Below are 133,825 nucleotides of genomic sequence, written 5' to 3'. Positions count from 1 at the left end.
TTTCTTTCATTCCCAAATCTTTTCACCTTAAATTTTACAGAACATTAATTCTAGAAGTGTCCCAAATTTATTGGCTGTATAACGCTGCCTGAAGCAAGAGATTCTCTTTTTCTTCCCTGCATGATATCTCGAACTCAGGCAGAAAATTTAGGTGGAAAAACAGGAGGGAAAAGGCTAATGTGATAACAAAAATAAAAAAGGGTACACTGGCCAGAGGCAAGTGACAGCTGAGTCCCACGCTGATACAGGACTGTAGCTCAGACAACATCCTGGAGGACTGAGCCAGGCCTGGGCAATAGTCAGAAGAGCAGAAAGGGATGATAACAAGCTCCCCTGGACTCATAGGTGTACCCACAGCGATGGAGCAGGGGTTGCTTTTGGCACATTGATGACAATAAGTAAGATGTTGCATTTGACACAGAGGTTGGGATCCTTGCTGTCGAGTACCCGAGATGCATGTACACTGTGTGTGGCACACAGACACATGGCACAGCCATACCATGCAGAGGTGCAAAAAAAACCAGTTAGTGGATGGGAGAAACACCGTGCCTTACTGTGGCACTCCTTTGGAACTCAAACCCATACCTTTCAGCAGGTGGAGCCACAGCAGTAGGTTATAGCTGCCTGTCTGGTTGCAGAGCTGTATCATTAAAGAAGTGATCTCTGTGGCACCCTCAATTTCTAAATAAAACCACAGTCTAAACAATCTCCAGTGAGACTTGTAGTGATCTTTTCTCCCAGTACATTTTATCCATAGGATTACTTATAGTTCTGGTAAACAATCACAAGGCATAAAAAATGGAGCAATAGGAAGCATAATAATAAATAGCAGTTAATACATCATTAAAGGTTTTCTTCCCAAGACAGAAGGAAATGGGGGAAACAATGCATTTTGATGTCAACCTCAGCAAAATTTCTGGATCCTGCTCTTTGGGTACTTAATCATCCTGACATCTAGGCACTTCCATGGGAGTTTTGACAGTGAAACTATCCAGGGAAAACTTTTTGTTCGAGTAGGCCCCTCAGACTGCTGCCCTTTTTTGTTGTTTTCAAAACAGTGTAATTTTATCGTGATAATACAGCATAGTAAACATATTTCAAATTGTCTTTTGTACTTCCCAGGCAATTGAGATTCAAGTATTTAATTTAGACTTCATTAAGCAATTATTATATATCATACAAATAGCAGCTACATACTAAAACATATTTGCAGAGTATTATGGTGATGCAATAGGACCATATCAATTTCACTGTTAGGAATCTATTACATAACTTTTAATCCTTGGTGAGCGTTTAATAATCAGTATTCACATAACGTACACTAACTGTCCTATTAAATCTAAATTAATTGTGGCTCAGGGAACATTAATTTAAAAGGTTGCCTATTTTCCCAGCAGATCTGATCTTTGTTTCATATTTTTCCATTAAAATTAGTGTTAAAGACTGAGTGGATTTGTTTCATTTAGAATCTAGTTACTAGGTGCTCTGAATACCTGTGAATCATATTCTGCCAAGCTTCTCTGGTAACAGCAATATTAAAGATCCTCTCCCATTTTCTTCCAGTGTAATTAGCATTATCTGGAGATAATAAAGATAATAAAATATCACATATTTGTGTAGGAAAAGCAATCCCTATTGGCTGAAGGAACTGACATTCAGCAGTTCATTAAAACCAGTGAGTCAAAATTTGTCTGTGGGATTTGCATATTTCTAGTTTGCAAAATAACCATCTTTCAGGAACGGATGCCACATTGAAAATTTTTGAAACTTTTCTTGTTTAAATTAATCATGATCCCCACAGTGATGATCTAAAAGTGACTCTGTCCCTTGTCCTCTGCAACAAATGTGAGAAGTTGCAATAACACTGCATGTACCTTGATGAAGACTGCATAGCTATGAGTAATAATTGGCATCAGAATGTTTTGATAAGAGAAATGAGATATTTCATTGGAGTAATGGTCAAGAATCCTTGAAATTAATGTCAGAAGAAACTGTTGAATCATATAGTCTAACATATAAGAAGCCATCACAAGTCCATATTGGACTTAGTAGATTGTAACTGATTCAAGCTCCCTAAAAGATATTTCTGAGAACATCCAGAGCTAGAGAATTCATTGCTTCTTTTAGTAATCTATTTCCAGTGACTGTTCACCTTTAGCTTGAAAAATCAGTTATACTATTTTTAAAAACTGGTATAAAGGCACTATTCAGCACTCTGTATCTAATGCACAAGAATTGTATCAATACACTGAAATCATATCACCTCTCAGTCTTTTTAAAGCCAAACCATCTCTTTCATACAAAGGTCTTCCCTTCTGTGGATCTCTTCCTTACTCCCTGCAGTTCCTCAACACCGCTAAAAAACAAAACTGTACACAGTATTCCAATACTAGCCTCATCAATGCCATATAACTTCTATTTACCATTATTTCCAATTACTGTGGGGATTTTTTTCTGCTACTGCACACCGAGAATCAGGAGCCCACTGAATTGTCTGTTAGTTTCTAGATCTCCCTTCAGTTCTTTGTCCTATCTAGATACCATGCTCAGATATACCTGTATTGAAAACACAGGAATTATTTTAACAGTTGCTGAGCTATCCTTACACAGCATCAAGGCCTTTTCTTCTCACTCCACCCCATCAGTGAGGAGGCTGGGGGGCACAAGGAATCGGGATGGGACATGGCCAGGACAGCTCACCCCAGCTGACCCAAGGGATATTCCATACCCTGTGGCATCATGCTCAGCATATACAGGTGGCGAAAGAAGGATGAAGAGGGGCACATTTGGAGTGATAGCCAGTGTTTGATGGAGCCCTGCTCTCCTGGAGATGTCTAAACACCTGACTGCCCATGGGGAGTGGTGAATTTATTCCTTGCTTTTTTTTAGGTAGGCAGCTTCTCCATTAAACTGTCTTTATCACAACGCATGAGTTTTCTCTTTTACCCTTCCAGTTTTCTCCCCCATCTTCCACCAGGGCAGTGAGCAAGCAGCTGTGTGGGCCTAATGTGGTGAGCAGGGTTAAACCATGATACTCACATAAAGCCAGAGATTATGTAGCTCTTGCCATCTTATTTCTTGCTATACAGCCTTAGCACTCATGTTGTAGTCCCAGCTCTAGTTTCACTGAAACAGTGAACTTCAATCTCAGATGATATATCTGAAAATACTCAACAACCAACTGGCAACATTTTACTTCACTGTCCCTCACACCCTGAAAAAATACACACTCACAGAAAACAAGAAGTACAGGAATTAAGAAGGATATGGTCTAGTGAGCCAAGGGTGGAAGGCAGCTTGGTAGTCCTGTTTAAGCAGAACTTTCTCCTTTGCTCATAAAGTCATTGGTTAATCAAACTAGATTTTATTAGTCATGCTATTGCATACTAATAATAGTTTAATATCCATCTGTGTTTCTTTGCCTCTAGAAACCAGGAGGAGGCTAAAATTATAATTCAATTTTAAAAAAGAGAATAAGTGAGGGTTGAGGAAAAATGAAGAAGAATTATAGGCCACTAAATTTAACTTCAATATCTGAAAAATAACTAGAACAATTAGTAAAGCAAGAGCAATCAGTATGTAAACAGGCTGAAGAAAATGCAGTGATAAATCGGTAACACATTTGTAAAAAGCATAAATCAAGTGAAACCAAACTAATTGGTTTCTTCAATGAAATAATGAATGCACAAAGCAAAAGTGGTAGACAGAATTCCTTAATATTAGTAAAACACTGATCCTGGTTGCACATGGCATTCTCAGAAAGAAGGTAAGTTGGATTAAATAGAACCAGCATAAAGTGAACACACAGGTAAATAAATCAAACACTGAAAAACTTTTCCAGTTGAGCTGATAGCTGGGAGTAGATCAAAAACACTTTGCACAATCAAACATCTTACACAGCTCAATTTAGACATGACAGGATTTTTTTTCAGTGAAAAAAACCCCCATAAAACAGCATCTCATGTAAGAAACACCTAAATAAAGAAACTGAGCAGACCAGCAAAAATGACAGCCATTTTGGTTCTATGCCAGCACCAGAATAGCTTACATCAGCATTGGTTTTCTGCTACACAGCTGAGTTGCTTTATTTAGCTGTATTAAATATTCCAAAGCGTATCTAAATAGAGCTTTGGTTGCCGCAGGATTATTTCAAATTTATTTATTGACGTTGCTTCTGTTGACTGGTATTTCTGTCCATTCATCTAAAATCACAGGATTCATTAAATGTTTATGCCTTTTTGTTTTGACTGAGTGAAAAAAGATGTCTACTGTCACTACACGTCTTTGGGATCTTTTGCTCTCTTTTCTTTATAAAAGCTAATAAAGATTCTTATAATTATTTGTTTTTACCACAGCAAAGAGTCATGCTGTTGGCAGGTATGGCCACCTACGTTTTTTGACAACTAAGAGAATGTTTTGGCTTTTAAGAATACAGAAACTTGTTCTTGTCCCAAAAGCTGATGTCCTAATAGGCAATAGGTGATAGAGGTATGGGATCCCAAGATATCAGTGAGGCTCTTTGTTAGACTTACAGACAGCAATTGTAGCAGGAACATCAGCTGCCTCATCATTGTCAAGACTTTTCATTGCAATTGGAGGAAAGGAACGTTTTTAGAAGTTTTAAAGGATGACTATCAAGTTAGTTTTGCAGATTTTTATGAGACAATCTTTCCAAGCTAAGAAGGGTAGCACACACCTGAACAGCAGGTGAGCCAATCAAATCTGACAATAAAACACAACAAATGTATTTTAGTGTTAGAATAAAATTATAACATTGAAAGGAGACATTAGCTGTAAAAAAAAAAATACTGAAATGCAGAACACAGAGAATAGGCAGATGCAATGAACAGTTTTTTATACAAGAAAAAGCAAATACTATTAATTGTTAAAGAGTTGATTTTGTCTGAACATAGACTATAGTAGTGTTTATTTTAAAGTATAATGAATATATATGCCATAAATAAAACCCTCATCAGTAAAACTTTTGCTACAGTCATTTCTACACCCTTTATATAATCCAGATTGCATTAAAGTTGAAATAAATGCAAAATTGCTTTTGACTTCCCCAGCATGGCTTTGCACTTATAAGCAGTGACCCTTCTCATTTCAGTCAAGTACCACACGACTTGAATAGTTAATTTTAAAAAGGGCAAGGATAAAATATCACTAGATAGATTGGGGTTAAAAAGTTATGAGCTTATATTTTAAATAGTAGAAAATTACTTCATTGGTTTTTTTTTCAGGGAAAGTATCACATCTAAAGATGCAAAGATGAAGGTAACTTTGTTCTCCTACATAATGAATGCTAACTCAAATATGGGTACTAGTACAATCATAACATTGTCTTAGGATAAACTTAAGACTTTAAAATACATAATAAAAATGGATGGATTTAGGGTTTTTTCCCCCTTATAACTCAATTTCTACATAGACATGTTCAGTTCATAGAAAAGAATGACAGCAACCTTTAACAGCATACAAATACATATTATTGCAAGTACTGCTTGCTGAGAACAAAATAAAGGGTCCATGCAATAGACAGAGGGGAAATTTTGCTTATGATGGGTGGAACAGACAGTAAATAAGAGTTAACTGTGGAGTTGCTGCTATTGGAGGCCCACATGGCTGGAATTGATGCAGTGTGAAAACAGAAGACATGAGATCTTTTAAGTTACTCTCAGCAGGCAGTAAGGGCATTTTAAGAAGCCCACACACCACTACCTCTTCTTTAGAGGAAGCAGTGTGCCAGGCATGTTTTCAAATTATGTTCCAGGTAATTGTCAGCCTTTCTTTAGACATTGGTATTTTGAAGCAGCACAATGAAGAGTACAGAGATTTACATAGCCTCAAAAGTTTACAATTCTTTGTTGTGAGTTATAATGGATAGAGATGCTTAACTTCTACTGTAAAACTAAAACCATTTGTTATAGCATACCTAAATAAATTTATTCATAAGTAACAATACTTTCACTTAAACCTAACAGGCTCTGATATAGGGAGGTCTGATCAGAGCATATACCTCAAAATACATTTTTAGGAATGTTTCCTAGAACATATAGAAAGGGTAACTTTTTCCTTTTTTAAATTGAGAAGCTGTAATATAAACATCTATGTAGAAACACATACAGATAAGTAGCTCTCAAAGTTTTAAGGTGTGTTTCAGACCTACCCCACAGAAATACATTTGGTCACATGAATGTAAATAAGAATGTGAAACAAGGTAACAGATGTTAAGATAATTATACATATGCCCTTTCTGAATGTCTTCAGAAAAAAAAAAAAAGCACCACAACTGTATGAGGCAACGGGCTGTGTGATTCTCTGAAGGTGAAAAAATTTGAATTACAGCTGTATAGGAAATTTCAGGCTCAGATCCTTATTGCTCATAGTTACTGTTCTCCAAGTGCTAGTCTACAATGAAAAACAGAAAAGTTAAAACTTTGAAGATTGTTAACCAAACTATTAGCATAATTCATTTTCAAAGACGTATCTCCTACAAATCCCTACCAACAATTTTTTTCCAATCAAAAAGGTACAGCTTCTTCTGAGGTGTAGCAAAGAGTACCATGCAGTGGTCTACCAAACAATTATGTAAACCAAGAATCAAAGACAGTATCTGTGTAAGACTAGATGGCAGGAGCAGGAAGATCTTAAAAAGGCAGAATTCTATAACTGGATGACATTTAACCAAGGGAAAGAGTACAATATGTATTATCTCAGTTTCATTGAGACTAGTCAATCTAACTGCCATTTGAATCTGGAAGGCAGCATTTCTAACATGGGTACAGGGGAACAGATGGCTTCTTGTGGGACATGTATCCAAGACCTACACTGAAAAAAATGCTGTAACTCTAGCCCTTGCAGATACTGCCTTTAGGAGAGGCAATCTATAACACAGCTCTGTATAGCGATGTGGCCATGGCAGCACCAAGACCAGCACAAGCTCGCCACCCAAATATTTATGTGACTCTTTAGTCAATTGCACAATTGCTATCACAATAACAGTGCTAACAGCACATCAGCTAGTTAGCTGAAACTCAGCCTCTGTAAGTACATAGAGCTAATCACAACCTTCATTACAGAATAAATTTTCTACTGGAAGGAAAAGCATCACTCCTGACAGGTTGAGATTCTGTGTTTCCCCAAAGTGCCTCTTGTTTAGTTACTCACTCTGCCTAATTTTAGATAGGGTGAACTGGCTTAATTACATGCAATTTTCAGCTTTGGTACACAGTGCCTAAGCCTTCTCCAGCCCTTAGCATAGGGTGACAGAAAGTTCATTTGTTCACTGGAAGTTCGTGTGCTTTTTTCTGAAAATGCTGATCATTGCCACACACAGAATACCCACATAGTTGGATGCACTGAATCTAATCCAGTATGTCATGCCTTATGATCCTAGCTGATAAACAGGTTGCACTGAAAAAGTGCTATGAAAATCCTAAGAGAAGAGGGAAGGTGGGATGTCCTTCTCAGGCCATGACAGCAGGTATAGAGAAGCAAAGCTGCATGAATTTCAATTAATAAATTAATTCATGACATAGGAAAAAAAGTAGTATTGAAAATACCTAAAGACACTTCAATTTACAGTAAATTAAATTATTCTATACTAGTATGCTAGGATCTTGCCATATGTTTTAACATAACATTACCTTCTTTGTGTTAATAATTGCAGTGTGCTAACACAGGTACACTTATCCAAATTTCACGTAATTGTAAATCAATAGTCTAATTTTATTAGGTTTACCCACTTTTTCCACTACATAAAGCCCTTCATCATCCACTGTGGAATTATGACCATGGCTCTTCATTTTTGTTATATAAAGGGTAGCTCTTCCCACAAGATTTTGACAACCTTGTGAAGTTGAGTTCACCAAATGCCCAGCTCTTGCTTTCTCAATACCTTACCCCACCAGTTTAAGATGCAGTCAGATTTTATCTGACTCACAGGACAGAAAGCATAGAGTATTCATATAGTTTGGTTTAAGCTAAGAACACAACCACATTTAATCCACTTCATGTTGAATGATCTAATCCTTTGTGATTTTGGAGCCAGGTAAAAGTGCTGTAGGTATTAGTAAGTTTATATTTCTGGTTTAAAATGCCTAGGGTACGTGAGCTGACACTGTGCATATGCACAGATGCCTTGCTTAGGTAGCATTTGTCAATGAAAGACCCTCATTATCAGCATTTATGCCCTAGATAGTTTGGCAACTCATTGTATTCATGTCCTCGGCGTATGCTCCAGTTTTCCTAGGCTCTTTTCTGGATAGAGTATGTACTATCAGGAGAACAATTATTTCTTCATAAACAATGCCCATGATGATGACTGTATTGTTTATAAAATTCACCTGTTTTATAGTCAAGCAGTATATTATATAAATGTGAAAATAAAAGGGTTATTTTAGGGTCTTAAAGAGGCACGGCTGAAGATCTTCTTCCTCTCCTAAATGCAAATGCTATTAAAACCACTTTTTCAGCAATTAAAGAGCATTAGGTAGACTTTCAGTTAAGATAAATTTACCTCAAAAATGTATTCATCACTCTCTTCAAAAGTAAAGCCCCAAAGCAAAATACACATAGTTGCCAGAAGCTTTAGTCAAAGCTAAAATTAGCCATGCTGATTAAGTGGATTTTGCATAACCTTAACTATTAATCCCTCATATTGGTCTTCTTTTCTTTGAGAAATCTTTAAGTACCAATAACCTAAAGGTTTATAGAGTCACTTTTTAATACTACTTAGTTAAGATTTAATCCTTTGTATAATAGTTAACATTGGCACCATCTTTTAATAGCCCAAGATTTCTAACATGCACTTGCTGAACAAAACAGACATTTTCAATTCCAGGGAAATAATGGCAATGCACATAGAGCAGAAGAACTTTGATTTAAAGAATTAAAAAATGTACGTACAAGAGATAAAATGGAACTAACAGTAAATTAATCTCTCAGTTTTCATCCTTTCCTTAAATAGTATTCTTTTCATGGTTAATTCTTTCCCTTTCTATTTTCTTTAACTCAGTTCCTTATTTTCTAACAGCTAGATTGCCTCCCATCTTACCTGGCTAAGCAAGACATAAATTACATTTTCCAGGGACTAATAATGAATTCAAGTCTCTTTTTGAAAGCAACCCCTGTTTTATAGACACTTCTTCTGAAAAGGCAAGATAGTACTGAGTCCTGGATCATTCTGTTGCTGTCAGAGGGAAATTAAATTACCGCCTTTAAAAGTTGATATTGTTCCTATTTTCAGAGTAGGTCAAGGAGGAGTGAAGTAAGTTGTTCTTCATAAAGTGGCGTGCCTTTGCAAACTTGGACTCTTGTTTAGGGCTGGTCCTGCTAGCAGAGGGTGCTTTCTCTGAAGATTTATCTAACACCTTCTGCTTCAGATTTGCTCCAGGCTAAGAGTGCAAATATTACTAGCTACCCAAGCTGAGCCGACACCTGGAAGCTCATCAGTTTACCGTAACTCCTTTGTGTGCCCCAGCCCTGCCTCAGCATTTCATAGCATTTGCTCATCTGCCTGATTTTTTACAAAAAGTAATCAACCTTCACATTTTGTCATAATTTGCATTTTCTGATATTTATTTTTTTTAGCACCAATAATTTGAAAAGAGTTTGGCAGCACCAGTGATCCTGCTTCCTTCACTTTAGCAATAATTAACAGAAATCCAAAAAGAAAAAAGAGCTATTCTAGATAGCTGGTAATTATAGCTCACACTTCTGTTTTGCCAGTCAAACAATTAAAAAATCAATTATAAGGCAAATTATTAATTAATTGAGTAGTAAACATTTTTGCTCTTTTATATAAACTACAATTTTTTTCATCTGTGTTTGAGCATTGATTCATTAATTGTTTTAAACATCACTTCATCAGCAGTAAAGTCAAAGCAGCTGACAGTTGTGTTTTGTTTATATATTTGATCAATACAACCAGCTGAAAAATTTCAGATCATTGATCATGTCATGTTCTGCTGAGTAATTGGCCAGTAAAACTGGATGTTTGGAAACTGATGACTTAGTGGTTCAAGGGTCAGTCCAGCAAGAAACTGAAGCTGGCTAAAACAGACTTTCTTTTCTTCTTTGTCTTCCTCTTCAGCAGGTGGTCTTCTGGATGATCCATGATCTCATCTCCGATCTTCATGATATTTTTCCTCTTTTTTACGACAGATTTTTAAGACAGATCATTGTTCCATTGATCACCTTAGTCTGCTGTCTGTTCTGCATTGTAAAAGTACTAGCAATAGTATTCCAGATGGAGAGCATAGTGACATTTATAGTTTTTTTTAATGTTTCCTTTCTGTCCTTTTCAGCTATTTATGACTTTGCCAAACTTTCACCTTCACAGCTGAAATTTCTCAGATATGATCATTGACCAAATGTCGATTTTATCCTAGTTCACTTATTAAGTTTGAGAAAAAAAAAAATCATCCAGTGAGCACTTTGTATAGACATTTTATTTTCAGTGCTTTTTTACCAGTCTGTTCCTATTTGGTAGACCTATACAGATTATACAAGCTGTCTTTCTTTTTAAATGGTATGGATCTTGTGTGGAAAGAAGCAGAGCTTTAAGAAACAAATGAAATTATGAAATTGCCAATATTTGGAAACTTGAATTATTTCCTCCCCTCTCGATGAGGTTCCTGTCTCAGAATAAGTGCATGCAAGCATTTGTCTCACTAAATGATGCAGTGACATCGCATGGGAGACAAGCATCCAGCCATGGGAGAGATTGCACAATGGTCAAGGAACCATAAAGAGACACAGTGCCTTCAGAAGTGAGCAGAGTAAGTGAGCTGATGGGAGGTTACAAGTATCAAATGCTGTCAGTGGGATAATGGCATTACTCCATAGAATTCTGTGAATTATGGTCAAATAACCAAACAATTTTTTTGTTTTTTCCAGCCTTAAACAAAAGTTTCCTTCATTTGTCTTAGTGATGAATAACTATGCAAACATATTATTCAAGCTTTAATGATTGTTAAGAGGATAAATTTTAAAGTGCTATAGATGGGCAGTGACAGAGATAAACCACAATGGAAAGGCATAGCACTCTTTTGATTCTGTCCAATGGAAAAGCTATTATTTTCAGATAGGTTTGTCACTTCTGTTAAAATTCTAGTCCCATAGCCAAATACTTATCCAACCTTTTAGTAGATTGTCATCACAACTCTCTTCAAAAGCAGCTATAATTATGTCTTTTTTACAATCACCTCTTTCCCTTACAGATTCACAGGAAAAATTTGAATGATAAAAAGGTAATCTCTAATGTCATTACAGTGTTCGTATTTGAGTTGGTTGTGTACTGAACACATGACTTTAATATTTCTTTCTCCATAGAAGCTGAGATTCTGTAGTATTGACTTTAATAGGCAACCATTCAACTTTTAAACTTTTAAGATACAAAGTAAATTTAGTACAGGAAACTTGCCATTGCAAAGTTATGGATGAAAAGATATATTTCAGCATCCACTCAGCAGTACATGCAGGTTACTGCAGAGAAGGGGCAGAGCTGAGATATGTGATTTTGGGTTTCAGGTCTTCTTTCTGACATTTTAGCATTTCAGTTACAAAGCTCTGTTAATGTCAGTTTTTGAAGGAATATACAAAGTTTCAAATTCTGTTGAGCATTTCAACAGACATGCTTGCCAGAACAAAGCAGAATTGTATATTTGCTTTCAGTGCATACCTCAATATTAAAGACAATTATGGCTAACAAAAAACTTCTAGCTTTCCATTTTTATAGTTCTATATTGTAAAGTAAACATCCATCTGCATGTTTCCTTAGCTTTTCAGAAATTACTTGCTCAGCACCAGGTAATTCTGCAGTAGATACGAGAAGATATAGATAGGTATTGTCCTCTGAAAAATACATATGCCTGATGAAAGATCTAAATGTTTTCCTAATCCTGATACTGATCTTTTGTGTGGCTTTTGAGAAATCATTTCTCTTTTCATTAGGGCTCTTTTCTCCTGTGTGGTGTCTTTCCAGGGACAGAGAAAGATCTGTGCATAACAGCACTGTAATCTTTTTGCACTGAATGCTTCCAGTATTGTGGCAGGAAACAATTGGTATCAGTACACATTTTTTTTTAATGGATTCTTTGTCTTTTGGCAGTGTTATTCCCTACATATTGTGCTCTTTTTCCATTGTTTCATCTGTGAACACCTCTTTCATTTTAAAATTCAGCACATTCAAGGGAAGAAAACTGAAAAGTTTCAAATTAGTATCACCTTATTTTTAAATAGACAACAAACCAGTGCCTAGAGAACTTAATGGCTATAAAGTATTCCATGGAAATAAACAGGTATAGTGATAAACAGAAGTTATAACAATCACAAGATCTTTTCTTAAGGTCTTCCCAGCTTGCTCTGTCATGCTGATATGCTCCCTGAACTACTGTAGGAGAACAGAGATTTTGTTCATTTTAAACCTTCCCTTTGAATAGCAAAGGTGTGGTTAAGGCACTAATCCAGCTGGATAACATTTGCAAGCTCTATAACCAGTGCATCAAAGCATGATGAAAGATACGTATCTTGGATCTATTTTAGGCATCAATCCAGGGATGTGTTCTGTAAGTGCAGGAAAAATACTGAACCTGCAGCCTTTAGAAAACCCTTAGAAATCTTATATATAGTATATGTTTACGAGAACTTGGCTAATCTTGACTGGGACAAGGAGAGTGAAATAAAAAATCCAAATCCCTTTTGCAATAACTGTTAACATCCTATGACATAGTGGAAGTTCAGCCATGTTGAAAAAAGACCACAAAAGTAGCTTTAAATATATCAGTTACAGTCATATGAAAAGGATACTTTGATGGACAAAAAATTTTGATAACATTCATGTGTTATTTTCTCCTCTTTTTATTTTATTCCTGTTCATTAAATATTTTGTTTTGGTGAAAGCTAAGATCTGATTCAACTATCAATGACTAATGGAAAGCTTGTGTTGATTTTGTTTGTAGAGCCTGTGTCCATAGAGAGTCCAAAATGAAAACCTTTTGGTAAGTATGATAGAACTTGTCTTTTTTCCACTGTACTCTGGGGAATTCCAGACTAAGATGTTTAAAAGGAGGAAAGCAGTGAGCATGGAAAGATGAGGTCTAAAAAGAAATTACTATGACTTTTTAATTTTTTTCCTTACTGTTGAAAACTGAGATTTAGAATCAAGATATTTTGTCAGAATGCAGCATTACAGTACACTTTTTATCAAAAAGATACCCAGGATGCCAAAAAAAAAAAAAAAAGGGAGGAATTTTTAAGTTCAGCACAGGATAACCAGTATCTGCTGCTTAAGACACTCATCTGGTTATTGAGAAATGCATATTTAATCTGACTCAGGCTAAACAAGAACTGAACCCTTGCAAATATTTCATTTAAGATGTCTCATAACCATTGCATCTATTCTTCATTGTTTCAGGCCACAAGTCTGGCTGCCTTTTTCTTTTCAGTCTCACATCTGTATGGGTGGTATAGATCAGAGGCATCTGAAGCATGAGATTTGTGCAGAAAGGAAACAAGATAGCTTTAGCACCTCCAGACACTGACTAAAGAGTGAATCAAAATTGGGACAGCAATGGCACATGCTTGTCAGCTTACCTCTCTTGCCCTATCTATTGAACTTCCATAAATTTGGAGCCAGTATAAGCCTTGGAGAAGAAACACACATTGCATAAGCTCAGTGGAGAACTTGTTAATGTTTGGTTGTGTAATCTGCCAAAGATTCTGTCTGCTTTGAGAACGCTTCAGCCCCCATCATCTTCTTTGCATTAACTGGATTGGACTGCTCCTACAGAGATGGAGCTGTCTCCATGCTAGAATTTGGAAGCCCAACAAAAGTTCCCCTGCCATTCTCCTGCTACTGTCAAAGGCTGTGTTTTAAAAAAATGCAAAAAACAAACCAAAACAAAACTGAGGCTAAGATCTTGAACGCAGGCCAGAAAGAGGGTATAAAATAATTGGTAATCAGTACAGCACAGTCTTCTGGAGAACTTGGAACTCAATCTAAAGTTACTCACTCTTTGGCAAGGAAACAACAGCAACCAGTGGCAAGGTCCACATAAAAGGTAACAGCTTTCTGTTGCTACAACTTCTTGCCTTGGCTCAGACTGAGGGGAGAGTGATGTGGGTAGTAGCACCACCATTGGACAGATTTTAAATACATTTAATAAGCTGCTCTATGTATTCTGCTAAATAGTGGTAATTCACAAAATCTGCTTTTCAAAGGCTAGAAAATAGAAGGTTGCTTTTGTTCTCCTACCCCAATCTATGCCATAGATCATGATGTAGTCTTTTTAGTTACATAAACACAATTTTTTCTACAGACTTCTATGGGAATGTGAGGAGCCAGAAATATTTGTAAGAGCTCAGTGTGCATGTGTGCCCAATATCCACATCCTCAGAGCTCTAACTATTGCCTCCTATGGGATATTGATCACTCAGCAGCCAAAAGCTTTCATAAAACAACCATTACTAGGTCTATTCACCAGTTTAGTCTGAAGGGCAATTAAGAGAGAATCAAAGGAGCTCAATCTAAACATAGACTTGCTTACCCATAAACTCCACTTTTTTTTTTTGTTGTGTGATTATAAAATTCTGAAGTATTTCATCAGAAGGGGAAGAATTTGTATGATTTAATCTACAGTATGCCATTGTTCAGTTTACTCTGCGCCAAGCTAAAATATGAGGAAAGATATAAAGAGCTTAAATTGAATGAGACACAGTATTTATCCATGTGACTTCTTTATTAAGGAGACAACCTCTGTGATGGGAAAAAGGTCAGTGCTGCTCCATTATGCCTACTGTATCCTTTAATCTTTTTTTTTTTTATTTATGTGCTGAAATCAAGAAATAGAAAGCTATGTTAAACAGTTGTATTGATTTTTTTTTTTTCATTTTATTCTATTAGTTTAGCTCAGGGTCAGGTACGTGTTTTGTGATATTTCCAGAATAACACAGTCCTGAGACATCACTGCACATCTGTAATACTGTTTGGAAGACTATATATGTGTGTGTGTGTATATATATGTGCATAGGTATGTATAAAACTCAAGTTGTTTGAAAACTAGCCTGTATTTCTGAATTTCAAATAGGTATTTGAATTACTGTGTCAAATTAAAATACTGCTGTACATCTCCTTTTCCAGGTGCAAGCAATAGTACTCACTACTATTTTGCAGGATAAAAATGAGGAGCATAATGGATAGTATTTCTTGCAAAAGGAAAAAAATATTTACAGGATAATGGTGTAGCACAAATCTTTTGAAAAGTAATATCAACTACTGTCTCTCATAGTGTGCTGCCATTTAATAGTAGATGGTTCTATATTGCTGATACAGGGAAGTGAATTTTATGTAAATGCACTAATATAATGGCATTTCTTAATCCTGACTGGTGGGAGAAGCTTTTCAGGCATATTTGCTAGAGTCATAGTCAATGTCATTAGTCATAGTCAGTGACATGAGAAACAGGATTTCTGGAAGAAAAAGAAAATGAAAGATACAGTTTCAGTGCTATATAAACTACTTGCACTATTTCAAGCTAATTCTGAAAACAAATAGTGGGACTCTGCAGGAATTTATACATATTATAAATGTGGAAACAATTTTGTTTTGTCAACATATCCGCAATATAAAATTGATCTGGGCAGAATCTGTTCCGGGTTTATTCCATGATTGTATTAAAGCAAATAAAAATTATTTTAAAAAAAAATCCAAAAAACCAACCAACCAAAAAAACTCCCCACCAAAACACAAACCTTGAAAGAAAAAAAAAGGCAGTAAAAATTGTTAAGAATTTTTTAGGTTATTAGTGTTTTGGTGAGAAAACCTGCATATAAATGAAAAAAAAAAGTGTTTCTGTGATAATTCAGTTTTAAAAACAGGTTTGTGTGATGGTGTTGATTTTCACTTTTTTGTGGTCTTACGGATGTTGCTTGAAGCATTTCCCTTAGTACCAGCATCTGTAATGTCTCCTTCAAGTATATTCTCTGGTGCCTAATATAGTACTTGCAGCAGCTTTTCAGGCTTTCCATCATGTTGCAGCACCAATATTTATTCAGCCATGTATTCTCACAAATGCCAGTTTTCTTTCAAATGTGGTTGGCTCTGGTTAGTGATTTCCATGGATATAATGCCTGTAAGCACTCAAACAGCTCAGCAATATTTAACCCTGCCATCATGTGATGTGACGTCAGCACACACCTCTGCCTCCTGGAATGCATTCTAACAGGGGCTGCTGCTGTCTTCTTGTCAGCATGTGGGGTCAGAAGAAAGAAAAAGCATTCCTGTGCTTGGAAATATGTAAGTGGTGAATGTTAGAATGGGAGAATAATATAGATATCATGTATATAATCTTTCAGCAATAAAAACCAAGTAATACAACAAGTTTCTAAGGGTAAACCTGTTAAGAAGGGAGAAGTTTCAGAAACAGCAAAACAAACAGATACTGGGCCTACATTTTCAAATTAGCCAATTTTGACTTCTAGTTATGGGCACTGAAATGATGTTCCAGAGGATAAGGTGCTGGATTTTCAGTGTACCTAGTGTAAAAAATGAGGCATACTGATTTTAAAGCAGAACTAGGTATGTGCTGTGAAGATTCTATGTATGTGATTTTGAATACTTAACTGCATAGCAAAATAGCCTACAGATTCATGGCATAAATAGGGAAATTGTGCCACTTTCAAACACGTGTGAGACTTTGCCTTCTATTTTAAAAATGTTAACAAGTTTAGATAAAATCATTCGGATGTGTCTTTCTAATGAGTTGCAGCCAATCTAATAAGTTGCAGCAGATATTTTCCTGGCAAAGTTGTATTAAGCAGGTTTGCCTGTAGGTAGCTCTGCAAACATCTTGAAACTTCCAGTTTCTGGAAAATGTAGACAGGTCTCCCTGAAACACCAGTGGAAGGGTGCTGTCTCAGCAAACAGAGTGCATTCACAAGGGACCAGAGGGACTGCCTACACTTCTGGTATTTTTTGTGTTGTTTTTCATATATATATCTCTTCCTTTTTTTATCCTGATACTTTTGCATGACGGCTCATTGTTTTTAAGCTTGTTCATCTAAAAGATGAGTGATCCAGAAGTGTGGAACAGCAGGACATGCCAAGATACAGATGAATAGAGCATGGTTTTACATGAAACGGCTTTTGCCAGGTTTTCTACTGAAGTGTGTAAATTTAAAGCTGTGGATCAAGGCCCTGCTCTGTGCACTCAGTGTTGTGTCACAACGTAGTGACAGTGACAAACTCCTGAGCAGACATGCCCATTTAAAAATATCGTATGGAGGCACTCAGCAATAAAGGACAATTTCCTTCAACATCCAAGATCTATCCAGGACTTCTGAAAACTGATGACCAACATGGACTATCATTTTACAAACATACTATACATCCTAATGCTGTTGCCATTCTGAATTGCCAGGATTTTTCTGGTACAGGGAGTGATGTAACACTAGTTTGGTCCTCCTCTATAGGTTGTGGAGAGTTATTCCCAGCAAGATTAATTTGTGTGAGCTCCCCAAATGCAACTAACTTGCTCACAAGTAGCTTTAGGTCTCCAAGATATTGTGCACATATATCTGGTATTGGAAAGCTCATAGCAGCTGGCATTATATCGGCAGTTTCCTCAGGAATATTAAAAATTTCAAGCTGCATCATGCACTTACCAGAAGCAGTATTTTATTTCTTCAGTCTTGGACTTTTTAATGTTTTTTTAGCCAGTGGCTCACTGTTATGTCATTCCCTTTATGAAGGACAACACTCTGTTGTATAAATTGCTTACTTTTAAGTTTTCTTCCAGGAAAAAATTCCATACCTGTAAAATCTCTAACCATCTGACTGATAGTCTGTTTTTCCAGTGCCCATGCTATACACCGAAGAGAACCGATGCTTGTAGAGCTGCTTTAAGATGAGTCATTACTTGTTTTATTCTTTAATAGTTTTGCACAAATTTCACAGTTTATATCTACTGCTCAGTTACAGATTTTTGCCTAGTTTTCCTGATGTTCTTAATTTTAAATCTCTTCCAGCATTACAGCTCTCCAGAATTTTACCTGTTACCATCTGTTGATTTTTTACCAAAATATTATTCATCTGTTTTCTAAATGGAATAGCATTGCAATATTCTGCCCGTGTTTCTAATCTTCCCAAGAACTCTTGAATTATTTCTCCATTTTCAGCAGTGTGCTCAGCTCCTCCTAGTTTAATAGATCTGCAGATTTCATTAATGTACCATTTACTCCCTCTTCTAGCTCATTATTGAAGCTATTAAATGAGATCAGAAGTAATACTAATCTTTGTGTACTGCACTAAATGCCTCCCTTCAAAGTTATTGTTTATCATTACCCTTCATTGTTTGTCATCACCCTTCATTTCAGTCAACATGATAGTTCATTTCCAATTTATTTAAGTTTCGGAACAGAATTTTGACACATCGGTGATGGCAGAAGAAAGGCTAATCAACAGTCCAGGAGCAGCTTCTAATTAAGGCTGAATTTAGAGAATCAAAGTTCTGAGTCCTCTACAGCAGCCACAGCACAAGGTAGAAACTGTCTCCATAACTTAATTGAGAACACCTTAAGCCCAGTGCTAAAATATCCTAAAGTAAACAGTATATGGCTAAATGTCAGACATATGACAGTATATCTTCTGCTCTCTATTCATTAATTTTGTATTACTATTAAAAAAATCAAGTTTTTCTGGCAGACTTCAAAGTGTTTTAGTAAATTTGTTTCTCAATAGCTGCTCTATTACGTTGCCAGAGAGAGAAGCTAAATTTATGAGTAGCAATTACAAAGAGAACTCACAGCAGATATGAACTTCTATCTTTGGCTGTTTCAGAGACATACAGTCTCGCTTCCAAAGTAGGTATATCTTTTTATGGGTCCCTGCATGGTGTAAAATTTCAGGGACAAGATTTTAATTTTCACCACCCCTTCAAAATTTAATTTCTAAACTCCATAGTAAATACAATTAAAGGTATTTATAATAGGAAACCAAGTCAGTCAGGAAAATTTCCTTTTGACAAGATACAATTCCTCTGATAATAATTAACCCACATGACTTAAAGTCCATCACCAAAACCCATTCATCTTTCACCTTAATAAAATATCTAGCATTTTGTAAATTTGGTTGCTAACCCTTATTACCAGGGCAAATTACTCCTGCTTTTTATTGACTTGACAAAAAAATCTTTGTCCAAATACATTTGGATACCCAGGAACTGCTTGTTTTTTTCTTACAAATACTTGGCTTGAGCTCATTCAGTTACATATGTGCCAGTGCAGACATAAAGACCTTAAACATGATCAGGAAAAACATGGCCTCTAGATAGAGTTTAATAGTTCTCTTCAAGTTTTATAACTACATGTGTTGAACAAAACAATGGGACAGTAAAATACTGCAATTCAGGTTGAGGCCAGGTTATTTGTTAGATGTAGGGAAAATTATCAGAGTAAGAAGGTGGGTGCATCCTAGAATCCATGCAGTGGGTCTAAAGAAGATGTAATTTCAAGTCCCACCACTGCAGTAAGGAATGGGTTATGAATCCAGAAATACAACCAGAAGTGGGATCACAAATGTAGAAACTGGGTTGCCAGAAAAATCTGAGCTTAGTTGCTATAAGCGCAGCTTCTCTGAGTTTTGAAGCCCTGCATCTTTCAGTATCTGCCTACTTATCTGACATAACCTGGTATTTCATTACTGTGAATCTGTCTTAACCTCTGAGACAAATTTTGTTCACTCTGCCCCAGACTGCTTATGGAATATTTTTCTCCTACTCAATATCTCCCAAAACTCTTCTCTGTTGATTCCTGATACGGAATCCACAGTGACACTTTTTAGCCTTGTTTTTATGCTTAAGCATTTTTATAAAACTTTTTTATTGTTAATATCTCCTGTCTGCCCCTCCCCCTATTATTGAGTTACATATTTATTATATCTCCTGTGAAATTAAATTGTATTATTCTCAGAGAAAATATTTAATGTTACTTACATTTTCAAAGATGCCTACCAGTAATATTTAATGATGTAAAAAATAAGCATTATTATTCTGGTTCATTAATACTTATTAATCATAATTTAAGGTGGCCCTGATGAGTTTGACTGTTAACTGCCCTTAACTTGCAGATGAAAGCCTGAGGATGCTGTTTCAACAAGAGAACATTGACTAGTTGATTTTATCGATTTTTGGTCATCTGTATAATACACATGAAGGATATGTATGTTTGCCTAGACCATGTGTCAGCATGCGTTTTGGGAACAAATTAGTATGTTGTGCCCCATTTTCCCCTTCGTTCCTTTGTATTCAAGGGGCTTTTACCTTTCCTCTAAAAGACACTTGAGGAAATACATGCCTGCTGTGAAAGCCTGATTTATTTTGCATTGCAGCTGCACTGTCTGGTTCTGCAATATTCGTTTTGGAATTAAATCAGCTTCCCTGCATCTCTACAAAGGAATTTATTTTTTTTCTAAGAAGTTGATTCTTTTATTGTGTGCATTCTTGGCAAAAGTATGTGCATTGACTGTGTTAGTGGATTTCCTATGTATATTAAGGTTTCTTATTCTCATTATCAAAGAAAATGTCGGTTACATGTATAATGCTTTGCAGAAGTAGGTCCTCACCCAGAAACATTTCAAAATCAAGAGAGTAGAGTGTAAGTGGAGTAAAGAAGAAGAATAGTGGTCATATATTACAGCAGTCCAATACGTGCAGATATGGACCTCAGCAAAAGCAGTGTGGATGTAATGTTATACTAAAGGGGACAAACACCAGTAAGCGAAAAAAGAAAAAAAATTGCAGTAGTGCCATCTAGTGTGCCAGGTGTTGCAGTTTTCTGGAAAGGGACAGTAAACTACTTTCAACCCATCCCAATTTTACGTGACTCTCCCTCTGCTGCTGCTTCCTTTTCAGTTTGCTGACAGGAGAGCAGTAACAACATTGACAGAAGGTAGAGGAAGAGACCTGAGGGCTGTTTTGCAGATGCTGATTCTGGCACACATGCCATAAGGTTGTCATTGCTGCTTTAAAAAAATGAGCATCCACGGGGTTTTAAAGAAGGAGAAAGATAGCTGTTCTGTCTGTACTCCCATACAAATCTTGCTCTTCTACTCATTGGTTTCCACTGCAAAACATGTAATGGCTAAAATATCCCTTTTCAGCTACTGCAGGCAAGTTTTCCTGGTGTTGGAAGAGAAAAAAAAAAAAAAATTGATGCCAGAAAAGAAGAGGGGCTGCTGGTTCTTGAAGCTTACTGGAAGAGATGGTAATTATTTTTTGCCTGGTGGCTAAAGGAAATATGTTGCATAGAGGGTCCACAAAGTTCTCTGTATGAGAGATGGGAGGTGAGAGGCAAGTGAAGAGAAAGATGGATCTGTTCTGTGTATTAATTCTTTGTACTAGGAGGAGCCCTTTTACCATGACCACCCTAGGCTTTTCCACTGCTGCCTTTTCCACTTTCACTGGTAGCTGACTGAACCTCTCTACTTTAATCCTGAGATATGCAAAGTGCATGGCTTACCTTCCAGTGTGTGAAGCTGCACAGGGTTTATTTTTGTCTTCCACATAGAATCTGCTTGTAACAAGTGGAAGAGTGATCAAGCCAGGAAGTGTTGTCTGCAAATGAAACCGACATCTCCACAACACACATAATGCTGTGTATTCACCTGTCCTCTGCAGCCGGTGCTGGAGGATATTGCTTTTCCAGTTGGATTTGCTTGGGGTGCAGCTACAGCAGCATATCAAATTGAAGGTGTCAATTTTTAACTATCAAAGCATTAAGGAAGTTTTAAGTGAACAAAAAATCTGGATGCAGGAGTGTTTGATCTTTGCCTTGTTGTGTAGACTCTATATCTGATGCAAATCCATGTAGCACTTATATCTAAACACTTGACTTGAGGAGTAAGAAGAGGTTAAAAGATGTTTCAAATCTCAGACATATGGCTAGGTAATGAAAATGGAGCTAGTTATTGGGGGGGTGGGGTGAGGAGGAAGCAAGTATAAGTATATATATATAAGATATAAGTAATTTTTTCATCTACTTCTTGTGTATATCCTTTCTGTAGAGCGAGTTCAGGTAAATTGCTATTGGCTATTTTGAAACTGGATGGGACAACTACATCATCAGACATTGGTACTCACAAGAAGTCTTCAGGTAGGAACTCATCTCCAAAGATTATGAAGAACAATGAACTGAGAGGTTAACAGTTGGGACTTGTGGAGGCTGTCCCCCAGGGAAATGTGTCGTGTTCCCAGCTGAATAGAGGGACTGATGAAGGGATTTGCCCAGCATGGTATGAAAATATGTTGCAGATTAGGGGATGTAAACACATAAACATAGGGACACCTACAGCCATAACCCCTCCAAACTTTATCCTTTCATAAACATGTCTTTACAAACCTTCAAAATACACATGTACCTGATTTTCTCATATTATACCCTGCAGCATACAGGCACTTAACTCCCATTGATTTCAGTACCTAAATGGGAGTTGTAGATCCTAAATTGTCTTTGAGGATGTAGCCTTTAGTTCTTGGTTATTGCTGAAATTGAGAGTACTTGCCCATGCTCGGTACCTTTTAACGAGCTCAGTTCACTTCACCTAATAGACTCCACAGCTCGCAGTTCCCAGGGAATCAATATTCTGGGCCAGATTCTAACTCGAGTCCTGCAATGCACATAGCTCTTCTAACTAATTTTTAAAATGTGAGTTGTGTGTGCATATAGAATGACATTATAATTTCCTGCCTTTTGAGTGGCTAGATGTGCAACTTTAATGTTCTCTTAATGTATTTTTAATGAAGTTTCTTATGGCTTCTGAGTGGGAAAAACATAAAAAAAAAAAATCTATAATATGGTCTAGACACTACTCAAATGACCCTTTTCCTGCAGAAGTAAGAAACTCAACAGGGAATTCCTTCTCCTGAAAGCTTCAGAGGCTGTGCAGCTTCTGACTTAGAGGCAGCATGATTGAAGCAATAGTTCTTGTAGAGTCCAAACTCAGTTGCTGTGCATATCACAAGATACACAGTAGAAGAGGAACAAGCTGACAGGCTACTTTATTTTTTACTGTCAGCTATGTATTTATGCACAGCACAACCTTCTCCACTCTGTATATTTCAAAGCGCTAAAAAATCATACCAATTGTACTCTGCATGCTCAAAGTGCAGATTTCAAAGGTTCATGACTCAGTCAAATCAAAATCAATTTTGCACCAGAACATTCAAAAGCACTTCTTCTTACTGAGGGCCATTTCTATGCTAAATTTCAACTCTCTGCTTGACTTTTTTTTTTTTTTTTTTTTTTTTTGGGGGGGGGGGCAGGGAGAGAAGTTGGAAAAAAAAATCTTGTAATGGTAAAAGTGGTTTCCTTCACTTCTTTCATATGCCAAATAGTGGAACTGCATTAATTCAAACAAAATTACGCTTTTTGGTCAGAGACCAGGTCAAGAAAATTTCACTCTGGAAGGTTAAAGGACAGCTGAATTAGAGGAAAAGTGTACTTGTAAAAGTACATGAAAGCTTAAAAATACTCTGATCAGTAATATTCCTGCTTTAGTAGTTGGAAAAGCATTACATTTCTTTCTGTTGTAATAATTACAGAGAATGTGGAACATATATCACAATAATTTATATTATTCATTCAATGGCATGTCATGTGCTGATTTGGTATCCAATTCACACCTAAGTATTTTAAATGTAAAATCAGTTCCTCATCACTGTTCTTTCCTGGCCCCAAAGCTCCCTAAAACTCCAGTTATACCTACACTGTGGAGTGCTTTGTAGCATGGAAGTTTCTGAGCAAGCTTAGAGGTGCAAGCTTGGTTCAATGAAGCAGAGCAGAGCTCTCTGCAGACTAATTGTGGCTCAGTAGGATGTGCTAGTGTATGTAGAGCTTTCTGTTGCCTTGCTGCATTCCCTCCTACACTTTATCAGGTAGCTCAGATGCTCGATGCTGTACAGAGAAGTCTCTTTAAACAGTGTGAGGAATGCTTGAAAGTGAAAAGTCTGTTTGCTGCAGCCCTGCTCAGGGCTTTACAGTGGCTAATGACCACGGGAGTAGTACTGTTATACTCTGCTGAAAAGCAAATGCTTCCCCTCCTCCCTCCCACTTCCTTTGTTGGAGGAAGGCAGACAAAAAAGAGGGATCATTCAGCCTCTGCTCTAGATGACAATTCTTAACTGAAGGTGTGCTAACTGCCTGTTATGGCAGCTTTTTCTTCCCTTCACTCCAACCGAACTGAAAAAAGAGCTGTATCAAACCAATATGGTGCAGGAAGCCTGCTCTTAAAGGCTTCAAAATTCTAGGTACCATCAAAGAATTACTGTTATTTGTTATTTCCTGCACTTCTCTCAGATGACTATTTGTTTCAGCAGTCATGTTTGAAATTTGAAGCAGGATATAGAAAACTTGTAGTATTGTATTTTTCTGAGGAGCATACAGACAGAGCACCACGTCTATGATAAAATCCAAGATTAATAAAAAAATCAAACTGTCTGGATCTAAAATTTGACCTACTTTGAAGGTTGCCCCATGTAAAATTTAATTTACTGACCAACCAAATGTAGATGTATGTGTGCTGCAATAAAATTCTGTAAAGACCATGAAATGTGACAATGATCTTTGAAAAGCTAGGTTATAGAAGTGATATTACAGATTTTAGTAATGCTTTAAATTAAGTGTCTTCAATATGCTTAACCTTGCATTAAACTTAGATTTAATAAGACAGATGTATATTAAGTACTGAATATACTTAAGGGAGCAATCTTGCGTTGGCAGGGGATGGACTCAATGACCTCCTAATAGTTCTCCTCCATCTCTAATTTCTGTGATACTAATTGATTATTAAAACACTTTTATTGAGGATTGATATGTAGCTATTATATAGTTATTAATCTTATAACCCAACTGATATTTAATTTATACATAATTTTAACACACAATGTCCTTTTAGTTTTTAAAGAAAAACCCTGGAACAGTGCGTTCACTGGGACTCTGAAAAATCTTGGTGGTAAATGAGGTTGGCCATTTTGAGGTTAATTGCAATTTTATGATTAAATCACACTTTACAGGGATTGACAGAGGGAAGTAAGTTTACAGAGCTCTCCACATGAAAAATGTAATGTTTGCCTCAGCTACAGCATTGCTCAGGAGAGACAAAGAAATTGTAATGAAGAAAGGCGCATTTATTCAAATCAAATATTATATGTTGTTAGATCTCAGACAACAGCTAAATTTTGCATATTTTAATGGTAATCTGTGTATCTCAATTTTAGAATTGTGAAGAAATATCTCAAAACTCTGAAAGTTTGGGGAAAATGGTGCAGGGCTTTTGAACATTCAAAATTAATTTCTGTGAATGTCTGGCTAAACAAAAAGCAGAAGTTTTGTAGAGCTGTGTTATTAATTCAGCTTGTATATGCCTAGGGCCATGGCTCATAATGGCATTCCTTTCTTTTTAACCAACTGTCAAGATTTTCAAAGGACATACTGAAAGCCGTAAGTGCCTATTTATTGGATGTATTTCTCATACCCTAAAGGCTTTCTTTGATATGGACTGATCTTTTACATTTATGGATGGAGGTTGCATTAGAAAATGCCCTTTGTGAAAACCTGTAATATCTCAAGAGTGGCAAACATCTGATTTTTGGCTAAGGAAGTATGAAGAGTGTTAGAAGTCTGGATTTTTTTTTTAAAACAGAATTTTCAAATAATTAGCAGCAAGTAAAAATATGAATAAATGCAAAACCTAATGCAAATGTATATTAATGCTTGAAAGTTCCTAGTTACTTTAGATACTATAAGGAGTAGGTAGAGAATACTTCTCAATTTGCTCATGGGGTTTTCAGGGATTTGCACCTATTTTGTGATAAATATTTACTTGCAACATATGTCTTTTGATGTCAAAAGTGTAACGACCAAGTTTTGTTTTTCAAGCAGAAGGCTGGAATGCAGATGGAAAGGGCCCTAATGTCTGGGACATATTCACCCATCAGGGAGGAGATCGAGTTTTCAAGAACCAGACTGGTGATGTAGCTTGTGGCAGCTACACTCTGTGGGAGGAAGATTTGAAATGTATCAAACAGCTTGGATTGACTCATTATTGCTTTTCTCTTTCCTGGTCACGTCTGTTACCTGATGGGACGACAGGTTTCATCAACCAGAAAGGCAATTGTTTCTTAAAAATAGAAGGTTGCAGCTTTAATTCAAGGTTATTGCTGCAGTCTGGCATAATTAATCCAGTATGCTATTCTGCAGTGTTGCTTTGAAATTGCAACTTTTTTTCAGAGTAATTATGGGATGATTTTTTATAGGTTTGCAACAACTTACTAATTAATATTCTAGATCCCCTCGGATAGCACAATCTTTTGGGATAGGATTATTACTATGTTTCCTATGTATCTTTTTGCTTACTCCAGTTTTTTTAATTGTAACTCTAAATCATTTTGCTTCATCAGAATGTTTATACTTACAGGAATCCTAGCCATGAGAATATTTTTGGATGGCTTACAACAGACAAGTTATCTCATTTGGCAAAGTGAATTTAGATAGCTTATCAGTATACTCCAATGTGCTGAACTTCACATTGACTATTTTGCACTAAGGGACATACTTTTCCCAGACATTTTTCTGTAGCATATTAGAGAGGATTCTTCAGACTGATAGGAACTATGCTTAGTTCTCTGGCAAATAGAAGCTCTGAAGAGTTTTCACAGTCTCAGCAGGCAGTATATATGTGTAAAGGGATACAGCACATAAATAAGCTGGTCAGATTGCTAGAAGTCAGATATAAAATTTGTTTCACTTCTGATTAATTTATTTTAATTCCATTGGTGTGGACTTGGTGAGATTAAGGTCACTCACTAGGAAAAGACAGGAAAGGACAGTTATGCCTACAGAACAAAGGGAATGGAAGAAAGAAGAAACAGAGAATTGTGAAGAATAAAAGCAACTGAAGCTGAACCAGAAACAATGGAAGAATCAAAGTAGTTGGCTGAGATCTCTTGTATGCTGGGAGGATAATGTTCCAAGGAGAAAAAAAGCAAAGTATATTTGAATGAACCTCTAAATCTCAATTCTGCTTCCTACTCTTCTGCATCTAAGTTCTACCAAGAAGATAGACCTCTTTATACTTCTAGGGCAGTACTTGCCTTGGCAATTCCTTTCTTCTCCTGGTTTGAAGATTGCAACGATGGAAGGCTACGAAGGATAAGACTTTTTAGAAAATACTCTTCAGGTTATCCTTATCTGTACTAGGATGGTTCCAGCAGAAGCAATCTTTTTCTGCAGAATTTTGGTCATATAGAGCTTGGCTGTTCAGTAGACAGCAGCCCATCCTCTGCATCCTGCAGATTAAGGTTTTCACCAGAGAGTGGAGGAGCCTTTGTTGCAAGAGTTCATAAAGGGGGGCTGGTAAATCTGCTGTAAACAGACCAACCAGCCATTTTTCCCTGCAGAGCATGCCAGATACATGTGCCAGTATCCCAGAGAGGTTTGAATTGAAGCTTTTTCTTTGCCACCAAAATTTACAATACATGGCCCACTTTCACTGGCACAGCTTGTCTTTCCCTTGGAATGCTTTTTGTGGTGTGTTGAATTTAAATTTGGCTTAGTCGCTGTGGTTTCTTTCCTGTACTGATATTCCTTCAGCTGGGGCTGCAGGCACTGTAAAACCCCAGTGAGCTGCCTACCGTATGGGCTTTGTTATTTAGTTGTCAGAGTGGGAAATAGCAAGCAGACATTCTGAACGTACTTGGTAAGGAAAGCTAACATTTTGACAAAACTCAGCTGTAATTTCAGAAAATGTTCACTTGATCCCCAGTATAAGCAGTTGCCTGATTAATATTATGAACTTTACATTTAACGAAAGGGCATTGGCAGAACTCCAAGTAGGCCAGCTTTCATTAGGCAGGAGTTCACTTCTCCTGTGCAGTGATCTGTTGAAGCAATTGTAACTGCATAGCATGGAAAGGCCATCATCTTCTATATAAACATTTTTGCAAAGAGCATGTGAAGAATTAGAAAGCTTAAAGCAATGTCCTTTCAAATAAAATCATTCACACCAACTGATTCACTACCAATTTCACACCTAAGATGTAGGATATTTGAAAACCTTTAAAACCATTCTGTTTCTAACTTGCTGGAGGTAGGGTCTTTTAAAGCAGTGATGTTGTAGATGTATTGTTCCTAAGATGTGTCAGGTTTTAGCTTAAAGCTTACACCAAGTTTTTAAAGTACTTTTGTACAATTATTTTTACCCTAGAAGGTGCCCTGAGCAGAAAAAGTGAGCTGCTAAACATGAGGTGTCAGTGCAGAAGAAGACAGAAGTGGTAGACATGGGGATATTGAGTCTGTGAGAATTTGATGTTATGCCTCACTTCAGCATGAAGGTAGGGAATCAGCATGGGGAGAGAGGATGACAGAAAGGAGAAAAGAACAATCCTTCATTTTCTAGTAATAAACTGCTCCTTAATATCTGGAATCCCAAAATTTTGGGTTATCTCCACAAAACCCTTCCTCATTTCCTCAGAAGAACGTTTTCTTCTGTATTTCTGCTTCTACCTGACTTGCAGATACAGCCAGAGAAGCTAAGTCAGCCTACTTTGGAAGGTATGAGACAACCTGGAAATTTGACTTGACATTCACATCTTTCAGGAATGCAGTTCCATTTCTCTTCATTTCCTAACAAAAGGCATAAATCTTTTCCAATATAGGTGTTTAATTCAGATGTAAAAAATAAATGATACCTGGTTGCACTTAAATGCTATAAATTGTACTATATAATTTATAATTGAAAATTAGAATGAGAAATGCTAGTGTCTTCTAGGTAGGGATTACTCTTAATATGAGAGGACAGGATCCTGTAGCAGCAAATGACCTCTTTTCTCCCAGTTTAAGCTTTTGTAGTAAACCTTGTAGTCTCATCAGCAAAGGGTCCCACTGAAGACAAATAGAAACCCATTCAAAAGTTAGAGTAACAAGATGTATTTGCTGCTAATTGCTATTGCAAACTAAGAATTTGCTTTTCAAAATCTAAGTTCTAGTATATTCCTTTCTATTTTGCATGGGAGCATTCTCAGGCACAGGCACATATCTCCTTAGAATTAAGTTTGTTTTTCTGGTGCTGCATTTGGAAGGAAAAGCAAACTACATGTGAGATATTGAGTCTTGCTGTGCTAAGGGATTTGTATGCACCTGTTTGTTTAGGAGAAGGCACTGTCTAAATTCGGGGTTCATAACTGATTGCTCCAGTAAATGTTGTCTTAAAGAGATATTTGGCAGAAATCCCTAAAATCAGTCATTTGAAGTTGGGTTAAGTTGAAGTCTTATACTGTCCTTTTAAGAAGAAGGTAGTATGGAGTTCTGTGTTGGCATTTTCAAACATCAGTACACAGTAAGCTGAACCTGAAAATACCAAGGAATGTATAATAGAAGTACAGAACAAATCTCCTGCTTTGGATTAAACAAAATCTCTGCTTCAGAAACTGTTAAGAATAATGATCTAAGCCACACATGCTTCCTAAGCATACATTTTATTAACCTTTACAATTTAGTCTTCCTCCTCCTTCCTTCTGCTGTGTTTTCACCTCCTGTAGACATATCTCATTTCTGTGTTTCAATACAGCAAGGCCTTGGGATAGATATTTCACAAGCACCTAGGTCTTACTAGGATATGTGGTAGTCTAAGATGCACAAATTTTTAATGAATTTTAGGTTTCTGATGTTATTAAACACTTTGGTATGTTTAGCCCAAGCCTCTGAAGTAAAGGCTGACTGATTTCTACATTCCACCAGCATGAGAGAGAACTATTCCTGTCTGGAGCCTCTTAGCTTAACAAATAATAATTCAAGGCCACTGTTGGCCTTTTCCAATTACTGCACTAAACCAGATAGTTCAAGTAAAAGAGCAAGCTAATTGATACTCTTTGAACCAGAGCTTATGATGTGTATTTCAATATCTAGTGTTTTCAGAAGGTTTAAAAGCAATACAGTTGTGTTTGGATGTAAGCAAAATTAAAAATGCCTATTTGAGAGCTTAAAGTATCCTGATATTTAAACTTACAGTGACCTCTCAGCAGCATAAAAATAGTCCTTTAGGAAACATATTCATGTCAGCCACTGCTAAATCTGTACAGAAGGTGAATTCCTTTTAAGCCTCTAGAAATACATCCCCAGTACTGGCCAGCTTTAACAACACATCCCGGAAATTAAAGTTGATCTCTGTCTTAGCAAGAGGGGACAAGAAAGGTTAGAAGTCATAAGCTTTTAGACAGGTGAGCTAATTCCTTCTTGGAGTTAGAAGGACTGAGCAGTCTGCAGCAGTGGCAGTGTAAAAAGGTAAGAGATGGTTTCTTGGATAAACTATTGTCAAGCCATTCAGGTTGGTGGCTAAAGAGACCAGTGCCTCAAATTCTATCTAAACTTTAGTAGAACCCAATAAAAAGCCTTAATATCATATAGATCTAATGAGTGAAATGTTGAATGCACACCATTGCAAAATGTTGAATATATTGACAGTATCTTTGTCCTGATGCTGGCACAGTGATGGAGAATGGAACATTCTAGAGGAAACAGCTAATCCAGCTAACCAAGTTCAAAACATAAAGATCAGCTTAGTTAACTTGCTGAGTGTGGCACTGAAGTTTTCAAAAGACACAGTTCTCAAGGAGAGAAATGTTTTCATTAGAACAAATCTACCTGTAAGGCTCTCATGCATCAGGCTTTTTTCAACACGCTTGTATCTTGCACGTGCAGTCAGGCTGCCATTCAGGCATTTAAATGAAAGGATTATATTTTCATGTAACCAGCACCCATCAGAATGATGTTTTTCCTGGGGAGTTGCTGTCCACTGATCTATTTTGAAAATTTGCATCCTCATTTCATTTTATGTGCCTGGTTGGAAGATTTTGTGTGCTGAGCATTTTTGCCAACTCTGGGGTCTTGTAACAGTAGTCAGCAGGCACTTGAAAGAAAATATTTGCATCTCATAACAGAGAAAATGTGCAGTGAGGTTGCTTCAAGTGTTAAAATGTATCAAAATTATTATTAACCCTCTTTTGTTTCCTTTAATAGTTTCAGGAGTCAATTATTGCTGCAAAACCATTAATAACCTGGGAAATGGCATCCTTCTCCCTGTATCAGTTTGGTTTGCCTTAATCCTTAAAAACCAGAGGTGACTGGAGATCTGAAAAGATCATTGAGACCATTGATATTCATGTAAATTATTGCTTCAGTACATTTGGAGACTGAGTGATTATTACTAATGGGCCTTATGTTGTTGCTTTAGGTGGTTGTTAAAAAGGTATAGCCCCAGCATTGGTACCAGAGCTTACAAGGTAGCTTATAATATGTAAAAAGCTTCTGCTAAACCCTGATGCAGTTGTGGTAACATTTGGAGAAAACACTGTGGACTTGTGTCTATAGCTGAGATTGATAGAACCTCTGTGAATTCTGCAGAATGTTTTTGAGGAGCCCATCTGGGTGGCATAAGATATTGTACAAGATATAAATAAACAGGTCACCTTGGGATTTGTAATTTAAGTTTTTCATGCTGGCTTTTATGAGTAGGAGCCTTAGTGTTTTCCTATTACCTTTGTACTTGATATCTGTTTTACAATTTGAAATGACACACCAGTGTTGTATCATCTTTTGAACTCCAGAAATTATCTTTCTGATGCCAGCAGTAAGGCTTTCCTGGCATACATCTACTCCTGGAAAGGAGACATGTGGTGTCTGGCAGTACCAAGGGGTTAAGGAGCAGTGACAATAAGCAGATGCTAATGCAGGAGAGATATTTTAGTCTTCTCATTAAAATAAGTCATTTCACTGTCTTCATGGATATTTGCACAGTTTTGCTCTTCCATTGTTAGTCATAAAAGGTCACTTCATAGAAAATTAAGTTAATAGGGTCAGTGCAATTTGATGAAAACTAGTTTTAGCTTGTAGCTTAGAAAAGATAGAGGGTAATGCATCTGATTTTATGGGCTTTCTTACATCTGTTCTGAAGAAAACTTCTGCTCTCTCTTGTTCTAGGATACATATAATAACCCTATAATTTACATCACTGAGAATGGGTTTTCCCAAAGTGACCCTGCTCTACTTGATGACAGTCAACGATGGGAGTATTTCAGACTGATTTTACAGTAAATTTTAAAAGTCAGCATTTAAAATTATGAAAGATCAATTGTGCAAACTTAATATAATTTTACTCTGTGCTTATTTGCATTCAGCAATGATCAATGATTCTTCAAGCTAAAATTTATGTAAATCAGAGTAAGGTGATGAGATTAGAAAAAAAATGTTTAGCTGAAAGGAAAGGAAGTAGTTTTAATCTTGGTGTGGAAACAAAAGAAAAGGTGCTCCATATATATATATTATTTCTAAACTTGTTTTGTAAGGTCACAGTTATTCATTGAGCAGAGCAACCACGTTAAAAAGTGCTTATAATTCGTACTTCTCATTGTGCAGGATGTGAAGTTGAGTGCACCTAGAAACCTGACAATTGCATCTCATAATATCCTTACAGAGTACAACCTCCCCCACACAGTGAGGTCTGTGGAACAACTAATTCCTGTACACGGCCATTAAGTCATTAGAACTCAGTGTCTGCCTTTGTGTCAAGGTGGTCAAAAGTGTTCAGCACTGGCAAAGATCTGTTTTTATGCTTTACCTATAGCATTTGTATTGGTCCAATTTCCAATGTTCTGGAAATTCCTTCCTTACCTTCCTTCTGTTGGTTGTATTCTCTGAAGTAATTTACTGGAAGTTGACCTTCTCACTGTGTAGCAAGTGAAATGCATTTTAGGATGTCAGTTCATTTAGATAACAGCTAGTATCCCTTTTGTATTGGTCCAAAGTAATCCCAATCATGAGTCATATCATAGTTCAATAATTTTTTGTAGCTATTTTTCCACTGTCATGCTTATTTTTTACTTTTGCTGTTTATATTCATTATTTTATCCTTACTTTTGTTAAAATATTCACTTAAAAGCTGTCTTTCTATCTTCTTCCTTTTCATTTAAAGTTGCAATTATGCAAAAATCCATGCCAATTATCTCTTTTCCTACAACTTAGTAGATTTTCTATTTTTCAGCACTTTTTCTCATGCTGAAACCAACTGGTAGGTCGTCTTTCTATCTGAAGCAGACAGGCCATCTGCAGCTGTCTTTGGAGAGCACTTCCTGGGCTGTTCCATATCTGGCCCCAAGCTACATCTGGAAACTAATAGTTGGAATTGGACAGCAGTTTTATCAAGGAGTTTTGTTTACTTTTAGGTTTGTAGACAAGATATCTGGATCTGACTTTCTGAAGATGCAAAGAAATTAATAAACACAGGATTCTCACTGTTTGATGAAATGGAATTCATTTACCAAATCTAGTTGTTTGACGATGTTTTAGAATGTACAACAGCTTATCCTGAAGTAAATATTTAGGGTAGGTCTGATGCATTTGTTGACACAGTTCTCTTTATGCACAGTAACAAATTAATGGGACTAGCTTGGAGGTAGATGCTTATTGGAACACATCAAGATTTAAGTAAAATTCACCTTTACCATTTGTTCAGTCCAAAAATACGTTTAAATGTGTATGTGGTCTGAATGTAATTAGTGCAACCTTACACAGATTTAGTTATATATGCAGCTCAACATTAAGTTTATCATTTTATCCAGTAAAATATTATGGTGGAATGCTGGTTGAAATGGGTCCCTCTATACAAAGATAATACAGCTATTAAATCCATCAGCTGTAGGCATTCTATGAAGAAATGTCAGTAACATTATCCCCATGTAACTTCGTGCCTCCTACTCTAAGTAAACAGTTTATCAAGGCCACTCCACATGTAATGACCCACAAATGAGCAACCCATTTCAAGTTTTCAGCTGAGATTGATGCAAAGCAGGATACTCAAAGATGTTCACTTTATTCAGTGGTTAAATGCTTAACCATTTATTAAGTGTTACATGAAGCATAATAGTTTAATTGCTTTGCCCATAGTGTCTACTCTACAATAATTCCTTATCTTTTGAGCTAACTTTTGAAATTATTAGTACAGACTCAGTCATGCAAGGGGCTCTGAGTCATGACAGGAGACTGTGTGGGTTCTGCTATGGGATTTAAACAGCTACTTAAAAAGAAATAAACATGCTTGACTACAAAGAAGAGTATATCTACAGGTTGTTACTGCACTTGTTGTTAGAAATATTTTAGTACATTGTAATTAGATTGATAGTATCATCATTTTATCTTTTTTTTCATTATAAACCTTCCTAGCTTTTAAGATACACGCTTACATTAGTTGTGTTAATTTTGTCATCCAAAATTTTCAAAATAGTAAGGCTATTCAATTTTAAAGATCTTGTGTTTTAGAAAGAGTTATGCTCTAGTACTCTGAAAATCCAAGTACTTCAGTGCCTCTCAATCTACATGTCCAAAATTCCTAAAACTTTTACTGTCATCAGGACTATTTAAATTACAAGATTTTGGAGGACAGGAGAAGTCCTGAATTGGTACATCAACACTGTCAGAGAAAATTGAGATTTTTATTTTTTAGTTAGTTAAAAAGACCAGCAAGAGCAATGTAAATATAAACTAGGAAATAGAGAACAGCATGCAGCTACTATAAATCATATCACTGCTATTATAAATGTGTACAACTGCTGCCATGTTGCTTCTGCAATATATGAATAGATAAAAACATCAGTATTTTAATAAATGTGGATATACATATTTAGCACCTCGACAGAGCCATAAGCATGCATGGTGCTTTACAGATAAATGAAAACGATGTCTTCTTACCCCAAGGAACTGAAAATCTAATTTAGATACAATGCATGAAGAAATGATGAACAAAAAGCTGGATGAGAGGTAAAAAGAGAACATGGGTCAGAGTATTCAAATGCTTTTTACTAGAGTTGCTCTTTCATAATGTTATGTAATGTATGTTAAGGATGACATCTAGACCAAAGATCAAGGCTGCAAAAAAAGAAAGAAAAAGATGTTTGAAAAGTGGAGCCTTCTAAAAAAGATAATGTAGTTCTATAAAGTCTGTGGATGAGAGCAGTGCAAATATAGGTAAACTATTGCCAGCTGATGGAGAAGAGCAGTGAAGATATTCCATAGTCTGGCTGGTAGAAGATTATTAATAATGCTGATGGGGAGGAAAAAATGAGTTAAATGAATTTTAGGTTGCAGAGTGCTGCAAGAAGTATATCCTGGAAGTTAGTAGAAATAGAAAGTAAAGAAGTTGAGGATGATGTGATGTGATATGAGCAGAGGCAAATAAGAGGGAGATGAGCAAGAATAAATGTGAACAAGCAGGGCTAGATTTGGAAGTAAATAGGAAACATATGAACATTTAATTTGGAGTCAGCTAGAAGGTCAGCAGTAAAAGATGCAGGGCAAATAGGAGAAATGACTGAGGAGAAAAGGATGGGTAAAGCTTAAGATTCAGATGGTGTTAATTTTCTCCTTAAATATTCTTGAATGAAGCAGAAGAGAAAATGAGATACAGAGAATGCTGACTGCAATGGGAAGTGCAGAGCAGAACTAGAACTGACAGTAAGCAAGGTGGTGCAGCTAAGAAGATTTTAAAAATTGAACTTTAAGTTAAATGCAGTCCCTTCTGGATAGCTTTTTGTATCCTTTTTCCCTCAGACTTCTAAGAATTGTTATAAAACCTTTTATATATTGTTGTCACTATACACTCCAACCTTGCTCTCATGGACTAACCATTTAGTCTGTGTTGTAGATAGGTACAAGCCTGCTTTTGCTGCATTCCCATGCACATAAAACAGTGAGGTTATAATGCAGTACTCTAGTCCATGAAAATATGATTTATTGTTAAATTAAATATGGATGTCATAATGTGAGCCCCTTGGGTCAACTATAAGCTTGAATGTTATTGAAAGAGCTGCAGCAGCAGCTCTGTTTCTTCATTGCTGCTGACAAAAATGCCTCTACAAATAGAATACAACAATGCAGACATATTAAGGAGTCTCTGAGATGTGCTGTCCCTGGCATAACATTGCCATGTGACATTTTCAAGAACTATAAATACATTGACTGCATTACAGTGTAAAAGTTAAGAACCTTTGCCGTAGTCACTGCAGAAGTATTAAAATCAAGCTGAATTTTTTGTGAATACTATGAGGGACTTAAAGCTTTTAAAAACCCAAACCAACCCAAACAAAATAAACAACTGAGAAACTCTTAAAATCACAAAGATATAGGTGGGATAGTACAATATTTTTATCAGTTTTTAGCATAGTTTTAAAAGGTGCAGAAGACACAAGTACGTGTATATAAAGTTCCAGTTACATGCCAGTATTAAAGGTCCCCATTATGACAAGAGGAAATACATATAATTTCTTAGACAAAATGTCTGAGACCATTTAGACAATTGAAGTTACAGTTACCACTTTGTAGCAGTATTTGCTTGTTAGTCAAAGTTTGTACATCATTTTTTCACATTAATCCTTTAATCTGAATGTTTTAACCTGCAAAAATGAGCAATTTTTTTTAACCCTTAACCAGCAGTTTTGCAGTGCAAAATTATGAGAGAACATTTTCTTTCTCCAAAATGGCCTGTAATCTGCCTTCAAAATTATCTTCAGTGAAAAAAAACCCACAGTTGTGAGCTTGTGAGCTCATGTTGGGAAAATTTCTACTGGAGTAAGGGTAATAGAAGCCTGGCCAGTACAACAACAGAAGAGGATCTATGAAACAAAGATATGAGTGAATATCTTCATTGCCACTGCCTTGATTTTGATTGAAAGAAAATTAAATTAAAAGAAAGATTATGCATTAGCTGCTACATGTCTCTGGATTTATCAAGTGGCCCCTGGGGAAAGGACTGTGTAAGACACAGGAGCTTTGTGTGCAGTGTTAGAAAAAGGATAGCAAGACTGAGTGGTGCAGCAGTTTGGTCAAGTTTTGGGAACTGACATGTAGCCAGTATTTCACAACCTCACACAGTACCTGGGATGTGCTTTGATTCAGAAGTAACCAGCCCCCCAGTGAAGTGTTAGTTTTCAAAAGCAAAAGCAACTGCAGCACAAGAATAGCTCCTGCTCTGTAGAGGAGAGATACTGTGTGGGAGGCTTTAGTTACCGCAGAGAGGATAACCTGAGTAATTAGGCACTGTGGACTTTGTACTACTGCTAGATAGCTCATTATTAACTCCCTGCTAGAAACCTCTTTGGAGTATCAGTTTTGTTACAAACATACTATTTTCTTTGCTTAGCAGTACTACTGGATTGTTGAAGTGAAATTCAGGAATTTTCAGTTTTGCTGCTGTTTGCCTTAGTTGTGCAAGCAAAAACTGGGGATCTCAACAGCTAACCAGTTTCTAATCTCCAAATCACACCTAAGTGGCCAGAAAGTTAGAGGCAATTATTGCTCATCTGCACTTTAGAGAGTTGCTGTAGGAAATTATTTTTTACCTCTACAATGTAATCCCCACACCAGAAGTAGCTACTGTAGTTTTTTTTGATTCTGCTTTTTTTTTATTGTACAAGATGAAAGACAATGACAACTCTGCTGGGGAAAGAAAAACAACTTCACAAATAAAAATGAGGGATTTTGGCCTTTATGATGAATAAAGAGTCTTTTATGAAAATTGTGAATTTAAATTCATCAGATGTGAATAGCACATACCATCATTGGGTTTGATATCAGTTCTAAGCCACATGCTTCATATGGAGTTACCTTTCAGGAGTAAATGTACTGAGTCCACAGAGACACATCATTAAAAAATACTGTGGTAGTGTTGTGTCTTTGAGACAGCTTTTAATTTATATCCCTCCTTTTTAAGATAATACAATAACTCAGGTCAATTAAGTACATTCTAAATGCTTTCTTAGGATTATGTACAGGATCACTATTATCAAAAACTAAATTCATATGTAATACCGTTTGTCTAGGCTTTTCCATATAGGCATATATGTTTCCTGTAATTGAGAGATAAATTCAGTTTATTCTAATAAACATCTCCATTTAGATATCTATCACTTCTTAGTCACAGATTATATTCCAGAAAAAGAGATTTTGCCTTTTAATATACAACAGAAAACATACTTCTTCTTAAGGCAGAGCATATTACCATAAATATTATGAAAATTTGTTCAAAGGGTATTACAAAATTAGAGAGAAAGCTATTAAATGTTGTACTGATGGTACAACTTTTATCCCAAGATGTCCATATGTTCCTGAGTACTTTCCATGGGATATATTAATGCTCTGCTTCTCATCTGGCTGTCTAAGAGTCTTCTGTTGACCATTTAAGTAGATGGACCTGTGACATGATCATCCTTATGTTCATTTGACAATTACTGACAAATGTATCTCTTCCAAGTCACATTTTTAGAAGTGTAAATAGAAGAATGAATGAGAAGATAAACTTAGTAGGGGTCTACTGTATTAAAAAAACTAACTGTGTTTTGAAATTCTTGGGTGAGTAGCTAATATATTAATATCCAGCTTCCAAGCTGGTTATTTTTCATTATGTTTCTGTGATAATAACAGCTCATCATTTGATTTCATGGGACTTATTGTCATTCTAAAGGGCTGCAAATGATATAAATGCAGCTGTACAGGGAATATTACAATGTCAAACGCAGTAGTGTCATTGCAGATCTACGTATATGCTGCCACAATGTCAATATAAAAGGAAAGAAAACATTGATCAATAAAGCATAGTATCAGAAGTGATTGGATATAATGCAAACAATGCATTATCTCTTACACAGTTCTATTAAATGAAAATACAACTTTCAGGCTATCACAACAGTGCATTGGATTTGAACTCATGTGTGCCTGGTTGTTGAAAGCAACTGCAATTTTTTCTGAGCAAGTATATCCCCTTCATGCATTAACACATACGTTCAATATGACCTACTTTGTAATTGCTGTGGGAGTTTGCCTTCGCATTTTTTGAGAGTTCTCTGCTCAGATTCTCAACCATAGCATTGCATTAGCTTATTTGCATTGAATCAGTTTTGCTAAGGGTTCTCCCCTTTTTATATAAAGAAATACTTAGCTTTGTTACACAGGGAATGAAATATCTTGATATCAATGTTAAAGTAGGGAAATTGAGGTAGCACAAGTTCAGTGTAATTTAGCTAAGGTCAAAAAGCAGATGGGATAATAGTAAGAATAGTACCTAGATTTTTCTGCTCTCCTGTTCTGACTCTGTATGGGCAATGTCACATTCCTGCTGCTAACAAAGACATTCTGAAATAAACATTCATATCAGAGAATATGAAGATGCATGGCGTACATCTTTCAAAAACACTAATGGGAAAGTCATCTAGTGAACTTGTAGAGTAGCTGGAAATTAAATACAAAATGTTACTATTTCAAACACATTAAGGATGCTTATCCCTATTGAAGCAAGTCTGATGTTTGAACAGAAGATTTTTGAGGAGTTAATAATTCTATTATACAGTGGAATAATTTGCCCAGAAAAAAGATGGATGATTATATTTTTGGGAAATAAAAAAATCAAATGATCAAATAGTAAAATAAGTGCAAAGCACTGTACCTCTATAAGAATGCTGCATCTCTCTGGACGTAACACAGCTTAGAATATATAAACTGGAAAAGAATCTATAGGTTTTACTTCATGCTAGAATAACAGAAGACCAGCTACATTAAGTTTTTTAGAGTTCTCTAACAATTTATTTCAAGAAAGATGGAAATATAAGGAAATGAATTTCTCAAAAGGAGAATCAATTTTATCATGTTCACGATAAATGCTTAAAAATTTACATTTCATTTTCTTATAATAATGTAACATTTAAGTGTATTTCCTTGTTATTCCCTGAAAGAAGGAACCCTCTGTTGGTGTCACTATTTTACTTTGTAAAAGTCACACCTGAAAGTAAAGACCTTCCTAATATTAATAGCAGTTCTGTATTCTATTTTCAAGTTGTGCATCCTGGAACATTTACACAGTGTAAAAGTAACTTGGAAGCATCAGAATGTAGGGCTTTTGTGACAATCTTGCATTAGAGATAAAATCTGGAGGGAATTGGACTTGTATGGCAAGTACTTGCTAGTGTTAGGCTCAAGGGATTAATTGTCAGTTAAAGGAGAAAAAAAGTGCCTCTGCAATTGCTGTTTGCAAAACAAGGAAAGAATGTCTGCAAAGGCTACTTCTCTCGCATCTCACACCATGTCTCCTCTGTTTCAGTATTTAAGAAGCCTTTAAGACACTTCTATGTTAGTCTTCCTTTCTATTCCCTCAGTTACACCATTGAGTTAGGCAAAAATTCTTAGAAACCCTCACTGCCTTCACAGCTAAAGTGTAATTTTTTTATTGATGTTCTTTGTGTTGCCTAATTTATTAGTATGGAATAATAAAGCTTATATGGACAGCTGCTATGGGAACTTTAGTAAAGGGCTTAAGCAACAAAGAAAGACTTTGATTTTTCAGAAAGAATCAACTGTATGTGCCTTAGGTGTTTGAATGTTTCTATAAATAAGTCAGAAATCAACAACAGTATTACAGTAGTTTGCACTCTTCTTTCTCAGAAGTATAAGAAATTATACAAAGCATAATTTTACAAAGAGAGTACAAAATCATATTTTTATGTACTGTGTGTCCTTTATGAATTAATACTGATTACTCGGATGATACAAAAAAATAGTGACAAACCAATGCTTGTGTTATTGCAGATAGAGGGTCAGTGAAGAGCTCAGGCAGTATATTTTTGCCTGGACTAATACCCTCACAGTAGTATGCAGGATCCTGCTGTAACAACTGAAGCTGACATGCACTTTTCAAGTTTATTCCTCAGTCACCATGCATTGCAGAAAACAAATCAACAGATCCTAAAGGAATGAATAAGCATGGCTGAATGCAGAGGCAGAGACAAATGCTTTAGTCCTTGCAGAAGGGGACAAGAGAGTGCTTTTGGCTTCTGCAGCTTCTGAGAGTAATTCGAAAGCTCTCTCTTGGACTTGCATGTCTTTTATATCTGCAGCTCAGACTGTCACCTCTCATCTCAGCAACCAGCTTTATGCTTGTCTGCCATGACAGCTTTTTCTCATGAGCTACCCCAGCAGTTGTGAGCAGCTGGGTGCATAAGGAAGTATACAGTCTCCAAGTTCTATGTCCTGTTTTTTACTCATCTTTATAAGCTTCTAAAAAGGATCTTTTACTAAGAAATGCAATTTGAAAAGCTGAGCGGGGCAAAATCCTCAGTGTCCCCTTTCAGGTGTTGGCTTTGCGGGGTGGGTGTTAGCTTCAGTACTGGACCTGCATTCTGAAACTTCAGTGATCCAATGCTTTTTAAATATAGGTTACAACATCAATTAGGGCCATGGAATCCCCTTCCTATTTATATTCTTTTGACTGTTGCAGATTTTTTGTGTTCCTATTTGACTATCATGGTGTTTCTTTCCTTTTTTTTCTCTGCTTGCCTTATCCCCATTAGTCCTGTGTTTTCCAGCAGGCAGATGCTGATTTTTCTCATCCATGTGTAATCCCAATGAAATTTTCATTTTCCATATTTTATAGTCTGCTGCTATTCACCTTTTTAAACACAGGCAATAGCAGTCCAAGGGAGAAGAATTCACTAACCTCCTGGGGAAACTAAAAATGATCATAGTCTAGCAAGTCAGTCTTTAAATGTCCTTTGCCCATTCCACCCTCCCCTCTGCTACTCTTTAAGTATTTAAATCTGCCCCCTACCAGTCAGACTTCCTCACCAGATGGTGCCTTCTGACTAGCTCTGCCTTTCTTCAGAGGATGAATAAGTACAGCAAAGAGCATAAGGAACTGGTGAGACAGCTACTGGAATATTTCATCAGCGCTAGTGTCCACTTTTTTAAAAGGACAGTGAAAAATGGGAGAGAGCTCAGGAAGGAGCCACAAAAATGATTTGAGGGCTGGAGAAAATGCCTTACCATGGGACTCTAAAAGAGCTCAATCTGTCTACCTTATCAACAAGAAGATTGAGAGGTGACTTGATTACAGTGTACAGGTACCTTCATGGGAGAAATATACTAGGCACTAAAGGGCTCTTTAATGTGGTGAAGAAAAGCATAAAAAGAGCCAATGGCTGGATGCCAGAACAAATTCAAATGAGAAATCAGACACATTTTTTAACAGTGCAAGCAATTAAATATTGGCACAAATTACCAGGAGGACTGGAATCTGCACCTCTTGCCCTCACACCAGTGCTCAGTGTAGTCTGGAACATACACCTTGGTCAAACATGAGCTTTGGATATATACCAGGGAAACTAGTGGAATTTAAAAGCCTATGATTCACTGAAGATAAACCCAGATGACCTTACAATCTCTTGGTTTTTAATTCTATAAATTTAAGAGTGCTGTCTACAATGACTGTTCATAAATCATTAAAACAAATCTGGTATGAGGCATACCCTGGCAGTATTAGAGATTTGTTTTGTGGAAGTAGATCTGCATAAATAATTATTTAATTAGCCTAAAGACAAAGCTAAAACAAGCAAACAAACAAAAAGGAATTAAGTGATCCAGAGTATATGATTTCAACATTTAGACAATTTAAAATTATTATAATTTTTGAAGTCAGGACAATTTGAAAATATATACCTTATTTTGTAAAAAAAAAAAAAAAAGTCAAACTGTTTCTTCAGGGAGATTTTAAATTTGTATATTTCTGTTTTCCCCAAATCTCTCAAATTTTTTGTTTTGTTTTTTTTTCTGGATGAAAGAATTCTGCATTCCTTTCACCATGATTGGGTTTATGGTACAGTTATTTTCAATGAGGAAACCACCTGAGGTTTTTCCAGAGATACAGGGAAACATATTCCATACTATTAGTTCATTGGTTGTTCTTACTTGTTCTCCTCTCTGAGAATAATTCTCATTTATGCAGGCAGTGATAGGGTTTTAAATGATGTAATCATATATTGGTGTGAAATGGTAATGGCTTTATCTTTAAAGATAAAGATTTTTTAAAGGTTAATTATATTCCACAAATTGTTTTAGAAGTAGAATGTTAATATTATTGCAAGACTCCAACTTGGAAGGCAATTTCCTTGTCTAATATGTATCATTTAATCTCAATATATTTCCTTCTTTTCTTCCCTATTGGTAATGTTTCCAAGTGCTGTGCTAAATATTTTGTTTCTTTTGTGTTTACTAATACACCTGTGGGTATCTGTTTCCTCTCCTCCAGCCAGATACCATTTAGTCAGGCCATGCATATTTATCTTTTCTCTTGGTCTTAACTCATAATTTATTTTTTCCATCTCTTGATACCTTTTCTTTCAGCTTCATTCAATTTCTCACTTTCTCTCCAAATAAATCATACCCAGAACATGAGACTGTACTAATAACAAGTGTTACAGCTTGGTGGCTGATCTGACAGGTAATATGTATTTCAAGTAAACTCCAATGCAATTGCAGCCAAGGAAAAGGAGCAGTTTCAGATCTAAGACTGGAAAAGTGACAGAGGAAAAAAACCAATCCAATGTAGAAGGCAGAGTTGTATGTAGCATGGCTTAGTGGCTGAAGCAGGAAGACAAAAGGTCTCAAGAGTGTGGCCAAGGCAGGTGAGGTGGAAAGGAAAGGTAAGGAGGACAGTGTGGTAGCAATAAACCTTAGCTGAAACCTAAGTTAGAAAGTCTGTTCTAGCCATCATGAGATATTAGGTACGGAAACTTTATGAGGTTTTTCCACCTGGCTCTCAGGAGATATACTCTCACACTTCATATGTTTTACTGTTATTATCTCATGTCTTTTCACCCCTCTATAGTGATAGCAGCAGCCATAGTCATCCTCTCTGTCTGATCAGCTGCAAATATGCTCTCCTTGCTTCACAGTATTTGGATGACACTTATCTCTTCACATTGGCCAAAAAAGAACCCCATATTAGTGCAGTTTTTCAGTCTAAACCTCCACTTCTGCTGGGTCATGAGCCCTCATGATGTGCAGAGGGATGTTCCCTCCCTCTGCACATTTTCACATGTCATAGGCCATCCCACAGAATTTTAGAACTATTCCAGAAGTTCATCCTAGACAAGTAGAAAGCAAAGACTTAGGAAAATATGAAGGTAGACTCCCTTTCCTTATACCCAATATAAACTGAGTGGAGAAAGCCCTGAAGTTAGAGATCAGAGTCCTTAATTGAATGTCTTTAATAGTGGCAACTTGATCATACTAGCATACTAGTATGTGGGGAGTGATGGTTTATTTGTTTCTGTGGTATCAGTTTTTGGATTTTTTTTTAAATCAGCTGTAATCAAAGGCTCAAATGTGTGCATGTCTCTGCACTGGCAGTCAGCCTGAACCTTTTGCCAGAGCTCATGTCTGTTTACCATTTATTCTAAGTGACAGAATAATACACTCAGTATATTCTGTGCATGGTCTGTAACTGGAGGTGGCAGTGTTCTGCTACATCCTTTCTATAGTCAGTTTTAGTCATGGAAAGTCCATTTTAATTCTCTCAGTCTTAATATACTGCTTTTAAATAAGCAAAGTGTGTGTACCAGTATGAAAGCTGTAATAGAGGAGATTAATATGATATGAAAAATGTCTTTACTTAAACAAAAATGTTTTCCAGAACCTTAGTTTTATTAATTTATAAGCAATGTTTATAAATTACATACAAAACATACCGTGGGATAGCATCAGTTCTGTGTGCAACAAAAGCAAATCAGGTAACAGCAAAGACATCCCTCTTTGTCACAGATAGCTGGAAGTGTTAGTATGCTGTATGGTTGCTACAGGTATGCAAAAGACTTCAGATTAAAAAAAAGAAAGCTGGATACTGTGAAACCAACCCCTTGTTTTAGCCTCCTCCCAGTAACAACCACAGCCTTGCTGCAGAGTTGATATTTTTTACTTTCCAAGGTTGAGAAATAGTTCACTCTGTGGAGCAGTGAACACTTTGCTTGTCCTGCAGAATTTCATAAATTTTGGGAGATTTTAGAGAAGCAGTGGAGTGGCTGGAGATGAGCTGAAGAAGACACTTTGCTATAGCATCCTGCTCCTTTTCACTGGTCCCAGCTGCAAAAATTGCACTATATTTGTAATGATTTTTTTAACAGCCAAACCACTGTATGTACCTGAATCTGTAAAACAACAGAGTATTGATCTATTACAGAAAATGATCTATTTAAAGTATCTATTCTCTGCTAGTCTGGGCTGCAAAGAGACATCTATTTGCTACTATAGCCTGGCATATCTGCACTGCAGCCACCAGTTTGCACCATCTCGGTGTAAATTTAACCCACCACTTCTCCTTAAAATAACCTATTATTGCTTAAATCTTCCACCATCCGTTCCCATACACACATGTATGTATATCTCTGTGTGTCTGTGTGTGTGTGGGCATTTGAAACAGAAGAGCTACCAAGAGAGCTGGATTTTTTTTCCCAACTAGAAATTTGTTTAACAGGTTTTCACTGCAACTCTGAAATTATTTCACTTAAAAGGACACTGTGGATGTTAATTAAAAACATTCATTAGGGTTTTAATAATTCCAAAGAGGCTTTAAACACAAATCTGTTTCTATACCAAAAATGTTTTCCTTCTTGTCTTAATCCATCTATTTTGGGGAAGCCAGTGCATGTGCTGCTGGACTGTTAATAGTGCTTCTCCTTCTCCTGTGCCTATCTTGCTTTAAGAAAGTGATGAGGAAAAATCACACCCAAATTCAAAACGTTTCTTTTACAATGAGAAATCAGAAATTGGAAGTGAAATTGAGCTTTTTTGTTAGTTCAGACATACTTAATTAGAGTGTGGTTTGTGTAGTGTCAGTTAGGTCTCTAAGTGTGATATGGTAAATCTGCCCTTCTGTTACACAAGTGCAACCTTGAAGTCTCCATTAAGATGGAATCAGTATAGCTGGGACAAAGTTTCTAGTTTACCTAATTGTATGTTTGACGTTTTTCTGAGTGGTATTGTTAGACAGGGATCACAGACTATGCTGAGTTGGAAGGGACCCACAAGGATCATTGAGTCCAACTCCTAGCTCTGCACAGCACCATCCCCAGGAGCCACACGAAGAGCATCATCCAGATGCTTCTTGAACTCTGTCAGGGTTGGTGCTGTGACCCCTTCCCTGGGGAGCCTGTTCCAGTGCCCAACCACCCTCTGGGTGAAGAACCTTTTCCTGATGTGTAACATAAACCTCCCCTGACACAGTTTCAGCCCATTCCCTTGGGTCCTGTCACTGGTCACCAGGGAGAAGACAACAGTGTCTGTCCCTCTTCTTCTCCTTATGAGGAAGTTGTAACTGCAGTGAGGTCTCCCCTCAGTCTCCTCTTCTCCAGGATGAACAGACCAAGTGACCTCAGCCACTTCTCATATTCCCCTTCACCATCTTTGTTGCCGTCCTCTGGATGCTCTCTAACAGCTTAATGTCTTTCTTATTTTGCAGTGACCAGAAATGCACACAGGAATTTTTGTGTGAAGACAGTTGAACATACCACATAGATAAAATTCTATATTCCAAAATCAGTGGGAAATTTGCTTTTAATGTCGATGTGACCAAAATCTAATTATATACGAAAATACTGTCCATTGAGTAGGAGGTTCCGAGACCCATCATCAATCACAAAAAGGAATTAGTATCTTTTGAATCTCCGTGGATATACAGATTGTGAAAACCTCTTTAGATGTTTTTTTGATAGTATTTCCTAATCCTTCCTGCGTATTTCCATACAGAGAAACATAACTCAAATATTTAAACTTTTGTAAAGTGTAAAAATTGTGATGCTGTATGGCATCTTTATGTCATACATCTGTGTTAGTAACTCAGATTGTCATTTATATTACTATAATTTTGATTTCCTTTCTTTGGTCTTTCTCTTGAGTTTTTTTTTTTGTTTATGTTGTTGAAATCTAAGCCTCAGTCTAATCTAATTCAATTGTTCAGGTCAATTTTTTCTCCTTTGTGTTTCTGTCACATTTGCTAACTCAGTCCAGGTATGAGTCACAGTCATACACATGATATTAAATTAATGCTCTTTTTTATTCTCTGGATTATTAAACTTCTGTTTAAATCCATATATATCATTTGCCTGTACATGTCATTTGCATGATGGAATGTTTTTTGGTAGTGAGACAGATTCCGTATATTTTAATATGTCAATTCCAGAACTTTTCAGAAAAGTGTATTTCAAAGTTTTCACTTTGTGGTCTATGAAGAATCTTATTTTTTGAATAAGTATTGATTGCATAGTACAAATGTACAAGCCTGCCTTTTATTCAGAAAGAATAACCATGGTTGATGATGAAAAAGAGCATGAATGGCAAACCAATAGGAAAAAAGTACCCCAACATCTGCAACTTAGTAAATTGTCTTCACTCTAAAATAAGGTAAGTGCAAATGTTGATGTGCAATGACTTCTGTAAAATCAGTAAGGAAACCGAGATCTGACTTTTCCATTTTAAGTATGGGACATGTTCTATGGGTTTCTTGTCCTCACAAACTTCTGTGAAATAATTCAGTATTGCCAACTGTATTGGTAAGGAATAACCAATATCTCCCTAAAAGGACCCCAAAGGGACAAGAAGAGATCAGGAGTAAACAAGTATTCTCAGCAAATATCATATATATATATATACCATTTTGATTATTATACTAAAGTCACACTAGGCAAGGGAGATGCAACATTCTCTCAGATTAAATAGTTAATGCAGATGAACTCAGGTTGGATTCAGTCCAATGGCTGTTAATAGTAACACCTAAAAAGCTGGGAACATTCCTATGACCACTCAAAGGCAGGGAGGGCAGAAGGTATTTTTGACACAATAATGACAGTCAGGTTGTTATGGTGGGACACAGTTCAACTGTGAGCATTCCTACCCCTTCTCTCATAAATTAACCCTCCATGCTGGTACTCATTAATGGAAATGTCAAGGGTTTTGGTTTGGGTTTGGGGTTTTTTTTACAACTGCAAGCTCTACTATAGATTTCTTCACAGTCAGAGCTTGAGGTCAATCTCCTTATCCATGCTGGATAAAGGGCAGCCACTTACCTGTTCTGAATATTCATGATCCTGAACATCAGTGGCCATATCTGGAGCACTCTCCATTTAAGAATCAGAGAAGATAAAACCTGCAGAGTTATGATAAACAGGTTTATTACACTACATCCAGGGGTTCCTCCCATTATTACCATTATTAATATGCCAAGTAATTAGTTGATAATGTTTGCTTTGATGCTTAAAAAACTTCTTGCTCTGCAGATTTTAGGTGCTATAAAGTTGTCACTTTCAGAACAACTTTTGTTCTGAAAAACGACTTCGAAAATCATGTTCACTACATGTCTTGACTGATCTTCAGTGTTTAACTTTACAGTGTGACTTTAAAATGAAAAGAAAAATAGAGGAAAGTGGAAAATACTCAGCAGTACCACTGTTTAAAATCTCTGAGCAATCACCAGCAGACTTCCAGTATTTCATACCAGCAAAGGAGATCAGCTGGTTGCTGAATGAACTTCTAACATGATGATTCAAATCTGACTCAATGTGCTTAAAATGGCTTAACATTTACTCAGTACCACCAATTACAAAACTCCTTCTTACCTACCTAGATATGCTTGTTGTCTGTCAGATAGGTAATTTATTCAACTATTTTCATTTCTATGAAGCTATATAACTGCATAAAACAGGACTAAAATGAGCTTTTTTCTGCCTATCTTATGCCATGACTGTTGTAATTTGTAAAATAAAACATTCCCTGTATCTACCATCACAGAAGCTGGAAGAGTAGTCAGATGTAGCCTCTGAGAATACTCTGAGAATGTGATAATAAGGTTAAAAATTCATCTCTGTTCTTTCATCAGTTTTGGGGGACTAGATAGAGATACCAGCTTTGCTTCAGTCTGGAAAGCAACATTCCCACATTACAGATTGCTACAGCTGTACGTTTTTGGATTAAAAGAATTAGAATTACTGTATAATACATTGCAATAGAAAATCTTATATCATGTTCATGAAGATATAAAGAGTACTGCCACAGAGACCCAGTTTACCAGCATGGTATGAAGTAAATTTTTTTGATAGTGTTACAAATATTCAGGGTGTCAAAGTTTTTCACCATAACAGTTTAAAAGTATACTGTATTTTGAATAAATAAATTCTTCTACATTTTTCAGATTTAGTCTCAAAATACTTTAGCCTACACATATGCCAAATTTGCTGATTTAGAAAGGAGGTAGAGAATTGCCTTAAGGAGCTAGTTTTATAACAAATAGAACAGCAGCTAATACCAAAGGAGAATAAAGGTCAGAGCAAATTCAATTCAGTCCATTGCGAAAGAACTTTGGTAAAATTAGGTAGAGGAAATGGAAGAACAGTGATTGGAAATGGAAGAACAGGAGGTAACAGTGTTTTTGAAGGAAATGCTTGCAAGGAGACAGAATTGAAGGAATAGTCAGAATAACCATGAGGCACATGCATAAACTGGGGATAAAGAGCACAGCTGCCGTGAAGAAAGTTGCACATTCATCCTTAGGCATGCAGCATCTAAGGAAGCCATGAGGAGTCCAGCACAAGATAACAGAGAAGCAAGGTTGCAGGCAGAAGATCAGATTTAAGAGTCATTAACACTGGGAAATAAGTGGGTCCAGGACAGCTGGCAAAGTCATCCAGACAGTGACTGGGAAGAGGGAAATGGGAATAATGACAGAGCCTTGAGAGATGCCAGCAGAGACGGGGGAGAAATAAGGGATCCATCAGCACTAAGTCTCTAATGCTGTCAGCCAGATGAAGAAACAGTAAGTTGGTGTCACATAAACCTAGGGGTGGGAGTTTCTTGTGGAGTAGTAAGTGGCCCATGGTGTCAAAGGTAACAGAGCTATCAAGGAAGAATGAGCACAGAGAAATGACCCTACAAGAAATAGGCACTTAATGTGAAGGATGACAAGACAAATTAGATATTTGGCAGTCTACCTAAAGCAACTCCTTCAGCTACTGTGACCACCTACATTGGCAGAGTAATTAGAAGATCTTCCAAACAAAGTGATAAATGGCATGATAGAGGCAGGGAGATCTATGCCTATTTATAAAGTGCCTGTCATCATAGTATCCAGATATCACAGCAGCCAGTCAAAGATAGTCACCATCCAGTAGTGGAATATTTCTTCTGTTATGGTTAGATGTGTTTGGTATAAAAACATATCCCAAATAAGCAAAATTTTATCAAGGATGACAAAGCAGAGAAGGCTTGTCTATAGTGACATACTGTGTACATCTTCAGGAATAGAAATCTTTGAAGCTGAAATAAGAATATCTTTTACAGAAATTTTTAATGGTGGCCCTCTTCCTGAAGACATAAAAAACCAGGATGACTTGACTAGCCAATGCAGACAAGAGCTAGTGCACAATGAAACAAGCAGTGTTAGAAAATGGTGCTTAGGGCTTAGAAATAATGAGCTCCTAATGTGGTTTTCTAATCAAAATGTCAGCATGAAATTCACTGTGTTTGGAGACCATTCTATTACCAAGGCAGCAGTGTATCAAAAGTTCACTGTGGATATGATTTTTGTCTCATCTTTGAATTAGATTTGCTTTTGCCCCTCCCTTTTAATAGTTTTAAATCAAAACAGTACAAACAAGAGAGGAGAAATGCTTATCACATCTGTTCCAACTTCCTTGGACCAACAGACATTCCTGTCAGTCTCACTTATCTTCCCATGCAACACTCTTTTGAACAGAGGCTTGATAGGTAAAAGCTTTTCTCTCAAGATTTAGGCACATCATAAATCAAACAGACCACATGATGGGACTTGTTTCCCTATTTAGTCTATTGAACACAGACAGGAGTGTACTGCAGGTTCCTCAAAGGCTTATTTTCTAACAAAAGCATAGTGTTGTGCAGTTCACATATTACAGCAGGATTTTTGTCAGTTTTACCCAGGCAATATTTTTCTGTCACAAAACCAGAGCCGTATTTCCCCTACTGAATCCACATAAATGTAGCAGCTGTGGCCTCAGTGCTGTTTTTAGGGACTAATTTTTTCTATTTCTCCCTTTGCCTTATGGTAGCAACATCCTTTATTCTTGAGAGATGGGTTTTTGGTATTACATTTTGTTAAAAAAACTGGGCATGTGTATAATAAGTGACAGGCAGTCTTATGTTTCTAGGAATATGGAAAAAATAAGCAGGTTAGATTTGGGTTATCTTCTTAGTTAAACCAGTCAAAGAATCCAGGTTCACTTCTCTTCATTTTTACCTGGTTTTGATTATCTAGGTTATATGAGCTTTGTAAAGTTTCTTGCAATTTCTCTTGATACTTTTTCCAAGAAAATCTCCAAACAGCTATGCAGGCAATTGTTCTTTGATCATTTTTGTTACTCTTGTCTCACATCCACCATCATATTTATGTAGATAGACAAATGCAGGTATGGCCAAGCCTCTGACACGATACAAGGAAGTGTAATACAGTCTGGTGTTAATGAAAGAACAAAGACCTGAAGGGCTGCCTTACTTATCTAACAAAATCTGCACCACAACATACGTGACATAGGGAAGTCAAACAACAATGTTGTTACACTAATTTTTTTTCATGGCATATGCATATTACTTAAAAAGCAATTTGAGATTAGAGTTTGTATGGGGGTTAAATCATGCATGCTGCTTGTCTACTGTGCTGCAGAATGTAACTGGGAATTGGTGTGCAGCCTTGTACTTAATATACACCCAGTGCACTTCACATAGGGATATAATAAAGTCTGTCACGTTGAGAGGAAATTGAATAAAGTGCCACTTAAAAAATCCTAAATTATCTGCTTAACTCAGCTTGAATTTCACAACACTAAACCATCACCCAAATTAGGCTCCCAAACCAACCCTGTCTTGAAAAAATTGTAGCTGGGAAGAGAAAGAAACACTGTCTTCTACTCATTAGCTTACAGGACAGAGGTAGAAGGATGCTGCACAGATTGGTTTTAATAGATAAAGCTGAAGGAAAGGGAGAGAAGCTGTGTTGGGTTTGCGTGGCCAGATTTTGGTAGTGGGGAGACTATAGAGGTGTAGGGGTGTAAAGATGACAGAGGCTTCCCCCTTGTCCCGCAGACCCAATGCCAGCCAGCTCCAGGATGGACCTGCTGCTGGGCAAGGCTAATCCCCTCAGGAATGACAGTAACGCCTCTGTGGCAATATATTTAAGAAGGAAAAATGTTATTGTACAGATGTAAATGCAACCAGAGAAGAGTGGGTTGAGAATACTTGAGAGGAACAACTCTGCAGACAGCAAGGTTAGTGTAGGAGGTGCTCCAGGAACCAGAGCTGGAATTCCCCTGCAGCCTGTGGTGCAGACCATGGTGAAGCAGCTGTGCCCCTGCAGCCCATGGAGGACCATGGGGATGCAGAGGTGTGGAGAAGGCCCATGCCATAGCAGGTGAATGCCTGAGAGAGGGCTGTGAACCCTGGGAAACCCATGCTGGAGCAGGCTCCTGGTCAGGACGTGCAGACCCATGGGTAGAAGAGCCCACACTGGAGCAGGTTTCCTGGTAGTCTTTGTGACACTATGGGAGACCCACACTGGAGCAGGCTGTGCCTGAAGGATTGTACCCCATGGGTGAGTGACCCATGCTGCAGCAGTTTGTGGAGATCTGTTGCCTGTGAGATGGAGTCACGTTGCAGGGGTTTGCAGAGAACTGTCTCCCATAGGAGGGACCCTACCCTGGAGCAGGGGACTTCTCTCCCTGAGCAGCAGCAGGAACAAGGTGTGATGAACTGACTGTAATCCCGAGTCCAAATCTCTCTGCCCTGCTGTGGGAAGGAAGTAGAGCTTGGGAAAGAGGGAGGAATGAGAGGAAGGTGTTTTTAAGATTTACTTTACTTCTCATTATCCTGCTCTGACTTTGTTAGTAATAAATTCAATTAATATCCTGAAGTTGAGTCTGTTTTACCCATAGTGGTGATTGGTGAGTGATCTCTCCCTGTCCTTATCTTAACCCATGACTCCTTCATTAGATTCCCTCTCCCCTGTCCAGCTGCAGAGGAGAGTGATAGAGTAGCTTTGGTGGGTGCCTGGCATCCAGCCAGGGTCAACCCACTACAGAATCTTAATGTCCTACTATGGTCCTTCAACCCACACTACACCAGAACTTGTGTAAGGGTAGAGAAGGGGAGTTGAACAACCTCCATGACTAAAACAATATTGCATTCGGGTCTGCCAACCTTACTGCCCATTCTTTAAGAGCAGCAAGGAAAGACTAATCCCCTGATTTACATAGAAAGACAGGCTATAAAGAGTAAGTGTTGCATTTTGGAGCATAGACTCATTTAAAACTGGAATACAGGAATGTGAACCCACACACATTTTGCACTGAAATTATGTGTAGTATTTTAATTTTAACCATTTCTTGATATGCTGTCCAACTTACAGTATGTTTTATGTGATCCCTTTGATTAAATGCTCCCCTATTCCCAGAAAAACTCAGAGAGAAAGAGCAGCAGAAGATTGGAACAAAACCCCAACTCTTTGAAATGCCAGAGTGGTACTGATGTAGAGCCTTGTAGCACCACCAGCAAGTCACTGGCCTGGCTCCTCACTTTCTTCAAAGAAGGAGGAAACAAAGGAAATCTCTCTTAGATTAAATGCTCTCAGGAGTATTTAATTTCATGGAGCGCCAGCCAACCTTAGGTCCAGTCCAAATTAACCTTGACTTAGAAGGGCACAGCCTGAGCTGAAGTAGGTAAAAAGTTTTTAGACAAAAGCAATGTAGAAATTTGACACTCCATTCCTGTGAGATCATGGAATCACAGAATCATATTGGTTGGAAAAGATCTCTAAAATCATTGAGTCCAACTGTTAATTTATAACTCCCAAGTCCACCACTGAACCATGCCCCTTAGCACCACATTTACACTTCTTTTTAATATCCCCAGGGATGGTGGACTCAACCATTTCCCCGGGCAGCCTGTTCCACTGCTAGGCAACCCTTTCAGTGAAGGTATTTTTCCTAATATCCAACCTAAACCTCCCCTGGAGCAACTTGAGGCCATTTCCTCTCATCCTAAATATAACATAGGTTCAAATTTTCTGTTAGTGATCCCTTGCTTTATCACACTCTTATTATATAATAAGAGGTTCATTGCACTAACTAACCTGCTTCTGACAATGGAGAGGAAAAGTTTAACTTTTTTTTTTTTTAATTAAAGGATCTGCAATAAGAAAAAGTCATGTGTAAAGTCTGTAACTTGCTAGGGTGGAAAAAAAATCACATAGCTCTGATGCTTAGATTAAAAACAAGTTGTTTTACCTTTATACACAATGCTTGCAATCTGCAGCTGTTCACAAAAGACAGGAAGACTTAATATATAAACAAGTAAGGTTGTTGGCTTTGTACTTTTCTATTCTTATAAATGACATGTGTACTTCACCTCTTGCAGTGTTACATCAAGGTGTTGTCCTTGAATCAAGACTTTCTCATTTTGGCATTTGAGAGGGAGGAGAAGAGGAAAAAGTAATAATATTTTGCTTTTACTTTGAGGAGAATCTTTCATGCTTCTTCTTTAATGTGATTTTCTAAGACCCAGGATGCTAAATATCATCTCACATTTTACAGATGGGGAAGGAACTAGATAAAAAATAAGTGCTTTACATTCAGATCTGACACTGATGGTTAATCTTAAATTGGTCTTTCTTTTTCAGTAGCTGGCACATGTCACCTCTATGCAGTTCAGTTTCTCAGGATCTAGGAATCAACTGAGATATGAGCTGCAACAATATTTCAGTATTTGGCCAGCCTATGTCCTAATGTTAGCTTCCTGATCTTTCATACAATGGATGGCAGAGTTGATTTTCTCACCTACAGCTTGAGGTTGCATGGCAACAATTATTTCAGAATGGTTCTGGAACAGAGGTTAGAATACAAAACTATGGATGCTCCATCCCTGGAAGCGTTCAAGGCCAGGCTGGAGGGGACTTTGAGCAGCCTGATCTAGTGGGAGAGATCCCTTCCAACCCAACCCACTCTATGATCTTATGTTCGTATAAGTTTGGCTCTCTTGGCACTTTCAGCATTGGGAGACCTGCAGTTGCCCATGTAGCCCATGCTGGGAATCCTCCTGCCTCTATGTACAGGAATCTGAGTGTGTGCTAACAGCACAGTCCCTGTTAATGTGGATATACCCAGTATTACAAATGTGCAGGTATGCTGATCCCCTAAGGCCATCATCATTCCACACTTCAGAGAAGCTCCACTACATTATTTTTGAGTACTTCAGCTTCAGCCAAAGAACCAGATCATAAACTTGCAGCCAGCATCAGATTTCCGCTGTGGCTATTTACATACAAGTTTGTCTGGAACAAAGATGACAGGAGAGGATCCTAAGAAATACTCATCTTCAGGAAAAGGATAGAATCAATTAAAATAAAGGTTATTTAATTTAACATTTATTAGTAACTAAACATTACCTTATCTATCTTTACAACCCTATTTTCTTACTGCTTAAACAGTGACATCCCAGTAAAGGTCTAAAATTTACTTTCATACTCTTTTTCTAAGGCTGCCTGCTTTATTGGTAATTTCAAATCCAGAGCCCTAAGTGTGTTACATTTTAAATGGGTATCCCTATTTTTATGCCTTCTCCTTGTGAGGGATGACATTACTGGCAGGAAGTCCAACATATCAATTATTCTCCTGGTGGCGATTAGGACCTCCCACAGTTACCATTGGCCTAAGAGGAATATTTGCATTTCTGGAAGGTTGGAGTTTCAATAGTAACCCCTATATATCATACATAAACTCTCAGGGATTGACGTGACTTATGACACCTTTCTGTAGTTATCTGTCTTCACCTCACCTCTCGTGTTACACTTTCAGATAATACCTTTTCTTACCTGCCCATTGCTGCAGCCCAGTGAATATACAGAGTGTAATAGCAGGTATTCTGCATGGCACAGATGATGTCTTCCATGGAAATTGCAGTATGATGTATTTCCATTCAGCTGTTACTAAAGAGAAAAAAGTTCTTATCAGATTTCAAAAACCCACAATAGTAATACATGAAAATAACATAAAAAATCAGCCTGCATGACTATAGAGGGACCTAAGTGTACCTTCATGTTTGTATGTTGGAATGGTGCTATAATGGTAGTTCCAAGGAGAATCAGTATTCTTATTTGCATAGATTATAGTGTGATTGCTAAAAAGTTCCAACCTTGCTCCTAAATCAAGGAACCACATGAGCCTTTGGTAATTTTCTGGCAAAGAAACTATTCTAACTGCCTTGGTTTAGAGAATAAAACTGGCCATGACAACAAATTTAAACTGGATCTTCTGGAAAAAAATTCATTGAGGTAAATAGTAATACTTTTGTAACTGTTACTTTAAAAGTTTTAATTTTACTTTCTGTTCTTTTGAATTTTAATTGCTCAGCAAAAAGTTTTAAACCATGTTTGTTTACAAACAGTATGTTATATATTTTTATCCATATTTCATAGGTTTTCTTGTTCCATTTTATAACATATTGCCCATTTACCTTTCTCTCCTGTGTTTCATATGAGGCAGTTATACTCTTTCTTCTAATTAGGATAACTGGACAGAATATACTCTATTCTATAAAGAATATTTGCATGTTTTACAACAGGCCAATTGGGAAAGCATTTTTCTTTGCAGAAATTAATATTCTTCATTGTAAACAATGTAATCCATCATGTTTAGCTTATGTGGTGAAATGAATATCCTGATAGTTAGCATGAAAGCTTACTGAAAGTGCAGTGACCATCTGCATCTCTCTGTTGGGCTTTAAAGGCCAGTTCTCCCTTCTAAAGATTTATAATACAAAGGGCAATTCACTAATTAGTACTGTAAATTAGTGTTGCCACGAGGTTAAGAAAAAAACTAACAGCCCCTGCAGTATTTCAATTAATGTTATTTTTAATTGCTTGTATTAGCATTTGAGAACAAGATTGATTAGCTTTTGACTGTCAAAGAAGCAGAACTTGAAGCTCTTAAATACTGAAATGGAAGTTGTTAATTATGCTTAAAAATCCATAGATACTGTACATGGAAATCTGGAAGGTCATCTGAGTATTAAAGAGTGTATGTTTCTGTTCTGTTTAAACAAAAATTGAAAATGTTAGCATGTATTTCTCATGCTCTCTACTAATTGATCATGCAAATTAACATCTCCAAAATCACTCTAAAAACAAAACAGCTTCAATAGTGCATCTGTTTATAGAAAGTAATTTTAGAAGTTGTTTAACTTTAAAGTGATTAGTTAATGCTCAATTTGTGATTAAAGTGGCAAGAGCTGAAATTTCTCCTAAAGCTGTTGTGAGTTTTTCTCCGTAGACCCCAATTCAGGAAATAGCAGCTCTTTGCTATGTCTCAAAGGCTAGCTCAGAGACAGGACTTGCGCTATTTCATTCTGAAGTTCAAGGTCCTGCCTAAGGCAGATTTAGAGACCTCAGAACAGGACACAGAAAAGCCAGCAAGCACAGCAGACATCTTCCAGTAGCAAGCTAAAAAAGGTCCTGAGGTGAGAAGTCCTGTGTAGCATTTTATAGAGATGTTTGTGGCCAACAAGGTAGTCACAGGTTGCTAATTTTTCCAAAATACTTATGTAGTTATTTACAAGATTAAATAAACAAGAATTAAATAATTCTTATTATTTAATAGGTCCTGTTAGAGGAGCAAATCTGGGAAGAAGTGCACCTGGATTCATGTCCTTCTTCAGCTTGAAAGAATTTAAATGCATCATCCATCTCGCAGGGTTATATATTAACAACCAGACTGTTAAGGAGCAGGGTGGATGGAACAACAAAAGTTTTTACTTCTAACCAGGCCACTGAAACTCTGCTGTTTTGGTTAATGGTTTGGCTTGGTGATCTTAGAGGTCATTTCCAACCCTAATGATTCTGATTCTGTTCTATGAAAACATGAGTGATTCAGTAAACCTAACTAGTTAGCCTTATTTAGTTCTGTTGTTCCTGAGTCCTGACTGTTTTTGGGAAGAAGAGAGGTATATTTTCCAACTGTACAATTTTTGGCTGTAGCCCTTAAGCAGTTGCTTAAGTGCTGCATAGTTAATGGATAGAATCAGAGCTGATGTACAGCGTTGACTCTTCATGAAGTGCACACAGACGTCTGCTTCCTTAGTGGCACTTGGATGTGTACTTAAGAGTTTTGCTTAACTGGAACTAGATCACAAATGGAGAGGAGCATGTAGTTCCACATTTCTTTTGTCAGCAGCTGGGCTGGTCTAAGAAAGTGGTCTGTCCTCAGTGCCTTGTCCCCACTGCTCACTTGGATTATCGGCCACATACTTTATTGAATAGGATTATCCTAACCTCTGATGTGGCTAAGAATACTCCTTTCCCCCCAGGCTAAATATTTTTCAGCTGGATTATCGTGGGTGGAGGATAGTAATCGTCAACCTATGGATATGGCAGGCATACCATGCCAGCTTCTGCTTTGAAAGCCAGTGGAATTTGCTACTTTTGGTACGTTGGTCCCTTTGCTGCATTGAGGCTCTGAAATAAATTTGCTGAGAGATGATCTAGATGTAGATTCTTGTTGGCCTCAAGCATCAGAGATGTACCAGAGAGAGCTGGTGCACACTGGGATGTGCAACAAAATACAGCTATCAATGCATGAAGAATTTCAATGGCTATCAAAATTTGTGGCTCTTAGGAAATTCATGTCTGCAGCTTAGGCAGCAGCCAAGTGGCATACTTCAAGCCTGTCTGGAACTTCAGATCTTTCTAAGTCCCCTTTTTTATATATCTTGAATATAACAAAAGGAGGACCTGGCTCCTATCACTACAGTAACGAGTATGGTCACAAAGACCACAGTACAAACTGACAACACTGTCCTGACTTCCATGTGTTCTCCCTTTCTCTTGACATTTGATTCACATCTCCTTACCAACCTCATTCTTCAACTCATACACTTAGAGAAAAAAATTATTGCAGGTTGTAAGTAATTATATACTAGCTATTCTAGAATAAGTGTAATATGAGGGAACTGCTGCCTAGCTTCTTACTGCTTTACATCTTTTGACTAGATAATAGTACAAAGTGAAGGATGAAAAACAAAGGGATATTAAGATAAAGAAAATGAAATTTAAAAATGAGATTAGATAAATAAAAATGGAATTTTTTATTTTTCACTGTTGGGAAAGCAAAATGGAACCACATTTTAATTGAAAATTTCATTATGGAAAAGGATTTTTCAGTTGAAAAAGCTTTCATACAAAAAAATTCAGCTACATGTGTCAAAACAGTGTGTCAACTCATCAGAGGACCAGGATTTTTTTTAGAGGCAATTAGAAGGTATATTTTAGAGCTAATTTGACTATCTAATGAGAATATCACAAATGAAGTGATTCAAGATCGCTCAAGTACTAGTGATCACAGTTTGTCAAGGTCAAAAGTTTCAGCTACAGTTATTAATATTTATATATATATGTAGGCAAGTAGTTTACTCACAGTAAATGCTTTAAAGAAAGCTGCAATGTAGTGACCAACAAGGCATTATCATACCAATCTCTTCTAACATGCTGTTGAATTTCTAACTGCAGTACACATGTCAGAGAGAACACTATAGTTAATTCCTGGAGAAACAGATGATAAATCAAACTAAATGGAATTAATAGTGCCTGATTACTAGTTATATACTTCACCTGGAGTATCATATTCAGCAGTGATCACCATACTTTAGGATATAATTGCTCTTCATGGCTTATAATACAGAGTCTGAAGTACAATAAACCTTAGAGAAATCATTAAAAAGATAGAGAGTAAAAACAGTACTTTATTTTTAATATTTGAATAAAAATTTCAAGGTTCAAGGTAACCACTTTGCATGGCATTTTTAGGAATATTCGGACAATTAACTGTATGACTGGTGTAAACACATTCTGCTGAGCTATGAAAAGCAAAAGTAGCTTAAAAATGTTTTAATTTCTTTTTCCCTTCAGGGTTGTGACTTTATGAGAATGTAGTACTAAGTTTGCTTGAAAAATTAGTTTATTTTTTAAAAAAATGCTTCACACTGTGGCATCTTTAACTTGACTTATTTGTGTTGTAAGATGATTTTGGCTGAAAAGGAAGAAATATAAAAATCTTTCCATTCATTTAAAACTGCTCTAGGTATACACAATCTGTTTCTTCTTAACCTGTCATATAAATCAGCCTAGAAAATCTGATGTTGAGGAGTGCTACAAGTTTACAAATGGATATTGCCAAATGCTGGATAATTGGTACATCATACTTGAAGTCTCAAAACAGTTAGAGACACTGGGTTCCTGAAGAATTTACAAAATGCACATTACTTATTTTTAAATATATTTTACTCAAACAGTGCCTCTTGAGGAATTGATAAGTTAATTCCTAATTTATTATGTCAGTGGGGAGATTCAGTTAACAACACTCTTATGTTATCTATTTGTATAGTGGAAAAATGCCTACTTACTTATATGTGTAATCAAAATCAATTTCTCTATGGCCTTCACTTAATATTTAAGTACCAACTGACTGTTTTACAAGTGCAAAAAATTGGAGAGAGAGGACATTAGTTAAAATGCTAAACATTTATTTCTGCTTGCTCTTCATTAAAACTAAGGATATAAAAACACTTCCTCAGGCTAGACTTAAAGATTAATTTCTGAAGCACTTTCTAAACGCATTGCTCTGTTAAGAGAGATGGTCCAGCAGTTAGGGGTGTGATTGGCTTTCTGATCACTGAAATTTTGATAAATTTGCTATATATACAGCCCTAATCTTTGCAGACATTTACTTCTTTTTGTCTGGTAAGTAAGAGGTGATCTCCTCTGTGTTAGTTGCTCCACTAAGTGCAGTGATCACCCCATGGCTATGTGGGTTCTTTTAGCTTCAGAAAGAATGACAACTATCCAAAGAAGGAGAGGAATCTTAACTGACTCTGCGAAATGACAGAAGGAAGGTGACAGACACAGAGGACACTCTTACCTCTTTTACAAATGAAACAATAGTCAGACTTCTCCTGCAGGATAATTTTGCTGATGTTTTCTGTCCAACAGTGTTTGAACAGCATGGTTTCCTCTGCTGAGAAGCTGTTTCCTCCAGATTTTGCCTTGACAACTGGAAGAATGCTGTTCTAAAGAATGAACATCTCCTAAGTTCTACTGTATATAGAGAGCATATAAAGAGTCAGACATGAGGAAGATCTCTGCTGAATATTACTGCTAGGAAAACAGGATATAGGAGCTAGTGTCAGACAGAACTGAAAACACAGGGGGTTTTACTACTACATCAGAAACAAAGGGGTCTGTGGTGGGAGCTTTATATTAGATTTCCAGTTTTCTTTTAAGTGTATTTTTATGACATACAGTTCTTATTATTTTAATGGAATGTGAATTGATTTGCTTGCACTATGGACATAGTGAGATAATCAGGTCTGAGAATGAGGTTTATTGCAATTTCATTTTTTACAATGCAATAGGTTACTGAAACAGTTCTAAATCACACAAATTCTGATAAACTATTCTCATATAGTCTTTCCTATTGCCAATCTTTACCTTATTGTCCATAAATTTCATTTAACCCTCTCATTACTGTCTCTACTGAAAGACAAAGGTGCTCTTGTCTGAAGACACTGAAAGCCTTCATGTACCAAGACATCACACTTGGCAAAACATGGATCCATTTTAAATTTTTTTCACACAAGAAGTTTACTACAGTTTCGTGCTGTGCAGGCCCTGGTCAGCAGTATTGGTTTGTTCTCTATAAGGAATTCCTGTTGCACTGTAAGCATATTATGTACTGTGTAGGATAGAACTTGGTAATTCCAATGAGAACCTATCCCTGAGCCACTCATGGAGGGGAAAAGACTGTTAGATCAAATGCACACATTAAAATAACACGGCCACAGGAAAAATTTCTAGATAAAGAATTTTTATGGCTAGAATGTATGATAATAGCCCTCTTTAGGCAACGAAGGATATAGGAGTCTGTTACTGAAGTTTACAGAGCTTCCTTAGTAAATTTTTGTGTTAGCAATAAATTCTGGGTTGGATATTAATTTGATGGATTAGAAAACAATGCCAAAGCACACTTTTGTTCTTGTCATGAAAATATGGAGAATAAGGTCTACATATCACTGCTGTGGCAAATTGACATCCAACAAGATTTATGCTGTTTGAAAACCCTATTCTTGCTGAATGTATTGCTGTAGTTTACTTGGAACTTTGCTGCTACAAATAATAGTAATATCTCTGGTTTGATACGACATGAAATTTATTTAATCTGGTACCTCATTTTGAAATACATTCATTAAAAGTGTTGAATGGTGAAAAATCTGTCAGCATAAATGGTGTTCATTTTCAATGTGACAGTATTCACAAGTCACAAGAAATAGAACAGTTGAATAGATAATGTCACATGTCATAGCATTATTCCGATGGTGTGATCTTTTTATTGATTGGACAGCAGTTGCAAATTCAGAGCTTATGCTACATTTCACTAGTATCATGACAATGAAGAACATGAGCAATGATCTGTCAAATGTGTGAAAACTGTGCCATGAAAGTAAATAAAGACACAGTTTATAATTCTCCAAAAGGAAAAGGATAACATTTGTTATAGCATTAAGCAATAATGAAACAGAGCTTCTGCTTTGTGCTTTAAATATAAAATGGGGTTTTAATGGAAGAGCAATTCTTCCATTACTGATATTATGGAACAGGTGAAATGTTTGCCTTCCCCATAGTGTAAAAAAGCCACTTCCCAAGCAGACAGAGACAACTGTATTGAAACTTCAGTTTGTAATCTCTGTACTTTTATCAGCCTTTAAGACAGGAGACCTTTTATCCCAGATTTTTTGGTTGTAAATGCTGAAATCTATTTTAATAGCATTCTTTCCTAGCAAAAAAATAAACTTGAACTTGGATCATGTGTGAGACACTCATTGTAGCTTGAGTCTAAAGAGCCAGATTAACAATTTAACTAGAATTCCTAAATCATCTGGGAAGTCCCTAAACATGGAACAATTAAATGAGTAATATCTCTTACCATAGCATTATTTGGATGGTGTGAATAGTGATACATTAGGGAACATAAGTAGAACGTTTTCTGTATCTTTATATTCTATCCCTCTAACAAGAAGGGGCAGACGAGGGAGCTGTTCAGGTGTATGAATATAGATGCCCAATGGCATTTTAAGTGCTACAGTGTGGGGAATCACAAAAGGTGGAAAGCATTTTAGGTGTGAGAAACAGAAGCAGGCCTCAGGAAATAAAGCAAGAGATTTAGAATTCAGCTTTGCCTGGGAAAATTAGAAGATACAATTATAAGCAGCAAGGACATTAAAAGACAATGGTTAGTCCTTAGGCTTGGCCTAGATGGATGTTGAAGTTGCAAAAAGTATATTTAGTTAGAGAGATAAGTTTAAGCTTAATAATGGAATGTTGTATGTTATTATATAAGGCATAACAAGTGACTATTGTGTACAACAGATGTACATGCGCTATTATACACTGGTTAAGACAGATGTCTGTAACTTTTAGAAGCATGCTATTGGCTAAAAAGCTTTTAAGAATGCTTTTCAACCAAGAAATCGGGGGATGTCTCTGTGACAGCGTGAGCTCTGTACCAACTTTGTCTCAACTCTGTATGTGAGACTGGTGAAGTAATAAAAGCTCCTGGAACGCTTGTCCGAGCCCCCCATCCCAGAGTCAGAGATCACTGGCACTACAGGGTATCCATGAGGCCCGTGAATGTCACTCTAGGAAGGCACAAGTCTGTCAAAGATCCTCTTTAATTTTTGCCAGATCCACAGAGATGTCTAGAACACTCCGGATCATTACAGTGGCACTGTGTTAAGGTTGCTGAATTTCCCTGTTTCTGGGATTTATTGTGTTTTTAAACAGTAAGGAGAAAGAAGTAATGAAGAAAGCAAAAACATGCAGTCAGACCTTGAGCCAGAGGGTCAAGGCACTTGACTTGGCACTTGTCTTATACTGTGGCCTGTTACTGAAGGAACATCTGTATGTCCCATGTGAGTCGGGTCCTTGAATCTTCGTGTTTAGGGCATAAAAAATGAAGTACAGTCCTTGCATCAGCATTCAGTTTCATTTGAAAAGGTAAAGCTTGGAAGAGGAGACAGGGCTGATAGGGTCTACACCTCTTGGGTTCTCAGGAGCAGAGGAAGAGGCATGTCTTTGCCCACCTCTAGGCTGTATTTTAAGAGCAGTTTCACAGTCACCATTTCCCCTCTGGAGGGCACCCTGGATCAAAATTAGAGCAAAGCAACAGATTAGAGAAAACTTCAAGAAACTGAGTTGCCTTAAGGTGTGCCTTCAGTTTAGGCTGTGTAACTGGAGGCTCACTGCATGTTGCACCAAGCTTGGCACTCCACTTGTACTTCTTCCTCCTTGTGATGCTACTGTTTGTCTGGCATTGGTTATCTAGAATGGCCTAGTGGCAAAGAGCTTTAAAAGTGTTTTGACAGTGCCTTCCACAGAAACAAATATTTACAGACTATAGATAGCCTGCGAGGATATTTTTGCAAGAATAATGAAAGCCCAGAAGAACCAGCACACACAGATATGTAATAGGCTTAATTATTCTCCTGGTCTAGCCTGGATCTGCATCGTTTGGGCCATATATTTATTTTAACTTGTTGAATTATTTGCTGAGCTGATTTTTTCACAGCAAGCAGACAGAAATATCCATATGCATCTTTTCCAAGAAGGACTGTGCACAAGAACCTGTTGTTTGGCCAGGTTTTGTGCACGTGACTGCCACCATTGACACAGCATCTTCATTGGAGCTGGCAGGTCAAGGGAAATACATCATGTTTGTCTGTTGGGGTTTCTTTCTTATGAACATTGATACCTTTTAATTTTCATTTATTTGGACAATTCTTCTGAAAATCACATATCATCCAGATTTGCATTTCTTTTGGGCACGCTGCTCGACTTTTACTCATATTGTTCTTTATTGCCATGCACTATTGGAAAGGTGGGAGTGGAAGTGCCAAAATGGATTAATTTTCTGCAAAGGGCAGCTCAGGGAAAATGGTTGGAAGGGATCTCTGGAGGTCACCCAGTCCAACCCTCCCTCAAGAAGGGATACCTAGGGTCAGTACCCTAGGACTATGCCCAGATGGCTTTTGAGGATTGCCAAACATGGAGAGCCCACTAACTCCCTGGGCAAACTGTGCCAGTGCTCAATCACCCTCACGGAAAAAAGTTTTTTCTTATGTTTAAATGGAATTTCTTTTGTTTGAGTTTTTGCCCATTGTCTTTTGCCCTGCACCAGTGAAAACAGCTTGTCTCTGTTGCCTTTGCACTCTTTCTTCAGGTATTTACACACTTTGATAAGAGCCCACACCTCAAGCCTTCTCCAGGTAGAACAGTCCAGCTCTTTCAGCCACTCATCGGAGAGATGCTCCAGTCCTTTCATTATCTTCACTGGACTGTCTCCAGGATACTCATTTTGCTACTATACTGAAAAAAGAGCAATGTTCCCTGCTCTCATCTAATTTTAGGAGCAATGGTGGATGAAATGCTCCTTAACAAATTTCTGTTAATGCCAGACAATCTGTCTACCCACAACTCAGAGCTGCCTACAAAAGAGAGGAGCACTGGGGATGGACTTTGGACAAACTACACTGCCTTTGGAGAAAAAATGTGGTCTATGAAACCTAGATGCAGTAATTAACAACACCAAATTAATGGATAGGCAGCATCAAATTTCACCAGAAACAGTCCTTTATTTTCCTTAAACCTTTAGAACAGTATCTCAGTCACTCCAACACAAAAAATAAGGCTGAAAGAATGTTTTTTACATATATCATTTCAGTGCCTGTGCTTCCTTCTAGAGTGACACACTGCTGTACAAGGGAAACTGATTAAATTATATGACATATATTTGTGGATTACAGAGAACCAAAATAAGAAATTAGTCAGTTAAGTATGTGCTACAAGTACTTCTACTGTGTGCTTTGAAAGTGAAATTTTCAGTCTCCTGACACAGTCAATATATTCTCCTACAACTGTACAATGGGTTAGGACTCTCTTTTCTAGAGCAGTGAAATAAGAATCCCTCACTGTGTGTCAGCAGCCCTGTGTTTCTGCTGCTGCCACCCCGTGTGGTCTGTCCTTAGTGCAAGCAGTGCACCAGCTGAGCAGCAGCTTCACGGGAACAAGAGGACTCCAAACCTCAGCAAAACCATTCAGCTGTGTGTGCCCTGGAGTCACAGCCATGAAGCATGTCAGGAGAGCAGCAAAACATTGCAATTCCTCCACAGGATATCAAGGGATCCTTTATCTTGCTACAGTCATTCATAGGCCCCTATCACTTTCAGATGATGGCAGAAAATCATTGGCACTGAAGTCCCTACTGTCCAGCAATGACAAAGAAAACATCACTGTGTATCAATTGTCTTGTAGCTATTGTCACTGAGTACTGACAGCATGCAAAGTGCACTGCCATTCCAATTATTAAAAGGTCTCTTAGTCCAACCTGGTTTTCCCAAAGGTAACTGATATCATTTTATTTATCTAGTTTTTCCTAATTACAAGAAGAAGAAAAAATGGCCTAGTGAGACGCATTGGCATTTCATAGTGTTTTCAGGGAAAAAATCCCCAGCAAAGTAGACAAAATATATTTCTGTAGGAGGATGTGGTAAGTCATTCTCTATTGATTTTAAAACTTCGTATGAGGAAAGTTTTGCAGTGTTTAAAATGAGATTGAAGAGTGAATGCATTGGATTTTTTTATCTGTATTATCAAAGTCTGGCGTTGGTTTTGATTCAGTCTTTTTTTTTTCCTGATGAAATGTTTCATGTTGTAATGTAATAGAATTAATAAGATCTGATACACTGACTTTTAATGAAATTTCATTTTTCAAAAATAGGCACATAAAAATGTCTCCATAATAAACTTAATTAGAGAAAATAGAAGATTGTATTATTTCATCATTAATACAAAGAGATGGATAATTAGGAGGATGCAATATGCATATTGAGTGAAATCAACACTCCTGCAGGAGTCTGAAGTATACAGGCCCCATGTGAGAAGTTATTTTAGCCAAGGAATGGGACTCGGAGCCCCATCACTAGAAGGCTTTCTAAGGATATAGTACTCAATACTCTTCAATAGTAGTTTTCCAACTCAATGCTCTACTGCGTCTCTCCTTTGCTTTCCTTGTTTTTTTCTCTTATGTGATCTGGTGCCATTTCTCTGTAGCCTAAATACCTTTGTATTAGCCATTTTGTTTCAGTTTCTACCCCAAAAAAGGCCCAGAATGCTGTATTTTCCATGTTCATTCATTCTCTCTTTACTGTTCCTCAGCCTTTTACTACTGCTCTGCTTTCTCGGTTTCAGTAATTTTCATTACATTTTTCTTCATTTTCTTCTATACTAGAATGTCTTCATGTCTCTCAAAAATGTTATTGTCAAGGTCTTATTTCATTATATAACTCCCACTTACAACAGTTACACTGTACATGCCAATATTTTTATTAACCAGATTTTACGAAGGAAAGAGTAAAAATCCTCTACTTAGCCTGAAAGCAGATTATTTGTGAATGTAGTATAAACTGTGTTATTCAAAAATTTTGTTGATGACAGAGCCAATTTCAGTTTTCCTGGAGAATGGAGCAAATTAATTTTCTGATGCAATCAGAATGAAAGGTAGTTTTTCAACTGTTGAGGGTGAAACTCACTCCTGTTCACAGGGTCTGTACAAGGACCCTGTTTAAGTTTGGCTGATGCATGAGACCTTGTATGGGTGATCTACATTGACAGAAATTTATAGACCTGATTTGTTCAGTCTATTATATTAGTACGGTTCTGAATAGGCTAAAGCTCTCACTGGTGGATTTCCTCCTGTAATTCCGCTCTTCTTACTCTGTCACCAATTTTATGATAGTTATTAAGTTAGTCTTGTCAAGGATGGTAGCTTCCCAACCTGTCATAAAATATCACTAACTTGTTTAAAAAAGAATAGCTGATATATTTTAAAATAAATGTAATAAATGATGCTCATATTGACAATTAAGATTCTCAGTCACCAAATTTTATAAGAAGTTGTATAATAACAAAATAGTGTAACAGGATTTGCAGGAAAAGTAGCTAGTAAAACATTTACATTTCAAGCCTACAAACAACAATGACATTTGGAGAATACTTGCTGTTCTTCCAAATTAGGGTGCCTAAGGTAACTTCTAAAATTCCTTGACTGATGGATACAGCATGGTTTGGTCTTCCACTCTGAAAGAAGTCTATCATGTAGTGTGACTTTTTGTGTGTGTTTTGGATTAGGTGTTTCCTTTGTTTTTACACAATAGTTGCCATTCCAGGCAGCTGCAAGAAAGCAGCATGCTGTACCCCCTTCTTACAAAACCTGGGCTGGGAAATATCACTCAAGAAGACACGAGAAGCCAAACCTAATTTCAAATGTCAGTGAAACATATTCTGACCATGCATTCCCAGAGCTGGAATTTATAAATGAGCCTCCCAGCTCCATCCTGCCACCCATATTTTCTGTAGATCTGTCTTTGCCCCCACTCCCCAGGTCACCTGTAGCAGTTGTGGCCTCACTCGTTGACTGCAGCCTTCTGCAGACTGTTTCAAAAAGCACATCAGTGGTTTAAGGTCAAATTAATATTTCCCCATTTAAAATTTTGACACTGTGAAAAGGACATTTTTCCAACTTAAGATTAGTGCTGTGAGTTGTTCCTTACCCCTTCTCACAAATAATTCATTTTGCTCCTCATCAGATACCTCATGGCAGTGGGTCCCATGTCCAAGTTCAGACAAAGACTGGTCATACCTGACGAGTAGTGTCAATGATTGAATACTTGTAAAGAAATTTCTGCCAGGAAGGTGTTCATCCCTTAGTCTGTGGATTTGTTTTATGACAGCCTGGTTTTGCTGTATTTTGTGGTCTCAAGATCTTGTAGCTGCAGTTCCTGCTTCAGAACTATGCGCAGCTCAGTGTGCTGCTGGGTGTTTCCATCACCCCCACCTCCTCCATGCAGTAACGTACCACCAATCCTGCTTCTCACCAGGGAAGTGAGAAGTACTTTAAGCCAAGATAGGGTTAATTTTTTGCATTAGCCAGGAGAGGGAGGTGCTGAGGGGGGCGTGGCCAGGACTCAGGTGTTATTCTGTACCACCTCACATCATTGCTGGGGATTGGGTGGGTAGAATGAACTCTCTCACTTCTGAGGAGAAGGGCGTTCCTTCTGATAGGGAGAAAATGTGGCAAGGAAGAGCCAAATTGGTATCATCACAGGCTTTCCATATAAATTGTTTCTTTGTCTTATACCTCTTGTTATTCATATTGTTGTCGTCACTGTTCATTTTCTTATCCCATTGCTGTTTCCAGTAGATCATTCTTATCTCAACCTGTGATCTTTGCCTTCTCTGCTTTACATTGGAGGGAAAGGGGGAATGAGCAGCAGTATGGTTTTCACAGGAGTGCTAAATTGGAAAATACCATTCCCAAACCGTGACAGAAAGTATGTCCCTCATACACCTGGAGTGTCCTAATTCCTATAATAAGGTCTGAGGAACGAAGGTGGAGGTATGTTTTCAGGTCTCTGTCTTCCTGCTTGGGGCTATCAGTGGCATCTATCCCCGAACAACATCCCCTCTTGCAGATCCCCCTCTCTTTGTGGGTGCTGTGCAGGCTAAGTAAGACTTCTTGCTCCAGGTTCCAAATGCTGCTACAGATGTTAGGTATCTGGAAAGCAGGCAGGCCTCCCAATTATATGTACTTAAATTATTACTAAGTTCTTCAGTATGGCCAGCTTCACATTGGAGGCAAGGCAGACGGAGGTGGCTCCCGGGCTATATCATCTAACCCACTCCAGCCACTCTCTGGGGCAGAGCTGCAGCCAGCATGGGTGAGCTGCCTGTGAGGGGCCGGAACTGCACGAGTAGCAGCACCTGCCTCTTAATTTCAAATCATATCAGTCATTTCTTAACGTGGTCCCAGGTTCCTGCTGTTGTAACCGCTTGATTTTGCTTAGCAGGCTGTAGCTCCCTGAGAGCTCAGCGGGGGTTACCTGGGACACTGCGACCCAGTCACATCACACAGTCCATTCTGAACAGCCCTGCGATCTTGATCTGGTCAGCTATCAGCGTTACAACCAGTGATGATGAAGGAAGTGAGAAGGGTGTCTCATGAGGGTTGAGATGGCTTTAATCACATCTTGTCCCCACGATCTCCAGAGGCAGAGAGACCTCATGGTCTGGGCACAGGGGGGGTTTTGTAGGGGCCCAAGGGCGGTCCCTGGGTGGGGTTGGGGTACAGGAACCAATAGGGAGAGCCTGAGGGAGTGGCCAAAACTAAAGCAGGGATCGGGAGCGGGGGGAACAATCTGGGATAGGAAAAAGCATGGGGCGGCAGGTTGTCACATCTTCCACTGATGTGCTGCTTGGTTTCTCCCTCAACATTAACAGCAGCCTGAAGACTGTATCCATCCCAAGACAGAAATGAAAGACGGAAAGTCTCAATCATGCTTTAAAAGTGTCCTCAGATCTCTCCTTTAACCTTAGAGGGTGTCTAGCTGAATAGCTTTGATTAAGTGTCTGATTTTAGATGATGAGGTTTAGATGAGTCACACACTAAGGCAACATTTTCTCTCTCTATGAGAAATGTGTAGTCATTTTCTCCACAGCTTCAGGAGTGGGTTTCACATGATTTCCCCCTCTTAACTTGGTCTATTTACCCATCTTTTACCTTCCTTGCATCTAAAGTGGAATAAGCGGGCCCCAATGGCCACCAATAAAACAGCTGTTAGCAATCCATTTTAGACAGATTTTAAAACTCCTGGGGAAAGACCTGGGGCAATGGAGGCTACCACTCCAGGCAGAGATGCCTCAGCTCTCTTTTCAGCATTTAGAAGCATCAGTCTACTCTACCTGGCTACAGTGCATAATTCAATTAGCATTATCCCTTAAATGCTTGTCTGCTGTTATCCAAACTATTCTCTGTTTACTCCTGTGATCCCCTTATAGATGCATTTCCTATTGCCATCAGTCTGTATCTTTTTATGTGACTTTACCTCTCTGCTAGAAGCCATAAAATTCTTATCATCTCCCATAGTACATCATCCAATCCTCCTTTATATTATATGTTGCTATCAATATTTCATTCTTATATATTTTAATCTCAGACGAGAATATTGTATCATCTTTACTTTGTTCTGATAAAAGAAATGTAATATTTTGGTATGAAAACTACTCTTTAATCCACATGAATATACAAGAGATTTGTTTTCTGTATTGAAAAGAGGCCTTTTTTTACAGTATCTTTAAATCAGAAATGATACTACTTTTTTTAAAACATATTTTTCCTTTAAAGGATTAATTTAGTGCTCATGAAAGCTGCCACATTGACAGTTCTGAGAAAAGAAGCCTATTTAACTGGCCATGGAAGAGATAAGTACCAGCAGTGTAAGATTCCTAGACTGCTTATGCATTCACCTGAAAAAATCTATGATCCTGATCCCATTCAAGTCAATAGTAAAATTCCCTCAAACCTGGTACTTCATTTGGCTTCTAAGTCTGCCCATGAAAATAATCCTTATGACAATGGTAGGTGTGCTGTATTCTTAAAATTCTGCTCCAACTGGAGATACTGAGAGTTTGCTCTGAGAACGGAACGCCTTTCATATGGCCACCTCTACAGCTGCTATCAGTCTACACCAGGTTCACATCAGTGATATAAAGAAGAGAGGGACTATAGCTCTTCACTGCTCTCTCAAGTCCCCCTGATGATATTAAGATTGTGGTGGTATTACCTGTGCGTGATATATTACAAATCTCCTTCAAAGTCACATTTTAGCTCTAAAAGGAGTGAGAGACTTTATCAATAAATAGATGGTATGGTGTCTACCACTGTGGTTTGTAAATGTTATGCCCAGAAGAAATCTTACTTTATAAACAGATGGATCCTTTTTACTTGATTCACTAATGCTTTACAATTAACTAATTAACAGGTTTATTGCCAAAATTAGCAATAAAAAGTGTTAAGGAGTTTTGACCAAAGCAGTCTTTGGCAATTACATAGATACAAAACAATCTGCATGATAGTTTGAGGCTAAACGTTCCTCAGATCAGAATTTAACCTGCTGTTTTCAAATAAAAGTTGACAAATAGGAAACCAAACCCTGCAGACTTTCTCAACCATTTCATATTTGAGAGCCTCAGCCTTAATTGGTATTAATTACAGGTAACACAACAAAAGTTTGAAGGGCTGATTATGCACTTTCTAGACAAATAAAGCTGTTTAATATCCTACACTTTGATGGACTCGCTTCTTTCAGTCTCCTCTAATGATATAGTTCTGGGTCAGGAATCTTTGTGCTTTTTGTGCTATAAATAATGTTTAGTTTTAAAGGGCACCGTATCATCTAGAAAAATATATCACAAAGGACATTTAAAATCTAATTATTTAATATTACTGCAGGTCAGGAAGGGAAGGGGGAATTCTTGTAAAAATAGACTACTGACTTTTAAGTAATCAGTTGCATAATTTCTATGTAAAAATCCATCCCTTTCAACTTGACAGCACAAAAAATGTGAATGAAAAAACCCTATATAATCAGAGTTTTAAAAGATCTTATTCATTTTGTAGATTTATCTCTAGAATTGTTTAATAGATGGGGACCAGTGATTCACTCACTCCTGCCCATGAAGGTTTCAAAAGAAAATATATACAAAAATACAAAAGTAAGTCATAGTCAGGAAGAGTTTGCAAGTATATCTAGCTGGTGTGTGTGTCCATCCATCCATTTATGCACCAATTTAGCAATCACAGAATCCCAGAATGGGTCAGGTTGGAAGGGACTACAATGGGTTGGTTATCTAGTCCAACCTCCCTGCTCAAGCAGGGTCATCCTAGAGCACATGGCACAGGATTGTGTCTGGGTGGTTCTTGAGTATCTCCAGTGAGGGAGACTCCACAACCTCTCTGAGCAACCTGTTCCAGCGTTTGGTCACTTGCACAGTAAAGAAATTCTTCCTCATGTTCAGGTGGAACTTCCTGGGCATCAGTTTCTGCCCGTTGCCTCTTGTCCTGTTGCTTGGCACCACTGAGCAGAGCCTGGCTCCATCCTCCTGACACCCTCCCTTCCTACAGACATTGATGAGGTCCCCTCTCAGCCATCTCTTCTCGATGCTGAACAGGCCCAGGTCCCTCAGCCTGCCCTTGTAACAGAGATGCTCCTGTTCTTTAACCATGTTCATAGCCTTCCACTGGACCTGTTCCAGGAGCTCCATGTCTCTCTTGTACTGAGGAGCCCAGAACTGGACACAGGGCTCCAGGTGCACCTCACCAGGGCTGAGTAGAGGGGCAGGATCACCTCCCTTGACCTGCTGGCAATGCTCTTCCTAATGCCCCCCAGGGTACCACTGGCCCTCTTGGCCACAAGGACACACTGCTGGCTCATGGACAGCTTGGCTGTCCATCAGGACTCCCACGTCTTTTTTCCACAGAGCTAGGCTTTCCAGCAGCTTGGCCCCCAGCCTGTGCTGCTGCATGAGGTTACTCTTCCATAGATGCAGAACCCTGCACTTGCCTTTTTTGAATTTCAGAGGGTTCCTTTCTGCCCATCTCTCAAATCTGTCAAAGTCCTTCTGAAGGGCTGCAAGGCACTCAGGGACATCAGTCCAAAGCTCCCTCCAGCTTTGTGTCATCAGTGAGCTTGCTGAGGAGGCATCTGGACCTTCATCCAAGTCATTGATAAATAAGTTAAGCAATGATTTATTATCCTATCCATTGTGACTCATTATGTTTTCTTATTGCCACTGCATCTTGCACACTGTTTATATTTTTCTTTTTGGACCAGATCTACCTTCTGAAGGTAACACTTGAACTGACATTGCATTCAATTTTTTAGTAGAATGGACAGAGAAGTAAGTATGTAACTCTATTACCGAGAAAGGAAATTTTAAAATACCATTTTCTAAAGAGTACAAGAATATATGTTATTATTTCCTCCCAATATCTAACTAAAAATTACAGCCCTTTTTAAATTTCTTATAACGAAACCTGTCCTTTAAGTGACCAGAAAAATAAAAGAGTAATTTTCTTTTTGAATTATGGTATAAAGCCTGTATAAGATGGATTTGATAAGACATGACTTGCTATTTGTTTGAATATTATATCCATACCAGAAAGTTTGTTAGGACTGGAAAGCTTGTTATATTCAGCTATTGTCTTAAATGAAAGTTAAGGTCATTTTTTTCCAATGACTGCATTTTATTTCATTGTTATGCTAATTGTTATTTATTTCAAAGGGACTGTTCCTTTTCTGACTCATAGTTACGTGAATGAAATAGAGACGTACATTCAGTTTGGTTTTAAAGATAGCCCTTAATTTTATATTTAACAGAGTCAATATATTTGTTTATCTTACTGTGTATAGTAGCTTGCACTTTTTAAGAAGTTCATTTTATTATGGATTCAATTAATGAACTGAAGCATATTTGCAGTAATTTATTCACAATGGGCCTCTGTGTCTATCTGAGAACCTCTCTGCAAGAGAGGTTATGAAGATTGGGGAAGTTTGGAATTGCTTCAGATTGTAGAAGCTTTCTTCCTTGAAGTTCCCAGCACATACACTGGTCAAAATATTTCATAAGGAGCATATGTACTAAAAGGGAAAGTATCAATTAATATCACTTTTCTTTTAACTGGTAGATGCTATCATTCCCTTAGAAAGGGGTGTTCTAATAATAGAAACACTGAAAGATTTAAATATAGCAGAGCTAGTGGATAGTGCTATAACATACAATTTATCCTATTTGATACTTGTTAACAAGTGCAGTGATCCATGAAGAAGATTCTTGAGTTTTTGTGTCTGAGTTTAAATGAATGGTTTGGGAGTCAAGTCTATTAGTGTGTGCCATATAGCGAGCAATTCTTTAAATTCAACACAAACCATGCACAGGCTGGGGTTCACAAGGTGCATGGTTATGGGTGTGACTGGAACCAATGATTCCTTTCCCATTTTTATTACAATATGTAATCAGAAACACAAGTTTGTAAGATGCTTCTTCTGTTTACTGTATGTTTGATATTCGTGTGCCCAGGTGCAAGGGAAAGCAGGAGGAAGAGAAAGGGTACATTAACAATATTACTACCTTTTTCAAATATGCAATAAGCACATACATAAATTTTCAATCTATCTGACCTTTAAGGATTAGCCAACGATCCTCAGCACATCAGCATCTGAACCTTTAGGGGCAGTTGATGAAGTCATATGCTGGCGTGGCCTGTGGGACTGCACAGTAATTCCCAAGAACAGTAGAGATATTATGTGAGTGAAACAGAAATCATAGAATGATGATCTGAGGATCAGCAAGAAGTAAGGTTCTGACCTTGAAGAGGTTTAAGAGTACATTCTGAACAGCTGTCTGGGACATAATTAAAGGCATCTTAACATGATGAACCCTGAAGAATGTAAACCATCATCTGTGCACATGGAAGAGCAAAAGATATTGCTTTTATAGCTGTGGAGCTTACGGTCAGAAGTGATATGAAAAATTAGAAATGTGACAGTTTTATAATAATTTTATACTCCTTGCAATAATTTTCATTTGCATCTTTTTGCCAGTGAATCTCTGGAATGGCGTTAAGTATTTCTCACTTCAGCTTACCCTGCAATATTGGAGTGTCTCTGTGGGCTTTCTTTTTCACATATCTGTGTGCTTACAAGTTGCAAGCAAACAGGCATTAAGATGATGTCTGCTATTCAAGCTAAGAAAAGAATGAGGAAAAAGAGTTCCCAAAGACATTCTGTTAAGTTTCCCTGTGAAGAATACACTCCCAGAATACACTCCTGAAGCCTCTTATAAAATTACAAGTGTGGTATTTCAAGCAGGAAAATAAGTCTTGTTGACTTCTGCAAACTAATTATTGCCACAAAATGGGAAGATGAGAAGAAAAGATGTAGATGAGGAAAATCAGTACGTTATTTTTTTCTTCTTCAAACTCTGAAGCAGTTTAATCAATATCCCCTGGACCACACAGAGGGCACATTGTAATTTAGCTTTTCTGTAAAACACAGGATGGACTATGTAATTCTTCCTGTGGGTTCATCACAATGAAATTGAAAACCAGTGATACATTACATATGAATTTATCTTCTCCTGAGAAGTATGTGTAGGTCCAGAGCAAAGAGAGCTCCATGTAGTTGAAACAAAAGTACTTTTATTAGTACCGGGGAAGTGCCATAGTTTGGCTGCCTGTTTATGACTGATAGCTTTGGCTCCCTGAATCCTTCTCTTCCTTTAGTTAGGGAATTATTTCTCACAAGCTATAGTAGTATCTGGTTCCTGCATTTAAAATTCACCAATCAGTCTGACATATGACTGTAGGGCTAAACAACAGGCAAAACACCATGCACTATGCAATTAAAGTATTTGCTTTGTCTCCTTAGACAGTTATGTCTACATTAATTTGACAGAAAATTCATCCTCCACATACTCTAACTAACTCTCCATTTTATAACCATTCTGATTATTTATCTTAATAATCATCATAGCACATTTAGTCTAGATCTGTCTGTTGGGAGAGATTACATTTATAAATGTCACATGCCTTTCCTTTTGGAACATATATGGCAAAGCTGTGTCCAAAAATCTGCATGAAGCACAATAAATCCATTATTCTCACCATTCCTGATCTCCTGCCCGATCAATGGACTTTATTTAAACTTTTAGTGACATCAAGTCTTGGGCTAAGAGCAAATACAGTAAAGTTAATATAAAAGATTTCTTAGAGAGAGGTATAAACAGCTGGATTTCTATGCTTCAGCTGAACCAGGGAGTTCTGCAAGCAACTCAAAGCAGCACACAATGCCTTAAAAGCACTTTTCTGGGTCGGATAGTGGAAGAAATGGCAGCCACATGTAAGATGAACTCATATGATTATGTTCAGAAATTTGCCAAGGGCTCTGACACAGAGGGGCCCAGTTCTGTTTGGAGCAGGAAAGCCTTGCTTTTCAGTCTCTCAGGAGTTGCTGCTTCACCCAGATGTGATACAATCAGTGCAGCTCGTGCCACCAGACTTCAAAGGCAATGGGACAGTACCCCATCTGAGGCACAAAATGGGGTGCCTGGGTCTGCGGCGATGGGAGCCCTGTAAACGGCCTGCAGCAGACAGAGAGATTCTCAATCCTTCACTTCCCCAAATATTAAATTCAACCCATTTATGTTACTGATTTTTTGTATCAAAATCATATTGCAGACTTATATAACTGCTGTTGTCAAATATTTGTAAAAAACTCACAACTGCATCATATAATTCAAATGTTTATAGCATGCAGGCTGTACTGAGCTGAAAGCTACTGCCTTCATTTACACTCACTAGGAATCTCCAGATTGAGTCACTTCTCCAAAAGGTATAATGGATTCCTAAAATGCTCAATAATTCTGAAAGATACTGTAGAGACTTGCATATAGATAATCAGCAACAAGCGTAATATAACAACTGCAGTAGTCCTCTGAGATGAGGAAGATTACTTCCCTACATCAGTTTTTTATTGTTCTCTGCTGATAAGGACCTTTACTACTGTTAGGGTGCTTCCCTTCTGTTTAACCAAGAATGAAGAAAGCTATTTTTATCACTGAACAATGTTTAGTTCTGTAAAAAAATCTTTCATTTTTTCGTCATGTTTGTAATGCTTTGAGCTTAATGCCTCAGTGAGAGAAGCTGTTCTCAGTGCAGCTGTTTATGGCACTCAACAGAAACTTTTTGATTTCCTTTAGTTTATTAATCTTTGCATCTATGCTCTGCTTTACACTGAATATGCAGCAGCATTTGTAACTTTTATTTATGTCTGCATTAGCCTCAACACTGATAGACATTGCTAATCAAAGATGTACAGCATTTATTTGATGCCATGAAAAATGCACTGACAATTTCCTGCCTTATAAACTGGAAGGGTAGAAAACATTTAACCACATTAAGAGCAAGAATTTGTCTCCTTAACATAGGTTTCTCACAGCACCAGAGAAATAGGGGTAAAGGGCAGTATTTTTTTTTCTGCATTAGTGTTCTTCAGCATTTAGACTCCATTCAGAGTGAGGAATCTTCAGAGAAAAATTATCTTCAACTAATTGTGTTGTTCTATGATTTCAATTCGCTCACCTCCTACAAAAAAAGGCTGTTTCTGACTGCCTACTGACACTATTAAACAAAATTAAATAAATATTAGTTCAAACACTGTACAAGTAAAGAACAGTAGATTTTGTTCCTGTATAGTGCTGCTTACATAAGCACAATGCTAACTACCTCCCAGGCATTGATTAGCATGGTATCTGTGTAAGACACTCCAGACACAGACAGATTAATGAGCTCCTCTACATTTAACTGCCTTCACCATTAATTGTGAGGTTCAGAGGAAAGGAGAGGTATCCTCTGATAAAAATCTATTTATTCTGTCAAATCTCACAAAATTTCAGTCTTTTATATTAAGATCTTTATGTACCAAAGGCAAGAAAACTACAGTGGCCTTGCTTTACTGTATTTTAGTCTGCATTCCATGTATTTTTGTGATTCTATGTCTCTATTGAGGCTTTTAGTAAAATAGAGTCAGAAGCTTGCTAGGTTCTGGCTACATCAGTGAAAAGGGACAGACATTATTATAGGTTACAGTAATTTTGCTCCCTTTTACCCATTTCCAAGGTCTTATGGATTTGTGGGTTTCTGTTTTAGTTTTGCTGAGATAAGAAATCCATGCTAAAACTCAAATATATTCTTTGCATAGTCTGTTTTATTTAGCTCCATGCACATTTCATCTGTTCTCCAAGAATGGAAAGGAGAGAAACTACAAGCAGTTTCCTTGACCCTTGAAGCTTCACATCACTTTGTACCAAATACACTCAGTCTCTTTTCTTCTAACTCACAACCTTTTTGCCTTAGGTCTTTACTTGCAGTAGGCTAAGCTTAAATTCCAGCTCACTTCCTTTGCTTCCAGGACAGAACCTTGTAACTTTGTTTGAACTACTTGGATGCCCACTTCTCTCAGTTGCTAATCCAATGACTTTATTCATAAAGCAGGTTAATTGCTTCCACTGTGGGTAAGAAGGTAGTCATCGATGAAGTCACAATTAAAAATAGCAAAGATGAACTATCTGGGGAAAAGGTGTTTTGATTTATTGTTACTTAGGGACAAAGTAGCATCCTATTTGGTATTCACTAAAGCTCAAAAATACACATTGAATCAAAAATTAAAAAGAATTATGGTAACTTACTTCCAGAAGAAAATCCTAAGTCTGGCAGGAAAAAAAAATAAATAAATCACATGCACTCTTTCAGTCATATTCAGTAGATGATCCCACTGATCAGGTGTCCCCAGGTCCTTCACACATAAACACTATCTGAATACCTGAAATGATTAGCTTGTCTTTTAAATGTTGATGTAGTAAGCTATAAACATGGTAACAGACAACATTCACTTCTGAACACTAAAAAACATATCCTAAATAATTTCGACATTGAAAATTAAAGTGGGATTCAGAAAATGTGGGAATCTAAGTACAGGGAAGTTTTCTGTATTTCTCCACCAAAATGCTTTGGGAGATGCAGATAATGATATTCAATAAAGGCCTGCCTAAATCTCATTGACAAAGAAAACCATCAATTTTTTGGCAAGGAGATGTGTCATTGATATTGACTGCCTTTCTGGTCTGATTTCTTGGCTGAACCTTTTGTACAGATGAAATGAAGAAACAACACAGTTATTATGCTCCTTGTAAGACTTTTACACAGAGTTAGACTCTTCACAGACCTGTCTAGGAAAACGATGCACTCTAAGGAAAAGGGTTTGACTGCCACTTTGTTAACCAAGTACCTGTTCACCTGTATATGGAAATAATAACTTCTCCACGCTTGAATTAACATTCATCACTAATTTGGAAAAAAAATGGGCAGTGCAGAACCAAAGAAAGAAATTTATAAAATGTAACTTTTTAATAATAAAATCAAAACATTGAGGGGTTATTTATATTTTTTCTTTATATTTACATTCAGCTTTATTAGGAGTAACAACACCACCTCAAACCTTTCAAAAGCAGAATCCATGAAAGGATTTGGCAGAATCAGTAAGAGAATGCCTTAAAACTAGTATGAAAGGGAGTTGCTTAGAATAATAATCAAGGTTTCAAGAAGCATCTCAGATAAAGGGTGGAAATGACTTCCTCCTTCTGAAATTCAATGGGAAAAAAGTTGGCCTTCTGTTTCACAGAGAAGATGAAAGGTAAAATAAAATATCATTCTCCACTCTTAAATTGTGGTACAAGAGTGAGATAATGTTCTTGATGTTCGGCTCTTATCAATAACCTTCCTGGGGAGCATTTGTTATGTTTAACATTGTAAAGCAAAAAGGAAATTTTAGCTGTATTAACCATAATAATGTCTTATGTTCCTTCAAGAATAGTCTTTTGGCTTTAGGCTTGCAATACCCCTGCTGTCTGCATCTGCTTGATCTGAACTTTTTGGGCCAAATTATCCTAAATAAAGCTTTTTGACATATGGAATGGACTTGATATTCCAGCTCTCATGGATAAGTGAGGGAAATGGGAAGGCTGCAGGACTGCAGCTATCCCATCATGTCTAAAGGAGAAGACAAGGAGGGATTGAGTTAAGCAAATTTAGTAGTTATATTTGAATTATGTAAGCTGCAGATCAGTACTGAACTGGGCTGGAATTATTCAATTGTCTTTTATTCATCCCTTTGATTATTTGCTACTATATTTGCGGAGAGTGAAAGGGAAGTTTTTAAATATTTCAAATGTCCTCCTAAATGTGCAACTCTGCCAAATAGTTACAGCAGCTACAAAAGTCAAGCGCATCACATCTAGCTGCAAGAAAATAACAGGCCTCCCTTCTCCCTACTTTACATGTCATGCTCTTACTTAAGATTTGTCGAAGTAAAATAACTGCCCTGGAATCATTAGCATCTGGTTCCCACAAATAATGGCTCCTAAGTCTGTTTTGAGAATGAACAGATTATAGATTTTTTCTTTCAATGAGGGGATTGTAAGGGGTAAAGAAGAAAGGAAGGCATAAAAGCTACTCAGGGACAGATCAGAATAACTGCAACGTTGCCAAATTTGCTGAAAAGGGAGCAGTTTTCTCCCTCCTCTCCACCAGAAGTTCCATTAAGTATATGTATACCTTGTGCATGACAAGGTCTGAGCCATGAGCTTTGGCACTGAGTGCTTCCTGCTGTATACAAACTAGGACAGAGACATTCACATCCCCAGCTCAGAGAGGGAAGAAAGCTGGTGCTTCCCAGCTGAGTGCAGTGTCTACCCCCGGGTTTTCCCCTTCTTTCCAAAACAGTGAAATGGAACAACTGATGCAGCAGATGGCTTGTCTTAATTTGCTCGTCTTCACACAGGAAGTGAGGAGGAGAATCTCAATTTCATGTCTGGCAGTGGCTGGTGTTACAGGGTTACTTCCCCAGCTCCTGTCCAGTTGTGCAAGCAGAGTGCTGTCAGGGGGATGTCCTCTGTTCATGTTCAGTGGTGTGAGTTGGCTGAAGGCTTGGGAGGGGAGGGTTCATGTGCTTTACTTCTCACCAGAACACTGCATGAGAGAACTACATGTGCAGACAGCACTATCTCACTTAGCATGTGGTGTATTTTGGCTATATCCCTTAGAGAGTTGTTCACCAATAAAGACCTCTGAGCTTCAAGGTTCTCCAGAAAGATGGAATTTTTTTAACCTGTAAGCCACAGGGTTCTAATCAGATAATACATATGTTGAAACATAACTTAGGCTTATGACTTCCCTTGTGTGAAGAAGTGACAATTTCAAGCACAAGGTCAGCCCCAGAATATGCAGCAGAGATTTCTCTACTGACCAGAGCAATTCAGGCAGGTCACCTATCTCTCCTCTCCTCTGAGTCTGTTGTCCAAACCTGATCAGGAAGGAACCCAAAATTGGAAACATGCACTGCCTCTTTTTATTTCAGAAAAGTTCATTCCATTACTAAAAAACAGGCATCTTTATGTTGTGGCTAAAACAGTACTTGTCAGATTCCTGCTTTCCTTTGTCAATACTAGCCTAGAGTAGTCCTGGCAGTTCTTGAAGGAGTCACTCACTGCTATGGATTCAATTCTCACAGACTCCACTGTAGATACTGAAAATGAGCCACTTATCAGATTCATGTCCAGGAAATACATATTTCCCTCATCTCTCTTGCTGTGTCCAAGCTCCGTTAGCTACCCATAACACCCATCTTCCTTCAGAGATCCATTCACCTGGCAGAAAGGTACTGTTTTCCTTATGCTTATTTCCCAGCAGAACTACAGCATTTTTTTCACCATCACCATGCACTTATAATTTAATAAAACCCAAAAAGATGCAAATTATACTGACCAAACTGGTTTTGCCAGGACTCTGTACCTGAGCCTCTGAAACAGAAGGTGCAGTGGAATCAGTTCTTTTCAGTCCTCTGATCCTTTGGCAGTAGGGTACACTAGCATAATGATGTGGAGACTTCAAAATAGAGGGAAATGGAGAGAGAATACAGGAGAGAGAATACAAAAACTGTAGGAAAAAAGTGAAAGCTGACAAATTAGATTGTGAGGCCATTGGGCTTGCTGTTTGTGCAGGGTATAATATTATTGGGGCAGTCAGGATATGAACAATAATGAGAGTTTAGTTGATGAGATGCACAGTGGTTAGCTGAAGTAGTACCTTTTATTGATTCTTCAAACTATTTAATTCTTTCTTTTTAGCTTACTCAGATATCTATTTAGTTGGCATCTGTCTTAACTTCATATATCATTGTAACTGTTTTCTTCCCAGACTGACTGCTACTTAAGGGATAATAGGAGGGATGCTCTGTTTTACTAGACAATAATATGGTTCCTGCTTGAATCAATTACAAGGCTGAAGGGAACCTGATTATTGCCAGAGAAAATGGGGCATCCCTCCTATTGTGCTTAATATACTAGAAGTGAACCAATAAAGTTGATTTTTGGATACAAAGTTAATTACATTGAAAAATCAGCTGTAATCCATCTGATGAATACTGCTTTTAAACATGCAGAAGTATACTCATTTAGGCCTATTATTTCCTATTTGTAGGAATTAGGGTATCTATAAAGTTAGCTGATCAATTTCATTTTAATTGTTCCCTTATTATGGAAAGAAGTATGGAATGGAGATATGCCCACCTCTTAAGGGTGTCCAGAGAATTAACCAGTTAATGTTTTTACAGCACTTTTAACATTTACAAGGAAATATAAATGCTTTGCATTATTAAGTAATAATTAGTATTAAGCAGGAATAGCTAAAGAGTGGTTACAGATTGCTTTCATATGCCCTTTCCAATCCCTACTGCTTATTAGGAGGAATCCTACCCAAGGTGTAGAGAATGTCCTGCCTTAGGAAGACAATTTACATCTGCCTGCATTTGTTTCAGTAAATCAAGCATTCTAGTTCTCCTTTTTTCTAGTCACAAGTGAGAGGGATGAGTTTACAGGCAATGCAAAATTGCACCTCTCAGCAAGGCTGTGTGTAGGAAAAACAGATGCCTACAACCCACTAGAGGAGATGGCACATATTGGAAAACAGGCCAGCTGGCTGCCCACTTACTCTTTATGGACTTTCTCCCTTCCAAAATTGGGCCCTTGGTAATGCTATGATTTTTGGTGATAGCCCTAACCAATAAAAGAAGAAAGGATGACATTTGGGGTAAAAATCTACCAGGGGCAGGAAGGACACACTACAATACCTGACTTCCTCAGCTCTTAGGTCCTTCATCTACTGTGGAAGAAAAACATCTTTAAAAAACTGAATTGGGTGGGCTGTAGGTATTTAGATGTTTTTAAACTTGTACCTCTGAGTGATGTTGAAGTTCCTGAGCTCCACCCAGGGAACAACTAGTGCTCCTTAGTACTAATGTGGTAATGTGGAAATGTATGTTAGTCCTGATTAGCAATCACCCATATGGATTTGCACAAACGGATAATGATGGCCTCACGGGAATTTCATTGCCCATCCTCAGATTTCTAAACCATAAACATGTGAAATAGGGAGGTTGTAGTGTGGTAAGTTTAACAAGGAGGAAGCCATGATGGTACGATCACATCCTTTTACCCACAGAAGTCCTAACTTTGAGTGAGACTGAGTGACAATAACTCCATGTTCATTTCTCTGGCTGAGAGTGTGCATTTTTACCATAATTTTATGGCAATCTTTTCAGAAATTCAAAGGAAAATTAAACAATTCATGTGTTCCTGCCACCTTTATTTATATCACAGAAACCGGTCACTTAAGCGTACAACTTGAAGTTAATAAATTCTGTAAGCGGTTTCACAATGCTAAAATTGGTGAATAAGGCCATTTCACCCACAGAAAGCACCCATTGTCCCCTTCCAGAGAAGAGCTGTCCTGTTTCAAGGCCTCATGTAAAATAACATGTAGGTTAACATTATCCAGCATGCTAAAGGCAAAACTCCATGCCTAAAGAAAAGCAAGCAGAGAGCTCCTGCTGCAGCTACGGAGGAAGGATGGTCCTTCCCAGGCTGTGAAGCCACGCATGCTTTGCTCACTGGTGCACTGGTGAAACCATCCTGTTACCAGGACAGACATTATCTGACTTGCTCTGCACAGAGGTGGAGTTCAAGGTTGCTGTGCTGCATAGCCAAACCCTACCTGGCTGTTTGACTGGCAGAGAAATGAGATGATACTTCCACGCAGGTTTGTTTTTTTTTAATGTGATCTGCTTTCCTTGAAAACCTAGAAATAGTCTAGTATGTTTAACTGGGGGTTAATTATATCTCCATTTTTAACCAGAGTTTATCCCATCCCCATTATATTTCTGTAACATATTTTGAATGAGCTTTCAATCCTGCCACATCAAGTGTTTTTTTAATGCAATTCTTCTGCTAGTCAGAAATATTAGTAATTAAATTCTCTCAAATACGCTAGTGTAAAGCAGAGGGAGAACATCCCAATTCTATCAGCACTGGTGTTAATTATTTTAGGCAAGCTGTCATTTATGTTTTCTAAAGTGGATTTTGTTCTTGCAGTCAGGAACATTGCTTAGTGCAGAATTAATTAATCATTATAAATATAAAACCTGCAGTATCAGCTTCCGCGTTCAGTAAGGTTTCAAGAGGCAAGGTTGAAGGAGTCAATAGGCTGCTGTGGGGAATCATGGTTTTTTTCATCTGATACAAGGACAATTAAATTATATGCCTAATCTTTACAGAAATATGTATTTAAAGCATCATCACAAAATAATAAAAAAAAGAAAAATTGATAATTTATTGTGACTGGCAGCTTTTACTAATGCAATATTGTTTTAAAAATTGCTGTATAAATCAAGATTAGTGAGGAAGAAACTGAAAAGCTAAGTTTACTATAAATTTGAAGAGTTGTTTTTAAAGGTGTCTCTCTCATTTTACCTGTTTGGAAATTGGTTGAGTCATTAATTTCCTCACCATAGTACAAATACAAGCATAAAGATCTACAAGACCACAAAAATAAACAAATAGTCCAACTTTGCCCAGAGCATGCTGTGTAAGAACTGAATGCCAGCACTTGAAACTATGGGGGTGGCTTTACTAGAAGAGGCCAAGCAAGTCTGACAGCTCAGAAAAACTGGAATTAATGATGAAATAAACTAAAAAATTTAATCTTGCTATTTGGTGTAAGAGATGTTGGCTTTTTTCTTTCTTTACCTACTCCCTTATTTTCCCCTCACAAAACAATTAAAGCACATTCTTTCTCAACAAAAAAGGATGTGATTTCATTGTCTAAGACATGCACTGACTTTGCACCAGCAGAAAATTGGCTGATTATTTTCTCATACAGGGATCAAAAAATCAAAAATGTGGTGGATGGCCACTAGCTGCTTTACTGAGTTGACTGACCATCATGTTGCATGTCTCCTTGTTTTACAATATAGATATGCTGGCATTTAATCTCCAAAAGCAACATATAATATGGGACTTTGAGGAGGGGAGGGAAATCAAATCTACCTAGAGATACCCACTCAGAATCCTATGAAATACATGTTGACATCCTGTTGAAAATGCACTCCTACTTTCCAAAGGCATTCTCTTGACGTGTAAGGTTGTATGTGGTTGAAAGGTATGGGTCTATCAGTGCAATAGATAGTATTAATTATGCAAGCTTCCTCAGTTTTATAGTTTATTGTAAAAGATATTATTTCATGATTTGTATCACTACAATTATGTTTGTAATGGGATTTTAATTGATTTTGAATCCAATTTAAAAAATCCCTATTTTTAAAGCACACCTCAGCTGCTGCCACTTTGAATCTGTGCCAAGCTGGCAGACTGTAACTCATTGTGTCATCATTTAAATGTCTTGCTGCAGTGCTGGAGTTAGGGATTTGGAAACGATCTGCATTTAATACAGTCTCTTAACTTGCAGCCATTTCAGAACTTAGGAATGCTGAAATGTTCAAAAAGCATGCTACTGACAGTCAGTAGGCATCTGGTAGGATTGTGTTGTTTTACTTATTCTTGACACTTGTTGAGCTGATAATCTTTTAAAGATGCTTTTATTAAGGAGCACAATTATTTTCCCAATACATGATTGGAGTTTGGTGATACCTCAAAACCTTATTTACCCAGGTAAACCTAGGATTTGGAAGGCATGCAATTGATCAAAAACAACTCACAAACATCTTTCCTTGTCTTGGACACAGCATACATCCACATCCAAACATCCACAAGATTTGAGGTGGGTAGAAATACGGACGATCACTCCTTCATTTGGGCTTCTTGCTGCCACTCTATGTATCTCTCATGAAGCTATTTCCTGACCCTCTTATACCCATGTTGATTAAAAATGTGTAGAATTTGAGCTGACATGTTTTAGATAATTATCTGTTATAAGATAAACAGTGGTTATTTTATACATGCAAAAACCTTTCTTAGTATTTGAGATAACTTCACATAAACTCATTTGACTACAGATAGGGGATATTACTGCCCTCAGGCTGAAGCAAGAGCCTAACAAGCAATGAAAACTGTGGTTCCAAGATCTTCCAAGATCATGTATATTCTGGTATGGCGGATGATGATCTTGGTTCATGTTTCGATCTGTGGAGCTTTCCAGAGCAAACTTTCCATTAACCTGGAAGATTCTAAAAGGTTAATTAATCACTGACTGGGTCTGAGGGAAATTGCAGCAAACTATTGCTCAAAGATATTAAAGCGCTCTTTACAATTGGCTTCAGGCAGTATTACCTAATCCCAGGAATGGCTTTAACCCTCAGGCAGTAGCTCATTGTGGTTGGCCTCAAGTGCAGTCAATAATCTGTATTTGCTATTAGGGCTCTGCTAGTAATTGAATTTTGGTTTAGTGGAAGAACCAAGAATTTCAAAGAACAAGAAGAAAACCCCCAACCCCCCCCAACTCCCTTTGTTTTAGGTTCTATGATTCTGTATCTTTTGAGAGCATTTTTGATAACTATAAAAAAATGAACTTAGAAGGGTGTTACCTACATCTGCTTCTGAAAACAAGAATTTGATCTGCTTTCCTCCCTCCTTAGTGGGAGTGCTCTAACCACTAAGCTTTGAGACATTGATTTTTTTTTTCCCCTCTTGAAATTTTTCCACATTTCATAAAGTGTTCAGACGCTAATTAGTGCAGAAGCTGGTACCTAACTACCAGGGCACACTTTTCTTCAGAGCTGTGCAAGTATTCACATAAATGAATGAAGAGGATATCAAGCCAGATAATGAGTCAGCTCCAGGACTGGTATGGTTATGTCGGTGCAGGGCTGTGCCCAGGCTAATTAGCTCATTTGAAGAGAAGAGCTAATTAACTCTGGAAGAGCAGCAAGCGGCTGCTTCTTACATGCAGCTACTATTTCTGCCATTCTCATTTGCAGTATCTGTGTAGCTCTGAGTCTAGTGTGTAGACCTCTGGATGCAGCATTCCTCAGTGCAGACCATCCCTATGCTCTGAAAACGTACTGTATGCATGGGCTTAACTCCAGTAAATTTGTGGTTGGCCTTTTCTTGGTTCATCCCTTTCATCATTTTATTTCTGCCTTTGCTCGTCATACATACTCTAATACTGAAAGCTGTTTAGCAGCACAGGTCTTCCTCTAAAATAAATGAAAAATATTTGGGGTATGAGCAACATGTGACAGAAGCCACAAAATTGCACAGACAAGAACAATTTCTAATGGCCCTTCTGTTTTGAAGGAACGTTATTAAGAATTGCTTAGCTGACATAACCCAACCCTGTGGCCAGGCAGAACGGCACATGGTAAATGCACATGTGAATTTTCTAGCAGATACTGATTAGAATTTCCCATTTAAAACTTGTCCTTCTCTTTTTAAATAGCAGCACTAGTATAAAAGATGCAATTCTATTACTCTGCAGTTTCATTTTTTTATATAAACTCTGAATACAGGCTAATACATCTCTCCCCATGATACCCTGCAGTGTAACCTACCAAATAAAGAATAGCTCCCTATGCAATTGAGCATTATGTTATAATGAAGAGACTCAGTTATCAGATTATTAATATTTCTAAATGAAGCAATCATTCTGAAACAAGGAAAATAAGAAATATTTCTATCTATTTTATATTTGAATTAGGGTGTTTTCAATCCCATTATTGTAAATTAGTTCAATAGAGCTTGCACAAAACAGGTCCAGATAATAAAAAAACTGTTGAATTGTTACATATGTTAAGTTTCTGGCTACTATTGTTTGCCATAACTCAACTAAACAGGCAAGTGAGACATTTAGACACCTGATGGCAATCTTTCATTAAATTTGGTTAAGTATGATTTGTGCCTTTTCCTGTATGAAAATGTCTCAGACATAACAGTACAATTTAGTTTTGTATAGGACTTCAGTCAAAAAAAACCCACAAAGAAGTCTTATGATGAGATACATAAGGGAGAGATAACACTTCTTGGATGTGAGTTCAGTGGTTCCCAGAAAGGCAGTATACAAAAAAAATTACATTAGCTGAAGAAGTTAGAGGGGAAAACCCAGGAATTTTGAAGCAGCAAAGACAGTTCTGCATTTTTGCAGCCAGTTGGAGTGCGAATAAACTGGAAGAAAGTGGCAAAGGGAGGAGAAGGTAAGTGAGGTTTATGTTGTGTTAAATGATGCAACAAAACCTAATGCCTTGCATGAATTGTGTTACTTTAGAGACTTAAACAGATGCTGTTCACTATTTCTTAGGGCTGGCTGGCCAGCTAGCCTAGCTTTCTTATTGCTATGCCAAGTACAATAAACTTATTTTTGTAAAATGAATGTGATCACCTGTGACAAATCTTACCCTTCCTCACTATCCATAGTAATCTTAAATGTACTGAACTTTGCAGCAGCTCCATATTTGAGGTTAGGAGGAAGACATGCTGAAGGAAATGTGCATTCAAACCCATTTGGTAGCTGAGGTAATAAATAACAGTCCTAGTGTTTTTCAGTCTGTCAGCGCCAAAGATACTGAAATACAGTTCTACAGAGCTTGACAGAAACCCGTAAGAGGGAATTGTAATTGTCAGACCCCTTTGGCTCCTGATACAGTTTTGCAGGAGCCAAGGAGGAACGCAGAGTTTGGACTCTCTAACTTCTTCTGGATACAAGGATCATTTCTGCTCTTTCCATGCTCTTTCCCTCTTGATGGGGGTTAGTTTAACAGTGAATCTGTCTTCCTTCCCTGTCTCCTAGAGAACCCAAACACAATTATTCACATTGGTCACACTGAAGAGATACTTTATGTGCATCCAATTGTTCTGTCCCTGCCTGAAGGGCTCAAGCACAGCTGGTGAGTGGAGACAGATGGAGAAGGGCAGGTAAATTGTGAGACAGCCATGGTTCGCTCACCAGACAGTGGTTTCGTCTCTACAACTGCCCAACTGTGGAAGCATATTGTGAGTGCCAGGGGCTGTGGCAACAGAGAAAGAGACTTTGATTAGTTTTCAAGAGGTAGAACAAGAACCTCGCACTCTTTTCTTCCTGAAAATATTGTGCTGTCCTAGAAACAGCTTAAAAAAGGGATCCATTTAGTATTATAAATAAGTGTAAGCACAAATGGGTGCTTGGTCCTGGACAAAGCTTGAAGTGACTCATTTATGCTAGAGGAGTCACTCTAGTGTGCTATTGATGTGAGAGACAAATTCAGTTAAAATTATTACTTTCTGAAACATCTTTTGTTTTTAGGGAAAAATGGTTCCTTGGATTGGGCTACAATCTGTAATTCTGAAAACCTTAAAAATAAACAACTTCCCTGACAGACAGAGGCAAAGGCATGTACCAGCCACTAGCATTTAGTTTGGAATGCAGGAATCCCTATGGGAAGGAACAAAGGATCTCTCTCATTGTTTTTGTACATATCCCTGAGGGAAAACCATGACACTCAAAACCAAGGGGCAAATTTTACCCTTTCTTCCCAGTTCACCCAGCTCCAGAGCATTACGGAGCCATTCAGCCACAAGGCTATACCTGGTTATGAGGGAAGTGGGGAGAGGATGCGAAGTGCCACCTCCTCTTCAGTGATAGAGGCTGATATTCTTCATCCGTGACAGCTGGTGGGCTGTCAAGATGCAGTCAGACAGCCTTGTGTTTGAATCCTCTTTGAGTGTTTATCTCTCAGATATAACATACATCAATCTTACCTTTCGAAGATTTCTTTTTTATCAGCATACTACTTCTTCATGAAACATTTTATTTTATAGAAGATGAATGAACTGTGTTGAAGAGACAAGCAAACAAACAAATCAGATACTGATTTTTGCTTTTACCCATTGCCTCAGCAAAAAGGCTTTCTATGGTCATGATATAAAAACATGCTCATGTAAAATTAATGTCTCTACACTCAAATTTTATTTAACACTAGAAAAAAGGAGGCCCTAATATTCCTAAAACTGTGTTCATAATTGAAATAGGACATTCAGCTTCTGCTTCTAGAAGTGCTCCTTGAGCAGTGCACTGTGGTGTGAGGACAAGGGCTAGAATATATAAATTTATCCCTTAAAAGAACAGAGTTTTTAAAATAGAGGTAAATGTTTCAAATATTGTCTTGAGCTCTTCTTTTAATCCCCATAGAATTGAAATAAAACTGTGTGTATCCATGTAAGTAATGCTCCCCATCACAAGTCAGTATATTCTCCCCACCCCTTGCCCTCCAAAAGTTTATAATCTGCCCTTACCCCAAATAAATTTGAAAAATCAGGATGGATGTCAAAGGAGATAATATAGGTTATACTCAGAAAAGAAATAATGATTGAGTAATCACCTCATGGACATATATTAGTCTCCCAACCCTGGTGTGTTTCAGAAGTAGGTTTCCAACAAACTTTTACTACATAGGCTACTTCCCACTCACCTTCTAGTGACATTTACTGGCTTCCAATCAACCACTTTTCCTGTAAACATGTCAGCTGCAGTTGCTTTTTATTGGTGTTGTAGATTAACCCCAGCCAGAAGTCCCACGCAGCCGCTGGCTCACTCCCTGTGAGAGACTGAAATGTTAAAGATTAATGACTCAAACAATCGCCCATTTGCAAAAGCAGCAGGTGCTTTGCTGAGGCCAGGCTTGCACACCCCCCCCCCCAAAGTGAAGGGGAGGAGGAGGGTTTCTGGATGTGGTGAAACCTGTGTAAGAACAGCCCAGGTGCAGAGGGGGTGCACACCCACCACCAGAGGCTGACCACGACAAACTGGCCTTTGTTAGCAGCAAGCTGTTTTGAGCCAGATAAGGGAAGAGGCCAATAAGAAGAAGATCTTGCAAAGTGGGATAGTGCTCTTTATTATGCCAGTGGCTCCCTTTACACAGCTGGTTCAGGTGTAGAACTCCCCTCGGGGAAGGCACTGGGACATTCACACATAGGCCTAAAGTTATTCATCCTTTCTGATGGGGCATAACTAGCTCAACTACACTGACATGAGAGGCAGCTGTCATGTGTTAGATGTCATAAACCATCAAAGACCCCTGAAGCATCCTGACTCATTTCTGGGGCCTTCCACCAGAGGACCAGGTGATCCTTGTTACAGTGTTACATCAAACAATGTAAAATTACACCCCAACCAGGGGAAATACCTGGGCCTTCCCACCTGACCCTAAGTGTATATTAATCCACTGAAATTTGTGTTTTTCAGGCTCAACCAGATCAAGACTGGGCAACATTTCAATCAACAGACACTAAAATTGCAACAATCAAGTCTCAGCACTGGATCGATCCATGAGTGGTGATATCTTTCTACTCTTATCCTTTCCTTCTCTTTCTTTCTTTTCCTTGTACGTTTTCTTAAGTGTTATTTTTATGTTTTTATATTGCTATATTTCTACAGATAATAACCAAGCCGACTACATACTTCCTTTCCATCGGAACCAAATTGTTCTGAAATAAACCTGCCATATATATATTTATTCACACCGGTCATTTAGTGTCGTTTCACTCTAGTCTGCCCCAAAGGATCTATTATTGACAAGAGCCTCAGTTAACCCACCTCCAGGGGCAGGTCATAATACTCCCTAGCCAGCAGGATCAGGAAGAGAACTGGAAGGGTAAAAGGTAAAAAACTCATGGGTTGAGATGAAGACAATTTAATAAAGCAAAAGCCACACATGCAAACAAAGCAAAACAAGGAATTCATCCACCACTTCCATGGGCAGAGAGGTGTTCAGCCATGCCCAGGCCAGTGGGGCCCTTCCACACGTAATGGTGACTTGGGAAGACAAAGGCTATCACTCCAGATGTCCCCTCCTTCCTCTTTCTTCCTCTCAGTTTGTATACTGAGCGTGATGTCACATGTTCTGTGCCAGAGGCTGGAAAGGCTGACCTCCCAAGATATTTTGGGATGCCTGTGGGGTGTGGCGGGGGGGGCAGGTTAGGCCTTGCCCTGCCAAGGTAGTGAACCGACTCCCCCAGCATCCCTGGAGCTCGTACCCTAGTCTGGCAGAGCTGTCAATCATTGGCACACCAGAGGCAGTGCTAACCCAGCTCCTGAGTGGCCGAGTGACCCAAAGTCCCACCTAGGGGGTGGGCCCACAGAAGCCATTGGCTATTTAAGGCTGAGCATGAGGTGAGCACATGTCCTGATTTTATGCTTGTGTTGGAGTTGGTGTCTGATCTATGCTGGAACCTAGGAGTTGGTGGCTATATGTGTGTGTTTCTATATGTTTTCTGTCTTATTCTCTCTTTCTTCTCCTTCTAATTTCCTTTTCTTGGAATGTTTTAGTAAAGTTAACATCAAATGGGTTTAAAGTTTTCTAAGTTGAGTGGGCCAAATTAATACTGTGAGAAGTGCTTTATGCTGATTGGATGTTGTACTAAATCTTTTGCCAGAGCTCCTTGATTTTCTATATTTTGCCAGTAAAGTAATTTTGACCTCTTGAGAATATCTGGTCAGTATTTCTTTGGTGCATTTAACCCAGAGTACAGGGACCTTGGTAAACCCCTTACATTTAAATGTTGGGGCCTTACAGTCTAGAATATCCCTTTGGTAGGTTGGGGTCCCTGTCCTGGCTGTGTCTCCTCCCAGCTTCCTTTGCCAACAGGCCGGTATAAGAAGCAGAAAAGTCCTTAGCTCTGTAAACACTGCTCAGCAGTAACAAAAACGTCTCTATGCTATCAGCCCTGTGTTCAGCATAGATCCAAAACATAGCCCCATACCATCCACCGTGAACAACATTAATTCTACCCCAGCCAAAACCAGCACACATTGCAAGAGACAACAGTTGTTTAACTACGATCTTAACTTTTAATGGGAAGGAAAATTTTTCAAATATTAGAAATGCAAACAAGACCTGGCCAAGTTGGTCTTTTCTCAATATCTCCTTTAATATGATCCACTATCAGAAGTCTTCCTCACCTTTGCTCATCTGGAGTTTCAAAGCAGCTCTGGGCCAGTCTTCTTGATCAACTCCAGATTTCAGTAGGGAACACCTTCTTTTCACCATCACAATCTGCAGCGATTAGGTAAGTAACAAACAGTCATTAGAAGCATTATGTAATTCCATATACCAGCTACAGGTCTGTGAGTTAATGACTATTACATTACAACGCTCTTGGTAGACTGTGTAAGCAGACATGCATTAGAGGCTGTAGCAGAGATGTAATTTGCTTTTTAAAACTTTCCTTTGTAGTTTTGGGTTGCTGTTGTTTTTATTCCGAAAGATTTAATTTCTATGAAGCTGAAAAGCTGTTAAAAATACTGGAAACCTATAACTGCCACTTTCAGGAAAATTTCTTTCAGATTTTCCTTGCAGAGTTGCCATTTCTTTGATGTTTGACAGGGACTTGAAACCTGGGATAGAGTGACCCATATAGGAGGAAAGAAAATAGGGACACTACATTTCTGCCAGAAAAACTGGGACATCTGGTCACCTCATTTATTACCAAAAAGAATATCTTCAGAGAATGATATTTCTAGATACAGGGATTTGATGATTTCTTCACAGTGAGATGAAAACAGAGACTATGTTAGTAAAAAGTTGATCTAAATTCCTTTTGTAGGTAGCAATTTTGAATTTTTAAACAAGAAATAATTATTTTACTTATTAAATTTACAGTAAAAATAGATTCCTATGTCTAAACCTGAATAGCCATTCATGTAATTAACATCATAATAAATCCAGATACACTGAGCCCCTCCAACATTAACATGATGTGATTCCCAGCTATATATTTTTTTCAAAACTGTTAAAAAACCTCCATAAGAGGTTTATTTTATAGTCTTCTGGAATGGAGTGTTTTATAGGCAGAGAGGAAATCCTTTGCATGGGCCATACACAATAAGGCAGAGATATGTTAATGATGAGAACATGAAACATAACCATGTAAACTCTGAAGGAGAATGTCATTACAATCAAATATATCAGTGAACAAGATTCACATGTATTAAAGATGCTTGAAAGTTAAAGCTGGACTCTGAACTCTTTCTAAATGATGATGTACAGAAAGAGGGGATTCTTTTACATTCTTAGAAGACTTTGAAATGAGCATTTAGAGAAAGCAATTTGTCATTAAAACCATGTTGTTTTGAGCCAGTTTTCTTACTGGTGTGAAAGATTCCATGTTTAGGTAATTTTAAAGCATTTTCACTGTGATGTAAAGTAATATCTCATCCTTGCATCACCAAATACTTGACTGCCAGGGCATGGTTCACAAAACATTGTTTCACAGCTTCATCACTGCATAGCAGAGCCGGTTACTGAGTTCCATAGTGGTTGATCTGAGGCCCAAACTTTATTCCTTCTGAGGTTCTGTCTTAGTATGGTCACCTCAGATTCAGTCTAATATAAATGTTACTGAACTTCTTGAATGACCCCCCCCCCTTACTGTTTCTTGACAGGTTTGTTGCTCCAGGGAGACCAACACCAGTTTGCAGCTTGCCAGTGAAACAGCAATAGTTTCCATGATGCCTTGCTTCCTTTGCCAACTTCCACATTCCCTGCTGTACTGCAGCAAATACACCTAGACGACCTCCCTTTGTCATCTTAGCATTTCCTAGCATCAATCTCCCCTTTCCTTCACCCTATTTGTAGTACTCAAACCAACATCCAGCTCATCCCTTGCAATCTCCAGCCATTTCTGTATTTCCTTTGCATCTCTAAGGTACAACATAAATGAATCTTGTTTACAGAAGGCACTGAAGGACATTTTCAGCAGCATGCTATCTCCGAGTCTTAAGTTCTCAGCATGGATGTGAATTTTGTTAGTGTACTATTAGGTATAGTCAGGACAGCAGTGGTTTCAGGTGATACTTGCTTCAGTTTTGATTAACTGTGATAGATCACATAGTTTTGCTAACTGGCTTCAAAGCCTCTTTTTTGATTGGTTTTGTTTCCAGATGTTTCTTCAGGGCTCTGCTAGTGCATGACATATGCTGTTCATGGTTTGACTGCTCCATCTTCTCCCTCTGCTGCTAAAGCAATTTATGATCAGTTTGTTTTATATGTTCTTTTTTAATGTTTGTACTCGTTGTGTTTCTAGTGTTCTGGACCATGGGAATGAAAGTCAATAACCAAAGTTACCAAAGTGGCCTTTTGAAGGAACTTTAATTTTATTAGCTCAGGAGAAGTATGGAATTTGAGCCATGCTGAGATAACATCACAGGGTACGTCACACCCAAGGGCTGACATTATCTCTCAGGAACACAGACTCCTGGGGTGTCTTATTAATTATAGTTAATTGCATGGAAATTAATGAGCTTTTTCAGTGACTACTGGGCTACTCTACAGCTGCGAGACAAACTATATTAACTTTAATTTTTATGTTTCTTGGTCTTGGACAGTTAAATGCTTTAAGTTTATCTTAATTCACTCTCTGCTCTTCTAGAGTATAACTAATTACATATTTTTTATTGTTTCCCAACACCATTGCCATATGCTTTCAGTAAGAAATGTTCTCCACTATTTTTATTGTATTTATCATCTATGCCTAAGGGAGGAAATTTGTATCATTTACTTTAAAATTCATGTTGATTTGAGAAAGATATTTATATTTTCAAATGGCTTTTAAACCTAAGGGACACAATGCATGACTCTGTTAGTCTCCAATTCTTTTAGAAATTTAGACAACATCCGGACAGCCAAGCTGTCCATAATAAAAAAAAAACAGAAACAGGTTAATGATGGTGCTGAAAACTAACTTCAGAGTTCTTGTTAAACAGCTTTATTAAAAACGTAATACTTTCCCAAAACTAAAGCACTAATGTTAGAGAATATAGGCTATTTCAATGCCAGAAGTGGAAAACCCAGACAAGAACCTATATTTCTGAAGGAATTTGTTAGCTTGGGGACAGATATTTTGGGTTTCCATTTGACTTGACAGATCTTGGTCCCTTTTGGATATTTCTTTACTATGTATGATAAACTCATGTACTCCATATTCATAGGCTTGCAATACTTACCAAACAAATTTAATATTCAAGACATGTCTATTTTTGATAACCTTTTTGTTGAATATAGAGTGTGGCTGATTTTATAGAGTAACTGTAAGAAGCTGAAAGACATGATGAATGAATTGAGAAGAACTTGCTCTGAAGGAATAAGGATGATGCTGTGCTATCACTGCTGAGTGTTATTCATTATACACTATAAGCACTGCTGCAGAATATTTAGTGGTGAACACTTACAAAGCTCAGTATATCTTAAAAGCCCAGAAGAATTAATTAGGCCTTAAATAATCCTCTGTTAATTTTTAGCACATACTAGTCATCTTTCCACTGACAAGATTTTACAAAAATACCCTTTTCTCAAGCCTTCCAGATATTTCCAACATCATAATGTTTCTAAAATCAGTATCTTTTCATGGAAAACACAATGTTGAACACTTGAAAGATCTAATGCAGCCTATATTCCTATAAAATTTATTCTTTGTAATAATATGGTCTTAAACTTATGACTCATAAAAACAACATTTTATTGAAAATAGAAAAAGTAAAAAATTTTAAATGAGCATACAAAAATGAACTTAAGACATTAAGTACTCATTCATTGCTATATAAAATTTGATTATTTTTCGAAACAGTTACAGGCTTGATATAGAAAAAGGAAAGAAAAGAAGGTATTAAGTAGAAAAAGTGAAAACTAAGTTCAGTTTACTTTTGAATTTATGTTGGTGATTCCAAGTACAGCTGTATTTGATGACATGTTTAACTTCTTCAGTTTGAACAACATAAAAATATCAAGAGCAAAAATTTGCATAAAACTTTCTGTTTATCAGTCATTCACTTCAAAATGGCTGTTTCAAGCTCATCTCTTCAGTTGTTTAAGATGTAACTTAAGGAAGTACCTACAGGAGGCAGACCTTTTGATAGCAGACAACACTAATCTAGGAGACAAAGGCCCTAAAATTGTCCAACAGTTGCAAGCTGAATTTTGACAAAAATAAGTCTGGCCCACTTTTTTAGCAGAGGAGACATTTAGCTGCTACAGAAAGTTACTAAAAGACAGAACAGATTCTCCAGTATGTAGGCCTGTAAATCAATATAAATTCTTTTTTAAAGGACTCCTGTAGTCAAAACAGTTGCTGAACGCATGGAAGAGTTTTGATTCTCTAGCACATGTTATTTACAATGGTATCATAACAGCCCCTTCTGGGCTTAGAAACTATTAATTCATGCATCTTGACCTACTGCAGTGGAAATTTTTATTAAATAAAACTTTTCTTTGTTAATTTTTAATATTTCATTAGAATGTCATCATTCTAGGCCAGTGGATACTGGTGAGCTGGCAACTGATAAATTACTTCCTGCAGACTGCGCTCTCTTCTGGAAGTCAATAAATTTATGATGGGTCAAAAATGTCTCATCAAAGACTTCTTTCACAAACCAGCAGCATGTCTAACTTCTTTGTAGAAGTCTAGAACAGTGACTTCTCTTATCCAAGAACCTAAGTGATATGTAAGGATGTATTTCTGTAGCCATTGAAGTTGGAGCTAGATGATCTTGAAGGTCCCTGGAGGCCTGGGAGGTGTTGGGGGGGCAGAGAACTACCTCACCAGAGCAAGGCCTGACCCACCCCGCACATTCCAAGCCCCCAAGAGGTCTTGAACCAGTCTCTGACTCTGTCCTCCTACTTTAGCTTGACCTCAGGAATAAGTGTACTGTATTTATTTTATCCCTTCCCTTGATTCTGTGTGAATCTCACGTTTCAGAGTCATTGAACTGTTCTATAACATGTTCGTCTGTAAGGACAACATCACATGCGCTGTGCGGCCTATAACAGAAGCATGGATCTTTTAAAATATGAACTATAACAAAAAACAGTATTTGTCTCATTTTCTTGGAAACACTTGCAGCTTTTTAAGTGTCACAGTGTGATGTAATGATGTAGGTGAGAATGGTGATACCCTGATCCCATCCCTTGCAAAAGGCTGTAATTGTCCAGCCATTTTCATGCCTCACTGGGATGTCTTAGATATGTCCTTGCTGCCCTAGGTTGTAGTGGACACTGCTGGACTTAGTGAACACTTGGGAAAAGAAATCATTCTTCTTTGAATAATAAAGATTTTTCTGATTGTGAAAACCTATAATCAAATAAGCTCCCTACCCCAAGCGTCTTGCAGAATAAAAGCAGTTTTGAATTCTTATATATCAAGTGAGGCATAAAACCTGATTGAAGATGTTTTATTTCCTCCTTTTTACTCTCCTTATAGAGTGGGAAAATTCTAAACATCATATTTCTGGTTTGCAATATGTACAGAAATTTGACACGATATGCCTGACAGGGCCTATCAGTGTAAGGTGTAAGATGTCTTTTGAATTAATGCTGGAACAAAGTACCCAGAATTTCATCCTTAAGAAGAGATTAATTTGGCTGGTTATTTGAAAATTAGTTTGTTACGAGAAAATGTACACAGGCATGAAAAGAACATTAAAGAGAACGTTTACATCCTCACAAGACTTTAAGACTAAAAGATACAGTTGGAAAAATTTTTTAGATACTCAAAGAATTGCAGAATGGTTTGGGCTGGAAAGGACCTTCAAGATCATCTAGTTCCAAATCCTGTGCCATCGGCAGGAACACTTCCTGCTAGACCTGTTTGCTCAGGGCCCCATCTAACCCAGCCTTGAACACTCCCAAGAATGGAGCATCGACAGCTTCTCTGGGCAACCTGTTGGAGTGCCTCACAATCCACACTGAAGTCCACATCCTTCTCATGCTGAGGACCCCAAAATTGAATGCAGCACTGCAGGTGGGTCTCACCAGGGCAAAGCAGAGGGGCAGAATCCCCTTTTTTGCCCTGCTGCCATGCTGCTTTTGGTGCAGCCCAGAACATGTTTGGATTTCTGGGCTGTGAGTGCACATTACTGGCTTATGTCCAGCCTCTAATCCACCAGCACTCCCAAGTAATATGAAAGATAAATCCTTTCTTCACAACTTATTTTCATATATTACTGATCCCATCGATATGTGATAGAGACCTCTTTATGGACAAGTAGCTCTTACAGGAGATAGTATTTATAACTGCCTATTGACAACATACAGTGTTCTATAATGACAATGCTGGAATTGGCTTTTCCTTCCTTAAGCCATCATCGTATTGAACCATGTAACCAGAAAATCACAATGCAGTGATCTTTCTGTGTGCTAATCCTTCTGTGGGAGCTTAATGACTTGTCTGCTCATCTTGGAGATAATAAACTCCACAATGGAAGCAATAGCTGTCTTGGTGACTTTGCATGAATCATTATTTGTAAAAGTGAAAGAAAACCTATATACAGAAGGTAAGCACTGAGATTGCTCACATTTTTGGTATTAATTCTAATTGGCTTTAAAGCATCTGTAATGCAGTGAATAAAGAGATAAAAAGCAAAAAATGCAAATATTATCCCAAGGTACGATCAATAAGATCCCCTACATGGTAAAATCATCGGATATCTCAGAATGATTGACCTTCATAAGCAAAACCATACTGTGTGCTTGTAAATACCAGCATCTTGTTCAAGGACCAGAGATAATACAATGCATGGTAGAAAGAAATGGAGTTTAACAGTTCAATAACTGAAAACTGAGGTACCTTTTTAAGTTTATCTTCTAGAAAAACATGAGAAATCTGAGCCTTTTTAAGTAGGAGACTTGAATACTGTGGGTTGTAGGTTTGTGATTCACAGACTGTCTGCAGAAAATGATGCTGAGGGTATTTTCCCAGAGAAAACATTTCTGTAATTAATAGAGCAAATGCAGCAGAAAGAGCACCTATTCTCTCTGTTAGTAAGAACTTATGGCCTGTAGAGAAATTTAGTCTGGTGTGTATGAGTTGTGAGTTCTTGAACACTGACTCACCCTGAATTTGAACAGCAGAAAAAAAAATACTTGTCTGCAACTTTATTTTCAAACACAAGAATGAGAAAAAGAGTGAAGAGTAGAGTCTATTCTTTTTCTTGTGCTGCTGGCTGATTTACTTTTGCATTCCCCAAACTGAATAAAAATATCTCAATTTTGGTTTTGTGTACCTTTATTCTTTAGAAGGGGAGGGGAAAGTATCAAACTGCACAGAGATAGTAAAATGTGTTTAGACAGTGTCTTGCCTTAGCCTTTGCTTTCCTCATTTTCCTCGTGTTACAATCTTGTTGGAATTTATCTTAAATTAGAATATAAACCCTTCAGGACACTGTCTGTGTCTTTAATAGTGGTTACACAGAGCTAAGTCTTTAAACAGAAGAGGAAGAAACAGAAAAAGCAAGCAGGAATGGAAAGACCCAGGGCTGAAAAAAAAAAAAGTAAAATGGGCTCTTTCGGTACTCTTCTACTTACTCTTCCCTACTTTAGGGAACTAAACATTGATTTGATTTGTATTGGCATATTTGCAACTCTTGCATCCTTTATCAAAGATACCAAGATGTCAAAGAAGATAGATGGAAGAAATATTAATGCAATTCTGAATTATGCAATGAATTTTCTTTGGATTCCTTTGCAAAACAGCCTCTCTTCATAACCATTCCCATTCTTCTCTTGTGTAAAAATAATTAGGAAATAATTTTTTTGCAGGTGCTGTAGGGGATTTGCTTCATTTCATATAAATGTCTAACTTATATGCTGCTGCTTTTTAATATCTTGAGTAAAATTACTTTTTGTTAGAAATGGTGATCTAATCTTAAGCAGGCACTTGACAAATGATGTAAAAATGATGCAGAGCTTCTGAAGCCGAAGCATTTCCCTGGATGACTGACTGCTTTAGGCTGTGTGAGAGGGCAGCAGGGAGAGCCAGCCCTGGGGTAGCCCTTCAGACAGGCAGATAATCCTCCCCACATCTTTAAGCACCTGCTCTGCTTTGAGCATCTACTCTTCCTTTGAGTGGACCATAAGCAAGCCATTATTTCCAGCTGAAGCTTCCACGAGTAGTCAGGGGTTTCGTATGTTGTACATAGCACGCTAACACAGCCTTATTCTGAGGAATATTAAACATCCTGCAGGAAACAAAAATACCCTGTCTCCAAATGCATAATGCATATCCTGACATGAAGACCAGAAGTTTTCTCTTTTCCTAACTGCTGTGCATGAAGCTCAATAGGTTTAGTGGCAGAAGAGAAAAACCTTAGTGATGGGTATTACTAAAATGGAGAGGGGATGTTATAACTGGTATTGAATTTTGAAATAATTAATAAATCATCTTTATTTTCCTCACAATATATCTGCAAAGTTATGTTACACATAGACTGAACAAATTCCTAAGTGTACAAAGTACCTGCTTTTCTGTGGAGTGGGTTGTAATGAGTTGTAGTGCACTTGGTGACTATTTCTGGAGAACATGCCTACAAGTTATGTACCCCACTGGGTAGTCGGTACTTCCTTCGGGTTTATTAAAGGTTATTTTACACTGTGAGTAATGGCTAAAAATGTTTGTTGCTAACTAATTGCTGTGTGCAATGAGTAATTTAAAGGCTGAATACTTCCTGCGGATACTCACTCCGCATTTCTTTTGGCATCCATTTTGGATTCATGTGTTCGTAATATCCAAAGGCAAAATTTATACCCAAAGAATTTCGTTTCCCAAAATGCCTTTGATTTATTTTCCTCACTTATATTGCCATTGTGTTTGAAGTGTGCTAGGCCATTATGGAAGTACTGTGGAGGAAATAACCTCTCTATAAAATGCACAATCAAAAGCATCTATCCTGCAAGCTGCTCTTCATAGGAGGACCTTTGTCCCTGATGGGAGCTCTTTTGAAACATATCCCAGGAATAAGGAACCATCTCTGCAGGACCTTTTTTTTTTTCTAATTTCTTTTTATTTTCAATAAAGAAGGCTGAGGAAACAAGGAATATAAATAAGAAAGATTTTATAACTCATTCATCCTCTACAGTTCATCCCTAAATTATGAAATCTGAGACAGATTATAAATATCTTCAAATATTTGATAAATGCATAAAAATGCAACTACCTAATTCCAATTATTATAATTACCACAAAAAGCCTGTATTTAAAAATAAGTTATCTGTGGTGCAAAATGAAGCAGCCAGACAAGTAATCACACAATCTTGAGTCTGCTCCACCTCTGTGCACTCACAGGGCTGAGAGAGGCAGTTCTCTGCATATAGCTTTGCATATCATAACACACGAATAAGGTCTGCATCAAGGACACTTTGCAACCATAAATTTGGCATTCTTAAACCCTTCTAGGACTGACTTCTATAAACAAATAACAGCTTTCTAATTTAAAAAGACTTTTAAAAAGTCTCATTAGGTACAACTCCAATGTTTTTCCCACAGCTCCTTAACCATTGCAACACAAATGTAAAGCATGGAAGACATTATACCACTATTAACTCAATCAGCTGCCACAGAAAGTGACTTGTAGCACATGGTGTCCCTTAGCAAAATTTCCTGTGCATTCTGCTCATTCTTAAGCATTTTAAATACCACACCCATTATTTTACCTACTGTTATGTTGGTAACAAGCTGGGTTTAAGCCTTTAAAATATTCAGTCAAATAGCACCTTTGCGAAATGCTAAGTTTTGCCTTAAAGAGAAGTAGTGATGAAAAAGTGGATGTTGATGCTTGGGCTAAACACAAATGGAATTTCAAGAGACAAGGAAAAGGCAATTCCAGAGCTTGACAACTTTTTTATTGCTGTATTCCAAATACTTGCTACAAACAACACAGGTGATAGCTTTTTTTTAGGAATGCTTCTTTTTTTTAGCAAAAATCTTTTATAATAAAAATGTTGAGAAATATAAATATGAATTACTGTTTTTCAGCTATACTAGACCTTAAAAAACCAAAGAACACTTTCATATAGAGGTTTTGTGGTAACCCTAATAAGCAATCATGTAAGGATTTTTCAAATCGAGGCAATTCATGTGTTTCTTAGCTATCTGAAAATACTTAACATTTAGTTTTGTATTTTACAGCATATTCACAGCATCTGTCTACTAACACATGAATTCTAGAAACTTACTGATTTATACAATAATAGAAAACCAGTTGGGTTTATTTGCAGCTGCAGTCATAACTCAGGGCTTTCTCTAGCTACTTTTCTCTAAGCCTCATTTTTTTCCAAAATGTAAAGTGACATAATAACATTCCTCTACAGATCCCCTTAATGGGGACCTGTATGGGTGAGAATGTTCTACTTTCCTGATGCAGATTTTGGTTTCCTACTTTTTAGTGCACATCATCCTCTCCTTACTCATAGCTGCATCAAGCAATCCTCACACCACACTGCTGTCAGGAGAAGACCACAGCCATGATCCAGCTTCCATTTTTGTTTTAGGTTAAAATAAGATTATTTTATTTTGAAAAGTGCCTTGCCCTTTCACACTGTATATTTTGTTCCCCTGGAAAATTTCTATTACTACGAGACCTCAGACAGGAGTTATTAAAGATTTTCAAGTTAATGGCTGAAGAAGAAAAGGTGAATTCACCCTGACTATTGTTCACAAAAGGCTGCTCCATCATTGCACTCACAGTAATTCAGAGACACCTTGCAGTAGGTAGTGTGCACAACAACTGTTGTTTCGTAAATTCAGAGTAGAAACATTTTCAGCAATCATCTCTAGGAACCACACTGTCGACTGCATTTATCTGCATTTATTTTTGTACTAATAATTAATGAGAAGGATTAAGGAAATGTATGTAAGTGGAATGATTTATTTTCTTGGGCTGTATTAGATCAATTTCAGAAACAATCTGTGAAGGATTTACTATCTAAATTTACAGAGGCTTCTTGTTTCCAAGCTATAATCAGTGTTTCTTCACGACCTTTTGAGAGAGCCAAAACACATTGCTGAAGTTGGACCAAAGAGGCCTGGGGGCTAAGATGTTTTATGGCATTGTTCAGAGTCCTTCAGCCAGGACAGGAAAGTGGTGGTGGCAGGTAAGGATATATTCATTCCCAGTCTAGGTAGTTATCTTTTCAAGGACTTTAGGTTGCAGTGCTTAGCAATTATTCTCTAAAACTTTATGAATTACAGTAAAGGAAGAGTAAGTTATTCTCTTCCAAAAATAAGCTGAAAATAGGTCTTAAAATGTACACTAGATGCCCTTTTCCACTCAGTGCTACTAAAAAGGTTTGCCTTCAAGTTTCACACATTCAATTTAACATCCAAAATGCCAACATACCAGCCTGAAAACTTCAGCTCAAACCAATTATTTTTGGTTTTTTGATCACTGAATTTAATTTTTTCCTAATGCCAAAGAGTATCTATGTACGATTATTCAGAAATCTAAAAGAAAGCATAAGTTACAGCAAACCTGAATTAGGTACACATTTTCGAAGATGAGCTTAAAACATAAGATTAATGGCTGTACAAATCTCTTAAATTGTCCTTTGCATTTCTATATAGATCCCATTATTCCTAGAAAATTTTTCAGGACATTTCAGTTTTTGTCAGAACTAACACAACCTCTCTTATCTATGAAGCTGGGGTTCCCAGCTGTTGGATAGAGGATGTGCTTTTCTTATAACTCTCATCTGGTACTAAATGATAAGAAGGACAACAACACCCCATTTTAAAACTAGCTGTTGCAAAGAAAAGCTCCTATTGTTACAAAGGATGCTGTGAGTTTTTAATATTAATCTCTAAGAATCTAATAATCTAATGAAATCTTTTGCATCATGGCTTATTTTTTATGCTGTCGCTTGCAGTACATTGCCAGTAACATAAAAAAAAGGGCTTATTTTTCACAATTTAAGCATCTTGTAGCATGGGAGTATTCAGCCCATGCAAATGAATTGCTTTAAACAATGAGAAATACTGCACCTTCTGCAAATGAATTGGTTCAAACAATAAGAAGTACAGCACTTCTTGAATGAATCAATTTGCAGAATACTGCAAAATGCTCAAGCACTTTTATTTTTAATGAGTCTCACGCTGTTTGTATAGGAATATCTACAAGATGAAGCAAACCAATTCTCATGGCATTCTTTACCTTTTTTCTCACACTTTAATAGATACCCAATACTTATTGTCAGCTAAACTCTCAGATGGCAAAAATACAGCTGTCTGAGAAATGTGCTGGGTTTGGTAAACCCAGAAATCACTCACGGGTAAACTCACAGAAATCTGTTGAATCTAATGTTGACTTGCTGCAGTCCTGTCTTCTCTCTATAATCAGTCCATAGTTCTCACAATTCAAACTTCCACCCTCGTTTTAAAAAATTTCTTCTTCATATCTAATCTGAATCTACCCTCTTTTAGCTTAAAACCATTATCCCTTGTCCTATCATTACAGGTCCTTATTAAAGAGTCTGACTCCATTTTTCTTACAAGCTTCATTTCCTTGGGTTTATTCCAGAAAGGCAGTTCCTGGATCCCGTTATTCAGCAGTTAATGATGTCTGACTGAGAATCACACAGTCATAGTTTTGCTGCTTCTTTTATAGACCAAGACCCTTAAGAATGTTATTGCTTCTTTCCATTGGATCTCAGTGTTACTCAGTGCAAAGCTAGCCTCTAGTCATATTCATCAACCAGCAAGTCATCACCAGCCACTTCAAGTACAGGCCTTGACTTTGGGAAAAATTAAGTCCAGTCTTAATCTTATCTGATGGAGTAAAATGTGGCATATAATTCATGTATATTGCCAGAGAAAGAATTCCATGTACCTCAAAATATATAAATATCTTAAGGATTTCTGTAGAAACATATGCATATATGTGTACATTTACAATATGTCAGCAAATATGGTAAGATCAATGTGCATTTAAAACTTTTCAAAGCCTATAGTTTCATTTCTTATAAAGAAAGTTGAGGTTTTAAATGTCCCCAAGGAAGAAGAGTCTGGACACCTGTCTGATAATCATCACAGTAATTTTTATTTTATATATTTGGTGGCTGTTGGCCACCTTTGCCACAAGAGCATATTGTTGGCTCAAGTTTATGGAGTGTTTTCTTGTTGAGTGGTCTTGTTGTTTGGTTGTTTTGGTTTTTTTTCTTTAATATATCAGAGAATACTTGCAAAATCTGGGACATAAAAGGTGTACTAAAATGTTTATCTATAATAACTATTCACTAGCACCAACTACTCCACAAAAGAAGTCGGAGGGTCTCAGGTCATATGTTTTTCTTTATGTAGTGATAAACTCTCCTGTTGAGCAAACTGACCCACTTGAACATTGATGCTCAGTAGTTGCACAGTGAACATTGCTCATCCTTGGTGAAATGTTTGGGTGACAGTGCACATGCTTGGGTGTCAGTACCAGTTTTCTAGGACTATCCTCAGTGGTTCTGTTTAGGAGGTAACCATACTGGCTAAAGCTCTTCAGTTGGGGCTCAGATCTCCTCTCCTTGACATCAGGATCAGGTGCTACGCTTCAGTTGATACTGATAGATAATTTGTAAATTGTGTTGTCAACACAACATCTAATCTGCTCCAAGTAGCTCATAAACAAACCTCTGATTAATTCCTCCAGTCTGTGTCTTCTGGACAGGATTTACAGCATTCTACTTATTTGGATGAAAAATAGAGAGAGACAAGTTGTCACCACCGAGATAAGGAGTATTTTTTTCCTTCACTTTATAGCTTAAGGATCATTTTATCATGACTTTACTGTATGAAAATGGCAGAAAATTTAAATTTGTGACTGATGATGCAGAAGCTGTAGAACTTAATGAAATCAAGAGTGTTCATACCAAATTACCACAAGCTACATGCATTTTAGGCCAGGAACATCCAGTTCACAATGCAATAGAAACTTGGAAGCGTTATTCCATGATCAATGCATAGGATGATGTTAGCCAATGACATTTGAAAGAGCTGTTTATTTATAGCCTCAGCTGAACATTGCAACACAGCTGGAGGAAAAAATGAGTAATTTCAAAGACAAATAATTCAGAAGGAGATCTGCTGGGGGTGCGAGCACTGAGTTTACTGTGTCCAGACATTTAATAGCATTAAAACAAAGAATCTGAATGAATAAGGCTTACTTTACTGACCTTGTCTTTTGTTATAACATTAAATTTAACTCACAGCTCAGAAGATCGCATTAGTTTGGCTTTGAAACATTTTTCATTTATGTGTGCCTTTGAATCAGCACACTACTATCTCTGTTGATTTAGTCCAGTCAAGATGTATGTATAGTTCTGAAGCACTGTTTATGTAAGGCTCTTATATCACCCTAAAGCCCAGCTACCATCCAACAACTTGGGCTTGAAAATTAGAAACTGAATGTCACTGAAATAAAATTCAATTCCTATCAAAATTATTATGATAAAACATATACAAGCAGTTTGTGGCTGATATAAAAAGATTAAAGCAAATAGCTATCTATTAATTTCAGGAGTATCAGAAATGTAAATAAGAACCTGACACACCAAGTCCCTTTTTGAATACTAGCTAGTTTTCAACATCCAGCACTCTATTGGATAAAATACTCCTTTGCAATCTGCATTTCTGAGTTTGCATATTTGCAACTTTAAAGCCAACTTTGCTCTGCTTTTTTTCTTTTTCTTTATTTTTTTATACTGAACCTTCAAAAATACAACTTTTTAAAAAATTCTTATTTTGGCACATGCATTAAAGCTCTTAATGTAAAAGTGAAAAGTCTGTTCCTGAGGAAGGACAGCAATAGATTGATGTTTGTAGATAGTTTGTATATAACACCCAGGGTAATACTAATCCAAATATAGAAGGTAATTACCCTGACCTTGATATCTGTCATCATTATCTTGCTTATAGCACAAATGTTTTGCTAAGAATGTCATCAAAACCTTAGTTTTAGATCTATTTCCAGTAAGAAACTCCTTCCAATCATTTCTCTCCAAATATTGTGGCTCTGAAGATACAAAAGTATCAGTGTATCTAATTGCCGTAATTGTTCCAAGAAAGAATTATGATAAACCTCCTTCATATACTTCATTCCAATGTCTTTTATGTACTACTTGCAGTGCCAGAGCATTTCAAAACACTGTTCTGTAGATTATCTTGTACCCGGGGAAAAAGAAAGGAGAACAAAAAGAATGATTTTAGGGAGTTAAAGCGCCTGAAGTGCACTTGATTCTTTCATAGGAAAATATATCAGAAATTGACAAAACACCCTAATGTTTCCCAACTTGTAGGAAACGTTTCTAGTATACAGTTTACATACCAGCAACATAGCTAAATGTAACACTAGCCCCTGAGACACAAGAGGCTCATACATCCACACAAAGAGAATAATACAGAGTGATTCTCAGTCTTCTGAGAACAGCAGTGGACTATTGGGCTTATTTCATGATTATAAAAGCCTCATAATCTATGATTGCTGCAAGCAGAAATGATTTATTAGAGTGCTCTCACATATGTGAGATAAAACCATAACTTTCTGGCAGCTATTATTTTTAAAGGAGGATATTAAGGGAAGGGCCAACAGCTTGCTTACTTTGTAGCCTCAGAAAGCGATGTTTTGCAGCTCCAAAATATCAGTTTTGATGAATAGTTGCGGTGAAATTAAAACCACTGTTTTACAATGCGATAAACTTTCCCTTCTCTGAGGAAAATATAGACTACAAAATCTGATTGTAAACAATCAATGCTTTATATTCTTCTTCCCTAACTGAGCAATTTTTGAATTTATGCCAGTCCGACAAATGCATTAATAATCTTTAGCCACTAGGTATTTGTGAAAGAAATTGAAATTTATTTTTAATTTGCTAGTCTGGTGAAGCGATAAGATACTGATTCAAGAAGGGGGAAGAAGTGGTAGTATGTGTGTGCTATTTTCATAAGAAAATTCAGAAACACACATACCAGCGTGTGTCCTTTTACATATATACACATTCTCCCACACAAAGCAAGTATAGTGAATAGAGAGAAGAAACCATAATCAGTTGCTAAATAATAGGGAAGGAAAGTAACCCAAAAGCAGATGAGTCTGTAACAAGTTATGAAGCTAATTTCCTATGTATCAAAGACATTTTAAAGATTAAATTTATACTTGACATACAATTTAAATTAGTATTATTTTATGTTCTTACTGAGTTTTCTTCAGTTTCTTTCATCTGTAAAATACAGTGTAAACCACACAGCCTATTTGCTCTGTATAATACATGGGATGAGGTCTGGGAAAGAAATTTCTTAAGAAATTAAAGACTATGGTGAGCTGCATTTTAAAAGCTTTGTCCTGTTCACCTTGATTTCAAAATCACATGCAACAGGATCAGGAAGTGAGTAATAAAGAAAATAAAATCAAAAGATCTACAGGCAATGGCTTGAACAGGACTCTTGTTTTTGCCAAACTTAAAACACGAGAAGCAATGTGTTACACTACTCATCTGAGAGCCACAAAAATTCTTCATGTGGAAAATTTAAACTGCTTTGAGATGCCTTATTTTAGTGTAAATAAGTCTATAACCTCATATGCATGAGTACTTATTGCCAATTTAAATCCCTCCTATTAAAAAGGCAGGATACCATGTAGCTGTGGAGTACAGGTAATCTGGGGACTGAAATTAAACAAGGAGGCATATTTGAGTGCTAAGTCCCCAAAGACAGTCTCTTTGAAAGAAAGAGTGGTGAGTAGTGAAACGAATAAAAAGCCAAGCAAGAGCCCTGAGTAAGGTTTATCCATTGGGTTGTAGTACTTAAATGATCATATATATGAAGCAGAAGAGTTATATAAATGGAAAAATTAATCTGCATTGAAGTAGAATGTGAATTGGCGACAAAATATGTGTGGAAGCACTCATTGCTCCTTAGCTGTGTGACTGGTTTCATCAGTGCCAAGGCTGCGCAGGTTTTCCTATCTTGTTAGTAGAAAAAGGGGGGGAAAATTTGTCTCTCCTTTTCCTTTCACCAGAGTTCTTCAAAATTTTGGTACCTTAGAGAGCATATGTTCATTTGATATAAGGTCTGTCACAATTCTCCTATACACAAATATAATGCAGAGTTATTATCTGTTCTTTGATGCAGTGTTCCAAGCATGTAGCATTTGGAAGTGATTCAGCTGCCTTAACAGAGGTATCTGGTATCACCCTGGGTTACTGACAGTATCTTTGTGGAGGTGGCAGATGTGACCCTGGACTCATAGCAGACTTTTCCAGACTGACAGTTAGAAACCACCTTAAATGTCATTGTATGCCTATGTTTGCACAAATACATTTTTATCAAGGGTGTTCAAGTTGATCTGGATTCACTGTGGAATTTTTTGGGTTTTTTTTTTCTTTTCTTTTTCATTAATTGAACAAGATTTTGGTGCTCTTTTATGTAGAGTGGTTGGTTTCAACATTTACCAAGGAACTCTGGAATCTCAATGGCCCCTGCTACATGATGGGTATCAAATTCATCTCATTCTTCTGAGAGGACACCTTCTTAGATGCAGACTGTAAGATAGGATAGGAGAACTCACAAGGCTTCCTCCTCTACTGCACACAGAAACTTTGAGATTTGCTTTTATGTTGTGAGAGATCAGGGAGAGAGTGGTTGAGTGCCTCAGGCTGCAAGGGCAGGTGGAGTCTTTCCTGCCAGTTCGAAACCTGTGTCACCACTAAATACAGAAATGATCCCAGGAGCAGGATCCTCATCCTTAGATCTTCAGCTTGTCTCAGCAGATCTGTTTCCCCCAGACACAGCTCTCGACCTCCACTTCAGCTCACACAGTGGCTGTGTCCCCAGGTGGAGAAAGCAAAACGGGAGAAGCAATTTCGAAAAGTGCCTTTATCACCTTTTTGTAAATCTTCTGATTAATATTTTGTGTCAGAAAAGTCTAGTTCAACTTTCACATGAATGTACTGGTTTCAGTGAAGTGTTCTTTGTGAAGGATTTCCTCAGACACTATTGCTGGTGTGAAGCAATGTATCCTAGAATAGGCCATTACTTACTAGAGACATCATTAACTCTTCATCTGTACTAATTGCAGGATGAGTTGGAATGTCTGCATTACTATATCCAGGAAAATACCTTAACACGAAGCTAGTAATTCTTCTGATATTGGCATTTTTAGCTTTTCCCAGCTGGTGCTGTCCTACTTGATATGATTGATTGAGTTTTCACTGTGAAGGAAGAACTAACTCTAGGCTTGAGTGTACAACACTGAGACAGTGGTAAATTACATCAGGAGTACTGGAGAATCACCTCAAACTGAGAAGCTGTATGTATTTGACATTTTGAAAGGTATTTGAAATGTCTTTGTTCTATCTAAATGCAGAAATTGACTGTTATTTTAATTCCCTCTGCCTTTTTTTTTTTTTTGAAAAAAAAAATGTCTGATACATCTCAAATTATTGGTATAAATAAAAATTATTATTTTTCACACATGTATTAAACCCTTTGGTTTACTCCATAAAAGAATTTAGAGTTCTGCATAAAACAAAATAACAATAAGGAAAACAGAAAGTTGAAATACTACATAATTTGATTAAAAGCTGAAAGCTAAGTAATTTCTAGTAATTGAAGGTCAACATTGTACATAAACCAAAAGAAAATAACCCATTTCACTATTATGTCTAATCAAGCAAAGCATTAAACAGTAAAACAAGGTGAAAATTAAATGAAAACCGGAGAGTGACTGATTTACATGTTTTCTAAAGATGCCATCAAATTTTATTTTCAGCCTGATTTGCTAGCTGATGTAATTTGAATTTTTTTGTTACTTAGTCTCTCACTGTAAATCTTACTGTTCTGTCATTTAATTTCAAAGCTTTTTTGACTTCCAAATAAATTATTTTGAAATAATTTAAATCACAGGAAAGTTAAATAAAACATTTGTGAGTTCATTTTTGTTTTGTGCTCAGATGCTTTGGCTTAATTTTTATCAAAGCACAGGATCATATACTATGAATAAAGAATCCCTCACAGCCATCAATTGCCCTTTCTTTTGGTCAGAAACCAAAAATAAGATTAATTATGTAAGCTTCCAAAGAGAGATTTCCAGTAACACTTTAAATTAAAGGCTCCCCCCTTAAAAGGATTTAACTCAGACTTAATGAGAAAGTTATTGTATGTTAATTAAATACACACTGATTACTATGAATTTTTATCGAAGTGTAACAATAATTTACATGAAGATAGATGTTGAACAACTGAATTTCAGTAAATATGTTCCTAATAAATATTTAACATTCACTAAATTATGCAACTAAATTATTTTTTGGCAAAGATATTGAGTATTTATTATATATTATAGGCCAAATTGTATCATTACCTACACAGGTGCAATCCCATTTAATTAAAGGGGAAGTTGTTGTCACATAACTGAGGGCAAGATGCAATCATATGTACCGATTGCTGAGCATATTTAATGACACTGAACATCAGTTCTGAAATCTAGAGAAGCCATTCTATTAACTTCTTTCAAAAACTTGTTGAAAATTAAACTGAATGATCCAGCCACAGTCTTTCCTTTCTAATTTACCACTTACCTTTCAACCAGTTCCAGTTTTAGGATCCTTGCAATCTGTGGAGTTTCTTGCCTGCTCATATTTGTATCCTGTTTTTTGAAGAATGTCTTGGGGTGACTTTATGATGTGTATCCCCTATCACCTGCTCTATGCCCATACATGAATGCTGTGCCTTTTCTGTAGCTTTAAGGCAGACCTTTAAGAAAGGGGGGGAAGCCAGTGGAATTCCTTCAGCGCTGTGTTCAAAAACACAGATCAGCTCGCTGGCTTCTTCTGCCCAGCTGCTCTGCTTCTGCAGCAGGGAAGAGATTGGCATGCTCCCGCTTTCTAGCTAGCTTTTTGTTCATTAGCTAAAGCAAGGAGTTTTCCTGGAACTTCTGTTTCTTCTTCTTCTCTTCTGGACTGTTCAACAACACCAGAACATCGGCCAGGAGACCTTACACCTTGGACCAGAGGGGCCCAAGCCGAAACCCCAGCTCCGGAGAGGAGAAAGCCACACCCACAAAGGACTCTGAAATCTAACCAGGTTCTCTCCACAGACAGAGGTTTTATTATTTAGCATTATTCTTTTCCCATGCCTGCATGCATCGTGTTTGTTAAATAAATAACTTTTTTTCCTTTTTCACTTTCCTCTGAGGAATTTTCTTTCCAAACCTGGTGGGGGAGGGATGACTGTAACCTGCCTTCTATCAGAGTGCGTTCATTTCAGATGTTCCTCCGAACATCCTCCGAAGCTTTTACAGCCTGTTTGTACATGTATCCCACCTGTACTGCAGCACCAAGTCCTGATAAAAAACGTAAAGGAAAATCACCCTAACTCTGCTCTTTTCTACTGCTGCTCCTCTATGGAAGAGTCTTTGTGTCCAAATCTAGTCTGATTTTCCTATGGAAATATTCAAAGCTTATTTTGTAAATTACTAGTCTTCCCCCTTCTAGATGCAATATAGATGTTACACGTGGCATCCTTAGTTTCATAGTCTAGCATTTGGTATCCTGCTCAGCTGGAGGAATTTTGAGATAATTTCTACAATTTCTTAGGAGAAAGGAACAATCTTCAGGCTACTGTCAGCACTGCCACTTTCTGTGCCTCTTGTTCAAGCCAGTTTACTCAATGATTCAGGAACTAAGATTAAACATAAGAGACAACGTGTTTCTGTAGGTCAGTGATGACAATATTCTATTGGGACAGGAGAGATTCCTGCCCCCAATATAATTTTGAAATTCTCTCTAGTGTCCCTTAAATGCTCATTCAATCCTTGAATCATTTATCAGAAGAGAGATTCTCCATGCTTGGGCTTGCTTGTAAACAACAGAGAGAGGAAATGACACAGGTTTTTTTTTATAGGAATGGCTTAATTCAGAGCAATTTGGGAGCTTGCTGCATACCATTAATACTAAAAGTTTCAAAGTAAATCAAACAGGACAGAGACAATAAAGCCTGCAGTTATGCCTTTTGCACTTATTTGTCAGTCCACTGCTATATTTACTTCTCATGCTACATCTTTTGAATCAGCACAATGTCATAAATTCTCTCCCTTACATGTGACAGTGAAGCATTGGAATGGGTTTTGGGATTTGCATGCTCACTGCACATCCAGTGCACTTCAGGCAGAGGTGGGAAGGATATGGCAAGGGAAGACATACTTCTAAAGGAAAAATCTGTCAGTCATGGTGCAATGGTCGTCCATCTCTTTCCTTGCTATCTGTCAGTACTGCAAGATATGTGGAAATAGATTGTGTCTTTGAAACCTCAAGGTCTTTCTAAGAGCTGTTGGAACACAAAAGGCTCATATTCTTAGCTGGAAAGTCCATCTGGAATTTTCTTCTCCATCCAGTGCCAAATTCTTCAAATAGCTTATTCTCTTAAGAGTAAGAAATTAATACCATCAAGCAATCCTGTTTTACTGTTTATAGAGCTCAAGAAATTGCCTTGCTTTCTGGCCTTAGTCTAATTTTTAAAAAGCTGAAAATGGAAAATATAGGTGTAAGTTCCTTTAGTACATGACTGAATTATGGACATGCACAGGAATGACCCTGATATTTTAAAAAGCTAATGGCATTATCCACTGGATGGAAAGGAAAATAGAATTATGAAAATGGTTGCATAAGAATATTACCTGTGTTTAAGAAGTCCTCTACAAGGTTAGGATTTAACTGTACTATCGTCAATGTAGATGACAAATGATGATATAGCTGATGTATATTTAATGAGTAGGTTTTGTAAGCAATAAAAATTAGAAATTCTAAAGTTAACCTACTCAGAGTTGGACTGCTTGAGAAATAAATGAGTGTCTAAAGCAAATAAGATAGAACAAAAAGGTAAACTTAAAAAAGCATTTCTTTAGAATATTCTTATTTTTTGTTACTAGCACTAGGCTACTTTATTATTCTTGGCAGTAATAGAAGCATAAACAAACTTCTAAGTATAAACACAGATAAGCAGCTCTAGCAGGCCTTGTCTCTCAGGATGCTTTCATGAAACATTTCAATAATAAATAACGGTAACAGTAAGCAAATGTCAGTGGCTGACTGCTTTTCATTTTTTTTAAATCAAATGTTTCATGATAATCCTAGAAAAAGTAACTAGCTTTATTTACTAGTAAGTGGTTAGGTGCTGTTACCTGATTTGGCAGTCAGCAGCTTTCATCAGAGCTATGCAATAAATAAGAGGAAGGCACAAGAAACTACAAGCTCTTTCAGACTCCATGCTGTTACCATCTCAACTGTACTTTCCACACACCATATCCTAACTCCAGGCATTACTGACAGCCTCTCACTCCACAGATTTTTGACTTTCTTTTTGACACAAAGGCAAATCTTTCAAGCAAAACCCTTGATTATTTGCTTCCTAGCCCAGGAGATGAAAGGTGTCATAGTTTCCAGCCAAGAGTTCCCAGAAGGGTTATTAGCTAATGTCCATCTCTATTATAACCTCCAGCACTCCAAACCCTCCAAGTGGGAGGAAACCTCTTTCTGACTGATGTCATGCAGCCTCTTGAGTCCTCATAAGAATACTCCTGTTATTTATATATTCTGTAGAAAGGTGTTTCCAGCCATACTTTTTCTAAGCAGCTGAACAGGACGGGCTTCTGTTGTGGGTATTTTTTTCATGAGAGAAATGTTACTGTCAGTGCTCTAGCTAGGATCCTACTGCACTGTCCAAGCAGGGATGCAGAGAGAAACAAAAAAGAGGAAAGAAAGGTATCAGTCAAGAGCTGAAGTGTTTTGAACTGTGCTACCATCCTGCATAACCTACCCTCTTTTTCTTTTTGGTTTTGGTTAGGATTTATAGGTATAGTCATAATTTTTTACAGCCTTTGCATGGTGACTGGCAAAATGTTTCTTGGATAAAGATATCCTTCTTCTTGGATACAGGTATTCTCGGAGATGAGCAAAGCCACAGAGTGAAGCAGCAGAGCCATGTGTGTAGGAGCTCCTGGAGTGGGGCTTCCGATGAGGTTGGGCCTTCAAACAGAATTGCAGCAAATGGCAGACACACGCTCCTAATTTTCCCGGTTTTGGGAGTCAGGGAACTTTACAAGTACTGATGGGTTTATTGGCTAGGTACTAAACTAAATGGTCTTAAATGGCATTGTATCATATAATACACATTAGAGGGACTAAGGCCTTCTTAGGACATCTTACCAACAGTTTTGCAACTTCAGTGGAACAGAAAGAAAGAAAAAAAATACTGAGCTGGTGACTACAAGAGAGATTTAAACCAGTAGATCCTTTCTCCTTCTTTCCACCCCCGTCCCCACTCCTCGCCCACCTTTATTTTGATCTACTTTTATAAGTGTGGAGAGGTGTTTTATAAGTAGGGAGGTAATGGGAGAATCTTTCTCTGTCAACACCAATTCTTCCCTGTGTTTTTGCTCAGTAAAGAGCACCAGGCTTTGACTCCCAGTGGGGGAATGTGATTCTCTGTGGCTGTAAGCAAGGTTTTTGTGTCAAGAGTTGATTCTCTCTCCTGTGTACTGGAGTCTACTGAAGAGGATCCAGACACATAAATCCTTTTATGGATTTGACCTTAACCTTGTTAACTTCTGCATCTTAGTTTTTTTCAGCTCCCAGACAAAGAGGACATGTTCAGATGTGTTTTTTCTCTTAATATCTGTTTTCTATGTAAGGTTTCTCTTTTAAATCAGACCATTTTGGAGATGATTACTTTATGCTGTCATTTCCTGGAAGAAAGAGGCTAGGTGCTTACCTGAAACTGGACTTGCTGAGTTGTCAAACTGAATAGAAAGATCCCAAGTACTTAGCAATTTTTGTCACTAGTCTGCAGTGAGGGACCGGAGATGTCTAGGGCAAGAGTGCTGGTCCCAGAAGGTTGATGGCCAGGTGTCTGAGACTGATTGGAAAAACCTTACTGCAGTCAAAAACAAGGCCAAAGGTGCAATTAACTCAGAAACTGCTGTAATTTGTATTTCATTATAAGCTGTAAATCAATACAAATAGTCTTGCCAGACACAGTCAATTGCATTTTTAATAAAAGAAAATTAGTAATGAAAGAGAATGCAGAATGTGTGACAAATATATGTTATGGAAATTTTTCATAGTGTCTGTGAAACCTTAGCCTGACAGGATTTACAGAAAAAAAAGTAAAATAAAATGCTTTCTTTACCTTTTCTATACTTAGATAATGTGGAGCTTCCATACCAAGAACTGATGTGTATACTGACTAGTATAGTTTAATTTTAACACAATATTCCTAGTGTGCATTGGACTTCATGAACATCTGGAGCAGAAAAGAGTCTGTATTGAGAAGAGCAATTAATAAAAGATCCCAGTAGAGTCAGATCATTGCAGGGATCTCCCAAACTCATAAACTACACCCTGAGTAAGAAGAAAGAAGAGGTAAGCAGCTGGAGGGACCATCCATTTAGACTCTGTTGGATTTCCTGGATCAGAACCTCAGAGCACAAGAAGGAGAGGGCACTTTTTCTTATGCACTGTGATCAATCATTTTAGCCAGAAACTGCTGGTATTCAACCAAGAGGATACTTTAGATAACATTAGATTTTAAATTTCCTTTATATGAAGTAGTGTTAGAAAAAGTATTTCTTCTCATAAAATGTCCTGGAGTTTTATGTTTTTAAAATAGCCTTTTAAAAATTAAATAAAATAGCTAAACATTTTAATCACTTTTAAAGTCTTTTTAACATCAATCTCCATCACTACAGTAGAGCATTGTTTCAGAATGCTGCCATGGCTGTAACAAAGCCCAAGGCAGGATGGAGGTAAGAGTGTCCCTCTGCATCTGCAGCTGGGGTTTGTCACACAGAGGGAGAACAATCCCATTGACTGGGAGGAGCCTTGTTGTCTGCCCTGTGTAAGCTGTCCAATATAAGTACTAGAAACAGTCAGGACAAGGAACATACACGTACTGTGGATGACAAAAACAAGTTAGAGATGAAATAGTAGAAGAGCCTGAGCAACGAAGCAGCTGTGGGTGCTCTGGAAGGAGCCCAGACAGTGCTAAAGCGATTTAGAAGCACCCCTTTGTCTTCCAGCATTACAGAAGATGTTTTGTTCTTCTATCCTTTGAGGTCTGCATGCATAAAAGTAATTAAAAATCACATTTACCTTTTTTATCCTGCTCTACCTTAGTCATTCCAAGGGATTTTTTTTCTCTTCTATTGTAGAAGTGTAAATTTCTTCAAGGTTGAAATAAGTTTATGAATACAGTGCTGGTGTTCATAAACATTGAAAAACCACCAAGAGTTTGTTACTGCCATTGTGAAAGATGTCTCACTCTACTATTATCTTAGCTTTATGATATCATGTTTTGTGTGGGATGAGACTTTGCGCATATATTAAAGAAACAAAGACAATAATTATTGAATCGGCACACCAAGAGCAAGAGTGGTTCTTTAATCACACTCTATTCCATGAATACTGAGTGGAATACTACAGTAAAAAACCCTGATATTTTGACTGAGACATAGCAGAGCTTTAGTGCTCATAATACTCTACTTTTATGGGGTCATATTTCTGTCTCAGATATATTAGTAGATTGTGCCAAGATTTAGGCTGTGCAGCTGCAGGAACTTGAAAAGTTGCCTCTAGTGTATCAGATACAAAACACGCAACATTAAATTTTGTGAACTATAGCAGTTAGCTAAGTGTATGATGTCTCTTTAAGGAAGGAGATTCAAATCAGGTTTCATCTGGGGCCCACTGAAACAAATGTGGGTTTTGGTTGGTTGTAAAATGACCAGAGTTTCAGGTCTTTAACAGAAGACTGACAACAAGAACAAGATAAATCATTTGATACTAATTCCCAGATGTTCCATGGAGGAAGACATTGCCATGGAAAAGATGACCTCTGTCCAAAGGGAATTAACAAGATAGAAACCTATTAAGGTGGTCGATATCAGCTGTTGATATCAATTCTATGCCATATAGTAAAAGGGATTATTAAGGAAAGAAATAGAGAAAATTATTTGGCATTTTAATGAGTTATTCTAAAAAGCTGATTTAACACAACTTCACATTTGTAGTTTTATTCTGGTATCTCTTGATAGCTAATAGGAGACCCAACAGGCAGAGATGTGCTATAATGCAGAACTTAAAATGCCCATGTACTCACTGTGCTTGTTTTCTTATAAATTGAGGTCAAAGAGTTTAGAAATTATCTGAGGATGCTATAGGCAGTCACACAATAATAGAATCATTTAGGTTGTAAAAAAACTTCAAGATCATCAAGTCCAACTGTAAACCTAATACTGCCAAATCCACCACCAGGCTGTGTCCCTATGTACCTCATGTACACATCTTTTAAGGATGGTCACTCAGCCACTTCCCTGGGCAGCCTGTTCCAATGCTTGACAACTATTTCAATTAAGAAATTTTTCATAATATCCAGTCTAAACCTCCCCTGCTGCAACATGAGGCTATTCCCTCTCAAACTATCACTTGCTACATGGGAAAAGAGTAATTCCACTAATTTAAGGTTTTACTAAGAGCATGCATTACTACTTTTTGTAACCATGACAGCTGCATGTTTGGATAGCAACACATAGGAAAGGAATTTTCATTTGCAAAAAAACTGTACGGAAGGTAAGTAACCATGTTCCAGTGGTATTTTAAGACCACATCTCCTTCAACTGTTAAAAATAGGCACCTAGAATCTTGTAGAAAATCTGATACTATTACTGACACCATGTGTTCCAATACCCAGGGCCAAATATGTTCAGTCCATTTTGCTTTCCTTATGCAGTTTGTAGAGTGCATTAATTCCTTTTGCCTAGATCAATTAGATGAAGCCCTCCACTTGCATCCATAGTGTGCAGAGGATGTGAACACATAGCATTTCATTATCCATGGTTTTGCTGAGTGTGATTCCCAGGAAATTACTGAAGCCAAAAAGTCCTGAGAAGTGGAGTAAAAACCTAAGAAATAGGACAAGTTAAAAAATGTTTGATCAGTTAATAGGAAGGTACATTTGGGGGAATAATAAATCATTTGGCTTAAATGCATCCTGGTTCTCAGGAAAGAGATGCTAAAGTACTCAATGAAAAACATTATCGGGAGAACAGATCATAGGTGAAGATTGCCTTGTTTTGCTGTTTGTTGGGTAGATTCTACCAAACTTGAGAGTGTAGAAGACACTAGTTATGCAGAATAAATTCAAAGAGCTGTCAATATAATTTGTAAAGAGGCGAACATCTAACATCAGGTGGAACATACATAGGTTGTAAATAACAGGATCAATATTTAAAGTCCTGATTCTTCAACTCAGTTTCATTTCTTATACAAGAACCGGTTCATATATCTTCACATTTTGGCGAACTCTTCTTGGCATAAGCAGATAAAATGGTTGAGAACATACTACACAATCACAGTATGCTCCAGAGAGCAATGGTATCTCTGAATGTGGTAAATAATGCAGAAAGGGCACAAGATGCAGAGAGGAGGTAAATATTTAGTTTGAGATTGACAAAGCATGAGGGAATTAGAGCCCTAAATCCTAATAAAATTTAACAGGAGTTGGTGACCTTAATTCTCTTCAGCTTCTTTGATAATCTCATTTGTATTTTCATTTTAACTAAGAACACTGATTCTACGTAATATAGGTTTCACGAAGAAGACACAAGTCTATTTTCCACACTTTTAATTTCAAAAAGTATGATTTTCAGCATTGTAAACATACCAAATTCAGCTGGTCAGCAACTCAAAATTTGACTCAAAGGGTTGGGTTACTTTCTGTACCGATTTATCCAGTTAATAGCCACACTATTTTTTACTTTGCTTTTGTTAACTAGCCGTATTTAGACTATTCCCCTGATGTTTCCTACTCAATCATTTTAATTATGAGATAAGGCCTTACTGTTGCTGCTTTGATAGGAATTGCTCACCTCTGAACTAAGTTGGAGTTAACAATGTTTTTCTCTGTTTTCACATTAATAGGCTTCCTTTAGAATTCCTTGGTTTGGTGCATTTCAGTGCATTGAGAAAAAATAAAATTAACTAAAAAGAGCTATACTTCACTAAACCAAAACCAAAAATCCTCACTGTTATGTACAAGTCCATAATTATTTCTATCCCTGAAACCTATTTATTTATTTATTTAGTGTTGTTTTTGCTGTATTTTTATATTCAAATCCTTTACTTTTCTGATTTATAAAGTAGAAAATGTTGCATTAGTTAAAAGTTTTAAGAAATATGGGTTCTTATATCAAAGAGAACAAGGTCTTTCCTCTTCCACCTCCCATGTTTGCTTTCATTTTACTTTCCTGGGTTGTTTCAGTCAACTGTGTGTTGGTTTTTTCCCCAAACTGGGAAAGCAGTAGTTTAAACTTATTTGGCCCTGGTGGATAATCCATCCCTCTGGTTCTTAGCTTCTTTCTGTATGTTTTCACACATGGCTACAGGAAAAACCCAGTTCTATTAGACAATACTTTTGAGGATGCAGCTGTGTACTAATCACCTTTCCAGCTTACCAGCAGAAAAATGAAAGCAATATAGTGTAGTCCATTAATTTTACAAACATTGGGGCAGATCTTCAGCTGATGTAAGTGGACGTATCTGATGGATTTACTCCTGCTGGGGACAAGGCTTCCTTTATTGACTTTTCAAAGCATTTCCAGATTTCAGACCTAGCGTTGCAGTACAGTTTGATTAATTTCTCTTAGCCTGTGTAGATCTTGCCCATCTTGTCTGTTGTGGAGATTATACTCATCCTGTATCTGAAGTGTGAGGTTCCTATTGTATTTTATTTGCTGTGTTATGTAAAGCTTCTCACTGATTTTTAATCCATGGATCATTCTTATTTAGCATTACAAGTAGATTTGCAGGATCTTAACACAATAATTCAAAAAAAATGAACTGTTGTCAGCTGCAAGCTTTTCAGTTTAATAGTAAAATAATTCTGTATTATTTTTATTTTAAACATCACTGAATAACCTTAGATTTTGTTATGATGGAAAGCATGTTATTCTTTTTAATGTCATTTTGGTGACTGCTGAGAATATTGAACAGTTCTTGGATACATTCAAACCTTTCCTTTTTCCTTTGCTCTTTCCCTTGGCTGTAATGAGCTAATCTTGGTACGCTATGGGCTGAATGCAAAGTATGAGGAGAAAGGTTTACCAAAAGAAAAGGAATAATTTTCATTGTTGATGTTTGCTAATTTGGAGTTGCATGAAATCCATAACTTGAAAGTACCTTTTAAATAGTGTTTAATTGAATATGTTTCTCAGAAAGAAACTGAATTTAAAAGGAACCCAGACCAGCAGGGATACTGCCTTGAGAAGAAGCATTTGATAGCCCATCCTGAAAAAGCTCTGTAGTGAAACCCAAGGGCAACGTTTCTCATCCACATGGTGCCATATAATCACCAGAATTCAGTCTGGGTTCAGAAAAGAGGAATGGGGCGTTTTGTATGAAGCCATATGAAGGACAATATGGAAAGGCCTTGTCACCAGAAAAGGAAGTGGTAAGCTGAAGCAGCATAGACAATTATCTCACCTGGCCTAAAGAGCAGCCTGGAAAAAAAGGTGGTAGAAACACTTTGGTGAAGGAAGATAGGAAGCAGTAAAAGAAGCATAAAATAACTGCGTCATTATATAAAAAAACCCTCTTATTTCATGTCTCAAGAAGGGAAGAACAGGAGAATTTTTTCTACCCGAAAATGTCATAGAAATGGCAAAACTTATTTCTTAGATTGTTCTTTAAAAATGAAAAAAAATTATGGAGACTAATTCAAACAGATAACGTATATTAAATACCCATGAAAATCCAAAACAAATACCCTGCCTAACCAAGATGAAAGACCAAGAATACTTCTGATGTTTTAATCTGAAAAATAAACAGTTCAGTATATTGATAGGGCTTAATTATGTCCTTTCTTACTTAAATGACTTTTTATATTAAAACTGTAGATACTAAATTATGCTAAAGTAAAATATTCCTTATTATAATTTAAATTTATTTTATACTTGTGAAACTTTTGTGAGGTTAGTTCATAAATCTACATCAAGCATTTTAATACAAAGAATGTTGACTTAAACTCATCATCTGCTTAATCAACAGTTTTAGTTTATTATCAGAAAGCATCAGTAACCTTGATGCACTTTATCTTAATTTATGCTTTCATCAAATAGACAGAGAACTAAATAATAAGTGATCGCATTAGAAATGCATTGGAAAATGTACACCAGGAAAAGAATTCAAGAACATTTGGCAGCAAATACTATCTTCATGCAACTAAACACTGGCAATATAGTAAGACATTCCTTATCAGAGCATTCTTCTGTTGCAGGTCTTGAAACATGTATTCAATCTCAAATTATGACTAGAATTCATATATCCTGGCAGTACCACTAGGTTATATTTGACTACCAAAGTCAGTACTATCATTCTGAGGCATCTTTTCTTGAAGATACCCTTCCCAGATTCTTCCCCGAGTCCTTGTATATAGTGACTCTGAGGGAGTTTTTGAAGTGTTCCACATAAATCAGATGATCTTGAGGGCAAATTCAAATTTATATGGGAATGTCTGAAGAAAACACTCCTGTGCTAGCAGTGGGCAAGTGTTGAAAGCAAAATATGAGGGCTGCCCTACTAGCATGCTCTCATGGAATAAAGAATTATTAAGTGGGGTTTGTTTGTGGTTTTTCTTTTTCAAGTTGCACCCTTCCCAAACACTTCTGGAAGGTTTGGAAGGGAAAACTGCAACATGCATTCACATGTTATCTTCTTAAAGATGCCTTCTTTACAGTTAAAAACATCCAAAGCACTGAATTATGTGGGCTTTTTTTCCCACGTAACTACACGCAACAGAAACACAAGGGACCATTAGCTTACATGGTAATTTGTTTGTCTACTTTGAACCCACTATTCATCCTTATAAAATATTGAACATACCACAAACCCAGGGTATGTTATAACAAGCACCACACTGGTTTTCTGTTCTTGCTCCAACATGGTTGTGACAGGAGCAAATCCTGAGGCCATGGGTTGTATTTGAGGTTTCTCAGCCACTTTGCATGTTTTGAAAGCTAGTTCTCATAAATATGGCTCAAAAACTCATGTACTTCAAATAAAACATTAAAAATGTACATAAGCACTGCATCCTTCATTGTCAACAATACAGCATGGACTGAGGTGGCAAGTATTTCCAAGGAAATTATTTAAATAAATATATGGAGAAAAGGTGTAGTCTTCCAAAAGCATCAGACATTAAACAATTCTTCCAAGGCTGGACCTTTTCTAGAACTCTCAACTTTTTTTCTGGCATTCTTTAGTTGGCTAGAATTCTACATCACTGATCATGTCCTTAGTTTTGTCTTTCTGCTTTCATTTCCCCTACTCTGTTGGTATTTTCCTTTATCAGTTTCCCTGATGAAAAGCAAAGAGTCATTTAATAAAAATAAAATTTTAAAAATTATTAAAATTATTACAGAAAAAAAAAGGTATGATTCATGGAAGGATTAAACTAAAGGTAGTTGTACCAAAACTCAAAGTAGGAAGAAAGGTCAGATGACATTATGGACTCAAGGAAGATAAAGAGTCAGATCTGATGTTTACTTTGAGTAAAACCAATTTCCAGGCACAAATCTTTTCAGCCAGAATTGGGTTTCTCGAGATTCATTTGGTAAAACTGGTTATTTGGGACCATAGGAGTTCCTACTCATGTAAGTGAAAATAGTTTGTATGTAATATTAGTTCATACTATCATTACATGGAGATAAATAATTAGATGTTTTCACGATCCTTCCACAAAGGCTGCTTATGCTTTTTGTAGGACAAAAGCCAAATGAAGAATTCAGCCAAAAATAAGCAGTAGATTGCAATTTACCCATGTGCAGGCCTTACAAAATCCCAGCCCAGGGCTAGAAGAAGCAAATGGAAACAAACATGTCGGCTGAACACTGGATGTCCAGCTCTTTTAGAAGTCAGATGCTTCTGTTTTGAAATTAAACTCAAGCCAAAAAACTGATTATCCTCTGCTATGAAGTGAATTGTGTGGTCTCTTCATGCATTTGGTATTTGCTTAAAGTAGTTTTTGCCTTTACAGTACCTTTTACACCCTTGGATAGTGAACTCTGTGGCTTTGAACAGATTATTAACTTTCTTGTGCCATTCCCAAAAGAATAAAGTATTGGTCTTGGTTTTTGTGTGTTGTACTTGATGAATGTGTTTTTCTCCATGTTATTATCTTTTGCACTGAGAACATTTTCAGTAAAAATCTTGTTTAGGAACCACATGAAACTGACACAAAGCATATGCATCCCCAGATTTATTTGTCTTTTTGCAAAGTGAGTTTCTATTACCATGTATACCCTTTTAAAAGATGCTGAAGTATAAAAGCTTTTACCATTTGGTGAGTAGCTATTTTGCATTACTACTTTATGGAGTCACATCATAATCTGTCAAACTCCCCTTTATAATTATTAGTGAATTCTAAATGACAGAGTTCATTCCTCAACACCTTGTATGACAGTGAAAAATAAGGTTTTTCATGTAAGTTCCTTGCAATACAGACTAATTGGCATACTAATTGACTTTTACTATAATTTAAGTTTATTGTTGATTGCTTTTAGATTGTTAGCTGGCATTCACTTTTCTACTAGAACACAGTAGATATTGTTTTTGTAAAGGCAAATATGCTTTAATTGTACTATACCAGTGAGATGTCTGGGTTTTCATTTTGAACAACCTGTGTAGCTAAGACGATTTTCTTTCATGGGTTTTGTCTCCAGTACGAGCAAATTGTATTTTAGCCTGGTATGTGATCAACAGAGTATATTGTTATTATACAGGTAAAGAAATTAGTATAGAGCAAATTTTGCACTTTCTGCTGAACGTCCAGTCTAACCTGAGCTAGCATTATTCAAGTGTCAGGAGCTTTTACCTTCCAAGTATTTTAAGTCATCATCATTAGTATGTGTGGCTTATCATTAGTATGTGTGCTAATGTGTGTGTGTATGGTTATATGAGAAGGACTACCTTCAGATCATGCTTACCAGGTTGCTTAGATTCAGTAAATACAAAAATGAGGTTCAGTAACATTTAGGATCTGTTCTAGGCCAAGAAACAGGAAAAAAGTATAAATCAATCTTGGAGCAGTCCTTTGTAGACACATGCAGACGAGAAAGAGACTTGATAACATGACTTAGAAGCATAGTCTTAGGTTTACAACTATATTTCTAGATTTTACAATGCTGACATAGATCACTGGCTGCATTTTATTAAAAGCAACTTAATAGTTGTGATTTATACATATACTATGCCAAGGGATCTAGTTGATGCATTCAAATTCCTATAAAAAGTAGCACAGATTTTTGTATGACATACTAAATTTCAGGATGTACTGCTGACCATTACCGGGGCTCTATTTAGATTTTTCATCAAGAAAGACTTACATTTCTTTGACACCATCAATAAAATTAGTCTATTTCATTTAAAGCATGTTTTATTCTGTGGTGTACACAAATATTACATCATCTTTATTTTTAAAGATCTATTTTACAATAATGTTATTACCCATAATAAGTTTTATACTGATAGCACTGACAGCACTGAAAATTGTCCTTTCTTCATGTACGCAGGCAAGCAAAGTTAATTTTCTCACACTTCAGTCCAATTTTAATGTCATACAGATAGGGACCATGGTCTGAACTACATTTATACATATATATCTAGGTATCCAACATAGTAAATTACAGTGATTACTATTGTATAGTGATAGGGAGTAGGATTCTTGATTGTTCTAGAAACAAAAATTTCATCATTTCTTGTGAACGACATGTAGTTCTTACAAATGTTTTAACAACTTGTGGAGGATTTAAGTGTGATTAAAGAAAATGTAGATGTAACTTCAGGCCATGGCAAAAAAAAAAAAAAGGTAACTTCCCTGTTTAGATTTTGAATATATAAACAAGAAACATTCATTCCAACTTGGGGACTTTTTTTTTAAGCACTAACATTCAAAGTTTTTAAAATGGAAAAAGAGTCAAGGAAAAAGATGGACAGACTACCTTTAGAAATGTTAAATGGAACCTCACTTCAAGAAATTATTGATATTGACAGAGAAATTTGACGCTCAGAGCTAGGCATTTTATCTTCTAGTTAAACCTGGGAAAGCAGCAGGCAAAGATGGAGTTGCCAAGGGAATGCTGAAAACTAGTTATGGTAAGACTCCCAATAAAATTCCCCAAATTTTCAGTGAAAGATGGAACCAGAAGAAAACTCAGAACAAGGTTTAAGTCTTACTGCATGGCTGCTGAGGTGTTACACGTCTTGAGTTGACAAAGTCCCCTGTAGTACCACATTAAGCTGAATAAAAGCTATGACTGGAGAAACTATGAGAGAAGTAGAATAAAGATATGAGCAGTTCATTCAAAAAAACAAATCCTTAACAAATGCCAAGATTTTCAAAGTTTTACCCTCTGAACTGTTTTAGAGGGAACTTTAGTTTCATAAGTACTCCAGCTGGGAAGAGACATACACAGAAATCATTGCTGTAACAGGGCTGGAGGCCTCCCACTGGGGCTGGGTTCAGTGGACTGTCTCTCAAAAGACATTTTACATTATAGTGAAGTTACTAGGATAAATCAACCTTTTAAATTAACTGAATAACCAATGAGTTGGGGTCACTTTTAAAACCACACAGAGCAGAAACAAATCTTTTGCTCTATGCTACTACAAATTAGAAAAAATGTTCTGTCTTGTAATCAAAGATACGTAGACCTGCAAAATATCCTGAAGACAATGAGGTATTATTATCAATAACTTTTCTGTTTTTTCAAACATAGTATCAGAGAAAAAATGGTTTAGCAAAACATGCACTTTTTACTATCTGCATGTCTGAGTCACTCTCTTACGCTCTACAGTTTGATATTTTACTGTGAAAACCTTAATTCTTAACCCAGGATAAATCGTTTTTCCACCGCAGTGTAAAATGGAAGCAGCCTGGCCTAGGAGGTAGGGTATGGAGTTGTTGAGGAGCAGAAAGATGCCAGCATGCAGAAACAGCTCTTAGTTCTCCATGATACGTGACAGCTGCTGGGAGTCCTAGTGAGTATGAGAGGCAGTGATAAACTGCACAGGTGAAGCACCTGTTGGCAGTGAAGAAACTGAAGAAAGCAGAGGGGCAGCTGGTGCATCTTGTCAGATGTCGATGAGGCAGACCTCATGTGGATGACAGCTGCAAGAAGGAGGTTACAGACAAGGAAGCCCCACTGAGGAAGAAGCAGTGGGACCAGGAAGCATGAAGAGAGAGAATGACTTCCCAAAGAGGGGAGAGGAAGAACTTGAGTCCTGGCAAACAAAGTTACAGAAGTGGGTGGATGATGATGGAGTGGGAGGACACAGGAAGAGACAAGAGTTGATTTCATGGGACTTTAGGGTACATGGCACACAGAGGGAATAGAAGGATTAAAATGAAAGCCAGAAATTATAGCAGGAAGGGAGTATAATATGAGTGAAGCTGGGATTCATGATGACTTTTTAGGACCAAGTGAAAATATTTGAACAGGAAGAAAAGATTGTCTCACTTTCAGGAGGAAGGATGAGTTAAAAGGTTTGGAGGTCAGAGGGGACACAAGCAGATAGAGACAATTCTAAGGAAGGAAGAAATGTTGAATGTACAGAAAAGAGCAAGGGAGGCATGAGGGACTTCTGAGAGTGGAATTCTTCAGGGCAAATGGGTAAGGTATAAGTGAGTGAAGAAAGATGTTGATAGGGAAGATGTACTTTGTCTCCAGATATCACAGACTACATAAATGTCTCTCTTCTGTTAGAAGAATAGAAAATTGCCCATTGGCTTCAGTGAGGAAATCAATTCAGCTGTAAGGATGTGGAGTCTCAGTAAAATGTCGACCTGGGGAGCATGAAGAGGGACAGGTATTTGTCCAACAATTATATTCTATGTGGATGTATTCTAAGTCTATGAAGGTAATTTGCTTAGGGGGGTGTGTGTGTGTGTAACTCACCAGTTGTCTGTGGCCCTAAAAAAATGAGAGCTGAATCCTCATGAGCGCTTATCCCTTCCAAATTTAACACCTTAATTGCTCTCTTAAACTGATTACTCCTTACAATCCTAGTTTGTCCCATTGCAGAAGTCTGTGTCAGGATTTAAAATTCACCTCTTAAAACTGTGTTTTGGTCTAACGAAGTAGATCTTGTTAATGTTAATTGAAGTTTGCTATCTGAATCCTGGGAAAATCACTCAGATTTTATTCTCAGCTTTCAGACCCGACTTACCCTTAAATTCACTGTGAAAAGTACTTCTGGTTGCCAGGCAAATACTCTTTCTAATTAATTAAACCTTAAAATTTCTCTTTCATTGTATAACCAGAGGAATATTTATTTAGCATAATGCCCCACTTTGACTGTAGGATATATTAATCATTGAGTATCAGCTGCAGAATACTTCCACTCTGAGATACCATTCATAAATCTACTTTCCTTTATTAAACCTCCATTAAACTTTTACCATTCATCTTATAATTTCCAGTATCACATCAGCATCGTGGACTAATTAATACTTCCCCCTACCTGGGACACTAATCAAAAACAAGAAGACATGGTATTTTTTTCCTTCTGTTTAGATCACACATATTTGGTTATGACAACAGCTGAAATCCTTTGAGAACTGCTGTGTATTTTTGAAATTAATTCTTTCTCCAAACATAACGCTTGAATACTTTGTTGAGGTTTTTGGTGGGAATTCTAGTTTCCTCAATTACAGGCTAAATGCCAATAACTTCTGTGCACTTGCAGTGTGGAATATTTAAAAATTCTTGACTTTGGATAATTTTTTCCTATTATTTTTCATCTAGCTTGTACAATTTCCCTCATATTAATCTCTTTAATCCTCCTCCTGCTATCTCTAATTTTAGATTTTTCTGTCCTTTTTACCCTCAACACCCTTGGCATTGAATGAACTTCTTACAGGCTTTATGGAGGACTATTGTCAGCTGAAAGACTTCTCTGAATTGTGAGGTAATGACAATTTCAAAAATTGGTTTTAAATTTATTTTTGCTGCCTTTATGTTTGCCCTCATTAGTCATAGCTCAGGATTTTCATGTTCTGTCTTTTGAGCTGCAATCTCCTCTCTGACATGCTCTGTCTCTGATTTCTGAATCATCTCTGTTGTTCTTAAATTTTTTTGCACTTTTGTCCTAATCATGCTTCTTAAAAAACCAATTATTTAGCTGGGACAAGTTCTGCTGTAGAGGTAACACACTTTTATAATATACTAAATTGATCACCTTCTGGATGTCATGTTTTAGTGCCACACTCTGAGTGGTTTACGTTAACTCTGTAAATGGTGTGCTTGCTCTCAAAAATTTCACTTGACTGCCAGGTTAGTGATGGCAGCATTTTATTCATACCAGAACGTATCAGAGTTTTCTAACAGAGTATCTAAGTTTACTAAAAATACACAAAAAATTGAATCAGTGCAACTGTCTTCCGATTTTCATTGACCAGAAGTGGTAAGCCATATGTCACAAATGCCTGTCCAGGCATTCTGTAATCTGCTCACATAACATGGTATATAAAAAAAGCATTTCAAACACCTGGCATACATAGTCCAAAAGCATAAGGCTAAAGAAAATAATAATACTATATCAAGTATAAAATTACTTTCTCATTGGTCCCATTATGTTATTAATCCTTCTAGCTGATATTAATAGCATATTTTCTTCTTTATTGCCCTCTATGCATTTCTTTATAGTCCACCTCAATGATATCCAGCTTTTATAACAAAAGTCTTGAATATGCCAGATTCAAAATGTCTGCTCTTAGTTTTCAGGGTACTGCCAACAAAATAATTTAACCTACACATTCATTTCACACTGCTGAGCCCTAGGTTTGCAGCTTCATTTGCAGTCACTCTTCTGTCTGAATACATCTCCTCAGTTCCACCATTTCATCATTTTCTTCTCCCTGTCCCACTTCATTTGTGCTCATTTCATGAGGCATAGCATATCTTGTAATGCAGTATATATTCTCTGCCCTGACTAGTTTTGTGGTAAGCATGCAAATGCACTGGTTTTGGTAAGGCTTCCTGATATCTTTTCTGAAGCTATCATTGCAGCAGTGATCTGGTCAATTTATATTTGCAGTATTAAAATAATATCTGGAATTAAGGAATAAAAAACTTCTGGGTATTTTGCAATTTAATTGAAACCAGTAATTTTGCAGAAACAGGAAAGCGATATGTTTCCACGCTAATATAAACTCCTTTTATTTCCTTAATACAGGCAGTAATTTCTTACTAGAACATATTTTGCAGTCATGATTGTTTTGGTATACAAAGACTTCTGTGTCACAGAGAGTATTTGTAGTAACCTTTTGGTAAACATCTATCAAATTGTATGTACTTAAGCACATTTGGATAAAATTGTCCATTTTCTTTCTCGGTGGTGGTAGGAAGAGGTGTGCATTTTCTTAATCTTGAGGACGAATCCTTTGAAATCATGCTGGTGTGATTTAGGCTTATGGAGGGGCAATAATTACCAGTGCTGTTTGACCTAAGTATGGGGTTATGTACAGAAAAAAATACTTTTGATTCTCTCTTCCTTCAGTTTATATATGAATTCTCCCATGTTATTTTTCCTTTTAATAGCACTTTTTTTGTACTTTTTTCCCTAGGCTCAGTTGCAACATACCAACCATCTTGCTTTGTGCCCAGATTCTGTTTCCTTTCCTTGTCCCCTCTAAGTTACAAACTTCCAAACCCAGTTTTTAACAAACCTGGTACAATTTTTTCTAAAGGTTTACTTGTCCCACAGGAATTTAGCTTTCATTTTGCTTTCTCTAATACACATTTCATACCTTGTCACTTTGCTTCCATTAGGTCCTGTCATTTATATTATAATAAGTCATTCTTGAGTTAATCAATATTCCTACTTACAATGCTTATTAATGTGACACATTGTGGTGTTCCTTCTTCTGTGACCACTAAATTTTAAACTCATCTCATACCTCTCCCTCTTTGAAAGTGATTTTTGTATTTTACTCTGTTTTTTCTTTTTCCCACCCTCAATGCCATTTTAATTTTCTTTATCTTGCATATCCTTGCCAAATAAGCTTAATAACATAGTACTTGTTTTCTGTTTTTCTTTCTTTCTTTGGAAATAATTTTCTCGGATGCCTAAAATTCATTTATCCTAATGACACCAATTATTATTTGTATGAAGGTAAAGCCTGTGGGACCCAATCAGGTGAACTCCTATTATACTGGGTGCTGTGCAAGTAAGTCTTTGCCAGAGGTCAACAGGACATAAAGTTATGATTTCAGTGGCACATTTAGTTTGAGATAATATTCAACAAAGGATAACAACAAAGGGGAGGATAAGGAGAGTGAAGGACATGCCACAACAGAGCAGTACATACACTTTGTCCTGAACTCATTAATTTTCAACTCCTATCTGGGACATTCAGTTGAATCCAGTTACCCCAAGTGCCTGCAGTCTATAGAGAAAGCCAGCTGGAATGGAGCACTGTGGGAGCTATCAGCCTCCTCAGTAGGCTCCTGTTGGCAACATGACTTGACTTCTTTCGACCCCTCAGAAAACTCAGAAATCCTGGAAATTTACACTCAGCCTTGACATAACTTGGTGTCTCAGCATAGGCAAATATGTGCATCAGACCCATACCACAATTCCTTTCCTGTGGCTAGTACCCACTGCCATTTGTAAAGCCTCTTTGTCAGTATAGATTGAACAAATCTGACATGAAGATAGGAAACATCAGTTACTCAGTGGTCCCATACTCTTGACTGAGATATGCAATGGGAAAAGTGGCATTTGTCATGTTTTCCTTATCCTTACAACACACAATTGCATTCAAGTCTCACTTTAGGCTTAGTTTTAAAGGCAAATAGTGGAGTTTTTAATCATTTCTTGTGGAGGGCATTGTCAGGATTATTGCCTAATACTGAGGTGAAACATTTGCCTGAATTATCTTGTGAACAACCACAATTATGGAGTCTACTACCTAAAATAAATCTTCTTTTCTTCTAACTGTTTTTCAAATATTGGCAGAATGTCCACATATCTTTTCTACACTTCTGTATCTCAGTACACAAAAGATACTTACTTTGTGATTACAATACTGCATGCCTTTTTACCTTCTTCCTGGAGAAGTGACAACAAGAAATTTCTGTTTCAATTCCCGCTCAACCTACATCTTTAAACTACACCAGTACACCAA

The 133,825-nt window shown here is 37.3% G+C and overlaps 1 protein-coding gene and 4 long non-coding RNA genes across 8 annotated transcripts in view; 4 read left to right on the top strand and 1 right to left on the bottom strand.

Annotated features, from left to right (window-relative positions):
• The first annotated feature begins 16,217 nt into the window (after positions 1-16,217).
• LOC138109931 (uncharacterized) lies at positions 16,218-92,495 on the top strand. Its single transcript, XR_011150746.1, has 3 exons — positions 16,218-16,300; positions 21,161-21,264; positions 92,037-92,495. It is a non-coding gene; the product is annotated as an uncharacterized lncRNA (long non-coding RNA).
• LOC138109224 (cytosolic beta-glucosidase-like) lies at positions 21,337-27,211 on the top strand. The gene is made up of 4 exons (XM_069012300.1): positions 21,337-21,354; positions 21,678-21,750; positions 25,939-26,166; positions 27,138-27,211. The coding sequence occupies exons 1-4, from the start codon at positions 21,337-21,339 to the stop codon at positions 27,209-27,211; spliced, it is 393 nt and encodes a 130-aa protein (XP_068868401.1).
• Positions 87,255-91,659, bottom strand: LOC138109930 (uncharacterized). 4 transcript variants are annotated; one of them, XR_011150743.1, is made up of 5 exons: positions 91,533-91,659; positions 91,264-91,399; positions 90,554-90,625; positions 90,381-90,471; positions 87,255-89,823 (listed from the first exon to the last, which is right to left on the bottom strand). It is a non-coding gene; the product is annotated as an uncharacterized lncRNA (long non-coding RNA). The 4 variants fall into 4 exon arrangements; XR_011150742.1 differs by lacking the exon at positions 90,381-90,471; XR_011150745.1 differs by lacking the exon at positions 90,381-90,471 and having other exon boundaries at positions 91,264-91,389.
• A 378-nt stretch (positions 92,496-92,873) lies between the features above and the next one.
• On the top strand, positions 92,874-97,270 carry LOC138109115 (uncharacterized). The gene is made up of 3 exons (XR_011150281.1): positions 92,874-93,043; positions 93,740-93,859; positions 95,235-97,270. It is a non-coding gene; the product is annotated as an uncharacterized lncRNA (long non-coding RNA).
• Positions 97,271-128,776: 31,506 nt separating this feature from the next.
• LOC138109114 (uncharacterized) overlaps positions 128,777-133,825 on the top strand; it is a 13,613-nt gene continuing 8,564 nt past the window's right edge. Inside the window, exons 1-3 of the long non-coding RNA XR_011150280.1 lie at positions 128,777-128,940; positions 129,402-129,504; positions 130,558-130,605. This is a non-coding gene — a long non-coding RNA (uncharacterized lncRNA). The remainder of the gene's footprint in view (positions 128,941-129,401; positions 129,505-130,557; positions 130,606-133,825) is intronic.

This window comes from Aphelocoma coerulescens, chromosome 4, assembly GCF_041296385.1.
Source record: "Aphelocoma coerulescens isolate FSJ_1873_10779 chromosome 4, UR_Acoe_1.0, whole genome shotgun sequence".
NCBI lineage: Eukaryota > Metazoa > Chordata > Aves > Passeriformes > Corvidae > Aphelocoma > Aphelocoma coerulescens.
Note: the sequence above shows the minus strand (reverse complement) of the source record. Positions and strands in the feature narration are given on the sequence as shown.

Bases quoted from the DNA above. Each gene is read 5' to 3' on its own strand.
- LOC138109224 (XM_069012300.1), top strand. The intron at 21,751-25,938 runs GTGTCAATTTTT...TTTTTCAAGCAG, and splicing joins AGCAGCATATCAAATTGAAG to AAGGCTGGAATGCAGATGGA. The intron at 26,167-27,137 runs GCAATTGTTTCT...TTATACTTCTAG, and splicing joins AGGTTTCATCAACCAGAAAG to GGCAGTACTTGCCTTGGCAA.